At 49.5% G+C, this 144,179-nt stretch overlaps 2 protein-coding genes and 2 long non-coding RNA genes across 9 annotated transcripts in view; 3 read left to right on the forward strand and 1 right to left on the reverse strand.

Moving 5' to 3' along the window:
* CCDC201 (coiled-coil domain containing 201) overlaps nt 1–1,947 on the forward strand; it is a 7,395-nt gene extending 5,448 nt beyond the window's left edge. The window contains exon 3 of the mRNA XM_081531079.1: nt 279–1,947. Within this exon, the coding sequence (XP_081387205.1) occupies nt 279–362 (84 nt within the window). The 3' untranslated portion in view covers nt 363–1,947. The remainder of the gene's footprint in view (nt 1–278) is intronic.
* An 8,994-nt stretch (nt 1,948–10,941) lies between these two features.
* ADCY1 (adenylate cyclase 1) lies at nt 10,942–110,252 on the reverse strand. Of its 6 annotated transcripts, none has more exons than XM_081531081.1 (21): nt 109,608–110,252; nt 95,303–95,452; nt 82,471–82,589; nt 75,656–75,767; nt 64,870–64,997; nt 57,554–57,712; nt 54,307–54,448; nt 52,762–52,917; nt 47,845–48,039; nt 47,576–47,673; nt 46,532–46,616; nt 43,206–43,295; nt 42,448–42,704; nt 42,068–42,194; nt 28,199–28,315; nt 27,228–27,374; nt 26,510–26,608; nt 22,921–23,035; nt 20,973–21,097; nt 18,841–19,004; nt 10,942–13,087 (listed from the first exon to the last, which is right to left on the reverse strand). In XM_081531081.1, exons 1-21 carry the CDS (start codon nt 110,250–110,252, stop codon nt 13,030–13,032), a joined length of 3,288 nt encoding a protein of 1,095 aa, XP_081387207.1. In that variant the 3' UTR covers nt 10,942–13,029. The 6 variants fall into 6 exon arrangements, 5 of the variants coding, with proteins under 5 accessions (XP_081387207.1, XP_081387208.1, XP_081387209.1 ...); XR_014065975.1 differs by lacking the exons at nt 10,942–13,087; nt 109,608–110,252 and adding exons at nt 104,970–105,054; nt 105,624–105,720 and having other exon boundaries at nt 16,260–19,004; nt 26,510–26,627; XM_081531082.1 differs by lacking the exons at nt 10,942–13,087; nt 109,608–110,252 and adding exons at nt 104,970–105,054; nt 105,624–105,721 and having other exon boundaries at nt 16,260–19,004.
* LOC145522307 (uncharacterized) lies at nt 78,928–81,783 on the forward strand. The gene is made up of 3 exons (XR_014065976.1): nt 78,928–79,024; nt 80,854–81,060; nt 81,566–81,783. It is a non-coding gene; the product is annotated as an uncharacterized LOC145522307 (long non-coding RNA).
* On the forward strand, nt 105,839–106,684 carry LOC145522368 (uncharacterized). The gene is made up of 2 exons (XR_014066003.1): nt 105,839–106,004; nt 106,177–106,684. It is a non-coding gene; the product is annotated as an uncharacterized LOC145522368 (long non-coding RNA).
* Nucleotides 110,253–144,179: the final 33,927 nt, after the last annotated feature.

Here is a 144,179-nt window from a genome sequence, read left to right on the forward strand (position 1 = left end):
GGGGTCCTAGCTCCCTCCATTCACTCACATACCTGCTTGTCCTCACACTGGGCTCAGTCCCCTGGGGTCTGACTGGCTCCGTCATGGGGTCATAGTGCCTGGCATGCAAAGGCTGGCCAGGTTAGCTTTCACTTGTGAGTCCTGCATGGTGCCCAAGAGCAGACCCACTTGAGGGCCTTGAAGTCCTGGATGGGCACTTGCTTTTCCTACCCAGCTTGTCTCTGGCAAAGATCAGTGTTCTTACAAGGTCAACCTCAGAGATGCCTTTCTGTTAACAGACAGAGCGAGTGAGGCAGTGGGAAATCCAACTGCTTCAGAACATCGAGGAGGCCACCCAGCACGAACTCACCATCGATGACTAGTGAGTGCTCAGCCCTGGGCCCAGGACGCAGCTGTGCTCAGGAGCTCCTGCCATGGCCTGACTTACTCATCTGTCCGTCCAACCATCTGTATGTCTGTAGACCTTCCTCAGGACTTGCCCTGGGTCCGACCTTGCCCTCCATTGTGCCTCTGGGTGGGGTAGGAAGAACTGACTGATGATCTTGTTACTCAGATTCCAAACATGATTCTCAGAGTCCCCAGCAGAGATGAAGGGATGGAGGGGGGCAGGTGTGGACAGGGGAGATGGATGCCCCAGGGCCACCCTGGAGTACCCGGAGATGAGATATGTCTTCTTCCCACCCACCCTACCTCCTTCCCCAGCACAGCCAGGTGAGTCTGAGATACTAGGATGACACAGTGTAGGGAACAGGACCAAGTTTAAGGTAATGACCAGGTTGCTAGGCAGCCAACTCTGCTTGAGGGACAGTTCTTCACACCTAGCAGGCTTTGAACACCACTCCAGGAAAGACCAGAGCAGTGGCTCTCATTTGGGAGATATTCTGACAGTTTGCGGGTGCTGGTTTGTTTGGTGGTGTTGGGAGAGGAATTTAACCCCCTCCAGTAGCATGGGCCACCTCCTGCCCCGTCCTTTTCTAGAGCTGAGCTCACTGCCTCACTGCTTAGGATAAGGATCCCACCAAAGGGCTGGAAGGTGTACATGACCCTCATACTGTAAGGAAAACGAAGCAGGGTACCCGGGGCACTTTGATCAACACAAACCTAGCAGCAACCTCCCAATTCCAGATGTCTCTGACACTTGTCTGTTAGTGGACACATTATGGTTACCAATATAGAGATAGTTTTATTCTTGCAAATACTTTCATCCCTCACTTTACCTTAAAAAAATGTTTATTTTCTGCCTTCTAAAAACCAAAGATTGCTTATGTTTTCAGTGCCATCCTGCGCACCTCCACAGCCCCTCCTCCAGGCCAGTCCTAGGTGACCTGGCTCTTCTCAGGGACACAGATAAAGCCTATTGCTAGAGCAGACTCCAACAGGGCACCCTAAACAGAGTCTCAGGCTGGCCAGAAATGACAGGAGACAGGACATGGCAGGTTCCAAGGGCAGGCAAGGTCAAGGATAGCCTAAGACAAAAAAGAAAGGCTTACTCTGGAGCTGCTGGGTGGTTGGAGGGCCTTCCAGATCAGGATGGTGCTGCCTGGAGAAGCCTCCATTTGTGCAGAAGTTTTGAATAAAGAAGGAATAATGGAATTCTTCATGAAATATTAGATGCAGGCTGTGGGCTGCAAGGATGAGATAGTTACTTCAAATGTCATTTGTGGATGTTCATATATATATGTAGTAAGAACTTATTTACTGTGTATTGCATTTAAACATTTAAGTTTTATGAGCTAGTTCCTCCTTTATAGGCTGGCTATTTGAAAAGTTCACTTTTTCTTTTTTTATAACAATTATCAGATTATAGAAATAAGTTGATACTTTTGTAAAAATGTAAGAAGCAGAAAAACTGACTTTAATCAAATAACATGGAGATAAACACTGCAATGTAATTCAGCCCACCTTTATTATTAAACATAAACTGTTTTCATGAGAACTGTTTCCAAAGCCTGTGTCTGATGCAAAGTGATTCTGATGTGTAACCAAATGACTTTTCTCTCTCTTCATCTTTTGAAAAATTCCTATTGAGAATGAGTCCAGGAAGGAAGGAAAAATAATGCCGGGACTGTGGGAAAACTTGTTCTTGAAAGATTGGGAATTACAGGTACTCAGGAGAAAGTTTTACCCATGAGATAAATTCCTAGATACTTTACATTGAGTTTTCTCTTGTTGACTGAAAAAAAGCACAACCTAAAAGTTGACGGTTGTTTTATTCTGCAGATTTACTGAGGACTTAAGCCCACTATACAGCCTCTCCAATCACTCTGAGAGACTGTTTCTAAGAGGTAAAGGAGGAGCCAGAATATATTTGAGTCTAGGGGGGACGAGGGGGAAGGGTAACATAAAAAAGGTTACTGCTAATTAAAGAAACAGACATTTCAAGTTAAAGCTTTTAGTGCTTTTCTATGTATGAGAGATGCAAGAGTCTGGACTCCTTGAAGTCATTCCTTTGATCTGCATCTTAGCTAACAAAATCATTTGTTTACTGAAATGGCAGGTGACATTCTTAGTCCACACTCTCAAGTATTAACAAAACAGATTCTTGACTTCCCTGGCAGTCCAGAGGTTAAGACTCTGCGCTCCAAATGCAGGGGGAGTGAGTTTGATTCCTGGTCGAGGAACTAAGATCTCACATGCCACACAGTGTGGCCAAAAAATAAATTTAAAAAAGATTTTTTTAAAAACCCAGGGATTTCCCTGGTGGTCCAGTGATTAAGACTCTGAGCTCCCAGTGCAGGGGGCACAGGTTCGATCCCTGGTTGGGGAAGTAAGATCCCACATGCCATGCGGTTTGGCAAAAAAAAAATTCTTATACAATTGGAGTATATGTAACTATCTGTAGGCTCTCTCCTTAAAGTGTTTAAAGTGCAAGTCTTGTGAATATTTCACAAATAAAACACAGATTGTGAGTATGTTCCATCCACGGGAGGGCGCTGGTGGGAAGCAGATGAAGCCTGTGCTGGCCAGCAGTCTGCTGCCTGAGGGCAGTAACGTGCGATCAGAGGGGAGTCCCTCTGACCTCCAGCAGCCAGCTGTGTCCTCGAGAAGGGCTGGCCCCTGAGATGCTGGAATGAACTGGAGGGGATATTCTCAGACCAAGGCACTCAAGACAATGGATGCTGCCACTCACGTGGCACAGACAATGAGAAACTGTAAGATCTCCAAATGAGTGGTTGTCTGTGGGCAAAATGACAAACCTCTAATAATAGCCCCTGGGAATTATGCTAATCATAATCATTTAGAGGCCAGCATGGGTGTGACTTAGACCAGCACTGGAAGCAAAAGGATTTCCTTAATTCTTGTTTTGTTTGCAAACCCATATGTTTTGCAGAAAATACAATTTTAAAATAGGAAAGGAAATACATTCTGTTTCCTGGTGCAGTTTCTATTTAACTTAAAAATGAGAAGTTATCTCAAATATTTATTTAAATAATACATTTTCCCCTAAAATCCTTTTTATACACAATGGGTGTATTTGATGTCCACATAGCCCAAGCATTCCCCCTTGTCACCAAGCGTGGTTCAGAAAACTGCCCTGTGGAGACTGCATTTGTTGTGTGGACATGCCCACCTCATGTGTTCCAATTTCCCTATTGCTGGATGTTTGGTTCATATATTAGTGTATCTTACTTTCTGTTGTGTTTTAGTTTTCTATGACTTCACAACAAATGACCACAAACTTAGCAGCTCCACCACCTATGAGCTCAGTTCTGGTGGCTCAGCTGGGCCTCTGCCAGGGATCAAGGCAGATCAAGGCAGACTCTCACCTGGAGCACCTGGGCGAGAATGGAACCCAGTTCCCTACGATCATGGGACTCAAGGTGCTCTTTCCTCACTTGCTGTGGGCCAGGTGCTGCTCTTAGATCCTGAAGGCCACCTGCATTTACGTGGCCTCCTCACTCTTCAGTGATCAACGGTGCAACAGAACCTGTTCATGCTTCAACTCCCTCTGTCTTTCTTTTCTGCCACCAACTGAAGAAAGTTCCCTGCTTTTAAGGGCTTTCGTGAGCTCTGGTGTGCCAGGTGACATAAGCAATCGCACAACTGGAGGTGGGGGTTATATTTCATCCCAGTCACAGGCCTGGAGATTAGGAGGCATGGGCTCTTTGGTGGGGGGCAGCTTTAGAATTCTGTCTGCCAATGTGTTCCCAAGTTTTCATCATTATTAATAACACTGTGATGACAACCTTGGTACAAAATGCTTTGTGCCCATGTCTACTGATTTTGTTAGGTAGAATCCTAGAAGTTATTTTACTGAATTTAAGAATGTTAGCACTTTGTGGTCTGTTTTGTGTTACCAAGTGAGTTACAAATTCCCAATAGCAGTGCCCAAGCAGGAGTTCACTGTGGTTTCACTAGTGTTAAAAAATCTTGTAGGAACTTCCCTGATGGTTAAGTTCTTAAGAATCCACCTTGGAATGAGGGGACATGGATTCAATCCCTGACCAGGGAACTGAGATCCCACATGCCACAGAGCAAGTAAGCCTGCATACACTGCAATGAAAGATCCCTCATGTTACAACGGAGACCCAACACAGCCAAATAAATAAATATTTTTTAATCTTTTAAGACATTTACCAAATTGAAAGGTGATAGGAAAATTGTTTTCTATTTTCATTTTTTTCACTGGTATAGTTCTGTTAAACGTATTTCCATATGGTTTCCAGTCAGTCGTATTTTTTCTCTGAGAAGCCTGTAAATGTCCTTTTTTCTACTTTGGGGATATTGTGCTTCTCAGAATGATTTTACAAATCTCTTTCCTATGAGTTGATTTTATTTGAAGTGAAAGACACTATCAAAGAAAAAATAAACATCATAAGTGATGGTTAATTTATTTGTCAACTTTGCTGGGCTATGGTGCCCAGTTATTTGGTCAAACATCAATCTAGATGTCACTGTGAAGGTTTATTTTTTTTAGATGAAATTAACATTTATGTCAGTCGATTTTTTAGTAAAGCAGATGACCTTCATATGTGGGTGGTCTTCATCCAATCAGTTGAAGGCCTTAAGAGAAAAGACTGGGGTCCCATGAAGAAGAGGGGATTCTACCTGCAGATGGCCTTCAGACTCAAGCTGCAGCCTCAGCTCTTCCCTGGGTTTCCAGCCTGCTAACCTGCCCTGCAGAATTTGGACTTGCCAGTCTCTACATCCTTGTGAACCAATTCCTTAAAATAAATTTCTTTCTTTCCCTCTTTCTGTCTCATCCTCCCTCTCTTCCTCTCCCCACCCCCACCAACCCCACCCTGTGGACCTCACAGACACACACACACACACACAGACACACACACACTATTGGTTTAATTTCTCTGGGAACCCTAAGACAGCATAAAGGAAAAACAATTTGATTGATCAATTTCTCAGCAGCACTCACAGAAGTCATCCCTCACTATAAACTAAATTTGAATGGGGGTAATATTTCAGAGAAAATAACTGTCAACCGATAGCTGTGTCTTCAGGTTTTTTTTTTTAACTTTTTGAGAAAGGAGATGAAGAGATTTACAGATGAACATCAAGTTAATTATCACTGAGGCCTGAGCTAAATGATCTCCTAAAAGGTGAAAGAAAGACTATTCCATCAGGATAGTCTGAGATGCAAGAAGGACTGGTAAAAAGTAAACTGGGGAGTACGAATGAAATTTTCTAAATTATTGAAGTGAAATACAAGCATATGTCGTTTCATTATGCTCCACTTGATTGCGTTTTACAGATCACTCCTTTCCTACAAATTGAAGATTTGTGGCAACCCTGCAATGAGTAAGTCTATCAGAGTCATTTTTCCAAGATTTACTGACTTCATTTTGGTAATTCTCATATTATATCAAACTTTTCATTATATTTGTTATGATGATCTGTGATCGGTGATCTTTATTACTACTATGACTTGCTGAATTCTCAAATAACAGCATTTTCTAGCAATGAAGAATTTTTTAATTTTTATTTCTTCTAATATATATTTATTTATTTGACTGTGCTCTTAGTTGTGGCACACCAGAATCTTTAGTTGTGGCATACAAACTTAGTTGCAGAATGCAAACTCTTAGTTCTCTGACTAGGAATCTAATCCAGGCCCCCTGCATTGGGAGCATGAAGTCTTTTGCCACTAGACCACCAGGGAAATTCCGATAAAGTATTTTTTAATTAATGTATGTGCATTTTTAGACATAATGCTTTTGTACACTTACTAGACTATAGAACAGTATAAATATAACTTTTTTTGTGCCAAAATACATAACTAGGAGGCCAAAAATATTGTGCAACTTTGTTGTAGTACTCACTTTACTGTGGCAATCTGAAACAAAACTTGTAGTATCTCCAAAAGATATCTTTTTGTGAAATTTTAAAAAGCACAGGACTAAAATAATAGTTAAGAATAGCGTGTAATTAGGGTGGGGCAATGATGACAGTTCCAGTATCTATTTTTCAGTGAGAACAACATCTTGTTTTTACCTTTTAACCCTGAATTATTCAGAAGTGAATGCATTACTGCTTCAGTGAAAACACTTTTTATTTTCCCATTTGCCATTTTTCTTACTTTGTTTTTATGTTTATCAGAGCACCCAAAACATTCATTCTCTCTCTTATCAATAATTCAACTTTTTACAAATCATCCTCAAAAGCAGGGCAGAATAAGGCAGACTGGCATCTATCACTTGGAAGAGCATGCAACAGGAAATAAGATTCCAGCCAAGCAAAAGGCTCTTGGTTGCTTTATTCTTCCATTTGACTGTTGGGTTAACTTTACCAATTATAGTCTCCATTGTTTAGAGGAGTTGGGAATGGAGGCCAAAACATCATCACCATCTTGGCACTCAGCATTGTTTATTGAGTGGGGGATAATGTAGCAATTAATACTGTGAATAATGAAAGTTTCTTTTTCCTCTGGCTGTCTTAATACTCTGGGCTTCCCAGGTGGCGCAGTGGTCAAGAATTCACCTGCCAATGCAGGAGACTCAAGAGATGTGGGTTTGATCCCTGGGTCGGGAAGATCCCCTGGAGAAGGAAATGGCAGCCCACTCCTGTATTCTTGCCTGCAGCATTCCATGGACAGAAGAGCCTGGCGGGCTGCAGTCCATGGGATCACAAAGAGTCAGACACGACTGAGCGACTGAGCACACACGCACATCTTAATACTCACAATAAAGTGAATCAATAAAAAGAGAAATGAAACAAGACCAGAAAATTGAGAAGCAAGATGGTTCAAGTTCAAATATAGCATAAACAAAATAAATGGGTTGAATTCCCTGGTTAGAAGAGAGAGTCTCACTGAATTTTAATCAAGTCATGTGATACTTTGAAGACAGTGATGACCTTTGAGAAGGTTGGGAATACTCGTGGGGAGGCATGGAAGGAGCTTTGAGGGCTAAGATGTTCTAACTGTTGATATGCATGCTGGGTACGGGGTGGTTTACATACTGGACACTGAGAGTCTAGGTGCCTCCCTAGAGTTCATAGATGGAGCCAGGCCCAGAGCCCCAGGAGAAGATGGAGCATCACCTCAAAGAGAAATATTGAGGCACACCATTAACACCCAGCTGGTCCCACAGGAGATGAACCCCGCTCATATACGCAGAGCTTTCAAGATGATGGCAAATACTCATTTCAGATGACAAAGAGAGACTGAAGTACATAAAAAGCACAAGAAACAGGTTACGAAGGTAGAAGAAAACATCAGAGAAACTAAAGCTTGTCTTCAGGGAATAATGATGAAATAATACGATGCCACACAAAGACATACCCAGCAGATAAAAGATGCCTCAGAAATTTAAAATTTAACAGAATTAATTGCATAACAGCATCGGAAGATGAAACTGAGGAATTCTCCCATAAAGAGTTCAAAAGGCAAACTGAGAAAAAAATAAGATTAGAGGAACAACATCACCTATCCAATAACCAAATACTAGGAGATTAGGAAAGTGAAGACAGAGAAACAGAGAAGAGTTACTTATCAAAAGAATCATTCAAGAGTATTTCCCAGAAAGGGAAGATGTGATTTCCATATTAAAAGGCATGGGCATGCAGTGTACAGCGTGCAGCGGGTAAGCCTGATCCATTCACACGGCACAGAAATTTTCAGCACACCGGACAGAGACCTGACCCAAGAAACTTCCTGAGAGAAAACCCTCCTACAAAGTTTCCCACTGAGGATCCTATGGGTACCACTTCTCCAGGGCTCGCTGGGAACCAGGAGGTGGCAGTTAATGTCCCCAAATTCTCAGGGAACTGACTTCCAGTCTAGAATTCCAGCCCCCAGACCCAGAAGGAGTGCTGCCTTCTGCACAAACACCACCCAAATCTGGACCCACCGAATAAGTGAAAGGGGAACATGTGGTTTGCTTTTCTTGAGCTCTGAGTCATACTGGTTTGCCTGTTTTTCCTCTTGGACTGTTTCTTTTCTGACCCATTTGTCTTTGCTTTTCCTATGCTAGTGTTGGGACATGACCATGTGTCTGTTAAGGGAACAAATACTTTGGTTTTGTTAGCGGTGGTTTTCTAGTCCCCTTGGATCCTTCACCCAGTCATCAGGTCCCCTCATTCCTGCCCCTTGGTAACCGTCAGTCATATCTCTTCCTCTGCCCTCCCACTTGAGCCTATCTATATTCCTTCCCATTTCTTTTAGACCCTCCCCCACTCAGCACTGCTTATCTGACAGCTACACTAGCAAGGACTCCCAGCTGGGAGAGGTTCATTGCTGGAAGCTGTGAACACCTGCCTGGGGCATTCCTCCACTCTGGGCCCCTGGGGTGCTGAGCAGGCATATGTCAGCCCAGGAAAACAGCAGCTGCTCAGGAAAAAGCTACTCACCTGTGTTTCCCTAAAAAGCACTGTCTCTTCAGAGGCATAAATGCAGATTCCAATGTGACCATGTCAGAGCATGGATGTGAGGAGGGTAAATGGGTTAATGCACATGGGTGCTCAGAGCTCTTCTGATGTTGCTGCTGGTTCTCCTCCTCCTTCTCCACCTCCTCCTCCCCCACCATCATCATCACCACCATCATCATCACCACCATCACCATCATCATTATCCATGGGCTACTCAAGTTTGCTCTGCTCTGATCCTCATTCAACCTTGATGACTTCCATAAAGACCTCATTTTCAAGCACAGCCACACTGGAAGATAGACTTCAAAACATGAATTTTGGGTGCACATAATTCAGTCCATAGCAGATCTTATTTGGAATAAGGGTCTTTGCAGATATAATAAAGGTAAGGGTCTGGAGATGAGATTATCTGCATTAAGGTGGGCCCTTATTCCAGTGACAGACATTAAAGAAGACATAGACCTGAGGGAGAAGACCATGTGAAGACAGTGGCAGAGACTGGAGTGATGGGACCACAAGCCCAGGACACCTGAGGCCCCCAGAAGATGGAAGAGACATGGGACAAAATCTCAAGCCCCAGAAAGAATCAACCCTGTGACACCTTGATCTCAGACTTCTAGCCTCCAGGCTGTAAGAGAATAAATTTCTATGGTTGTAAGTGCCCCCCAGTTTTTGGTAGTTTGTTACAGGAGACTAATACGGCCACCTAAATGGTAACCTTGTTTATTCATTGATTCATTCGATAAATTTCTATTGAGTAGGTGAGTACAAAGGACAGAATCCCTACTCTCAGGGGATTACCTTCCAGTGAGGAGTCAGGAAGTGGTACAGACAAAACCTATACATTGTACGCATATTCAGAGGTGATGATGGGCAGGAGAGAGTAAAGTGAGGCAAAGCCTGGGGAGGCTAGTTTTAACCACAGAAGTGAAGGAGCCCTTTGGGGAAGCTGACATTTAAGCAAAGACTTGGAGGAGCAAGGAGTCCGGTGGGAGCCAGGGAGGTGCATCCAAGCTCATAGCCACATGACACAGAACCCATCAGACATCTGGGCGCTTCCAGAGCCCATGAGCCCCACCTCTCCTCCTGCCCCTTCTCCTGAGCCCACCCCTGCCACAGCTTCCTCGTGGTCCAGGCTCCCCAGAGGTAGATCTCAGCTCTCCATGGTGACTGTCACCCAGCCACTCTTCACACCAGCCCACAGCCTCATCCAGCAGGAAGCTTTGCTCATCCAGGGCAGGGATACAATTTAACCTGCTCTCAAGGAGGGCCATGGTGTGGGCAGGGGTGTCCACTGACATTCTCTGAGGATGCCTGAGTTTCAGAATCAGCCACAACTAGGGACCATCCTCCACTCAGGGCTGGAATAGAATTTTTTCCCTAAATCACAAGACAATCGTCATTCAGTCCACTAAATGCTGTCCCCAGCAACCCTGAGGTGTGCTGCACCACTGTGGCCTCTGCCTGGAGGTGGTCATTCCCACCCGCTCAAATGGCCCAGGACCCCAGAGCCCCTCCACTCACTAGATCTGTAGGAGTGCACAGCAGGTCAACAGCGAGACCCTAACTTTCCTATTTCATTCAAGACAGGCAAGATTTTTCCCTGTTCTTTTATAAAAGATTAAGCAAAAGGACACTCATTAGACAGAGAGAGACTAGTCAAGGGGAATTCCAAATAATACAAATTATCTTCCCTGGATTCTCATGTTTAGGTGAAGAAGTTAAAAAGAGCTTAAGTGTGTCCATCCATTGCTCCCACTTAGGAGCAACTGCTTGTCACTTGAGGGGGCTGTTCATCAGAGAAGCAGAGCCCACACCGGGGCCCTAAGGAAGGAAGGGGTGATAGCATTTTAGAAAATTACACTCTCTCTGCAGGATAAGTTAAACAGATAGGAGTGTTTTTAAAATAGTCACACAACTGATTGTTTTTCTATTAAAACGGGCAAGGAGTTTAGTCAAGCAATTTTTTTCCTTTATTTTTGTTAAATAAGATTCCAGAAAGTATAGTGCAAACACTCAGTAGAAAAGTTGCAATTAAGAAATGTACATTCACATTTAACATTTCAGTCCATTCACTGTTTTTTTTTCTTTAAATAAAAATAGGACAAATTATTCAATTACTTGTCTCAATTTAATAATCTTGGAAAAGACTGGAAGGTACTCTACAGTGTTCAGTGGACGTAAAAATAGACCCGTATTGATTATACAAATCTATCATGAGAAGTTACCCAGTGATATTGAGTTGTTGTCGTTCGGGTACAGACATTTCGTTTCCGCGTCTAAAGAAGCATTTTCCGTGAGCTCTACCAGCGGGACAATGTGTCACCCCAGCGCACTCTGCGCTCCCTGGAGGGACACAGGAAGGCGAGGGGTTCACACAACCCTTCTCAATGAGTAAAGAAAATCCAAGAGTGAGCTTTGGGTTTACCTTAAATGGGAGTGGAATCTGCTGCTAACAGATGGTCAGAATTGGTACATTAGCTCCGCTTGTGCAAGGTGGGGTGCAATCGGTGTGAACGGTGTGCACGAGAGACAAGGGGAGTGCATTGAGGCTGAGAGGAGACACTGCAGAAGGGGTGCAGGAGCTGCACAGGCTCAGGGTCCAGGATCCGCCAAGGTGGGACGCACTGCGGCCAGCCAGCAGACGACCCGTGGTGGCCTGGGCCTGTCCCTTTGCACATGCTGTGTGTTTTGGAATCCAAACTAAGTTTTACACGGTTAGGCATTTCACAGCATGCGATGTTGAGTGCAAACGGCTCACGCGGCTACAGTTTCAAAAGAGATGAAGGCAAAACCACGTGCCTCTCTGGGGCTGATGCCCAGGGAGCATCAGTGACCCTGGCCCGTGCAAGAGGCCGCAGCAGCGGCTTCGTCAGGATTCCCGGAACGTAGGAATGGTGCCCTGAGACATGTGCTGCGTGCCTGGGCCAGGGGTTGCGTGGGGGTTGCTGGTGGGAGGCAAAAAACAAGTTCTGGCTACTGGTGGGCCCACTGCCCGTGGAGTGCCATCTGGAGCATGAGCCCCAGACATGGCTCTCTGGCTGGCTGGCGCCGCATGCTGCCCTACACGCACTTATGAAGCCCAAGGGTGGGCAGATCTCTGGGGGTTAGTCTAGGAATTCCTTTCTGCTTAAACATCAGTTCTCAAGAAGGGACTGCCAGCTGTTTTTGGAATCCAATCCTGCTGAAAATGAGCAGCCAGCTCCGGGAGCCAGCCAGCCCTGGGGGAGGCAGGGACACCTGCGCTCTGGAGGCACCCAATCCTTCACCATCCACCACGTCTCTGCCTCACCTTCCACACAGTCTCAGTGAAACCTCCTCTTGGATGTTCTCTAATCCCCAAGAAGGAACACTGACTGCCTCCTCCACGCCATAGCGTGACAAGGACATTAGAGGACTCTAACCTGGTAGAGCCTCCTGGTGGGGACTGGGTTGCTTCATGTAAGTGGAGAACCGTGTGCAGTTTGGGAGTGTCTGAGGACCTGGTTCTCTCCCAGCTGATGGCAGAGAGGCCTCATAGAAAGTGACAGGACAACGGTCCTCCTCGCTGAGGGACAGTTTCTAAGACACGATGGCAGATGATACTGTAGGATTCAGGTTAGGACAGAAAGGATGACAAGACAGGGCAGGGATTCCAGCCCAATGTTGTAAGTCTTTGCTGGGGACCAGCTGCTGCAGCAGAGGCAGCACTGAGAGGAGAAAACACACACTGTCTTCATCTCACAACGTAAGGCCCAGCTGAGGACGACTCTGTGCCCAGGAACACCCAAGGGATGGGCTGTGGGGCAAACTCACTGCCTGGGGACCCACCTGGCCACTCAGAACCAGCCTGGCATGCACCCCCACCACTCGTGTGCACACAAGCTAAAGGCGCCATCAAAATCAACATAACTTCGCCAATTTCACCGTTAAGAGGCGCCGAGTTGAAAGGAAAACCAGGAGCTCGGAATGCACAGGAACAGGATGAATCCTGGTCCTGCCACTCAGGGTTGTGTGACTTTGTCCATGTCTGTAGCCTCTCTGAGCCTCAGATTCTTCATCAACAACGTGGGGAGCATAGCCACACCTCCCCCTGCCGACTGTTTGGAGGTGGGCGGGGTGAAGCACAGGGAAGGTGCTCTGTCAGCTGCTGAGCCAGACGTGGGTCTTAGTCATGATGGTTTCCTTAGTTTGTGGCCACACGAAAAGTCCACTGGAGATGTTGTTTAACTACACAGAGGAGTGATCTGCCATTTCCCTGTGCTTATTAGTGTAGAACAAACTGAATCTAGGGAAGTACAGGAATTTCACGACGGAATGAAGGATTATATTAATAGCTACATGGACAGTCATTATTTGTGGTTGAAGAAGAGGAGCCATCTGTAATCACAAGAGATCCAGGGTTTCCCCAGCCAATTGTCACCCACTCCCCAGATGACCACCTGTCTGTTGTTTTCTCCTTCAGCCCAGAGATTGAAGCCAGACCTCCAAGTGGCTCCCCGGGTGCAGGGAGGTGGGGGGTGCCCCGCCAGCTCCTTCCTCCAGAACTCCTGCACCAACAGCCACCCACCTGCAGCTCTCCCCACAAGCCTCCACATATACCAAAACCCAAATACAACAAAAATAAAACCACCACACAGAAGACAGGAAGTGGAACCAGGCTGGGGTCTTGATGCCCTGAACTTTGTACTGATACTGGAGAGAGAGTCTTTAAAAAAAAAAAAAAAAAAGAGGGAAAGAGAGGAAGGGAGGGAGGGAGGAAGTTTTCTTACTCTCTAGTAGTTGCTGGAGATGGAGGCCTAGGTTCCACCTGGATGCCAGTGGGGGTCAAGGCCGCCTTTCTGTCCCCCCCCTCTCTGCCCGCTGCTTCCAGGCTCGGGATCTCTAGGGGCATGCAGGGACGGCTTCACCTGATGCCCAGGGGGGCAGTCATCTGTCTGTATTCCTAGTTATTCCTGTATTCCTAGCTTGTTTCCTATATGAATCCATCCTGATTCCAGGAACAAATAACTGATTCTAATTTTGCTTATGCCGTGCCATGCAAACACACATGCGCGCGCACACACACACACACACACACACACACACACACACTTACACAGATTCAGATTAAGTTAGGCCTCTGGCAGAAAAATTATCTTTTATCTTAGTGAACACATGTGTTATACTTTCAGGAAAATTAAGGAATATGAATGTCTGAGTTGTTACCATGAAGTCAAGCTGCTTAGGGAGGTCCAGCCCCAAATGGGGCACCTGAAATTGGGCTTGTTAATTTCATGAGAAGGACAAAGGAGAAGACAGATTTCCTCTCACCATCACAGGACCTGCCTCCCACATGTGAGCACAGAGGGAAGGACAGAGCACAGAGCAAAGGAAAAACCCCTCAATCTTTTCCAAAGCTTCCTGGGTCTTCCTGGAAGTGAGAAGTCCCCAGGAGCTCCCCTGTATGCCCAAAGTCTGGGGTGTGCCCCTGACCTGAGAGGGAAATCTAGATCGGGTCCCAGTCTCTGGGGCTGAGCCCACAGTCCACAGCTGGTGTGACTGACCACCCTGCTCGCCATGCCTACCCAGCCCCAGCCACTCAGCTGTCCCCTGCATCCTACTCACCCTCCCACACTGTCTCCCTGGCACCGGGCTCCCAGCCATCAGTTTACAGAGAATCAAGGATGCCCTCCCTGCTTTTGAGGGTGGGAAACAACTGCCTGGTAGCACTCCCCAGGTGCAACCCATGCAGGCCTCGGGCACTAGCCCCAAGCTCCTGAAATCATCCTAGGAAAAGTCACAATTCCACTCCCCCAATGGCACACAAGGTCATCCCTCAGGCACCTGGCCTGGTCTCTGCTCACAACAGACCAACAGACATCACTGGACACTGGACACTGTGTCACTGGACACTGTGTCAGTGAACTTCCTAGGGTAAAACCCATCTCTGAGTTGTCTCCCAACTCAAGGTGGAGGCCTGAGTCATTACAGCTAGCCTCCCAACACCCAGGTCTAGGGCCCCCTGTCTGGCCTGCTGACCTCCAGACCTGGCAGCACAGCCCCAGCAGACCTGGAATCTGACTTGGACCTACCCCCAGCCTAAGGTCCTGGGAAGGCAGATGCAAACCCAGGAGGCTACAGGAAGAGACGTCATATCTTTCATCATTCACAATGGAACCAGGAATGTTACATGATAATCTGGGAAGGCTAATGCACACTTGCAACTTTCAAAGCAAACTGCAGCTGGGGAGGGGGACGTCCGGTCTCTGGGACACAGTCGTGTCCTCCAACTGCCAGACAGCTACAGCCCACCTCTCATTTAAATACTTCACCAAAGCAAATATTTTGAAACCAACTGCCTCTATGAAGTTTGGATTTTGGGGTTTTGTTTTGTTTTGTTAATTGAAGCCATTACAAAACCAGGGCAAGTCAGTTTTCTGGCGGGGGTTGGGGGGGACGGGGCTAGTTATACACAATTGATGGGCCTGCACACTTCAGAATGACAAGTGTGACAGCAGGTCTGTGGTCCCCCTGTAAGGGAACTGCTTGATGCAGGGCATATGCATGGGAACCCACATTTCCTGTGTGTGTGGTGGACGTACACTTATACAGCATTTGCCTTACGAGTCATGCATCATGTCCCCAGCAGGACCTGCCACATAGGGAGAAACCTCCAGGATCCCCAGACTCAGGGAATCACAGAACACGCCATGCAGAAGGGTGGGTGCACCCTGGAAATGAGACAGGTCCACTTGCCAGGGAGGAAACTCAGACACAGCTGTGAGGCCAACCCAGCTCTTCCTTCCTGAGTGGCAGGTGAAAGCAAGGATTCAAATATTACATCCAGGTCGCTGCTGGGACAGTGGTATCAAGTGGAGACAAAGCAAGGAAGGCTGGCTGGATCCTGTCCAAGCCTAAACATCAGCCAGGGATTGGGGGTATCAGCGCTCCACAGTGCCCTTCAGTTTGGGGAAACATGTGCACATGGCTTGTCGCTGACTCACCAATCTGCTTTGGACCAGACCTGTCTCTACAGTTTGGAGTTAGAGTTATTGCTTCTAGTGACAGAAAGGATTGGAAGCCCTGGTGGCTTTGGAGTCTGATAAACACGGCAGGCTCACGGCGGTCGGGTCTGGGGGGAGGCGTCCACCCTGTAGGACACAGACCTCCAAGTGGACTGGCCCAGGGTTGGGGGCCGTGGAAGCGTTTGGAAGTTCAGGGCTGCGTTCTAATCTACTGAGGTCAGGCACAAGAGGCATGCAAGGGTCTTGAAAGGACACAAGGACAGGGTCATTCCAAAGGGTAGCAGCCTAGCCAAGCAGGGGGATGCATTAGGGACCTCACGCATAGGCTAAAGTGTGCTATTCATACCGGGTGTTGGGCTTGCCTTCATTTTGGTCAGAAGGGAGTAGGCAGCACCTTACCCAGTGCACTATTTACAGAGCATCTTAAAATAAATAATTTAGAGAGGATCCTACTTGGGAGGCTCTAACATTTGTACATGATTATTGTACAAGGTTAAAAATAAATAAGGCAATATCATACAGTCTTATCACAAATAAAAAGGAAATTGTTGACCAAACCCCAAGGAACGTTATGGCTGAACACGGCCCCTGTGCCCACAGGAAGCAGGTAGGGTTTGGAGCTGCTGATGATGAAGGTGGTTCTGCTCATCGAAGGGGAGACCTCGCCGTTTCAGAACAGCCGAGGCTCTGATGGCTTCCTCCCAAGGCGGTGGTGACAGGGGGGCCACGCGTTCCGTGGCTTTGCCAACCCACGTGGGGATCCCGCGGCTCTGTGAACCCAAGGTCCCAGCATGGCAAGGCTGGGATCTCACCCCAGGCTCAGGGTCCATCTCGCTCAAGTCGATGTGAATTCAGAGCCCGCGGCTGTGGGAGCAACAGTTGCTTCCTCACTGGCTGATGTCTGGGGGGACATCCTCACGCGGCCCCTCATCTTTAGACAGAAACCTCATCCTCAGAATATTCCTGACCTCCTACCTGCCTCATCCACTTCTAAGGGTCCATGTGATCACACTGGTCACATTGAGTTAACTCACATGGCCCAGGATCCTCTCTGCAGCTTCCAGCCTGCACCCTGAGTGGAGTGCCCCCTTTGCCAGGTGACAGAGCATATTCGCAGTGTCATGATCCACTATGCTGTCCACCTCCTCCCACCATGCCCTGGGGTGGAAGCTTGGCCATGGTGAGCAGATGGGCAGCAGGACCCTGGACAGCATCTCAGTCCCACAGTTGGCACAGACGTGCACACCTGCAGGAGCCATGTGCTCTGGAGATGACTCAGTTCTGCCCTGTCTGTAGGAGGTGGGTGACCACTCATCCAGGGTGCATCTGAGGAAAGACTGTCCACCTGGCCACCTCTGTCACTGGCCCATCCACACTGGCTAAGTGGCCAACCCTGTTGGCTACCTGCCCCCACAGTCACAAGACACATGCCCACAATGGGGGGAGCCTGGAGGACACAGGGTTCAGTCCAAAGTGAGCCTCTGTTCCAATACAGAAAAGTCAGGACCTCCAGGGAGGGGATGGAGCCCTTGGAGACCAGAGAAGAGAGGGACACCCAGGCTTGCTGACTTTGCCAAGCAGGGCTCCCCTGCAACCCACAGGATGCCCTAGATGCTGTCAAAGCTCTGGGTCTCAGATGGACATCCCCCCCACATTGACTTGCCTGCCCAGAACCTTCCCTCCAGTTTCAAGTTGCCCTCCTCCTTGCGGTCGAAAGTCAAGGTCTTCACATCTAGCTATTTCTAGACAGTTCCCTCCTACTGGCCCTCCTGCACCCCTGCCCCCTGCACCAGCATATTCCAGCATGGTCACACTCCTCATCTCCATGGCACCACAGAGATACACTGGAGGAGATTCCCAGCCTTGCACAGAATTATTTGCAGTCGCTTTCGCCGCAAATTGGAGTAGGGACATCTAAACTGACAGCCGTGAATGCCAAAACTCCACATCCAGGGGACTGGTTCTGCTGGAGAAACGCCTTCCATCCAGGAAGAAGCTCTCTCACACTTGTGAGGTTCACTTATCTTCAAAGTCAATGAAGCCTCGCGCTGCTGTTCAGCATACAGGAACCCAAGATGCCACAGTAGAGAGGTAAGAAATGACACCCACCACCTTCTCTCCTTTGAACAAACACAGTGGCGTGGGCAGAAAAGGGAATATCCACGTTTCACAGGAGCTGATGCACTCAGGCGGGGCAGGTGGAGAACGCAGAGGCAGAACATGAACCATGCTGGTCACAGAGATGCGGCTGCAGTGCCCACAAGAATTCCAGAAGACCTGCCTCTGACTCTCAGCGAAAACTCAATCTGAAGCAAGCCAGCGGCCACCACCACGCATGCAGTAGGACAGCGGCTTCTCAATTCTTCCTAAACGTCCCCTAAGGCCTGTCCAGCTCTGCCCTGCTGAGAGAGTCCTGACTCCCACTCCGGGCTCTGCAGGCCACTGCCCAAGGCTGGAGCTGCCCCCACGGGACCCATACTGCTGGGCACACTCGAGGTGGGCACCCCAATCTGCCAGCCAGACCTCTGAGGCTCTCACTGTAGCCTATGGCCCTGGTGAATGTCCTGAAGGTCCTGACACCTGGAGCTGACCCAGCCATCCTCCCTCTGCCACTGAGATGAGGACAAAACAAACACAGTCGCCGCTAAAACCTCGTTGTCCGTGCAGTCAGGGTTCGCCCCTCACCCGACTCACTGCCCAGCTGCTTCGGGTCATGCCTGGACTGTGCCCCTTCCCCAGCCCGGTCACTGGCTCCCTGGCCCTGCTCTGCTGGCTGGGCTGGTCCCTGCGGGAGCCACAAAGACCCCAAATACCTCGAGCATTTGTGCTCTGTGCCCCGAGCGGCTGGCATGGGCTCCACTAAGCCTCCTTCCCAGAGGCTCCAGGGGGCAGGTGTTGGCCTGGGGGGCCTGGGGCAAGCCCTGAGCCCTGCAGAGCCCCTGGCCCAGCTCCAACAGGGAGGCCAGTCGCAGGGGGCACCGGTGGGTGACCCGCGGCCAGTCTGGTCTGGAGGCCAGCTCTTCCGTAAGGATACATTTTCCGCTCTGAGTTCAGGGACCTGGTTTGGGAGCCATTTCCATCGGTCCTGCCTTCCAGGAAGTATGTCAACATCTCGCCCTTGCCCTTGACACTGACTTTGCCTCGGCACACGAAGCGGTAGGAACCCCGCCGCAGCAGCCGGTGAACTTCCTCTGTGACCTGCAGCGGGGAAAGGCGGTCAACAGGGAGCCCACGGGAGGGCCCCTCCTCCCCTGGCAATGCCCACCCCAATGGCCCAGCCTCGGGCCTTCCCAGCTCTGCCTGGAGGCTGAGTCATGCGCCTCCCATGGTCACTCTGGTCTCTCTGTGAGAAGGACGTGATCACGCAAAGAGCATGGGACTCGGAGGGGCCTTAACGGGGCCCTGGACAAACAAGAGAAGACAGCGCTCACCAGGAGGGGTACCGTGAGTGGACGAGCAGACTGGACGGGGCCCACAAGGACCCAGCCTCAAGGACGGCATGTGAGCTCTGTGGTCACCCCCAAGCCAGATACCTGGACACCAAGCTCCAACTGAGGGCTAGAGCTACATGGCCTCACTCGGTTCCCCAACAGGCTCAGGGCACCCCAAAGTCCTTCGTGGAACTGAGCCACAGACTAGCCGGTTACACAGGGAAGATGCTATTGTCAGAAAGGTCACCTCTCAGATGTGGCCTCTGAGATGCAATGTGGCAAAACATATGGTGATAAAAGTCTCTTTCCTTTCACAATTGAACCCACAATTCATCCATTCAAAGAGATCTGCGCTCCCTAGAACCCTGACGTCCAGCTTGAGCCTCAAGATACACACTGACAAAACCCTCTGGGTCTTATCCTTATGGTGAGCTCCCTCCTTTCTTGCCTTATGAAGAATGGGAGGCAATAAAATTCCCAGATCATTGCACAAAGAACTGCTGGAGGTAAAGGTAATCCGCCACCACACACAGTAAAGCTGAAAATGAAGGTTTTAGGTTGGGATGGGCCTGGGTGGCCTTCCAGGTTGCCTGGGAGCTCCAGTTACCCCTGTCCTCTGCATCCTTCCACCTTGAGATTCAAGCCAGGAAATCCCAGGCTGTGAGTCGGGGCTGTGCATGAAGTTGCCGTGGTGGGTCCCAGAGAGGGTCCAGGTTAGGGGCCCAGAGACACAAGGTCCCCAAGAGGCTGAGAGGGCATCCCCCAGGAAGTCTGATTTTTAACCATCTGCAGGAGAATCCCTATATTTCCCAAGAGGCTGACTAGGAACTCTCCCTAGAGTTCTCTGTGAGGCCTGGCCAGCATCAGGGGTGGGGGGACACCTGCTCTGCAGCCACATCGACCTCACTCTGTCCAAGAGACAGTGCTGGGCCCGCATAGAGGAATTTCCAGGGAAGTACTTGCTTGGTCCCCAAGCAGATGGCCCAGCTGGAACCTGGGAATTGTCACAGGTACCTGCCTGAGAGTTAGTGCCCAATGAATGGGGGCGGGGCCCCAGGAACTGAAGGGGCATGATGCGGGAGAGCCCCAGGCCAGCAACCTTCTCATTGAACTGCAGCCTGCAGGATCGCACCCCGGTATCTCTCTCAAACCCTGGGGTAAATGCACAGGTCTGTGGAGGACCAAGTGAGAAGTTGTGATAAAGTTAAAGGACCAGCATTAACTGGCTGCAGGGTGGTGACTGCTGGGTGTGCAGTGCTCAGAAGCCGCCTAGAGGCCCGACCACAGCAGAAGGGCTTGGCCCTGATCACCCAGCACTACGTTCTCTGCCACTGTCTTTCAAATCTTCAGTGCCAACTGGAGTCATGGCACCAAGTTCTCGTCCCCCATGAGCCACCCACAGGTTCCCAGGTCAGGTGGCCCCACTGCACCCACCTTTCAAAAGGCAAGGAAGTCCCTTCTCTTCTAGGGAGCTGTCACCACTCCCAACTAACTGTCCCCTGCCACTCACCACCCCAACCCTGAGCCTGACCACAGAGGGGTCACCCCGCCCCCCGCCGTCAAAGCTGCAGACACACTGAGCTACATGGCTCAGTGTCCCCACCCAGAAGAGGCAGACAGGGACAGGAGGATGCAGGGCTGGGTGGCCACCCACACACGACCCTGGCCCTTCCCACCTCAGTCTCTCGCAGCCAGGATGGACACCTGGGCTCTGGGGGCTTCTGAGCAAACTGACCTGGATCCTGCCCTGGACGCCAGTGCTGTCCATCCGACTGGCCACGTTGACCGTGTTTCCCCAAATGTCATACTGCGGCCTGCGAGCTCCAATCACTCCAGCCACCACGGGGCCAACGTTGATGCCTGGAAAACAGCCACGGCGTGGTGTCAGTGCAGAGGCTTCTGAGGGGAGGAGCTGCCCCTCGTGAAGTCATGGCTTCCTGGGGTCACCGAGCAACACTCCTCCCCAAAGCAGGGGCCCTACAGCATTGCCGAGGGGCAGCTCCCGACCTCTACTTGCACACCACACCATTAGCCAGTGGTACCCCCACCAAGAAGAAGTCCCATTTCCTGGAAGGGCGACCCCATGCTGAGTCCTGCTGCTAAGAAAGCTAAGCTTTCAGTCTGTAGGTGTGTCCCCACACCCAGCTCCCTCTTCCAAAAAGGGCAGTAGCTCCTATTTCCCTGGATGGGATCCCTGTGTTCTTTCTGGTGTGGGGCCCAGAACTAAGTATTTGCGGATGCTCTAAAGAGAGTGAGGCCCCCTTCTCTTTATGTGGTCAGGGTCTAACTGGCCTGGACAGTGACACAGGCCCAGGTGCCCCAAATCTCCCCTGCAGCCAGGTCTGGGCTGACGCCACATCACACCTTCTGACTCTGTACTCTGCATCAATTTTTCTGAGCTTACCCAAGCATATTAATAACATTTCAGACACTGACCCAGTCAGCCCCCTAAAGCCTAAGTAGTAGGTGCTTGACGTCTTCAGGAGGAGGCGGGGGCAGAACTGGCTGAAGTGAGCTGAGAGGCTCAGGCTAGGTGGATGTGGGGACCCAGGGAGAAGCCCCAAAAGGGCCACTTCCAGATGGCTGGGGGAACCTGGGGAACCCTCTTTTACCACCCTGGAGGCCCTAATCCATGTGGGTGAGACTGAGCCAGGATCCAGCCACCTGTCTGATCAGCCACCCAGGCACGGAGGCCCAACTTGTCTATGGGTCCTTGGTAGGAGAGTAAGAAACAGAATCTCCCTGATGGACCCTTGGATCTGTTTCCTTTCACAACCGTTCATCTATGAATCTGAGCCCGCGGCCCTGGAGGAGAGCTGAACCCTGCAGGTGAGGCACAGAGGGTGTCCTGCTCCCACCTCCAGCACATCCTGCGGGCCGGGCACCAGGGCCAGGCCAGCCCTTGTGTTTAAGCTCATCAGAACTGCCCCTGCTCTGGTGGACACTGGCTACCACCCCTCAAAGCCAGCTCTAAGTTCTGTTCTCAAGGTCACTAAACATTTGAATTGTAAAACAAAAATAAGTGCCCAGTTTAACTAGACATAGACTAGCAGGTAAGGGTGGGGAGAAAGGGAGGGGGTAGGAACAGACAGAGGAAGGAAGGGAGGGAGGGAGGGAGAAAGAAATCTCTAGTTTAACTATATCCTCAACTAATACAAAGTTTTCTGCTAAACCTATCTTACCAGAAAAAAAAAAGTGAATTTAAGACTAAAAAAAAAGAAACCCTATAGTTTGGTAAGAACTAGAGAGGAGCTCAGATCCCAGCTGGTTTCCCTCCTTACTCACAGGTGAGGGATGGGAGCCCAGGAGGACCAAGGGCCGGCCTGAGCCTACACCGCTGGGCTCCCACACCGCCTATCAGATACCCAGGCCTGCTGACAGGAGACGGGGCATCTTCCTCCAGGTAAGTGTGGGCTCAGAGGTGTATCTGAGAGTCTCTAGGACAATCAAGATTTCTCCTGTGTTGTGAGAGCAGGACAATGACCCTTCCAGCTAAGTCACCGATACTCAGTGGTCCCTGCATCCCTTGCTCTCCTCTGGGTGGCGCCATCCTCCTTCCTGTGAGACAAGGGAGTCTGGACCAGTGACCTCTGCTCGTGAGGAAAGGCCCAAGCCACAGGCTCCCAGGGCAGTAGAGGAAGGGTGAGCTGGCCCAAGTGATGGGATAGCTTGCAGCCACGTACCAACACGGAGCACAAAGTCGTTGTAAGACTGGTAGTTGATCTCATCCAGGACATCAAACATCTCGATGGCAAAATCTGCCAACGTGCTGAGGTGGGAGGAGATGCACTTCTTAGCCTGGACGTGAGCACACACAGGTTGTTACATTTGAGGGGTGTTAGGGCAGAGAGGACAGGGACACTCAGCCAGTGACCTGCAGGTGTGAGGGGATTAGTACCCCTCATGGGATCAGGGACTTGATCCCCATGTCAATAGCTGGCTGGGGCTGGAGGCTGGCTGGGTGGTTCTCATCAGGGATTGAGTGGCACCCTATAGCTGCCCTGGGGTGTGTTTATCATCCCATTTTACAGGTAGGAGACTGAAATAGAGGTAGAATATTATTGCTCAAGGCTTACAGCTCCTGAGAGCAGAGGCTGAGGCCATTGGAACCTAAGCAAAGCCCTTCTGCAGGAATGGACTGCTGGGATGGGAGGGGACCCTGTTGTGGGAAACCAAATGTTCCACTGCTCAGACAATGCTGCCACTGGCCCCCTGTAAACAAACAAAGCAAAGTGAGCACAATGGATGGTCAGCATTTACACAGCAGAGAACAATTCCAACCCTCCTTCCTCACACTGAGACTCTCTTTCATTGTGTTGTATCTCCTTGCATACAAATCAGGTGGTTTGCAAAGATTTTCTCCAAGTCTATGGATTGTCTTTTCATTATAGTATTTTCCACAAGTAGACTTAAAATTTTAATCAAGTCCAACCTAACAGTGTTTCACAGATCATGCTTTTTGTACCGCGTCTAAAAACTCATCACCAAACCCAAGGTCACCTAGATTTTCTCCTATATTATCTTCTAGATGTCTTATAGTGTTGCATTTTACATACAGACCTATGATACATTTGAGTTAGTTTTTGTGAAGAATGTAAGGTCTGTGCCTGGATTCATTTTACAAACATAGATAGCTAGATATCCAATTTTTTCTAGTACCATTTGTTGAAGACTATCTTTGCTCCATTTGTCAAAGATCAGTTGATTATATTTATGCAGATCTATTTCTGGGCTCTCTATTCTGTTCCACTGGTTTATTTCACTACCCTTTTGCCAAAACTATACTGTATTGATTACTGCAGCTCTATAGAAAGTTTTTTAGTATTACTTATTTATTTGGCTGTGCTGGGTCTTAGTTGCAGGATGCAAGATCTTTGATCTTTGTTGAACCATCCAGGATCTTTATTTTAGTAGCATCATGTGAAATCTTAGTTGCAGCATGTGAAATGTAGTTGCCTGATCAGGGATCAAACCTGGGTCCCCTGCATTGGGAGCCAGGAGTGTTAGCCACTGGACCACCAGGGAAATTCCATAAATCTTGGTGTCTGACAGTGTCAGTCCTCTAATTTTGTCCTGCTTCTGCTATGTTGTGTTGACTACCCTCAGTCTTTTGTCTTTCCACGCAAACTTAGGATCAGTTGGTCAATATCACAAAATAACCTGAGATACTTTTGATCAGGATTGCATTGTCAATAGATCAAGTGAGAATAACTGACATCCAAAATCACTGCAGATGGTGATTGCAGCCATGAAATTAAAAGATGCTTACTCCTTGGAAGGAAAGTTATGACCAATCTAGACAGCATTTTGAAAAGCAGAGGCATTACTTTGTCAACAAAAGTCCGTCTAGTCAAGGCTATGGTTTTTCCAGTGGTCATGTATGGATGTGAGAGTTGGACTATAAAGAAAGCTGAGCGCCGCAGAATTGATGCTTTTGAACTGTTGTGTTGGAGAAGACTCTTGAGAGTCCCTTGGACTGCAAGGAGATCCAACCAGCCCATCCTAAAGGAGATCAATCCTAGGTGTTCATTGGTAGGACTGATGTTGAAGCTGAAACTCCAATACTTTGGCCACCTGCTGCGAAGAGCTGACTCATTTGAAAAGACCCTGATGCTGGGAAAGATTGAAGGCAGGAGGAGAAGGGGCCAAAAGAGGATGAGATGGTTGGATGGCATCACCGACTCAATGGATGTGGGTTTGGGTAAACTCTGAGAGTTGGTGATGGACGGGAGGCCTGGTATGCTGCAGTCCATGGGGTCGCAAAGAGTCGGACACGACTGAGCAACTGAACTGAACTGATTTTCACTTTTATTTAGTTCAAAATATTTTTCAACTTCTCTTGAGATTTCTTATTTGTCCTTTGTACCATTTACAAGTATATTGTTTCATCTCCAAATATTTTGGAATTTTCCAATTATTTCCTGGTAATTGTTTCTCCTAGCTAAGGTTTCTTTGGTAGCTCAGTGGTAAAGAATCCACTTGCCAATGCAGGAGACACAAGAGATGTGGGTTCAACCCATGGGTTGGGAAGATCCCCTGAAGAAGGAAATGGCAACCCACTCCAGTATTCTTGCCTGGGAAATCCCAAGCAGAGAGGAGCCTGGCAGGCTACAGTCCATGGGGTCACAAAAGAGTTAGACAAGACTTAGCAACTAAGCAATAACAGTTGATTTCTACTTTTGTCACATTCTAGTCTGAGAATATAGTTTATATCATTTCAATTCTTTTAAATTTTTTAAGCTGTGTTTTATGGCCTAGAATGTGAGATCATATTCTATCATATATCTATCTTGGTAAACGTCCCACGTTCCCACGTGAGATTTAAAAGAAGTATATTCTGCTGTTTTTCAATAAAGTAGTCTATAGATGTCAATAACATCCAGGTGACTGATGATGATATTCAGTTCAGTTCTCTTTACAGATTTCCAGCCAACTGGATCTACCAATTACCGATAACAGGGTACTGAAGCCTCCAACTATAATAATGAATTCATCTACTTCTCCTTGCAGTTCTATCAGTTTTTGCCTTCTGTTGTTAAGTACATAAATATCAAAGATTTCTATGTATGCTTAGAGAATTAACTTCTTTATCGTTCTGTAATGTGCCTCTTCATCCTTGATAATTTTCCTTGATCTGAAATTTGCTTTGTCTAAAATTAAGATAGTTACTTGAAATTTTAACAGGGCTAACATGGTATCTCTTTCTACATCCTTTTATTTTCAATGTATCTGTGGCTTTATATTTAAAGTGTATTTCTTGAAGAAAACCTAGTTGGGTCTTGAATTTTAGTGACTATGTCAGTTTCTGCTTTTTAATTGATGTATTTAGACCTCTCATATTTAAGGTGACTGCTGACTCGCATCTACCATATGTATAACTGCTTTCTATTCGTGGCTTTTTCTTTTTTTTACATCTTCCTCTCTTTTTCTGGCTTTTTATAGGAGCAGTCTGGGGATTTTATTCAGAATCCTGAATTGAGAAAGAGGAACACTCAGTAGTGTCAGTTCCCAGGATAGGAGTGGGTGGATGGGGGGGTGAGGAGGCAGGGCTGGAGGAAGTTCCTGTGTTCAGCCTTCTGCATTGATTGTTCATAGAAGGCTGTGACTACAGAGAACTGGCCACTGACAAGACAGCCTTCAGGCTGCTCCCTGATCCAATGCAGAGGAAAAACTGAGGCCCACAGCAGGGAGCTTGCCCATGGTCCCTGGGCAGCTGCGGACAGAGCCAAGACCCAGTCCCTGAACAGGGCGCACCTGTCAGTCCACACTCACCTTGGTCCCAGCAGTGGGCGCCAGCCCCACAGCAGCCATGTACGTGCTCCCGATGGTCTTGATCTTCTCTAGGTCCTTGTAAAAGTCTTTGTCCATGAGCTTTGTTTGAAACACAAAACTGTTAAATGTTACATAACATTTTAGACAAGTAACAGCAGTGCACAGCCGCTGGAAGCAAGCACAGAGCAGATATGTGCATTCTGGAAAGCAATGTGTCTTCTTCATGTGAGCACAAGACAAGTTCTGGGATTGAACTGAGAAATGCAGGCCTCAGGGGCTCCAACAAAGGCATTTAAAAGAGGCACCAAGGAAGAACCGTGCAGAAAACACGCCCATCCTCCAGCAGCTGACCTCACAACCACCCAGGAGGAGGACAGGCCCCAGGGAGGGAAGCAGGCACAAGACCGGAGGCCCGCTGTGGACAGTGCAGAGATACCTGCCCACCCATCCTGCAGGTGAGGCTGCCCACCTAAGCTTGGCATTCACAAGGAAGAGCACAGGTACCACCATTCACCCTCTCTATCTTAAGGCAAAGTTTCTTCCTCAAATGTCATGATTGGCTGGGATTCCCAAGGAGACAAAATACATGTAATCCCACTGGCCCCATGCCATCCGCAGAGCACACGCTACATCAGTGGACACAATTCAGGACTCTGTTGGAGGGGGCACACCGAGACACCCAGGCCGTAGGGTGTCAGGACTGCAGGGCAGGCCTTACCTCATCAAAGTCGGCAATGATCTCGTTCAGAAGGCGCAGACACTCCACCCCCATGTTGTTGCCATCCAACTCGATGTAGAAGTCGTTGAAGTTGGGGATGGATGCAAACATGACCCCCACCTGCGAGTACGACTGGTAGTACAGGTCCTGGCGGGGCGGGTGTCAAAAGTTGGGTTAGGCAGTGTATGGGCAGCCAGAGCAGCATTCAGGGCTGTACTGGGGGCAGGCCCTGCAGACCAGGTCCTGAGATGTGGCTGCCAGGATGCGCTGGGACTCCCATGCCACACCAGGAGGGGGTTCAGAGGATCTAGGATGATGGAGGGTCATTCAGCTCACAGGTGGGTGCAGAGCCCACTCAAGGAGAGGCGGAGGCACCAAGGAAGGACACCCTGTTTTGGGAAAACAACTGGCCCTGGACGCCCCTAGTCCCAGCCAGATGAAAAGATGAACCCCAGATCTATTTCAGGTCAAAGCTGGTCAAGCTGAGCTTGGGGGCTTGTGCCTTTAGGACCTAAAAACCTACCCTGAGCCTCTTTATTCTTGAGTCAGTTTTTGTAAGCCCTGCTCTGTGCTGTCCAGGTGGTTCCAGAGTTTTACTGCAGCAGGTTGTGGCCATTAGGATGTTCAGACCAACCCAGACAGCGCTGAGCACAGAGACGGGAGTGAATCACCAGCTCCATAGCCAGGCAGGCGGAGTGTGGTTGCTAAGTCACCTGCTGCCCAAACTCAGCCAGGAGGAGGCCACCCAGGCCTCGAGGCAGCACTTTGCAACCTCATGTGTGACTTACTGCAGCCTCCTGCCTTCCTTGTGGGAACAGTGGATGCTATGCTCTCTCCCAGGATCAAAGGAGAGGGCAGGCTAATTCTGAGCACATGTCAACCCCACGTCCCAGGAATCTTGGATCTGGCCCTGCCCTTGAGGGTGGGCAGAGGGGCCACTCCACCTCAGTGCACGCAGGCTCCAGGCTCACCATGTTGCGGGGGTTGGACATTAGGAAGTGCTGGGCAACGTGGGCTGGCAGGAGGTTGAAGAGAATCCTCTTGTTGTCCAGCTTCACTTTCTCCATGTCGTCCCGCTCCTCCTCTGCCTGGGAAGGGGGTCCTCCATTAAGTCACCCAGCCACCTATCCATGCCTCCTTCCCTCATTTGACAGCTCACCATATGACACTCCCTTACTTGACACCCCACCGTGTGACAACTTCTCACCTGGATCAGGCTCTGGACCCTCTTCCAACAGGGTCCTGACTTTGGTGTGTTCATGTGTCTAGTTTTAGCAAAAACCCTGCTAAGTCAGTTTAACCAGACACACCATCCTTGACATCTGATCACCCCAGATATTTGATCAGGTTCCTCATCTACAACCTGCCCAGGGTGATGTTAGATCACCTTGACCTACCCTCAGCATGAATCCCGTTAGGTCAGTTCAGCCAGAACGTCCCTCACCCCAGATGTCTCCTCTTAATAATTTTCCATCCACCACCCCCAACCCTGCCCCTTGAATATAAACCCCCACTTGCCCATGCTATACTTAGGGTGGAGCTTCATCTCTCTCCCCCACTGCAGTGGTTCCTACACCTAACACAATGCTCCTGAATAATGTCTGCCTTACCATCTTTAACAAGAGTTCTGAATCTATGCCTTTAACGCATTCTTCTCTGTAATCATCCAAACTAAACACCAAGTGCACCGATGGTCTATACCAGGTTCATTCCACGGCCCCACCAAGCAGAGGAACTAAATCAACATTAGGGGCCCAGAGGATCCATGAAATTCTGGACTAGTCATCACCCAGATCAGCTGGAACTTTCAAAGGCCAATGAGGGGCTCAGCCCTCATTTCCAGGCTGAGAAGCCCCACCATCTGCCATCTGCAAACTGGAGGCCCAGGAGATCTGGTGCTGTAACTCCTGGAGGTCTGAGACCCAGGAGGGCTGAGGGTGGAGATGTCCCAGATGGTGCAGTCAGGAAAGAGGGGCCCCATTTCTCTCTTCCTCCACTTTTCTGTTCTATTCAGGCCTCCTTCAATGGATGGATGAAGCTCACCCACATTAGGAAGGAGAATCTGTTCTACTGAGTCCAGATTCAAAAGCTAATCTCATCTAGAAATACCCTCCCAGACCAACCCAGAATAACGTATGGGCAAATAACTGGACACCTCATGATCCAGCCAAGCTGACACATAAACTAACCATCATGATGTCCTCTTCCAAAACCCTCCTGTGCTGTCTTACTTGCCTTCTGGGGTATACAGGCCCCTCTTTGGGGCACCCAGGCTCTGAGAACCACCTCCTCCTGGAGAAGCACAGAGAGGGAAAGGACCTTTCCAAAGCACACAAAGCGAGAAGAACTTAATCTCTAACTCCGGAACTAGTCTTACTTGAGGAAAAGGCCCTTTGTGAGACGTCTGCACTGAAAATCATCAGCTAGGCAGGGGATCAATGCTGGTGCTTCTCTCCATAGAGAGCAGCTACACTGCAGAAGGGAAGAGTGTGGAGATTCAGAGTGGACCAGGCTCGTCAGACTACATGGGGCACAGAGGAGCCCCCACCCCACTGTCAAAAGGGTGAAACACGAGAGGAGATGGGGTCAGACGAACATCGATAAAGATGATAGCAACATCGTAAAAAGCAATGCCAGACAAAAGACAGTGGAACAGTATCTTTAACATATGGAAAATAAAAAAATCAAAAACCCATAATCCTAAACCCAGCAAAAGTATCTTTCAATCATGAAGGCAAAATGAAGAGTTTTTCAAACATACAAAAACTGAAAGAATCCATCACCAACAGACTTGAGAGAACCATCTGCCCTTCAGGCAGAAGGAAGATAACACCAGACAGAAACCTGGAAGTGCACAAAGAATGAAAAGTATCAGAAATCATAACTAAGTGGGTAAACAAAAAATATTCTTTTTCATTATAATCTATCTTAAAGTAGACTTTAATGTTTATGATGCAAGTAATAATATATTGGGGGGTTTACAATATGTGTACAAATAAAGTCTATGATGATGTCAATGCAAAATCCCTAGGATGGAAAAAATGGATGTATATATTGTTATTAATATTAAGGTTCTTATATGTAAGATAGTATAATACCACTTGAAGACAGACAATACTAAGTATCCATTAAAATAACACAACAAAGAGTTAGAGCTAATAAAAATACAGATCAAGTAGAATAATAAAAATATTTAATTAACCCAAATAAGTAGAAAAAAAGGAAAAAGAAAACAAATAGATGGGCAGGTGGGATAAATAGGAAACAGCAACATGAAAGATTAAAATACAATCACATCAATAATCACACTAATTGTAAATTACCTGAAGACCTCAATTAAAGGCAGAGATTTAGCAATCAGATTAAAAGGCAAGATCCAATTGTATGTTGCTTACAAGAAATCCACTTTAAATAAAAAGACACAACAAGGGGGCACTCTCAGTCCCCCTTCTGATGTCTATGTCAGAAGCTTTCTCTGTCCCTTCTCACTTTAATAGAACTCGGCTATACAAAAGCTCTTGAGTGATCAAGCCTGGTCCCTGGTCCTGAAGCTAAATCTTCTTCGAAGATCACAAATCCGACATCGTTCACTGTAAGCTATCTTGGGGGCTCATCCGGAATCTTCAGGACAAAGTAAAAACATTCAGAGCTCTAGCCTCTCTGCTTTCTCAGTATGCATGTTTTCTGCTTTGTTTTACTAAATCTACAGTGTGCTTGTGTGAATGCATGACACACTTGGCACAAAGCAGGTGATGGGTCCTCCTCTGCAGTTTTGCAGTGCCTCGTAATGATGAAAGGCAGCCCCAAAAAGGGGAGCCTTGTCCAGGATTTATACCGACCTGCCAATGCCAAGAGACACCCAAGGTGCCTGCTAGGGGAGCGGCCAGAGATGGGCAAAGCATGTGGACCGAACTTTCCTCTCTCAGTCACCTTTTCCTGGTATCTTTGACCATTTCATAATTTTGTGGGGAATTATAACTATTAACATAATCTGTTGGATCATAGATTATGTGGACTTGTGATTCATGCCGTTACTATGTACTTTTACTCAGACCCCAAGCTTGGTAGTCATGGAAGCGCCTAGCCTTGCTAGGAGCCAAAAAGTACAAGAGCGTGTTTGGGAGCAAGGTGGAGCTCTAGCTCCAGCAATGTCTCTCAGGCTAGAGGTCACTCTTTTGGCTGCCTGCCACAAGCGACCTGACAAAGAGTCTGCCATGGCTGTGTCTCCTATCTATGTAGATGGAAGCACTGCTGGTGACCATGAGGTTTTTGAGAACACAGGTCAGGAGTTGCAGGAGCTGGTCAAATTGGAAGTGCAATGGGCTTCTTCCTTTGGTAGCACTAACTCTTAGTGGACCAGAGGAGGCTTTCTGGTGGCTTTTGTCTCAACTCCCTAGATATTCCTTTTGTGGAATCTGTGAAAATGAACTGGAAGGATTGGCTCGGGAAGAAAAATCACTTTTTACTCACTGGCTAACTCCACCACCTCTTTTGCTATCGCATATACTGGCATGATGACACTCAGAAAGGACATTGTGGTTGTTGTTCATCCCTTTATGACTCACCGCTTCTACTGTGGTCTGGACTGTACTCAGGAATGTGCAAAGGCACATGGAACACGGATGCTTCCCCTAGGAGTCCTAACTTGGGAAACATTCTGGAAAAACTACTCTGCTCCACCCCCAGGTGGCAGCAGAGAAAAGGGCAAATCAAACAAAAGTCTTGGTGGTATGAAACTAAATCAGCCTGGGATGCCATCTGGAATGCACCCCTGGTGCATCTCCACCCTGCCTCGGTGGTAGAGCCAGGAAGATCGAGTAAACACCTGCATCAGTAAGGGACAAAGTCCGACCAGGGAAGGAAAGCTTTGGAGGAGAGTCTTCTACACCCCCATGTGGAGCAGGGAAGGATGCTTCCGACTGAAAAAAGCAACAGCTGTGGGTGCAACTTTTTTCTCTCTTACAGCTGGGAGCTAGCAGTTCCAGAACCACTCCTTTAAAATGTATTTTTAAAAGGCTGGGACAAGTTTGATCTCCAGAGTTTAAAAAGACATGCCTGATCTTCTGTGATACTGAATGGCCACAGTATCCTTTAGAAGACAGGGAACGCTGGCCTGTTGAAAGGTCTCTTAATTATGATACTATTTTACAACTAGACTGGTTCCGTAGAAAACATGAGAAACGGGTAGAAGTGCCATATGTGCTGCTCTTTATCTCTCTGTGAGACATGCCAGACTTATGTCCTAAAGGTGCAGATTTGGGTGTGAAACCTTCAGCTCCCTCCTGTCCTCTTACTTTGTCCCTGTATCTGGGGCTCCCGACTGAATAGGCTGAGAGTCAGGGCACCCTTTTTGGAGGGGTTTCCTCAGTCTCGGTAGAAATTCAAACCGTACCAATTGTGGTCCAGACTATCTAGAGGATCCAGAAAAGTTCATACAAGCCTTTATAGGACTAACTTTGTGACCTTACTTGGAGACATATAATGTATATCTTGGGACAGACGCTAACTCATGACTCGAGAACTCAAGTTTTGGGGGAAGCTACTACTTTTGGAGATGAATGGCTTGAATGTGAGACAAGGGAAAATAGGGAACATGAAATATCCCTCCTTCCTACTGGGAGCCGAGCAGTTCCCATAACAGAGCTGCTTTGCTGGATGTATTCTTGAAGGACTCAAGTGAGCACACACTAAGACTTTAGACTATGCTAAGTTGACTGACATAGAACAGGGAAAGAAGGAAACTCCTGATAAACTCCTAGTAAATTCCTAGATAGACTATAGGAGGCTCTCCACAAGTTTACTGATGTTGATACTGAATGTACAGAGGGAGAAATGATCTTAGAAGATAGATTTGTCTCTCAGTCAGCTCCAGATATCTGCTATAAGTTATGAAAACAGGCGTTTGGACCCAATCAGTCTTTAGAAAAACTGTTGCAGCTGGCTCAGATGGTATATTATGGTAGAGAATATGAGGAGGAAAATAGCAGGTAAAAAAAAAAACAAAAACAGGCAATAGACTGAAACCCCAACAATGGCTGTTAGACCTGCTCTGAAACGGCCTGAGGAAAAATGCCCAGAGGGACCCAAGCGAAAAGGGAGGGGCATCTCAAGTGAGACTGCCCTCCGGCATCTAAGCCACCCCCAGCTCCATGTCCAGTCTGCAAAGGACCATACAGGAGAAGAGACTGCATCCGAGGTGGAGGCCCCAGAGATCAGGCTCTCAGGACAATCAGGACCGAAGGTGCCCGGAGGTCCCCACACAAGCTCCCATCCTAATTATACCTGAGGAACCCTGGGTATTAATAATTGTGGAGGGTCAATCAGTCAATTTTCTTTCGGACACTGGGGCAACTTTCTCTGTGCTCACTGAAGCCCATGGCCCACTTTCCTCCTGATCCACTACCATACTGGGACTCTCTGGACAAGCCAAATGTTATTATTTCAGTCATCTTTTAAGCTGCAACTGAGACTCTGTACTACTTTCTCGAGTTTCTTATTGTGCCAGAGTCTCCCTCATCCCTTCTGGGGAGGGATATACAGAACAATGTCCAGGCCTCCGTTTTCATAAATATGGAGCCTGCTCTTTCTTTCCCATTAATTGAACAAAATGCAAATCCCAGAGTGTGGGCTGATGGAAAAACTATGAGTCTAGCACAAAATGCTGTTCCTGTCATTATCAAACTGAATGACCCTCACCTATTTTCACACCAAAAGCAGTATTCATTAAAGCCCAAGGTTAATGAATGGGCAAAAATCTTACTGTACTGACTTCTCATGGTGTAAGTAGGATCTTAAACTCTAAAGTTCAGAGTGACAATGGCTCTGTCTTTAAAGCTGCTGTAACTCAAGGGGTGTCAAAAGCTCTAGGAATAGAATATCACTTACACTGTTCCTGGAGACCCCAATCTTCAGAAAAAGTTGAAAAGGCTAATGACATTATTAAAAGACACCCATGTAAGCTAACTCAGGAAACACAAGACAATTGGTTTAAAGTTCTACCTGTAGCTTTAATGAGGGCTCCAACTGCCCCTAAGAAGAAGGGACTATCTCTATGACAGACTGTTTTTGCACACAGATATTGTCATAGATCCTAAAGCCTTAAATTTAACTATTTGACTCAGCTTTCAGCTTTTCAACCTCATCATCAATTGAAGGCTTCCCATGATGGGTTGCTCTACTTCAAGGAAAGGACTTTCTTCAACTATGCAAACACCTTCACCAAGAACAACTGTATGTGATGCCTCTTCTTGATCTGATGACATCTAACAATCCTAAGATGGACTGGTATAACATATTGTACCTTAACTATGGACACAATGTGACTTTTAATTTTGATTAGGTTTTAACTTGGTTTAAAGACTATTTTGCCTTACATCTGTAACTGTAAAACGGGGTTTGTTTCTAACCATCTAAAAGGTTTTAGGTTACAAAAGGTTGTCCAGGCTCCTGTGAGTGCCACAGCCTCCTCCAACTATTACTTGGGGCCCCTGGATGAGAGACTCCATATGAGGGTTAGGAGAATATATTGCCTCAACAATTTAGGGACCACACCCCTCAACAGCAGGAAGTAGTTATGGAATGAACACGATGCTCCTTTCCCTAGGCAACATAATTCTCCTAAAATAAAAGGGGGGAATGAGAGGGTAACAGGCAGGAAAGCCAGGGGTCTCCAAACAGAGGAAATACGTCACAAGTGTCAGACATTTTTTATCTCTCCCTTAAGCAGCAGGAGGAAACAAACTTCAAGTGTCAGACTTTTTTTTCTTAAAATTCTGTGTTGCCATGACGACACCTGGTTCCACCTGAACTTAACTTTTCTCAAACCTTGAGCTAATCAATGCGTTTTTCTTATGGAAATGTTTTTCTTAATCTACGTTAATAGATTTGTGTGTTTGCTTTGTATTTGCAAGATCTATGTATCTGCTTTGGAATTTGCCTTTCCTCAAAATGGTTCCACCTAAGCCTAACTTTTGGCTGATAAAAGCTCAACAAACAAGTATTCATATCTATTGTTTTATGGCTGGGGGATGATACACCTGGTACCATCCTATCTCAAAAATGCATACTGTGGGAGAGGGGAACTGGTGAAATTCCATCAGCCTGAGGTGTCTCTCTTATCTGATTAATAGCTTTCTAACAGATATAAAGCACCCGACTAAAGACTAGCAGGGGGGTACTCTCCGACCCCCTTCTGATGTCTATGTCAGAAGCTTTCTCTGTCCCTTTTTATACTTAAATAAAACTCTGCTATACAAAAAAAAAAATACCATAAGGTTACAAGTAAAATGATGCGAAAAGATATAACAAGAGAGCTGGATTATCTATATTAATATCAGACAAAACAGACTGCTGAGCAAAGCGCATTACTTAGGAAAAGGTCTTTTTTTTAGGGTTCAATATTTATTTAGAGTTTTTGTTTTAGCCTGAAGATATTTTGAACTGTAGTGTTGGAGAAGACTCCTGAGAGGCCCTTGGACTGCAAGGAGATCAAACCAGTCAATCCTAAAGGAAATCAGTCCTGAATATTCATTGGAAGGACTGATGCTGAAGCTGAAGCACCAATACTTTGGCCACCTGATGCAAAGAACTGACTCTTTATAAAGAAAGGACCCTGAAGCTGAGAAAGACTGAAGGTAGGAGAAGAAGGGGACAACAGAGGATGAGAAGATCGGATGGTATCACCAGCTCAGTGGACATGAATTTGAGCAAGCTCCAGGAGCTGGTGATGGACAGGGAAGCCTGGTGTGCTGCAGTCCACGAAGTCACAAAGAGACGGACATGAGTGAGCGACTGAACTGAACTGAAGATATATGAAAGGGTCTTTTTTGATAAGAGGGACAAAGGTTTCAATTTATCAAGAGGACATAATCCTAAACATTTATGCATGTAATAACAGATCATCAAACTACATAAAGCAAAACCTGATAGAACTTTAAGAAGTTAGAATGGTGTTGGAATCTCTATCTATAGCTATAACTGGAGATTTCCAACACCATTGTCTCTAAACTTGACAGAATGACTAGCGAGAAAATCAGTAAGGGTATAGAAGACCTGAAGGACACTGTCAGCAACCTTATTTAACTGACATTTACAAAACGCTATTCAACAGCAACAGAACCTCTCCCTGGCTAATTCCTCCAAAATCTCCAGATATTCTCTCTAGAGGCTGATGTCACTGACTTGAGGGCTGGGTCAGGCTATGGGCTGTTTTATCAATACAATGGCACTTCTATCACTGTTCTGGAATCATCTATGACTGACACATTTATTCCTTTATCAGCCTCTGGGCATTCAGGGCAGGGTTATGCTCCACTACATGAGTGTCCCCATAAAAGGCCTGGTGTAGACCAGGTGCTCAATAAGCAGCTACTGGGTGCAGCCAGGCAGGACACCAGGTGCAGAGAGAGGGCCACCCCAGGCTGTCTGTGCACTTCCCAACATGGTGACAGGTCTGATTTCCCTTGAGTGGGGGACATTCCTGGACTCAGAGCCCAAGGTTCAGCACCAGTGTTTGATTCTATGGGCACTTCCTTGGCACTGTGTTTCAGAACACAGCCATGATAAACCCAGAAGCACTGTCCTCAGTGAGGGATGTTCTCAACCCAAGTCTCAGAGGTGACACCAGGGGCCACAAACAGAGAACAGGATGAACAACACACATGGCATTTCAGATGTGAAACAAGGGTCGTGAACTGTGTGGCATGAACTTCCTATAACCCCAAGGACCAGGTGACTGTCCCACATGTGGAGAAAGGAGGCCTGGAAAGGGAAGTGACTGAAGGAGGAGGTGCAGCTGGCCTCAGCTCGGCCCAACGACCAAAAGCTCCATGTCTGAGCCAGCCCCTGCTCTGAGTGCTGAGAACAGCAGCTGCACAAATGGAAATTACCCTCACAATAGGTATTCATTGTAGAGAAATTGTTTTATTATAATTGTCATCATGATTATCCACTGAGTTCAAAGAAAAAAAATCACTGGAGCAAAAGCATTCTGATAGTTACAGATTAAGAGGTTGAGAAGTCATCAGGAAGGAAAAACCCATCTGTTTGTTTAGGTTTATAGAACCAACTGGGTCTCAATAAATAATTAACCAATGAGTCTTTGGTCTGGCAGTTTTGCAATAGTTTGAGGCACTCTGATACCTGCATGACAGGCTTAAATATCCACAGGGCAAACGGGCAAAGTCTACAAATCTTTTTGTTTTGTTGTGTTTACGGGAAAGTGAGGCATTTCATGTTACACGTCCTTAGAAAAATATGTCAGTGTGTTCCAGATAGGCAAGCCTTCCCTCCATGACACAGAGGTTCTCTCTTGCACCAAACTGCCTGGAAAGTTCATTTCACGGTGAGGCTGGGTGTACAAGGGGTATCGGTGAAGGAGAATCCCAGGACAGGGTCAACCACTGGACTTAATAACATTTAAAGGGACACCAGAGACTTCCTTTGAGGTTCAGTGGTAGACCTCCCCATTTAGCACAGGGGGTGCACGTTCAATCCCTGGTCTGGGAGCTAAGATCTCACATACTATGCAGTCAAAATACCAAAACATAAAACAGAAACAATACTGTAACAAATTCAGTAAAGACTTTAAAAATGGTCCACATCAAAAAAAAAAAAATCTTAAAAAAATAAAGGGACACCAATGCCTAGAATGGCCCTTGCCAACCCATTTGAGAGAAACTGCTTGCCCTGGGGGAGGGAGTCCCCAGTTGGGAGAGCCAACAGCAAGGGCCTCAATCCTACTGAGAGTGAGATCCAGAGCAAGCATCTAATCAATGAGTGGGAACCATCTCACACACCCCCAGGCCGACCCAGCCCTTCCCGGCTCATCCTAAGTCCGTTCTTCTCTAGCTCTGAGTGTCTATTCCTACCTGAAAGACCTTAAACCAGAAGGGCCAGCTGATGGTGGGGTAGACACATCTCAGAGACCAGCCAGTCTGGTCAGCCAGAGAGAGCCAGACAAGACCACGTTGAGCAGCACAGTCTACCACAAAGAGGCTGTCCTCCATTACCTGGCAAGGTTTTTGCAAGCTACAGTGGCCAGACGGCCTTTTCAGGAATGGTGTGCACTGCTCTCTTCCCCTGGCATCTGCGCTGACCCAGGGCCAGCCCAGAGGACTCTACCTACCGGCCCCCTCACAGTTTTTGGTTGGGCTCTGCCGCCCAGGCAGGAGCTGAGAGGGAGGGAGCAGAGTGTGACTAGGTCCCTCCCAGCATGGTCACTGCAGGCTGGCCATGTCCCTTGGATGAAGGTGGTGAATCCTGTCTGGTGGCCCACCTTGTCCTGGTTCTGGGGACCACTCCTTCGACCCCAAGGTCTGGGATGGGGACCCTCTACTGTACGGCCCTGGTCACTGCACCAGTCTAGGGTTGCCCTACCCTGACCCATCTTTCAGATGGTCCAGTGCCATCAGCTCTCTTGACCTTGTCAGTCAGAAATGTGCCCTGTGACCTCTGCCCAGACTGAGTGATATGTGCCTGAGACCACGCCCACCTCCATCTTAGCCCCTTTTCCAATGGCCAACCCTGCCCAGGCTCCACCCAGCCACTTCAAAAGTGCCCTTCTGGTGGCCCCTGTGATGGTGGTGTCTCCTCCCAGGGTGCCTGCCCAGGCCCCCTGCTCCATCACACTCCACCACCAGGCTGCCTTCCAGAGTCAGGGATGGGACCCTGCCACCCCGGCTGTGGGGCCAGCCATCAGCCCTGCCCACAGAGAAGGCGGAGTTCTGGATGGCCTCCCCACCACCCCACCCCATGAGGTCTCTGTGACGGTCCCCCTCCTGTCACACGCCTTGTCTCCTTTCCTCAGCACCAGCCCCTCCTACCCTCCCACAACCAACTCTCAAGCATCCAAGAGGCCCAGAGAAGCCCGGGCACTTCTGGAAGCTTGGCTGGGTATCACGTGGACATGCCCAGGGAGCGGCGGCCTGGCTTTGGCACTCATGAAGGCAGTAGCCGGAGCCCCTCAAGGAGGAGGACGAGCCAGAATCGGGTGCACCACTTGCATGCCCTCACCACCACCACCCCTGCCACACTGCCTAAGAACTGGGGCCAATCTGTACAGACAGCCCACCTGGGAATTTCTGCCCGTGGAGAGGGAATGCGGGGTTCAGATCTCAGCAGCTCCCTGCCCACCTGGAATCCAAAAGCCAGGTATGGAGTGAAGACAGGGCTGGGCCACAGCCCCTTAGAATCGGAGAATCAGGGGTTCTCTCCCTGTAAGGCCTGGTTCAGGGCTCCCACTGGCCACACACAGGGAGTTAGTCTGTCCAGAAAAGGCACTGACCTAAAAGTACACACAGGCTGAAGAGTAGAAGAAGCAGGCTAATCCACGGAGACAGAAAGCAGATGGTGGCTCAGGGCTGGGGGTGGTTAGAAATGGGGAGTGACTACTGATGGTTACGGGGGTCTCTTGGAGGACAAAGAGTGTACTAAAATTGACTGTGATGACGGCTGCACGATTGTGTGAATATACTGAAAACTACTGAATTGTACACTTTGTATGGTGAGTGAATCTTGTGGGATGTGAATTACATCTCAGTAAAGCTGCTACATAAAAAGGAATAAATAAGCCAAGTTTTTTACCTAGTATATCTGTGTGTGCACAGATACACATACATACAGAATATATGTGCACACACACACACATTTTCTTTCTTTTGTTTGCCCCAAGTAATGGAGTAATTCCTCATGATCTTGAATATACAACCTGCCCTGATGTGCAGACAGAAACCTGCTTAACTAACATCTTATCCTTTCCAGGTTAACTAAAGGGTAGACAACAGTTTTCATCAGAGTGGTCACTACCTCTGCCCCCATCACAGGCAGTCTAGCCCTCCGTCCCCTCACCCCTCCTTCCCATAGTGAGAACCCTCAGCAGCGGCTGTCCTGAGGGAGCCCAGTGAGACCTAGGGCCTGTCAGATGTCAGGCGCAGGGTGTCTGCACCTACTATGCGCCAGGTCCCCAGCCAAGCCCATTGGGAAGGAAACTGTAATTATTCCTCAGTGCAATGGCTAATTTTATGTGTCATCTTGATGGGCCATGGAGCACCCAGATGGCTGGTGAGCATCATTTCTGGGTGTGTCTGTGTAAGGACACATAGGAGAGATTAGCTCTGAGAGGCTGGACCGTGGGAAGATGTCCTCCACTCCAGCCAGGGGGTGGGCATCATCCAATCCTTCTGAATAGAAGGAAAAGGCAGAGAAGGGGCAACTCCACTCTTGGCCTCAGCTGGGCGTCCATCTTTGCTGCCCTCAGACACCAGCCCTCCTATTCTCTTACGGCAGGTGGCACTTGGCGTCCAGGACTTCCCGGCCTCTGTAACTCGCAGGCCAGTCCCTGGAATAAACCTCCTCTCTGCAGAACCCAACCAACACACTTCCACACAGGATTAGAGTCATCATCCGATTGGACTGAGGACCAGGGAAGAGAGTCACAAAGACCTCAAGGGGAGTTGTGGGGGTTGGGATGAAGACCACCTAACTCCAGGCCCACCCAACACAGCTGACCAGGGCCTCAGTCACTGACCAGCCACCTCCTGCCTATTCTACCACAGGATGTGGACAGGAGTCATACATCTTCCTGAAGAAAGGATGTGGGCAGGCAGCACAGGAGGAGCCTGGGCCCCCAGTAGGCGTGTCTGAGCCTGTCCCACTGCACGGAACATGGGGCAACAGCAGGGTGCACTCAGCCACCTGTGTGCCCACAGCCACAGCCTTCTCTCTGTGGCCCTCTGGGCTGCACGTGTCTGGGGTCCAGTGATGGATGCCCCTGTGCTGCAGCTCTGGGCTGGACCCCTGGCTACACTCTGGTTCCTGGTATGCGGACGCTCCCACCTACCTCAGACCTGCCGGGACCCCTGGACATTCCAGCTCTGGCCCTGGGCATGTTAATCCATATCTGATCCCCATCTGTGATCCCACTTCCCAGGCAGGGCTGCCATGGGGACTGAACAGAGCGAATTCCCTCAGACAGCCAAGGGCTGCTTCTTCATGTGTCAAAATGACAAGCCCTCCTGCAGCCTCTGTTCTACTGCACACCTGCCTCCCCACTTTTAGTCGAGGAAACAAGGGGAGGCAGTCTGTTCAGAGCCAAGAAGTGAGCAAGTTGCATCAATGGAGTCTGAACTCTGGACCAGAAAGTCAAAAGGCCTCGGTTCCCAGGGCCAGGGACACAGAGCGAGTGATAAGGAGTGGGTGTAGAGGAGCGGGTGACAAGGACACACGGAGAGGATGACAAGAGGCCAGAGTGGGCAATGAGGGGGACGCAGAGACCCACCACACTGCATGTGACCTGGGCTGAGCTGAGCACCTATGCACTAGCTCCAGCAGGCGAGCAGGGTGAACTCTGGGGGTCACTACCTGCCACCAGGCCTCAGGGCCTAGAACAGCTCCCATGTCTACCACTCCTCCATCTCCCCCAGGCCTTCAGTATCAAAATTCCCCTGTGTACACTGTAAAAATATGGGTCCCTGGCCCCCAGAGCAGACCTACTCAATCTGGAATAGGCCATGTGAGATGTGACAACCTCAGGGGTTTCCCAGGACCCTGATGAGACCCTGATGTCTAGCCTACTGAGGCTGAGTCCCTCTGCTAGAACGCCTGTAGGGACAGGAAGCTCACGGGCAGCAAAGCAGCCAAGCTCTGACCATCAGACAGGGTTCATTAGACTGTCTCCCTCCTGCCTTCCTGCCATCTTGCTCCTTGGCCCCACCACAGCCTCCTCCACCTAGCAGTGATGCCCACAAGGCCACTAGCGTCCAGCCGGGAGGCCCCACCTGAATCTCCTCCCAAGTGATCCCCTGATCACCACCCCCCACAGGAAGCAGAGGATCTCCTCTTGCCTGGGCCGCCCAGAGGTAGTCCAGCCGCAGCTTGACATCCACCTGCCGGGCGTGCAGGGCCAGCGTGCACGAGAATAGCAGGATGGCCACGATTGGCTCGAAGCTGCGCCCTGAGACGGCACCGGCCCTGGGGGAAGAGAAGGAAGGAAGCCAATGTCAGTGCCAAGAACACAAGGCCCATCCCCAGGGGTGCCCGGGAATAACCCGGGCTGAGAGCCTCGTCCACAAAGAAACCCAGGAACTCACTAGCGGGTGGGCCCAAGTGAAGACAGGGAGCAGCCCCGGCTCAACAAGCTTCTAGTCAGCAGATTGAAACACAGGGCCCCAGACAGGCACTGGCAACGCCCAGCCGGCGGCTCTGGAGGGAGCAGCGTACCTACCCCATGGCCTTCGTGTACCCGCTGAGCTCCAGGACGAGGATGTAGGAGGTGGTGAGCACGGCGAGCAGGATCATTTTTGGCAAGGAGGAGACCCGCAGGAATATGGCCAGCGGGAGGGTGCCCACGAGGCCGCACAGCAGGGCATGGGGCGCAGACTCGCAGGGCGGGGCAGGCAGCACTGGGTCCCGGCCCCCAGAAGACAGGACCACCAGGGACCCGTTGGTAGTGGAGCTCCAGGCCCAAGGCAGGCAGCCCACCTGGAGGAGGATAGAGGGACCAGGAGCGTGGGAGGGGCCCCACTCAGGACACAGGGTGCACCCTCCTCCCAGCCCGCTATGGCCTCTGGCTCCAACCCACTCCCCTGGTGCCACCAGCCAAGTTTCAGACACTCCTGCCTGCTCATGGCCCTTCTGGGCTCCTCACTACTAGAGGGGGTGCCCCAGGATCTGGGCCTGGGGGACACAAGGCCCCTACCATCCTCCCAAACCACTCAATTCCACTCTGTTCCTCCCCACACCACCTCCTTCCTGTTTCTCTGCCTCAGCTTCGTCCTCTGCACACAACGAAGGGCAGAGTCCCCAGCTACCAGAAGGACATCACATTTCCTCCACTGAGAGATGTTCCCTTTCCCCCACTTCCTTGGGCACCTCCAGGCCAATCTCTGACCCCCCTTGTTTCCCTCTACAGCCCAGGGACAGGACCTCCAGGGTGCTCCCTGCAGGGGAGCCCCCATCCCTGCACCCAGCAGAGACGCTCACCACACAGCCTTGGGCCACAGAGTAGATTAAGACCACGATGAAGATGCACAACACGGTGCGGATCTGGATGGTCAGGCACCCTGGAAAACACTAAACAACAAAAGACTATTTTAAAAACTACCTCTTATCCCAAAGCCAGTCATGTCCACAGTAAATAAATCATGATGCAGCATGTCCGCAGCCATCTGTATGTGGCTAGATTCTCACCCACTGTTCATCCTCCACACACACTTCTTGACTGTTTTCATATAATTAATCTCCCAGGTGAAAATGCTGCCCAAACTAAAACATGAAAACTGACATCTTTAAATTTAAAAGGGCCACACCTCCCATCACTCTATGACACTGATTGGCACTGAAATTCATCGAAGAGATTAAGTTGACATTTTCATAATATTGCATCCCTCTATCTCAGAAATGGTAAAGACTTCCCATTTATTTGTGCCTTCCTTGATAGACTTTAACTTTTATCATTTTCTTCACGCAGGCTCTATATAACTTTTATCCAGTTATTATGTTTTAAGTCTATTTAAACATTGTGCAATATTCAACAAATGATTTCATGGATAGAAGTTCTTTTTAGACTCACACTTCTGAAATTAGAAATGAAAACAAAAATAGAGACCACAGGGACCTTAGAGAAAACACTGACCAGCCAGGGAGCCTGGGGCCATCTAGAGAGTTATCCCCCTAACTCTCCCTGCTTTGAGGTCGGGATCATTACCATCCCTGCCCTACAGGTGGGAAAAATGCAGCCCCGACACCACCAGCTAACTTCACTCATTCTACAACCCAGCACAGACAGTGGGTGCTCCAGCTCACACAGTGGTGGGTATGGATCCAGGTCCCAGTTCTAGGCTCCTACATGGTTGTATTTCCCTTGAAACACGGGTCTCCTCTGAGCTTCTCAGAAAGAAGAGTTGTTCTGTGGTGGTGCCAGCCCTGCTTGTTTACCGACCTGCATCACACCCTCCGTGTCTTCTCTCCCACAGAGCCCTGGGCAAGACCACAGACATGCCGGGGATTCAAGCCCTCAGCCCCATGAAGCACAGGCTGCTCACGCTTCCACTCAACAAACCCTGAGATGCTCCTTCTGGTCCAGTGGACTTCAGAGGCCCCCAGGGCACCACTGGGAGTGAGGCCTGGCTCCATTGCTGCAAGAGGCAGGAACAGGACAAGAGTCTCTCGGGAGGCGAGGAGAAGAGGGCCACTGACCAAGGCTGGGCAAGCCCTGCCCAGGGGGTGTCCCCCTCTGAGCATGGTGGGTGGACATGGACACACAGCAGGACTACTGAGGCCTCTAGGCCACCCTAAGGAAGGGCAGCTTTGGGGCAGTGAGAAGACCCAGAGAAAACTGGTCTCCAGTAGCAGAATCGAGTTACTGGATAAAACCAGCCTTGGGCCCACCCTCCTCCCCTCCCTCCCTCCCTCCCTCTGGTTTTTCCTGAATATGTGGGCCAATAAATTCCCTTTATCATTTAAGGCCATTTGAGCCCCGGGATCACACAACAGTGAACAGCTGTGACTGCCAGCCTCGGGGTACTGAGACTCTTCATTTGATACTAAATGCCTGATCCTACAACTGTGTTTGATTAAACACACGAGAGTTAAAATACCTCTCTGGTAATGACAATCACAGGGACCCAAGTAGAACTTGGAATTGTTTGCTGGGAGCAACAAGAGGAGTAGCAACATGTACACACAGGATAAGAAGGGCTGTCTGTTCATCTTAAGACTAACAGCCTCCTTTTTCACAGTTAATTTGGTCAACTTATCAGTTCTTTTTCATGAGCAAATATATATATATATATACACACACACACACAGACCAATATAATTTTTATATATATTATATAGATAGATAGATAGATACACACATAAATATACACACAGCCCTAACAACAGCATGAAAAATAGTCTGTCATGATACAGAAAAAAGGTAGCTGAACTGACATGAACAATGAAAAATTCCCCCCAGAACATGATCCACAGTTAGTCCCTAGTGATGGGGGCGCCAACTGTGTGGGTGACGGTCCCAGGTGGCCTCTGCTGCCCCCAGCCAGAAGCCCTGGCTGTCGCCACAGTTGACTCGAGGCTTTTTTGGTGATATTTGGCTACAATGGACCATCCCACCTGCGTCTCCCCATCTCCACGCGTGCTGGCCTCCACAGGAAGGCTTGTTCCCACCCCCACTGCCCACCAGGCATAGTCTGCGGTCTGGCCCCTCCCTGTCACCCAGAGTCCCGAGTCCTCTGTGCAAGCCTGGCAGTGGACTTAGAGCCCAGCGCAGGGCCTGCAGAGCAGATGTGGGATCGGCGGCACTCGCTGGCCGGCTGACCTGCAGCCACCAGCTGTTAGGACCATGAGCTGCGGCACTGAGTCAAAAACACACACTTAGAAAAAATGCTCAGGCCAACAGGTGAGGGCAAAGGGCAGGTGATGGAAAGAAAGGGGCTGGTGGAGTCAGGGCCAACTCTGCCAGGAGAACTGCTGGTCCACCAGGAACAGATTCCAAACACTGGGGACAAATGGAACAGGCCATAGAAATTAACATCCACTTGCTTTCACTTGAAATTAGGTGAATAAAGCAATCTTATTTGAAGTGGGAAATTTCAGTTTACCGAACCAGATGCCACTCCATCTATGAAATCAAGGAGCTGTGGTTTGAGTAAGTAGATTTTTTTTCCTAACTCAAGAAGTTACCTATGAATAATAAAGAATTTAAATAAAACTGATTCAATCTTCTCCCAAAGTAGCTGTTTTCAACAACTGTGGGAAAATAACCCTGGGTCTGGCAGAGGTGACAAGTGAGAGTCTGGTGGGGACATGGGACGTTTGATAATGAAGGCTCAGGACATGAGAAAGGCATGTGGGACAAGGCAGAGTCCTCTCCCAGCAGCCTCACATGACACAGGACCACAAGCTCAATCCATAAATGAAGTATCCTCGAGAGAATGGACACCCCAGTCAAGGACATGAACACAAAACAAGCCGCAGGACTCTCCATCCACACAGAATAGTGTCACACCACGTGTTCATTTGTTCCATCACTGTCAACCACCACCCTTGTGTTCACGGGGCACGCTGCTGAAACTCTACAAACAGCACCATGTGACAGGCTTAATATGTTCCTGCCACACGGACAACTCTTTTCCCCTGCCAGGGAGGTGAGGGGACAAATTGCCTCCACTGCCCCTACCTGTCCTGCCAAGAGGGCAGCCAGAGGCCATCACTTACCTGTCCAGGTGATGTGCAGGTACAAGACACACACAGACTTATACCTGGACCAGATAACGTGCAGGTACAGAACACACGCACACACGTACCTGGACCCGGGTGATGTGCAGGTACAGGACACAGGCCACCAGGAAGCAGATGCAGAACACCAGCAGGAGCAGGACGGCCACACTCCTACGACAGAAGCCATACAGTCACTGCAGGTTAGGCCAGGTGACATGTGCCTGAGAGATGCCATCTTTCCTCCCCTCCCCCAACAGGTCCCAGCCCCCAGGAAGACACAGTGGTCTCTCGGGAGCTGCCCATGCCGGTCCTCTTCCAGGAGACAGGCTCTTCCTGTGTCCACCCCAACTTCTAAGTACCCCCCCTCCAGGATCTCTCTAGTCCTAGGAATGCTCGAGAGATGCCCTCCACGTGCAGGAAGGGCTAGGGTTGCACAGATTTGGCTGCTGGGCACTGCCCTCTTCCTGGGCTTCATCTGGGAAGGATTTTCTTAAGAAAGCTGAATCCCTTAATAGGCCATCCAGGTGGCCACTGTGTGTCCACAGGGTCTTGGGGTGGGGGCTGGCTTCTAGTGTCTTCTGAAACTCACAGGAGAATTGCTCCGCTTGGAAGGTTTATTATGAAAGTGCTACATCTAGAAGAAAAGCGGGGTCTTTCTCGCCAAAACTGTCACTCACTTTGATTTAGGATGATTCAAAGTTATTAAAATCTTATGTTTTTGCTCCTTTCCAGAGGCTACGTGTCCTCATTTAACTGTTTCTGAAAATGACAAGCACCCAGAAGCCAGGGTGCCCCATCGGTGGTCCTGTGTGTTATCTCCCACGGTCACTGCCATGAAGTCAACAGTGCGTGTGCTGTGGACAGAGTACACTGAAAGTAGGTGGTGTCTGAGGACTGAGCACATTTAAAATTAACAACTGAGAGTGAGCAGTCCCATGCATTTGCCATCAGGCGTGCTTAGCTAGGTCCTCCAGATAATGGAGAACTGGCGTGTGGCTCAAGCGGTCTCCAAAAGTCGGGGCACCGTGGGAGAGTGACCGCAGGAGTTGAACCTGAACTTGAAAAGAAAGGGATTCCTGGTAACCTCCGATGACTTACTTAAGGACTTAAGGACCCGGAATGGCACTTACTGCGGGATTATTAGAAGGTAGACAAGGCCGAATAAGGCGGCCAGAATGAGAGCCAGAACCACGGCGCTGGTGAAATACTCGTCCTGAAGCTGGTGGTACTAGAAGACAGAGAAATAGACCGTCAGCCGCCAGCTTCCAGGAGACACCAAGGGCTTCCCAAGGACACCAAGGATGCCTAGGACCACCACAGTGAGAAAGAGCTGCACCCATGTCCCCAGGACGTCCTGGGGCCTCTGACTCCCAGCCATCCTGAGCCCCCCGGCACTCACCTTTCGCTCTCGCTCAGCCTGCTTGTACTTCAGGGTGAAGAAGTTCAGGTCAGCCATCTCCAGCTCCATCTGGCGGGCTTCCAGGAGGCGGCCAATGTACCTGTTGACACGTGTCCCAGGGGTGGTTTGGACAACGTTTGTAGAGAAAGACGAGCGGTTTCTGAGTTTTTCCGAGGCTGTTCTCAATGCCCTCCGCTGACCATTATAGAAAGAAAGGCAGGGATATGTTCAGATTCTCCACTTAGCAAAGAAAAGAGCTCTTACGCTCCATCCTCCTGGGTCCTCGCTGAGGACCTGGCAGAGTCTGGGGCGGGGGCCAGTATGGGGATCGGAGATGCATTCTTGGCTCCTCCACCTGCTAGTGAGGAGAGTGAGTTATCACATCCTTAGTGTTGGGGTTTCTGTGTTTGTAAGTGGGGCCACATGGTGGTTGTGTAGTGGCACCATGTGGAGGGTTATGGGACCCCACACGTGTGCAGTGGACAGTGTTCAGCACACAGCAATGAAACTTGTTCTTTGAAAATATCAATAAAATCAACAGATCTCTAGCAAGCATGACAAAGAAAAAGAGAGAAATATATAAACAATTCAGGAAAGAAGCAAATTTACTACAGACACTGCAGACATCAAGAGGATAATAAGGAAATATTATGAACAATAGTTTACATATAAATTTGACAACTCAGTGACTTCTCTGATGGTCCTGTGCTTCCACTTCAGGGGACACAAGCTCAACCCCAGGTTGGGGAACTAAGACCCAATATGCCAGGTACAGCCAAAAAATTTTAAGAGAAAAATAATTTTTAATTATAAATAAATTTGACAACTTAGATCAATCACCTACTCCTTGAAACATACAAACTACCACAACTCACCCAACAGGAAAGATAATATAGAAAGATAATAATAGAAAAGCTCTATAATGGCTACATAAATTTAATTCATAATTTAAAAATTCATGAAAAAATAATCTTCAGGCTGAGATGGTTTCATTGTGAATTCTATCAAATATTTGAATAAGAATTAACATCAATTTTATAGAGTCTCTTCCAGAAAATAAAAGTCAACACTTCCCAACTCACTTTATAAAGTATTATCCTGATACAAAAACCAGACTAAGAGAGTATTAAACTACTTTTGAGGGCACGTCCCTCATGAATATTGATGCAAAACCCCTTAGCAAAACATTAACAAATAGGATTCAGCAATATATAAGTAGAAGTCTATACCATGAACTTTTCTAGATAAGTAAGGTTTAAATATTTGAACACTCCACACAAGCTATCATATTAACACCATATTAACCACCACATGGAAAAACCCACGGTCACATCAACTAAAAAATCTTTTGACAAAATTCAATACCCACTCATGATAAAAATCATCAGAAAACAAGGAATAGTGGGGAACTTCCCCAACTTGATGAAGAACATCTACAGGATACCTACAACTAGGTGGATAAACCTAGAGCCTGTTACATAGAGTGAAGTAAGTCAGAAAGAGAAAAACAAATATCATGTATTAACACATATGTATGGAATCTAGAAAGATGGTATAGATGACCCTGTTTTCAAGGCAGGAAGAGAGATGCAGACATAGAGAATGGACATGTGGACATGGGAGGGAAGGAGAGGGTGAGACAAACAAAAAGAATAGCACTGACATAAATACACCACCATGTGTGAAGCAGAGAGCTAGCAGGAAGCTGCTGTAAAACACGGGAAGCTCAGGTCAGTGCTGTGATGACCTGGACAGGTGGTAGGGAAGCTCAGGAGGGAGGGGATATATGTATGTGTATATCTGATGCACCTCGTCATACAGTAGAAACGAACACAACATTGTATAGCAACCATACTCCAATAAAATAAATAAATTAAATTAAAATAAAAAGGGAGAGAGAAACTGGGAGGCTCCTGGTGTACATTCCAGAAGGGGCAAATCTACTGGCAGTTTTAGGGAGGGCATCTCCCTACACTGGCCAGGGCTGGGGAGATACGTCTCCCGCCTGCTGCTATGGGTGATACTGGCACTACCGCCTCCAACCAGCTACACACCCACTCTCAGACAGACACTGGAGGCAGAGAAATTCACTTTACAAAATGATCAGAGATGTAAATGCATGCTCATGAGCAAAAAGGCTATGAATTACTTACTTTGATTAAAAGAAAAAACAAAAAAAAGCAGAAATAACCTAAATATCAGTAGAAGTGGAGTAAGTAAATGGTCTCTCCTTAGGCTGGAGGTCCACTCAATGACTGAAGAATCCTATTTTTGAGGAACAAGTCAACAATATAAGGAAATGTTTATGATACACTAGCAAGTGAAAGAAAGCAGCAAATGTTGCATATCATCCCATCAATTCTCTTTTTAAAAATGTGTAAATATACACACGTCTAAGAAGCTAGAAGGACCAAAATATTAATAATAGGTTGGCTGTAGGTGGTCAGATTATAGATGAATGCTTTTCATTTTCTTCTTTGTGAATTTTTGTATTTTTCTATATTTTCCACAATAAAGTACTTTTATAATCAGGAAGGAATATTGAAGGAAGAAATAGAACAAGTGTAAGCACATGGAGGTCGGGTTTTACTGAAGGTGCTTGTCCCTGCCTATTAAGGAGAGCAGCTCCTTGGGCACGGTCTGAAACTGGGGTGCAACTGGGTTGTGCAGGAGCCCTAAAACCAAACCTGGAAGCTCAGGCCACCCTGTAGGCACCTGCATGGTATCGCCACCTAGCGGCCAACCCACCCTGGGCTCCCACACTTCTGATCCAGGCGAGACCAGGAACAGGGGAACCCAAGACAGGCTGTGTTCTGAGGCTGACCACATACACCTGAATCACAGTCCTCAGAACTTGGGACACAATTTCTCACAAATGCAGCACAAAGGCACAGACAGTGGTGGACCCCACTGTCCTAATCCCGCCAGCCTTCTGCAGGCTCCATCTGCAAGAACACATCCATCAGGCTGTCAGGCCTGGAGGTGCGGATAAAGTGAACAGAAGACAGCAACAGAAAAGATGAGGAAAACTCGTCCTAAAGCAGATCCAGGACTCGGGACCCGCCGTGGAGAATGGTCCCAGGGAAGGGGCTGCTCTGCTCGAGGTCACTGGATGGGTCACTCACGTCATCCTTCCCAAATGCCCCCGCTGGTGGCCAGCCCCGTCCAGGCACGGCCTCTCCACTCCATCCTTTCAAGACCACCATGGACTCCCCACCCCGGGCCACCCGCCTGTCACTGCCCTGTCTTCACCCACTGATGCCTTCCCACAGTGCCAACACTGCTCCCTCTGGAAACTGGACTTGTTTCCCCGATCACAAGGCAAAAGTGATGAAGGGGCACAGAGCAGAGCAGCAGAAGTCCAGGCTCCCAGCTGGGCCCCCAGCACCTGGCACCTGCCCATGGGGGCTGCGCCGTCTCTCTGTCTCCCCAAGCAGGGGAGCTGCCTGGGCCCACAGAGGCTGTTCAGGCGGCAAAGAGGTCAGAATTGGGTGCGCTGCACACGAGGGATCAGAGTCTGAAGGAGGCAACAAGATGGAGGGAGAAGAAGGATGGATCCAGGAGGGCGTCTGAGAGCAGAGCACAGGACTGGGCTGTGGGATCCTCAGTCTGGGGCTGGCCAGGCAGCAGCGGAGGTGTCCCAAGCACCAGAGATGTCGGGGATGTTGGAGCGGGGGTCTAAGGACCCTGAGCACCCCAGGGAGACCCGTGGGAGACTGTGAGGACAGAGGGGCTGAGGATGAAACCCAGGATACCACCCCTCGTGCTCCCAGGGGAGACAGAAGAATCCAGGAATCCGAACTCTGCTGTGAAAGAAGGGAGAGAAGGGGCCCTGAGCATAGCAGGTCTCCCCAGCAGGGATGGGAAGGATGGAGCTGCAGGCCAACCTGGGTTCCTGGGCCATGAGGCCAGGGGGATGGGCTGCAAACACCAGCCATAGAAGGTGGCCAGTGAGCCCAGTGTGTGATTTCTCCCCAACTAAGGAGCAGTGGGCAGGGTAGGGTCTGCTGCTGGCACTCTCAGGTCCGAGCAGGGACACCGAGGGGGCTGCTCGGTCCCAGAGAAGCAGAGACTGATGCTAACTGTATGGGCTCTTCAGACACAGTCTGAATCCAAAGGGTACAGGCTCCTTTCACAGGTCAGCAGGCTCTGCCCAGGAAAACCTTGGGCTCCTCAATCTTATGAACCCCACCCTCCCGGGCAATCCAACAGGAATGATTCACTCTCTCCCCTCTCCTCACCCCAACTTCTCCGAGGAGTCCTGGGGACACCAGCCCTTGCCTCGGGCTCCAGGTCAATGACCCAGCTCTGCCCTGGCTTCATCTAAAATTTGATTTTTTTGTTCATTGTGGGTTCTTTTGGATTACACTTGATTTTTTAAAAGTCCTGCACCCAAGCTGCCCTGCAGGAACACCTCCAAAAGGAACCTCTTTCAAGTCTGGAGGCCATGTACCATCAACTAGAGGGACTTAACCAAGGAAGGGGGGCCTCTGATATGAGAGCCAGAGAGGGAGGGGGCGGATGGCCAGAGATGCTCCCCACGGAGGTGAAGGACAATGCTGTGGTGACACCACACTGAGGCTCTTGGGGTGCAAACGGAAGGGGAAGGAGCCTCCAGAAGCAGCAATACAACATCTGACATGTGCGAATATCCTGAGGACAGGTTTAACCAACATCTGGGGGATCTGAGCTTGAATTCACCGATAAATCCATAGAATGTCAACTTGTGGGAAAAAAAATACAAGATAATAAAAAGGTTTCTGCAGGAAAGCAAAGCAGCCCAGCTCCAAAGAGCATTTACGAGACTATGAAACATGAGGGGCGGGGCTGATGGAGCTGACCACAGCAGGACCGCACTAGGAGGATGCACAGGTGGGGACTCGGCAGGGCCGGCACGCGGGAGCAGGGTCAGCCTACCTTGTCGTCATCCTCGCAGGTCATGACGTTGGAAAAAGGGATCTCGGCCTTGAACATCTTCCGGCAGTGCATGAGCTGCACCAGCAGGTAGCACACGGTCTTGAACTTCATCCTCTTGGCCGGCTTTATGTCTGAGAGAATCAGCCCTGGAAATATCTGTGCAGACATGCAGCAAAGAGATACGCTGTGAGTAACAGGCACGTCCTGCCTCTCGGGCGGGGAGCACAAATGTGACGGGGCAGAGGGGTCACGGGCAGCTAGCCCAAGGCCTGCTGCTAGCCAGCGAACAGAACCACAACCCAGTCCCCAAACATGCAGCTCTCAACTCCACCCAATGCCTCTGAAACCAGAGCAATGCCTGAATCCCAGGGCGGATGTGTGGACATCACCCAGCTAGGTCTGCACCACGCTGGTGAGTGTCATCCACCGGCCCCCTGAGTCACTCTGTAGACCTCCCCTTCTGCCCTTTGCCTTTTTCTCTCCCTTTTTCTCCCCAAGATTCTCCAAAGGGGCTGCTCATTGTACAAACCACATCATCCTGCACATCCTCAAACCACAGCCCTGCCTGACGCTGTCGTTTAATTCTGCATGTCAGAAGGGCGGCATCCACACAGGGCCCCAAGGCTCCCTCCTCCAACTCAGAAACTCCTGCATCCCTGCAGCAGCTCCCAGGCCTCCCTCGTCAGGCCCCGCCCTCTGCTCCCCTGTTCCCAGGTTCACCCAAGCTGGTCAACCAAACCTCTCACTCGGCCCTCCTCCAGACCACCTCACACCTGCTCTTCTGCACACTCACTCCCTTTCTCCAGGAAGCAGCTCAGCTCACCCTACCTGTCCTTCCCTAAGCCCCACTTCTCTTGCCTTGCCAGTGCTACCCCATCCAAGGTCCCCATGTCACATGGGTGCACTGCATCCCAGCCTGGAGAGGGCTAGACCAGGGATGCACCAGGACAGCGAAACCCGAAGCTCTCCCTCATATCTGACCTGCTTGTGTCCAGAAGGAGCACCACAGCCTCTTGTGTCCTGCGCCCCTCACCTGAGCCCTGTACCCTCACCTGAGCCCTATATCCTCACCTGAGCCCTGTGCCCCTCACCTGAGCCCTGCACCCTCCCCTGGGCCCTGCACCCCTCGCCTGGGCCCTGGAAGTGGCTCAGTCACCCTCGATTGTGTCCAGATCACTTCCCCAGGGCCGAGTGACCTTCAGTGTCCACACAGGATGGTCACAAGCCTTCCTTTGTGCACAGCACCCCTCAATCCACAGTGCAATCCATCACCGACTTCCTGCAGAAGGTTCTCAAACCTAATTTGCAGGAGAGGCAGCAAAGGCCCAGGGAGGTGTGGGAGGACTCAGATGGCCCACCCCTTAACGACCCCAGGGCCCTGACTCCAAGTTCCCTCCCCACCCCTTCCCCTTAGCCCTCCCCACACGTGCAGCAGGCCAGGCCCAGGACACAAGGTCAGTGGGAACACCCTCGAGTCTGCAGAGCTCAGGGCCTGAGAAGCAGTGATCTGAGAAGGCTCTGCACAGGAGGCGCTCTCAAGCCTACCTTTCGCCGATGCGAGGGCACAATAAAAAAGGTCTCGATGTTATGAGTTTTCAGAAAACTGTTCCTCTCTTGTCCGTGTCCCGGCTCCACCTCATAGTCACCGTTCAGGCACGCCAGGGTGGTCTTTGTGATGTGAACCTTCCTGTGGAAAAGGGCGTGGAGATCCCTGCTCAGAGCCAAGGCGGGGCCTCCCCCACAGGGCCGACACTCTGCAGGGTCCTGACAGGGGCATCCCCTCCCCACGGGCAAGCTCTGGAAGGACCACTCAGGTTCCCCGGGGCATTAGCACGGAGGGCTGGCAGGTGGAGAGGAGCATTAGGGGGACCCAGGGGGAGGGGAACGTGTGCAAAGAGGGGTTGAGAGCAGAGAGGGCTGCAGGCAGAGGGGAGAAGGGGCCAGAGAGGAACTGAAGAGGAGGAGGGAAGCAAGTGTCAGGAAGAAGGGACGACGAGAGACGCAGAGGGCGGTGAAGTGAGGGAGAAGGAGGCCTCTCCCCAGGCTGTCTGTCCCCGAAATCCCCTGGGCGGGAGGACTTGGCCCAGTGTCAGGCCCTGCAGGGGGAACGGCAATGCTCTGCCTCCTCTGTCCCCCTCAATGCCCAGAACCCTCTGCTGAGGCCACTGCTGGCTGCACACAGCTGATCTGGTGTCTGGTCCTCATTGTGCAGCACTGAACACAGCTGATGGCTCTCGTCCTCCCCAGGCCCTCCTCCTGGTGCCCTGCATTCCTTCTAAGAGCATTCCTTCTCACCCCCCTGCCCCTCCCCTGCTCCTCTTTCTGCCTCTTGGCCCCCCTTCTCTCAGAGACTCGCAGGTCTGGGCCTTCATCACTCGCCCTCCTCCTTGTGCCCGGTGTGGAGTTCCAGAGTTTCAGTGCCCCCAAGGGCCTGTGAGCCCCTAACTGACCTCGGTGCCTGGGGAGACCCAGTCTGACTGATGAAAAAGGGCCCCCCAGCCCTGTGTCATGCTCCCCTCTTGTGCACTCCCCAGAGTGCTCCCTCTGGCCCCCAAGTATGTGAACCCCACCAGGGCCAGGGGCTCTGTCTTTGCTGCCAGCGTCCCCCTTCAGGGGCTTCCCTCATAGCTCAGTTGGTAAATCATCTGCTTGCAATGCAGGAGACCTGGGTTTGACGCCTGGGTCAGGAAGATCCCCTGGAGAAGGAAATGGCAATCCATTCCAGTATTCTTGCCTGGAGAATCCCATGGACAGAGGAGCCTGGCAGGCTACAATCCACGGAATCACAAGAGTCAGACACGACCTAGTGACTAAACCACCACCACCACCCCTCTCCAGGAATAGCACTGCACCCATCAGGTGCTCTGTAATCACTATGCTCCTGGCTGGTGGTCTTTCTTTGGTGGGGGGCGTGGAGAGGAGTGTCTCAGAAAGGTGGAGTGGAGGAAAAGAGGGAAGAAGGAAGCCAAGTAGAGAGAGGGCATGGGGGATGAAGCCCCTCCTGGGAGTCTAGTAGGTGGAGTCAAGGTAGGTGTCTGGAGTCAAGGAGTCACGTAGATGGAGAGCTACAGGTCAGCCCCAACTTGGAAGAGGCCCTGGCCGGGTGAGGGGGCCTGTGGAGAGCTCCCTAACGGTGGGAAGTCCCTGTGCTTGTCCTAAACATGGAGCTGCAGAGCAGGTAGGACCCGTAGGACCTTAGCAGGTAGGGGAGGATGGAGGTGGGTGGCTCCTGTCACCTCCTTGCTGGCTGAGGGTCTGGACTTTGTGCAGGACAAGGGGCTATGAGCACAGCTGCCAGATGGGGAGGGGCAGACACAGTGAGAAGGTGTTTACAGTGACCCCCTGAGACCCTGCTCTGAAGGGCAGAGAACAGGATGGGGGGGGGGGGAGCACTGAAGGACAGGGTGTGGGAGGGAGGGGTTAGTGCCTTCGAGGCTCCCCCCAGGGGATGCCCAAAGGCAGCCTGGTCACAGACAACAATGCCAGGGTTTTTGAGCTCACTTAGAAATGCCGTAGGCTTCCCAGGTGGCACTAGTGGTACAGAACCCACCTGCCAATGCAGGAGACTTAAGAGACGTGGGATTGATCTCTGGGTTGGAAAGATCCCCTGGAGAGGGGCATACAACCCACTCCAGTATTCTTGCCTGGAGAATCCTATGGACAGAGGAGCCTGGAGGGTTACAGTCCATGGGGTAGAAAAGAGTGAGACACAACCAAAGCAACTGAGCATGCAGAAATGCCATGGCCATTCCTGGGGCAGGTACAGTGAGGCTTTGAGGAGGATTTTGAGCCCCCACCTCCCTTTTTCTGCTGTTGGATTCTAACCTCCAGGCTCACTACTTCCTCAAGTCCCATAAGCCTCCCTTTCCTGATTTCAAAGCCACTCTCCAGAGCGCACCGAGCAGCCTCGGATGCCACCTGGCCCTCAGCCAAGCTCAGGGCCTCAGCACACAGAAATGGGGCCCCTGTTTCCACACTCTCCACTGAGGTCAGGCCAGGAGGGAGGAGGAGAGACGTGGCCCAGAGGACGGCAGGTCTCCAGGGTGAGAACAGGATGCCTGGGGGCAGGCAGAGGACAGGCAGCCAGGGTCAGAGGGGCCACAGAAGAGGGCACAGAGCTTTGCCCTGAAGTTCAGAGGAAGCGTGCCAAAGCAGACACACATGTGCAAGTGTCTAATACTCAGCTCTAGCCCCTGGGAATCACAGCTGGGCCCAGCAGCAGCTGCGAGCACATCCTGCAAACCCCTTAAGGGGAGGAAAGCAGGAGGGTGTGACTAACAGCCGAGTGTGCCTCAGAGCCCCCTTCCTGCAATCATGTCATCCCCCTGCTGCCCACCACTCATGGAAGGAGCACCCACTCAGCTCTTAGATTGATGTTTTTAAAGCAATACAATGCCTTGGCTCTGTGGAATGGTTTGAATAAAATGAGACCAAGGGAGATAACTGTAATTAGAAAGCATTAGAAGTGCACAGACCAATGAGAAACACACCCTCATTCTAGAAGAAAATCTGTTAACTTCCCTAGTGCGGCACTAAACCACAACACTTTCCACTGTCTAAGTCTGAGAAAGCAAGTGAAATGAGAAGCAGCAGTCAGCACTCAGGACAGCTCCCAGCCAGGCAGACCTGGGGCTTTCAGTCTCCACCTCCTCCGGTCAGCTTGTCTGCTCTCCTTGGGGGCCAGGAGTCTGAGTCAGCCCAGCGCAAGCCCCTCCAATTGTCGATGGGGGCTAGGATGGCCGGGAAAGGCCCAACTACTATTCTGCCCCTGCCCTCAGGGTCCCAGACTTACCCAGGCAGGCCGGCAGCCTCCATGACATTGGCCAGGGTCACGTCGTTGGACCACACATCATACTGCCACTTACGCAGGCCCAGGACCCCGCAGAGGACCCTGCCAGTATGCAGCCCCACACGCATGTTCAAGTCCACCTCAGTGGCCTCAGCCACAGACCTGCAGCAAACATAGACACAGAGTAGAAGCTGGAACCCTATAGTCTGCTCCCCAAATACCATGAGCGCAGGTGAGCAGGAGCGTGGATGGGAAGGTGGTCTCCTGACCTAATTAGCCTGACCCCTGAGCTGTGCCCTCTGGTGAGCAGGGGTCCCTCCAAGCTAGCTCCCCCAAACCCCATGGCCACTGCCCAGATCACAAGGCATCACACCTCCCCACCCCCCTCACTACCCAGGGCAACCACAGAAGAGAAACAAGCCCAAGGTCCCAGTCCCAGGACCCCGATCCTGCTCTGTGTACCACTGACCTGATCAGGGGTGCTCATGCCTGCTGCCTACCTGAGGTCCAGCATAAGAGCCACGGGGAACAAACCCAGGAATGGTCAAGGTTTGACCCCAAGCTCCCTGACTGAGAGGGCAGGCTAATCCTGTGGGGAGGCCCAGGACTCTGCAAACCCGCCCGAACAACAGGAGGACTTTGTGGGACGTAAACTGTGCCACAGTCAACTCGTGGGAGAAAATGAGATGAAAAGTGTGGATGCTGAAATCAGACTGCAGGGCCAGTATGCACTCCACCTGCCCAGCCGCTCATGTCCCTGGGCTCTAGCTTCCAGCAGAGGGTGGCTTGGAGCCCTGAGGCCCGCAGGAGAGAGCACCCTTGGAAGTGCCACGCTGCCACGGGGAGACCCTCTGATGTCATGTTTCTGTTTTTTCCACTTTTCCCCAAAAGTCAGAACGGTCTTAAAGCATATTGTTGAAGAAGCAGTATCAGGCCTGCTTGGCATGCTCCAAGTGACAGAATTTCAAGGAAGTGTGAGGGTAGGCAGGGGGTCAGTCACGGCGCCCCTGGCCCCTCCACCCTTGGTGGGTCCAAAGGTGGCCCTGAACAGCAGCTGTGTTAGAAGATCCAGAGCAAGAAGGGAGGGAGGCTGAGACAAACTGGGGGACACAGCGGGCCCATGATAGGACAGTTCAGTTCCCCTCATCCACCCACAGCTCCTGAGAACCGCCAGCTCACTGTTCTCCAAAGAAAAAACCTAAAAGACTAAAAAAAAGTAAAAATAAAAATGAAGAATGAGGAGCTTTGAGTGATGTTGGAATAAAGAGACTGGGAATCTTCATCTGGAACAAAATGAATGTGACCAGGACATAACTTAAGTCCACAACATCACAAGGAGAGTGAAAAAGAAGGAAGGTCCCAAAGCTTTGGCTCACCAGGCCTCTGACAGCAAAAGGAGCCAGTTCTGTGCAGAAACGAAGACAGAGCTGGCCACCCACAGGAATGCCAGATGGAAATGGCCAAAAATCCCCAAAGACTCTGAAACCCATCATCTCTTCATAGCAGGTTATTGATAAATGATGCCCCTATTAATAATACACAGTTTATTGATCATCATAGCAGGAGTAGCAGTGTTAAAGAAGGGAACACTTATCCACCCAGGGTGCCCCACCGGCCGAGCCCTCAGAGCTCTGCCTCCCCAGCCCAGCTCTTGCATACTCAGTTGCTTCAATGCCAGTGTCCTGTCTTCAGACCAAGGACTAGAGGCTGCAACCAGGAAGGGACAGGATGAGAGGGCATGGTCGCGGAGCAGGAGAGGGAGGACAGAGCGTGGGGAGGAACACGGGGCAGGGGAGGTGGTTTAAGAGAAATGAAGGCCTCTAGGGAAACCCCATCTGACCTGGTAACTGACCACACCCCGACCTCTGCCCTCTCCTGGCCTCGGTTTCACTGTGTGCAATCCAACGTGGGGCTGAATGAGCCCCCACAGGCTCTGAAAGCATTCAAACTCAATCCCAATGCCCCTCACCACCCATATCCTGCTGCTCCTATTGCATGGGCTGTGGAGATACTAACAGAGGCTCCACGGGGCACTCCAACAAGAGGGGATGATGATGGCAAACCTGCTCGGCCCTGAGCTGCCACCACCCTGCTCCACTGAGGCCAGGATTTGTCAGCATTACTTACAAAGTCCCATTTGTCAGTAATAACACAAGAAGAACGAGGCTCGCTGGACCCAGCCCACCTTCCAGGTCAGCATCCCCCCATCTGCCCTCACCCTAACTTCCACTTACCCACTGCCGCAGGGGCCCCCACTGGCCACAGCCCCCTGCCCCAAGCAGCCTCCATTCAAACCTTCCTCACAGTCTGGCCTCTAACCAGGAGCAGCTCTGCACATAACTGGTCACTTCATTCATCAAGGGCCTGTCCCCCAAAACCATGGCACCCAGGGGCTCCAAAGGTGAGCTAAGACGCCACCTTCCTGGCTGGCCCTCCAGCCTAGCTCACCATCCTCTGCATTCAGGAGGCTAGACCACAGAATCAGATACTTCTATGCAGGGTGCAGGGCAGCCTGGTGTTCAGCTTTGAGAATCTCAGAAGTATGCATGTCACCAACCTATAATAAAGGTTTTTTGAATACCTAATTAGCTGAATATATTTTAAATGTGTATTTTTTTTCAGTTTTAACTTTTTTTCATTCATTTGCCAATCTCCAGTTAAAGGCACTGAAATTAAGAAAACAGATTAAAAAAATTTTTTTAATTCACAAAAAGAAATCAATTTGGGAAATGTAAATAAGTAAATCTGCAAAAGGTGTTTTTGTGCATGTTAGGCATTTCTACTGTTGCAGCAATCAAAGAAGGGCAGGGGACTTCTGGGACCCACGTCCATCTCCCTCAAGCAGGCCTTCAGGGGTTCCTGAGACGTAGGACCTTCGCCAGCTTCCAACCAACCAGGCAGCCCAGGACACTCTACCAATTCACTCCATCTGTCATCCCTTCCAGCAGGTTCTCAATTGCAGTAACAGATGTGCAGCTAACTGGACAGTCACTTAAGATATATCTTTGCTCAAGAACTGTCTCACTCTAGATCACCAACAAGGACCTACGGTGTAACACAGGGAACCATACTCAATACCTTGTAATAACCTATAAGGGAAAAGAACCTGAAAAAGAATATACACATATGTATAACTGAATCACTTCACTGTACATCTGAAACTAAGACAATATTGTAAACAACTATACCGTAATTTTTTAATTGTATAAAATTAAAAAAAAAAAAAAGAAAAACCATTAAAAAAAAAAAAAACTGTCTCACTGAGGAACATTTACCAAGAACTGAGAAAATTGAGGAGGGGGAGAATGGTGCTTCCAGAACCATCAGAAATGCCTTTTGCCACTTGAGCATCTCTTCTCATTCGACCTCCACTCCAGCTGGGTACATCGGGTCTACCCATGACCTGAGCACAGGCAAGCTGGCCCTTACCAGTTCAAAGATGGGTCAGGGAAAGACGAGCACATGCCATTTACTTCTACTTATTATAGTGAACTAAAAATACCCAGACTGCAAGCAAAGCCATGTTTGGATTAAGAATTTAGCAAAATGGTACTTGTATGTTTGGAGGTCTGACTTGTGCTTGGCTAACTCCTGTGATGGTCAAGGCACTCCCTGTGGAGTGGACAAATCCCTTTCCTGTAAGTGCACAGAATCAATACGCTCTGGAGCCCCAGGGACAGCAGCCACCCAGCTGGCTCACCCTTGAGCCACTCCCTTTTGGGAAGAGGAGACTTGATGAATTGATGACTGTAGTGGCTGGGGATCCAGCATCTTCCCTGCCAGCCCATTTAACCTGGGATCCCATTTAATTCTCACAACAGCTCATTTCACAGCCGAGAAAATCAGGGATGCGAGGAAACTGAAGCACCACCTTAAGGATGGGAAGCCAGGAATTCAGGGGGCCCATCTGCTTCCTTGGGCAGGAAGCTTCAATCCTCTCAGGAACACCTGAATCTGGGGACTGATGGCTTGAACCCTACGAAGTGTTCATGTACCAGACCTGGCTGCAGAAGAGCAGTTCCTCGGGACTGACCTAGTAATATTCAACGCCTGATGAGGGAAAGCTGGTGCTGGGGTGCGGGAAAGAGTGGAGGCACTGATCTCACATGGGCAGCACACCCTCTGGTGGGGGGTGGGGGGAGCAGGCTCAGGCCTGGGTACCCTGGGGAGGGGCCACAGGACTTAGGGTCAAGGACATAGGTCCAAGCAGCATGACACCACTAGGAGTCCGAGAGAGAGAGAGAAAAAATAAATAAAAAAGGAGTCCTGGAGAAATCTCCCCGGAACCTTCAAGGTCTAGCCCCTGACCATCAGGCCGCAGGGTTCAGATGTAGAGGCCAAGAGTGGGTTCACTGCCCTAGGTTTCTGCCAGTCCAGCCTCACTCAGAGCCCTGGATATCATGAAGCCGATACTCCCATTTTACAGATGGGGAATCTGATGGCCGGGGTCACAGCTCTGCAGGGGCAAGCCCAAGCCAGTCATCACACTCACTGGGCACATAAGGTGCTTCCCACTCTATCTCCATTCCTCCCATGGGGAGGTGCCATCTGGCCAAAACCAGGAATATATATAACTTTAAATTATTATTAAAAATCACACCAACAAAATTAATCTGTGGTGTTTCTTTTAAGAGTGTATTGCACGCCTTAATTAGGTCCAACAAGTGTGAGAGAAGGGATCTGATTTGGGTGTTGAGGGCAAACAGGGTCCAGATGCCCCAGAGCAGGAGCCCAGGGGGCCTCAGGGCACCAGCCTTGGGCACTGCCACTCCCCTGGGAGGGTAAGAGTCCTCTGTGCTCAGTTGCTCAGTCGCGTCCAACTCTGTGAACCCATGGACTGCAGCCCATCAGGCTCCTCTGTCCCTGGGAGCCCTGGGACTCCACATTCAAAGCAATATTTTTTGCTTTATCTTTTACAAGGAACATGAAAAATCTTTTCATCTGTTTTCCCCATAGAAATGAACTTTCTACCAAGTGGAAAACAATATTGTTCCCCACTTGCCAGCCAAGGAGACCCTCGACCCTTCTGTTCTCACACAAGTTAGAGCTGGTCAGGCTGCTCACCTTCCCTGGCAGGGATTTCTTCCTTGGTTTTTATGAATTTCTTACTCCACTCCTCTCTATCCTGTAATATCAAATGCTTGACCCACACAAGTTGGTCCCGAGCTCACAAGGGTCGGAATGGATTGCCCTGTTTCGAGAGTGATCCTGGTGGATGCACTGCCAGCAGAGCGTCAGCCTAAAAAGGGAGCTGACGATGGTGGTCCAACATACCACAGTAGGACAAGAACATTCCCGATCCTGAGCATCCGTATCACCACGCACAGTATTTGTAGGAGATGCTTTAGGAATCTCATAACCATGAAAACCATCCTTCCTGCTTTTCGACTTCCTCTGTCCACTCAGAGGTCCCCAGGCCTGCAGCAGACCTCTCTGCAGCCTCGGCAAGGGACATCTCAGCACTGCAGCCTGTGCTGCTTCCTGGTCACTCACAGCACCGTGCCCACCAGCCAGGGCCACCTGTGGCCTCCCCAAACAACAAAACAGTCAACAACATGCCTCTCCCCCAGTTCAGCTTCTTTTTCCAGAGCAGGGGCTACATACTGAAATCACCTGGGGGTAGGGGGTACTTATCCATAGCCCAGATCAGCTGCCATGGGCTCTCTGGGCAGAGCAGCCCTCGGGGATTCAATTCACCCAGGCAATGCTGACATGCAAGTCCTGTCTCCTGAGAAATGGACTGCCAGACCAAGCATGCGGTCGGAGAGTGTTGAGCGCCCTGTTTTTACACACAGTGTGCAGGCGTGTGGACCCTGTAATCTGCCTCACAGGGACAGTGCAGCGAGCCTGCTGTTCACCCCTGTCTCATTCCACTCTTGTGCTGTTCTGTCTCTTCTCCCGAGTGTGAGACCACACCAGGCCCTGGTAACCCCACGCACTGAGCCAAAGCCATCTCTCCACGCTGCTGAAAAGCTGAAATGTGGATCTATGCACCATCCACCATCCCACCCTTCCAGCTCCACACCTTCCTTAACCAGACAGAAGGCCCCTTACTGCTTCATCCCAGGCCCTGACGAGGACTGTGAGGAGACAGAGTGGCTAAGAAACCGGCAGGCAGGCCTCCCGGTGTTCCAGAAATACCAGCTCCATCTAACCCTCTCTCCACAGAGAACACCTGACACCCGGATATCTGCCCTCATGGGCGAGCACACGTGAGTCCTTTTCAACTGGAATTCAGCCAGACTTGAGCCAAACCTTTCCCACAACCAGGGCTTCCCTGGTGGCTCAGACAGTAAAGAATTCGCCTGCAATGCAGGAGACTTGAGTTCAATCCCTGGGTGGGGAAGATGCCCTGGAGAAGGGAATGGGTACCCACTCCAGCGTTCTTGCCGAGCGAATTCCAGGGACAGAGAAGCCTGGTGGGCTGCAGTCCATAGGTTCTCAAAGAGTCGGACATGATTGAGGAACTAACATTTTCCCACAATCAACTCCCTGAGCATCTTATCTAGCTAAGCTAGAAAGGTTCTTTCTTTTGACCAGACTAACACACAGTTCCTTGGAAGAAAAACTATGACAAACCAAGACAGCATATTAAAAAGCAGAGACATCATTTTGCCAACAAAGGGCCATATAGTCAAAGCTATAGTTTTTCCAGTAGTCATATACAGATGTGAGGGTTGGACCATAAAGAAGGCTGAATGCCAATGAATTGATGCTTTTGAACTGTGGTTTTGGAGAAGACTCTTGAGAGTCCCTTGGACGGCAAGGAGATCAAACCAGTCAATCCTAGAGGAAATCAACCCTGAATATTCACTGGATGGACTGATGCTGAAGTTGAAGCTCCAATACTTTGGCCACCTGATGGGAAGAGCCAACTCACTGGAAAAGACCCAGATGCTGGAAAAGATTGAGGGCAGGAGGAGAAAGGGATGACAGAGGATGAGATGGTTGGACAGCATCATCGACTCAATGGACATGAGTTTGAGCAAACTCAGGGAGATAGTGAAGGGCAGGGAAGCCTGGCATGCTGCATTCCATGGGGTCATAAAGAGCTGGACATGACTGAGCGACACCAACAGCAACAATACACAGCTGACAACACCTGGGATCACTGCGGACAAAAAAACGTAGCCCCAACAAAAATGCACAATAGGGACTCCCAGAGGCGGAGCTCCACAGTGCAGGCAAGGTGCCTTCACCCAGCACCTCGCCAAGAGGCACTGGTTCTCTGCAGCCACGACACAGGTGACCCACCTTGGACACACTGGCCAGGACAAGGCAGGCTGCACGGCGGGGCGGGGTACCCACAGGGCACTCACGTGATGGTGTCGATCATGTCCAGGCCCATCTCCACGCAGCAGTGGGCATGGTCGGTCTTGGGCTGGGTGAGGCCGGACACGCAGTAGTAGCAGTCTCCCAGGATCTTGATGCGGCGGCAGTGGTTCTCCTTCAGGCAAGAGGGCAAAGGGCAAATTAGCAATGTACCCGGGGCCACCCGAGCACCTGCCCCCCTGCCACCAGAGGCTGAGCTGGAGGTACAACCTAGACCAGGGTCCAGGCAACCCTTCCACAGTCAGGGCACCTCCAGAGCACAGACGTTCCCCATGGATGGGACTAGGATCACTTTGGGGCACCCCACACTGCCCCACACCCCTCCACCGTTCCCGCCCTTCAGTTCACCAGGGCCAAACCCACAGACCCTTCAAGGTAGAGAGGCCACCCCACGCCTGGGAGCCAGCTCCTCTCCCCAAGGAGGGGTCCTCTCTCCCAAGAAGGGCTAGGACAGTCCGACCACCAACTCAAATCATCATGTGATGGCTCTTCTGGAACATGCTAGACCCCTCCCCACCCCAGGAAGGGCCAGGCCACACACGTCTGAGCACCCCGTAGCTTAACCCAGAGCCGAGGTCCACAGGCCATGTGAGCAGCTCTCCCCAAAGGATCACCAGCTGGGGTCTGAGCCCCAACCTCACCACGCACAGGGAACACCTCAGAAAGGCATCCTATACCACACAAGGTCTCCTCTAATATTTACATAACGGGAAGAATGCTGGCTCCACCTCGCCCTCAAGTTGAGGACAGAGAGACACAGGAGACGCTTACTACCATCCATCTTACACTAACCCATCGGGGCCGGCTATGATGATGACGGTGACTGTCAGCTTTATACAAGGAGAGCCTTAAAACAGCATTTCTGGGACATTTTGTTTTCAACACCGCTTTATACCCCCTAAATAACTGAGGACCTCAAAAAATTTTCGTGTAAGTAGGTTAGAGCTATGGATATTAACACATAAGAAGTTATGACTGAGAAGCTTTTTTTAAAATGTATTAATGCATCTAAAGTAATACACAACCCTCTTCCCTTCTTCCTCCCTCCATGGAACATGTTGCTGTTCACCAGGATCCCAAAGTGGAGAGAGTTAGAAGAAAAAAGGAAGTGAAACTCAGATTAGTGCTGCTTCAGATGATACAAAGGATTCTGAAGACAGCGTCGTCCATGGGGAGGGTAAAACTGTTGATTCAAGTTAGAGTTTTGGATTATTTATGGGTTTTATTTATGTGTTTTTCCTCTAACCTCGAAGAACTTTAATAAAGGAAACAAAAACCATAAAAATAAATAAAGTAACAGTAGCCGATCCATTACATATTAACAAGAGTATGTAACACATTTTATGAAAAATTATGACACTTTCCAAAACAATCACTGTGAGAAGCAAGGCTTTGTTCTCCTTTTTGCCAGTCTCAGTATCTGTCTTCACAGAAGACAGCTGTTTCCTGTGTTCTACGTTCTGCTTCTAGTCTATTGTATCTGTTCCAGTTGATTCTATGTTCCACCATTCACTCCATGGTCTCTCCTGGAGGACGTCTGTGAAGGAGCCGGACCTCACACAACCTATCCTTGGATGAGACAGATCTCACAGCCCCCAGGTGGTCTGGAAGCCCAGAGCTACACTGACCCCACTCTGAGAACACATTCTATAAATTATATTTAGTTCTGCTCTTCATTTTCTTACAAACGAGTCACCTCCTGCAGGTTTTCTCGAATGCTATGAATTCTCAGTGCCCCGGGATGAGAATTCTCAGCCTTCACCACCCATGCACTGCTGCAGGACACTCTCCACCAGGCAGAGGTGTGGGGAGCAGGCCAGGGCCAGCATCCCGATGCTCTCTGGAGTGGTGATCCAGGCATCAGAGCAGGGGGTGCCCTCTGTGCAGATGACTCAGTGCCTAGCTCGTCCCAGCCCTGGGCCTCCCTTACCAGGGGGACACTCAGTCAAAGAGAAGGAGGACAGTGGATGTTCCCCCTGTTGGGAGGGCTCAGGGAAAGCCCAGTGACTGGGCCTGCCTCAACCCGAGCCCTGAAGGCACCTGCTGTGGTCAGGGAGCTGGCCTCAGGGAGGTCCAGGATCTGGCCACTCAGTCTTCAGGTGACCAGGGGCAGTCACTCATCCATCAGACACCCGCCTCCTGGTCTGCAAAAGGGATTTCCAGTGTCCTATGGGCAGACTATGCTGCGGCTGACAGAGACTGGGAGCCCAGGGCCAGCCAGGTACAGATGTCCACATCATGGAGCCAAGGGCCAGGCTTCTGGCAGGCAGTCTTCTCCAGGCCAGCAGGCAGCACTGGGCTCTCTTCCGGAATCTCTAGCATGTCCACCCCGACCTGTCCCTTCACTGCCAGGACACACGGTGTAGGTCATTGAGGGACAGCTCCTTCCCCCATCCCCTCCCCATCTTCACACTCAGGCTAACTTTACTGGACCCAAGGGCCCAGGATGAGACGAGGGTCCACTGCGAGGTTCCACCATTCCCTGGGCACAGAGACCCTCAGTGGAAAGTTCATAAACCCCCAATTCGTCCAGCTTTCCTCCCAGCTGTCCATATGGGGAGCTAGACCCCTCCCTCTGAGGAGCCCACAGAAGTGACAGGACCTACTCCACTTAGGCACTGCTCCTGCAGAAGATTCCTCAAGGTCACCAAGCCCCGATTCTGGGGACCTCAGGGATGACAGCTGTCCCTACCCATCAGCATCCCCCTGGGGCATGAGTGTGGGCAACCGTGGATGTCCCTGCATCCCCCAGCTTGTGTTCCTGGCTGTCTCCAGGCCCCATGATCCCAGCCTCCTCTTTATCTCTGTGTGTCCCCAACAGGACTGTCCCTAGACTGGAAGGTGCGGGCAGGTGTGTGTGTGTAAGTGAACGGACCCTTAATATGATAGGCGGGTCATAAGTGGCAGCTGTCCCATCACATTCGAAGGAAAATCAGAGGCCGTGGGTGGGGCTGCCCCAAACAGCCACCGTGTGAGCCTGACTGTCCCCTGTGACACAGACGCTCGGAGTGGCCGCCACAGAAAGGGGAGTCTCTGTGGGGCTGGGGAGGCTCTCTGATGGCGAGTCCTCTCTGTAGGACCCGCAGGACAGGAGGCGTTGGAAGAACGAGGTGTAAACGAAGATGAAGGCAAGTGGTGCCCCAGCAAGCCTCAGGAGTGACCCTCCCTGCCCAGCGTGGCTGCTCTCCGAGGGAGGATGAGAGCATCTAGCAGCTGACATCCAGGCCACAGGCTCACAGGTCCACCGCGTTCTGGGGAGAGCTTCCAAGAGAAGAGCCATCCTCAGCTGGACCCGTCGACACAGCCAGGACTGGGAGGATAATTACAGCCAGTCAGTGACACCTGTGTTCTTGGCGACCATCCTGAGGTGGTCCCTTCCGGGCTGGCTCTACCACAGGGCGGCCGACACAGCCCAGAACAGACTAGGGAAGTGAAATGCTAACCCGTCACCTTGTTTTTTTTAATCTCAACTGTACCGGCTTTGGTTAACAAGCTTAAGAGACCAAAAAAGGTTTTTTCCATTGCTTTGGGTGTTTTAGATTACAACACCTTCCCTGTAACTAATGAAAGCCGGCGCCTGGAGTTCCCCAGCAGGAGCATGTGTGTACAGCTGAACAGCTGTTTTCCAGCCAAAGCAAGAAAGAAAATGGAGGGGGAGGGCCGGAGGAGCTGGCTCAGAAGGGACAGGAGTGACAGGGGACATGACAGACAGAGCCCCCTCAGAGCAGCACAGGAGCTGCAGGAGGATCCAGGGAGGAGGGTCTCACGCTTTGGTTACTAGGGTGGTCTGCAGGCTCACAGGTCAACTATGGACCCAGCTGGCCATGCCGGAGAGGACGGCAGAGATCCTCACGCTCAAAGGCTCTGTGAGCCTGCCCCACTGGCCACAGGCCTGGGAAGAAGCAGAAAATTCAGTGGGATCAGGAAGACCCACTGCAATTTCAGAACCCAAAGATGCCCAAAGCTCTCTGGGGCTGAGGCTGACTCTGAAACAGGGGAGTTCAGAGAGGCCAGAGGCCATCAGGTGGACCCCACACTGCACCTGGATTCTGGGAAGGCAAGAAAGCTCCCAGGACCTGGTGGTACCCCCCCAGGGGAAATGGAGGTGCAGACGGAGAGCTGGAAATGACCCAGCAACTGCACCTGATCCCCAGGTGACTGCATCCAAAACCCAACTGGCCGAGTCATATTAACTTTGCATGGTATCTGGCCATCAGTGGGAAAACAACGGGTCCCAGGGAGGCTGGCTCAGTCAGTCAGTCGATAAGTTGTGCCCAACTCTTTGTGTTCCCGTGGACTGTAGCCTCCCAGACACCTCTGTCTATGGGATTTCCCAGGCAAGAGTACTAGGAAATGACAGGTTGTCATTTCCTTTTCCAGGGGATCTTCCTGACCCAGGGACTGAACCTGGTGTCTCCTGCCTATGTCTCCTACAAGGGCAGGCATATTCTTTACCACCTGAGCCACATGGAAAGCCCCCACTGAGGCACACTCTTCAGTAATAAACAGTCACATGTACACATCTGTTCCTGGTCTCCAAAAGGAACAATGGAGGGGCAACCCCAGACACAGCACAGATGCCTAAATGCATGGGGTGGGAGAGATGGTAGGGCAGGGCAGTATCTTGGCCCTGCAGATACAAGTATCTTGTCTTGGAGTCTCCACTGTGGGATGGAGCCATGCCAATATTTTATGCACTTAAAAAGAAAAATCAATTTAAAACCACGATGCCTAAAAATCAAAACCAAAATAAAATAAACCTAACTGTAACCTCGCTGGTAGCATGATCACACAGCAGAGAACTATTCCAGGTGAGGAGAAAACACATATTTGACTATATATCAGTGCTGTGTGCTATGCTTAGTCATTCAGTCGTGCCCGACTCTTTGCGACCCAATGGACTGTACCCACCAGGCTCCTCTGCCCATGAGATTCTCCAGGCAAGAATACTGGAGTGGGTTGCCATGCCCTCCTCCAAGGAATCTTCCCAACCCAGGGATGGAACTCAGGTTTCCCGCATGGCAGGTAGATTCCTTATCGTCTGAGTCACCAGGATATAAGGCTTCTCTGGTAGTTCAGAGGATCTACCTGCAATGCAGAAGACAGCAGGAGACACAAGTTCAATCCCTGGGTCAGGAGGAGGGCACTGCAACCCACTCCAGTATTCTTATCTGGAGAATCCCATGGACAGAGGATCCTGGCAGGCTACAGTCCATAGGGTCGCAAGGAGTTAAACACAATTGAAGTGACTGAGTATGCACGCACACACACACTAGTGGGATATAATCCAAGGACAAGATAACCACAGAAACCACTAAAGAAATCTTAAATTGTATTCAATGGGCTTATTGTGGGTAATAATATTGTTGATGCTATTTTGAATCAACTGTACATAAAAGAATGAAACAAAAAATTATAATACTGTCATTAGAGTTTCCAACATCAAAGGAAAAGAGACACAAATGTAAAAATCAAAGAACTGAATGAATTGGAAATATCTATATAAACTCAGAATTTGTTTCCCTTTTTCTAAAAAATATTTTCCACCTCTATCTTCTGGAAAGTCACAGGGCCAGAGACAACCCGGATTACAGGCTGGAAAACCCATTTCCTGCTGAGAGAAACTAGAGCTTCTGAAAAATGCCACATCTGTGTGTGAGGCAGGAACATGCTGCGAGGGTGTGGGCCGAGTCACCAGGAAGCAGGAGGTAACCTCAGGCTCACCCCCTTGGAGAATCTAGTCCTGAAATTTGGTAAAGAAATGAAAAGAATCAAGTGTTCACTGAGGATAACCAAACAGCTCATAAATGTTCTTCACTTTTAAAGAATCACAAGCTAATAAATGCAGAAGAAACAACAGGATCAGAAAACTGACCCTGAGTGTGTAAACTCAAGTGAATACAGATCAGCCAAGCTTTTGAGGCAACTGCTGTGACCCTCGGGCACATCGTCTTGGGAAGCCCGTAACAACACAGGAACCTCAGATCCACACGCCCCGGTGAGAAGAGGCCAGCAGAGGAGCCAGCACAGGGGAGAAGCAAAGTGATCAGGGAAGAGTCGTGAACACAGATGAGAGCTCAGGACCTAAGGCAGGTACAGAAGGTCAGCTCATTCAGGTGCCTGGACAGCTCGGGAGAAGTACAGAGCACACCCACCCCTGGGGCTGAGCTGCCACCAAGGGCAGGAGCATCAACAAGGAAAAACCAAAACCAAGACACACTTGGCACATCCACTGAACACAATGTGTGTATCCATCTGGTTTTTTGGTTTTTGTATGCTATGAAGGTCTGATATCTCAGGGGCCTTGCTGGTAGGAAAGGATGCCCCCTGCTTACCAGGGCTGGCTAATTCCTGGAGACAGTAGACAGCTTGTTCCTGTCCCACTGGCAGATCAGAGTCCACACCTTTTCTGTGGACTCTCATACTCCTGCCACTGTCCCCGCCCCAATCATCAGGGTGGGGACCAGGGAGCAGGAGACACCGACAGCCCAGAGCCCTAACCATCCACACTGTCCAGCCCTATGTCTGCTCATGCCATGGAAACACCTATAAAGCCTCGTCCCCCTCTCCCAGCCTCTCTGCCTCCTGGGCATCCAGTGGTCCCTCCTCTGGGGGACTGTGATTGATAGAGCATCCTTCTCTGGCCTTAGCCCCCCTGCCATCACCATCACCTCTGAAAAATGGAGTCTTTCCTGCCATATCAGTAAACAAGGATGTCACAGCCATCAGAGACTGCAGCCCTCCATGTGTGAGCCGGTGAGCCCTGAGGGAACTCAGGAAGGAAAAGAACACCTGCCATCTAGCAGCCATCAGACTGAAGCCACTCACTACCACTGAGCCCGGAGGAAACTCAGGATATGAAAAACACAGGATATGGCCCCAGATAGCTGAGGGCATATCAAAGGAATGATTTCACTGAGCCCAGACTTGCATCTTTCCATACACAGAAAAGCACTAAATTCCTTAACTTATCTGTTTTTCTTTAATTAAAAATAATCTTTTGATGTTCAGACTATGCCCTTTGTTGCAAAACTTCTATATAACCTGACTCTCTCCTTGCCTCCTTGGAGCAGCTCTCTCGGGGTCACTTGAGATACTGTCTCCTAGGCTTGAAGTCCTAAAAACTCCCACCAAATTAAACGTAACTCTCAGCTTCTCGGTTGTGAATATTTTTTAAGTCGACACCTCCATAAATTAAAACCCACAGGCACAACCCAGACATACGTCCATCTCATGTGAATCCTGACTGAAACAAATGAGCTCTGAAGAAGAGATGCATTTGAGACAAGCAGGGTGACCAAGTCCAGAGCAGGACTCAATTATCTGTAACTGTGGGCAGCGTGGTCAGCTGCCAGAGGGGTGTCAAATTGGCACCAGCCACAACGTGCTGGACAGAGGAGCCACTCTCCAAGGCTGCAAGGATGTGGCGTGCTGATGGGTAGGATCTGGGGGGAGGGTACAGACCCACAAGACTGGCCAGGCATTAGTTCCTGTCAAAGAGGACTGTGGGTGCCTGGGGGCGGTTGTTATGTTATTGTCTCTAACTTTGAGCATGTGTGAATTTCCTAAAACCTTCAAGGGCAAGGTTTACATCTGACTTGTTCCTGCTGCATCCCCATCACCCAGGACAGTTTGGGCACACAGTAGAGAGCTGGCAGCTGTTTTCTGAACCCAACTAAGGACACATGCTTCACGGCGACACACAGAGGCACCACATCCTCTTCTGCATGGCACTCCAGGCCCCTCCAGGCCACCTGCCTCTCCCTTCACTGCTCCTCTGCAACGAGGCCTCAAGTCAGCCTTGCTCCCCACACCTCGCTCCTCCCTCTGCCTGGACCACACCTCCCCACAAAGGGACCTGAGCCACTGCAGCTGCTGAACACAAGTTTCCTCCAGCAGACTGGGTGGGTGAGTTTCTACAGGTGGCCGGATACAAATGACAGACTCATTAGAGTTCCAAACATCTACTGGTTTTCCAACAAACACTATTTATTCCCTGCTAATCAAGGGATAATTAAAGAAATCCAGGTTCATTATCCAGGATGCAGAAAGTTCAGAAAATTAAACATTATATCTCACAGCTTAGCAATAACCATGGTTACTCTGGGATATTTCATTCCAGACTTTCTTTTTCTCTCTGGCACTCATGCAAGTGTGTGTATAGTATGTGCACACACAGTGTGAAAATTGGGATTCTACTCTATATGCAACTTTACATTCTACTTTGATCACTTAAAATCATACCCTTGGGTCAGTTTTCCAAGCTGAGCTCAGGTGATGGTCCCATGGCCACCCCTTTCAGGCTGTGCTCATGATATCTCTTTACATCCTGACCACATCTTGTTCAGCAAAATCCTGGTTTCACAAAATTGGCTCAAGGTCTCCCTGCCTGGATTGTAATTTCCCTGGCCGAGGGTCTCTGACTCTGTCTTGGGGGCTCCAGTCCGCCCCCCACCCCCACAGACAGCAGGTGCACAGGCAGCTTTGCTGAAGGAACACTGTCAAGCAGAGTCACAACTGGACTCTGAGCACAGGTCAGGCCTGGATGTGGCCAGCTTCATGCGGCTATGGGACCAGCTGTCAGAACAGGAAGGTATGACCCTCTGAAATGACCCAAGGACAGTTTCCTGAGGAGGAAGAAGAAAGATGGGGGATAGGAAGGATGGACATGAACATACACCCAAGCAGCTTAGAACTGGGTGGGGAGCTCCACCCTCCAACAGGCTTCCATGGGTTCCTTTCAGAATCATCCAGAGTAACACAAGTAACTGAGAAATAATGCCCTCACTAACACAGGTCATCACTGTCATCCATCAGGCACTGGACCCCTTACACTCCTGTCCAAGTGCTCCTTGGTGTTGGGTCCTCATGGTCTGGAAAGGCTCCCAAAGTGTCTGAGTTCAGGGACAACAAGGACTGGCCAAGCCCAAGGGCTGGCATCCCCAGGGAGAGCCCCTGGCAGACTCCACATACCCCAGGAATGCTTGGACCTAAAGAGGGCAAGCCTCTGCACTCGTCCAAGCTCTCTAACCACCCATGATGTGTGCGGGTCAGCTGCCTGGCCCTGGGCACCACCCTGAATCCAATGCATCCCCCTCTTGTGCCTGGCAATGGCCACGCCGGGGCTGAGAACAAGCTCTTGTTGGAAACAGTCCCTGAAGGATTCTTGGTGTCATGACCAGAGCTGAAGACCATGTTCTCACCTGCCCGTCACCCCTGAGGACCAGTCTGCCTGGCCCAGCCGACAAGAGGCCAACACGGACTCAGGCTCATCTCCGAGGCTGGCACACCAGGAACCCTCCCCACTACCCACGCCTCCTGGAAGCAGCCAGAGGGGCATCAGCTTTGTCCAGCCAGATCACTTTCCCATGGGAAAAGCTGACATCCAGAGATGGGCCCACCTCCAACAGGTGGTGGTGGAGCAAGGCTAAACCCAGGACAGGTGTTTCTCCGTAAACTCAAAGGGTGTGGCCAGTTTCCGAGATACACACAGACATCAGAGCAAACGCAAATCTAAAATAGATCGAATAAATGGAGGAAAGGTCAAAAACATAGTGCACATCTGCGGTAGTCAGCCGTGGATCAGGGTAAGCAAACCGTCAGCTCCTACGGAGATGAAGACAAACACACTACCCACCAGGGACCTTCATAAATGAGGGTGTGTTTGCATCCCCGGGGTCACCACACCTTCCACACAGGGCGCTTGGACATAAAACAAGCACATACACAAGGAAAACACGTCCAGGTGCTGCTCAGAACAGGACACAAGCAGGTAAGAGTGAAAATATACTGAAGACACAAAACGTCAATGCACGAAAGAACAGAAGCAGAAAGCAATAAATAAGCAAACGAGGCCATTTTAATTTCGAGCTTCCTCACGGTCAGTCACCTCAACAAGGACAGAAGATTCAAACTGCTTCTAGAGAAGAAACAATTTCCAGAGAAGACGGAAGCTGCACTGGAAGCTGCACATGGCAGGTTAGACGCTGTAGATGCAAAGATTAGTGAACCTGAAAGCGCAGCAGTACAAACTGTCCAAAATGAAACAGAAAAAAAACAAACAAAAAAACTAATTTTTTATAAAGATCATCATCCTGGACTTCCCTGATGGTACAGTGGATAGGAATCCACCTGTCAATGCAGGGGAGATGGTTCAATCTCTGGTCCAGGAAGATTCCATATGCCACAGAGCAACCAAGCCCATGCACCGCAGCTACTGAGCCTGTGCTCTAGAGCCCAGGAACCACAACAACTGAGCCCACGTGCCACGGCTACTGAAGCCCACAGACCTTAGACGTGACCTGTCCCTGAAAAATCTCAAAACCCCAGGGATCAAACCCACAGCACACAAAAGGGGGCAGGCATCCTGAGATGTCACCAACTGACTCCCAGCAGACAAGTTTCACGTCCAGGTAGTCGTCCCAGAAAAGGGCAGTGCAGGCCTCCTCCAAAGAACCCTCCCTCCACCAAGGTCAGCCCAGGCGACATCTACCAAGGGACAGAGAAGGTGGAGGGTGGCCCGCAGGCAGTCCATGCTCACGCAGGGCCCCCAACCCAGCCAGTGCCTCATCCTGCCCAGGGCCCTTCATTGGAGGTGCTGACTGGGTTCATGCAGCCTCTTGCCATCTGCAAAGGCAGCAAGCACTCTGGTCCCAGGGGAGGAACCAGTGAGGCTGAAACAACAGCCAAGACCACATCTCCACCAGAGGATCCACCAGGCATGTCCTGGCCCCGGGAGCAAACTCATCAGATGAAGGGGGTGGCTGCACTTACCGTGGCCAGCTCGTCAAACTTCCCGAAGAGCTCATTAAGGAGTTTCACCAGCTCCTGGGCCGTGCACTGTGACGCCAAGCCTGTGAAGCCCACGATGTCTGCAAAGAGGATGCTGCAAGACAGAGAGGTACCAGCTGTCCTCTTCCATCGGCTCATTCAGATGTCACCTGAAACCACAGCCCCCCGCATAGCCTGCTGGATCCAGAACAAGACTGAGGTTGAGAGAAGCCAGGGGACTCTTCGGTCACAGAGGGAGGAAATGCTGGAGCCACTCAGAGTTCCTGCTGACTCCTCCCAGGACACTGGAGGGTCAGCGGCGACCCTCACATGCTGTCTATATACTCGGCATCCCCCAGACCCAGGGAGCAGCTCAACGTCCACTAGGCCTGCTCCACTTCCCGGGGTGGCCTGGTGATGGGGTCATGGCTGGTGGCAGGTGAGCAAAAGTGACATGTTCTCAAGGAATGAGCAGCCTTCACATCATCTCCCCCCCCACACAACTGATGCCAGTGACTGAGCCCAGGCCCTGTCAAAGCCCCCCAGGGGTGCTGTGCTGTGGGCAGGGCCACCCTTCAGTCGGCTACAAGGGTGAGGGCAACATCTCTCTTAGATGCTGGGCATCCATTTACTACAGTACCCTTGTCAGTGTAAACAACACCATGTCCACCCACAGCACATAGTCAGCAACCTGAATGCTGCAAAGACTTTGAAAGTCTTAAGTAATGAATCAACACAGGGGACCAATGCAGGACAGAGAAATTGTAAAGCAACAGAGAGCTTCCCCTAGCCGTACGTTTGGAAGAGGGTGGGGTTCCTGCTGAGTCCTCCAAGCACCTCAACCCCCCACAGTTGTGAGGGACAACGGAGAGGTGACCAGGGGCCTAGCTCAGGACAAGCTGCTCCGCAGAAACCACTCAGGAGAGACCACGAGGCCTGATCATGGAGTTCCTGGACCAGTGCCGGTGTCACCTCCAAACCACTCACCCCAGGGGAACACCGCTCACTGTTGACGACATCGCATAGCCAACTTTTGTCACCTTCAGCCAAAAGCACCCTCAGCTCTGAGACTTGGGAGATCACTCACCTGGGTACTGGAGAGGTTGATGAGACTTAAACGTGCTTCTCCAGTTTAAATGAAGAAAGTGATGTATAATTATAGTAATTTGTTCTTTTGACACACTTGCATTCATATCTTAATTCCTGATGCCAGATCTTAACTCAGGGTTGAATTTTCAATAATACCTCATGCCAGAAAGTGGGGACCCACATTATAGGCAGAAAGTGGGAACCCACATCTCAGAGAAGCTTCTCTCTGATGAGGTCCTCACCCCACCATGTCAACCATGCCCTACCCAAGTGCAGAGAGCAGCTGTGTTCACCCCAGGACAAGTCTCATATGCCATTATAATTCTCTAACTGCAGAAGAGCATCCCCCACTGAGACGGTGAGGAGCTTAAGGATGCAGACCTGACTTGTACATCCCACTGTACCAAACACAGAGCAACAGGAGATACATATCTGTGTTAGGAATGAATGAATGGGTAAAAACTGTGTCTAGGCTACAGGTGTGTCACTGATACTGAGAAGCTGAGCAAAGGGACTGCAAGAGTGGGAGGAGACAAACAACAGTTTTCTCCCCTCTGTTTAGTATAAAATTCAAGCTTCTTTGCATCTCTGAGGATACACCATGATTTCTTCCCTCTTATAACTACCCATGCATTCACATGCCCTCCTCTAGCCTCCGGTTTCTCAGTCTCTGCTCATTCATTTAGTTCCATGAACACCGACTGAGCACTGCCCACCTCCACGCAGGGAAGCCCCCAGTGTTTCCCTGCCTGTCCACCTCCACAACCCGTGGGAAAACTCACCCCTAAAGCACCCAGGTAGCAGATCTCTTACACCCCAGGTCCCTGTCCTCAGGAGCTCAACATCTGGGAAAGAAGGCTCAGAGCAGAGAGGGACAGAGCACAGTGAAGCAATGATATGGTAAGGCTGGAATTCAGCAGGAAGGCACAATACCCACTTCAAGGATGCAGCCAGGCTGGAGCAGAGCCTGGAGCCTCTCCAGAGATTTTCCAGACAAACAAGAAAGGAAAGAAGGAAGAAAGAAAGGAAGAGGGGTTGATTCAGAAGTGCAAATAGTATGTGGAAACTAAGATGGGTGAGAAACCATATAGTAACTTATCAAAAGCTGAGAGAGGCAGACTGGTTGGGACATGGATACAAGCAGTAAGCAGTGGAACACAAGTATCCAAGATGAGAGGTTCCTGAGTGTCAGCCCAGGAAAGGCAGGAGGGGGAGAAGTGGTTAGACCTTGGATTCCAGTAGGACTGTCCAGCTCTGCTAGTTATGGCAATGTGCTGGGACCTCAGGCAACCTACCCAACACTTTAATATGTCAGTCTTTCCATCTTTAAAATGGGAATAAGACCAGAGTCCAGATGATAGGTTGTGAGAGTTAAAGGGATTAACAAAGCACTTAGAATAACTGCTGCTAAGTCACTTCAGTCGTGTCCGACTCTATGCGACCCCATAGACAGCAGCCCACCAGGCTCCGCCATCCCTGGGATTCTCCAGGCAAGAATACTGGAGTGGGTTGCCATTTCCTTCTCCAGTGCATGAAAGGGAAAAGTAGAAGTGAAGTTGCTCAGTCGTGTCTGACTCTTAGCAACCCCATGGACTGTAGCCTACCAGGCTCCTCCGTCCACGGGATTTTCCAGGCAAGAGTACTGGAGTGGGGTGCCATTGCCTTCTCCGACTTAGAATAACACCTTACACCTAATAAGAGCTCACCAATTGCTTAGTTACAATAATTTGTGAGTGTTACAATGCAATAAATACTTATTGAAGGATCTACATGTTAGGCTGTGTTCTAGATGCTTGGGACTTAGCAGTGAACAAAAAGATTCACACATCACTGCCCTCCAGAAGTTTCCATTCTAGTCGGAGGAGATGGATGCTCACAGTATGGCAAAGGTGACAAGTGTAACTATGGAGGAACATGAAGGAGGGAAGATGAGTGTGGAGCTCTGAGTACGTCAGGTGACATTTGAGTCCTGAAGGGAGGAGAAGGGGAGCCATGAAGACACCAGAGAAGGTTCCACGCAGAGAGAACAGCAGCTGGTACTGTTGTGATTTTTGCTGGGTATAGAATTCTTATCTTCCTAGTTCAGCTTTTGAATAAGCCGTGCCACTGCCTTGTGGCCTCCGTGGTTTCTGATGAGAAATCTGCTAGAAACTTTACTAAAGTGCTTCTCTCTTCCTGCTTTCAAGATTCTCTCCATGTCTTTGGCTTTTGACAGTTGGATTATGATGCGTGCAGGTGTGGTTCTCTTTGAGTTTATCTTAACTGAGCTTCTCTGATGTGTAGGTAAGTGTTCTTCATCAAACTTGGGACATTTGGGGCCATTGTTTTTTTTCATTTTTCTTCCCCTTTTCCTCTTTGCTCAGACTCTCATTATGAGTGTGTTGCTACGTTTGATGGTGTCCCTCAGTTCTCTGTTCATTTTTCTTCATCCTTTTCTTCATTCTGTTCTTCAGACTGGATAATTTCAACTGACTTATCTTGAGAAGGCAATGGCACCCCACTCCAGTACTCTTGCCTGGAAAATCCCATGGACGGAGGAGCCTGGTAGGCCACAGTCCGTGGGGTCGCTAAGAGTCGGACACGACTGAGCGACTTCACTTTCACTTTTCCCTTTCATGCACTGGAGAAAGAAATGGCAACCCACTCCAGTATTCTTGCCTGGAGAATCCTAGGGACAGCGGAGCCTGGTGGGCTGCCGTCTATGGGGTCGCACAGAGTCGGACACGACTGAAGCGACTTAGCATAGCATAGCATAGCATATCTTGAAATCCACTGACTCTCTTCAGTCTGCTCAAATCTGCTGTTAAGCCCCAGATGAATTTTTCATTTTATTTTTCACACTTGAAATTTCTATTCAGTTGTTCATTTATATAATTTTTATCTTTTTATTGGTATTCTTTATTTGATGAGAAATCACTCTCATATTTTCTTTTAGTTTCTTAGACATCGTTTGTTCTTTGAACATACCTAAAATAGTTGATTTTAAAGATACTATCAAGTTCAACGTCTGGGCTTCCTCTGGGATAGTTTCTATTGATTGCTTTTTAAATATATTCTTACGTAAGCCATGCATTCTTGTTTTTTGCATGTTTCATATATTTTTATTGAAAACTGGGTGATATAACATGGCAACTCTGAAAAACACATCCCCCTCAGGGTTTGTTGCTGTTACTGTTTGTTTATACTATTGCTTCTTTAGTGACTTTTCTGAACTAATTCTATAAAGTCTGTATTCTCTATTATGTGATGCTACTAAAGTCTTTGCTTCATTAACTCGGTATAGTGTTCAGTTAATGACTAGACAGAAATTTTCTTAGATGTTTGGAGCAAATAAGTCTCTCAATCTTTGACAATGGTGTGTATGTGAATGTTGGGACATGCTTTCAACACTCAGCCAGGACATACTGGGCTTGGACATAAAAGGACTGTAGAGAGCCCAATGAGATGTCCATTTGGGCTGTAGAAAGATGTCTCTGAATCCTGATGGAGGGCAGCCAGAAGGGCTATGGTGTAGCTGGCACTATCTGTGACAGGGAGCCTCAGCTTCCTCTCCTATCTCAGGGCTGTCCTGCCTGCACCAAGCACACTGGCCCCCATAGTCTCTCAGTCATGTCCGACCCTTTGCGACCCCATAGACTGTAGCCCACCAGGCACCTCTGTCTATGGGGATTCTCCAGGCAGGAATACTGGAGTGGGTTGCCATGCCCTCCTCCAGGGGATCTTCCCAACCCAGGGATCGAACCCAGGTCTCCTGCATTGCAGGTGGATTCTTTATCAGCTGAGCCACAAGAGAAGCCCAAGAATACTGGAGTGGTTTGCCATGCCCTCCTCCGGGGGATCTTCCCAACCCAGGGATCGAACCCAGGTCTCCTGCATTGCAGGCAGATTCTTTACCAGCTGAGCCACAAGAGAAGCCCAAGAATACTGGAGTGGGCTGCCATGCCCTCTTCTAGGGGATCTTCCCAACCCAAGAATCCAACTGGGGTCTCCTGCATTGCAGGCGGATTCTTTACCAGCTGAGCTATCAGGGAAGCCCACCATAGGATGTGGACAGAGATTTTTCAGCAGCAAAGGGGAGTAGTAATTTGTCACATCTGTATTTACCGTTATAGGAGAGAAGAGGAAGAGAAAGGCACTCAGGTGCCCCATGCACGTGCCCACCTCTACCTGCTGCCCCAGAAGACCCCGGATATCTGAAGCTTTCCTTGCTGTATGCAGATGCTCTGTCCTGGCAAGGTGTGCCCTGGATTGTTCTAGTAGTCTAGTCTTCTCAGCAGGGCATTTGGTCACTAAATCAAGTTCTTACCCAGTAATAAAAGGTAATGTACAAAGTGGAAAGGTCTAGGCAGAAGTCAGCATCAGCCAATCCTAGACTAGCTTTAACCTTATCACTCACTGGCCAGGGAGTCCTGCACACTCACTTCACTCTGCTGAAGCTCAAGTTCCTCATCTATAAAGTAGAGGTGACAGTGCTCATAGATATCAAGGGTGTGATGATATTAAACAGAACCAAGTGACCTTTCCTGACTGGGCTTGCACGTTGGCCCCACACATCAGGCCTTAATCCCATTTGGCTTCACCATCTTCTATAGGAAGACAGAACTGGTCCTTATCAAGAGACACAACAGTTGGAGTGAGTGCACTCAGCAGACAGCTGTTAGCCACACCAGCCCACACACAGGGGCGCCTGGACCCTGACAAGGATGGGCTGGCAGCAGTGGGCCTTGGCTCATTTCAGATGAACAAGCACCAGCTCATGGGGACCCAGTCTGCAGCTCTCAACACAGACAGAAGGAGGATTTTCTTATCCTTTTGTGTCCACAGGGGCTCAGTGGGCAGGGAGGCCTGACACCTACACCCAAGAAAGCCAGCCAAGACCAGAAGGAGAGAGAGTGCATGGGTCCTTCAAACCATCATTTCCTACCTGACACTTTTGTCAAGTATTACTCCCAGACAGGAAATATTGCTATTCTAAGTACCTTTAAAGGCAATGCATGATTTAATACAATAAATTACATTTTAACAGAATCTTTAAAAACAAATTAGCAAACTTTAGAGTGTCCAGGGAAAGTCGGTTCATTCCAAGGGCTCGGTTTCCTCACCTATAAAATGGGAATAACCGTCTCTACCTCCTGGGGCTGCCATGAGATGAACAGAATAAAAGGAACACCTACCCCAGAGCCCAGCACTAACTAGAACAATGCTCAGTTATTAACCCGATACAGGCAAATTCCCAGTCCAATGGCCACTGCCCAAGTCTGGCTAAAGGACAGAGTTCCCATGCTCTCCAGTCAATACAGGAAACAGAAGGTGAAGAAATGAGAAAGAGCAACTGTGAAATGCATCATCCAAGAAGCCTACCCACACCCCCTGTGGGAACTGCTTCCCTGCTAGGCAAGCGCTCACCTGGGCTCCTGACCCACACCTGCTCCCTCCTTCCCTCAAATTAGGGCCCTCTGCTCACCTCTGCCATCAGCTCTTCCTCCTCCATCACCTCCACCTTCACCAGCACCTCCCACCTCCACCATCATCACCCACCTCTGCCACCTCCTTCTCCTCCACCACCTCTACCTCCACCAACACTTCCCACCTACAACATCATCTCCACCTCCACCATCTGCCACCTCCTCCATCACTTCCCACCTCCTTGATCACCCCTCCCACACCTCCATCACCTCCCACCTCAGCTCCCCAGGACCATCACAGGGCCAAATCAGTGCCAGCTCTACCTCACGTTGTCATGCCGCTGGATGTAAATCTTGTGGAAAATCCTCTCAGGGGGCTTCAGGAAGTCCTCCTTCATCTCCATGGCAACATTCCGAGGCAGGAGGCTCATGAGCAGCCGCTCCTGGACAGAAGAGACAGGCTGGTGTGATACAGCAGCTCCTCCCTGTGATTCCTAGACATGCCCAATCCAGTGACCTCGGTGCCAAGGAGCTGCCCTCCATGAGGGGCCCCAGAGCCTCCTCACACACAGCCTGCATGTGGTCCAGTCCTACGGACCCTGCCCAGCGCCAGAGCTGTGGTGGGGTTGTGCCCAGGCCTGGACTGTCACTGCACAGGTAACTCGTTCCCAGAGTACTGGGCAAGCTTGCTGGGGCAAGCTCACCCGTGTGCCCGAGCTCCAGTGAGTGGGGGTCACAAGGAGGAGACACCACTGCCTCCAACCAGGCCTGTCCAGCCTCACTCCCCACACCACCGCCCAACACAGCCTCAAGAGGGACCTCAAGATGGGCTGCCCATGCCCAGCGACAGACAGGAGCCCATGTTCCACAGAGATAAGTGACTTTGGACACAATGCGGCATTTTCTCCTGGTCTTGTCTTCTGATTTCTCACAGACCTGAAAGAGTCAAAGGTGCTCCACCCCCAAGAGTATGGACCAAATGCCTGGGCTTATCCACAGGAGCCATGCTGCCCCCGGGGGCTCTATCACCCTTTCTGGACCCTGGTTTCTTCCTCTGGTCCCCACCTCTCCTCCTCATGATGGATCCTTCCCTGGCCTCAACCCCACTGGCCATATCGTGTCTGAGAAACCATGTTCTGGAAACCTGGGGTGAGACCCCCCACTTCTCCTTTAGTCCCTTTCAGAGCCCCTCCCCCACCACACACACTCTGCTTTGGGAAGAAAATAAAAGTGTGGAATTTAGATCCTGCCTGCAATCAAGTAAGACGTCCTACTTACAAGGGTGAACATGGGGCTGGGAGGGGGCAATAGTCCCTCCCTCACTCTCTCTCCAGTAGCACCCCCCAACCTGGCTGGCCCACAGCCCCTGGGCCTCAGTCTGGTCAACGGAGGAGGCTCAGAAGAAGCCACGTGGATTTCTGGCATCTCCCACTTAGACCAGGTAGCCGGGTGCAGTCCCCAGGTCCTGAGACCCTCCTAGACCCCAGGTCTACCCTGCAGTATGAGACCACATCCCTGACTGGGAGCAGCCGCTCCCACACGTGACATCTTCTGGAGGATGATCACAGCAGCAGCAGTGACAACAGTCACCGACCATAAAAGTCCTCTCACTTCCAGGAAATGGCCTCAGGGGCCTGGGGTGGGGGTGTGAGGGCTTCACCTCCTTGGCTCCAGATCATAAAGTTATTTTAAGATGGAAGAACGTACCTGATGCACAGGAAGTCTCCCCAGGTTACGTATCCCCATGTACACTTCTGAGGATGAAGGCCAGGCCCAGCCCCGCCCAGCACCAGGTGGAGTTGAGTGTGTGCCCAGGTGAACCAGGCCTGGTCTATGTGGGGTGGGGGGACCCACTGTGGCCCCCACACGGCTCCAGGCTGGACAGACCCCCACACTCAGGAGGAACATCACAAGAGCATAGCAGTCCATTGACACTCCGCGACCAGCCACAAGGGGAGAGGACCCTCTGAGACAGACGTGCTGGTCTAAGTAAGCATGTGAGGACAGCCTCGTGGGCAGAAAGTCCCAGTGCCCAGGGTGTGGGAGCTGGTGTGTGACTTGAGTGTAGACAGGGCCAGATCAGCCCTTCCTTAGCAGCGAGGCCTCTGGGGACAAACCTGAGCACCACCCATGGACAGGAGCCTCTGCAGGCGAGCCCGCTGTCCCTGAGAGTACTCGGCAGGGGGCTCATTCGGGCCACCATCAAAGGACCACCTGGAAGCTTCCAGAGATCGTCACTGCCCTGAGGTGCAAGGTGGGAAAACAGAAGCAGCTGGACGGGAAGGCAGGCCACCCTGGAAGGGCCCTGGGAACACGCAGAGCCCTCTCTGCAGGCCCAGCATCAGGGGCGTCTACAAGCCCAGGCCCCTCAGGCCACCTGCCAGTCTAGGGGCTCAGGGTGCACCCCAGAGCCCCGTGCAAAGGGTCTCAGGGAGAAGGAGAGTCCCAGGGCCTGCAGGACAGCTGCCTGGCCTCCCATCCCGACTCTGCCTCCTCCAGGGCCATTAGTTAAGCTCTGTCTCAATCCCACCCTGTCTATCAGGGTGATAATCACACCAACCTCCTCAGCAGGGTGTTCTGAGAAGGGGACAAACACCTCAGGCCCTCGCTGACCCACAGGGGTCCCTAACTTGTATCACTCCTCCCAGCACCTCTGATGACGGCTCTTAGCGGCTTCGCTCTTTTGTCTCCTGCATCTTTTAAATCTGTCACCTGCTCTTGGAAGAGCACTCGGGTGTCACCCAAGTCAAATCAAGCAAGGGGAACTGTCCTCCCTCATGCCCGTCTCACACCTCCCTTCACCGTCTCACAGCCTCAGAACTGACCGCTCTCCCTGAGTGAGCTCCCGGGGGAACCGCTGAGGAGAGCCTTCCCCTCTCTCGGTCTCTCCATCACCTCAGCTGTCCTGCATGACCTGGAGTTAGAACAAGGAAACCGAGGCAGCCACCGAGAGGGAACGACTGAAAAGGCAGAGGGACACTGACCAGCCCGGGACTTCAAGAGGAAATCGGGGGGCAGGTAATGGAGGGTTAGGCCAGGTGCTGCTGCAGCCCAGGGGTGCCCACCCAGCACAGTGTGGGGTGCCGAGACAGATGGCTGAGTTAGCACTGTCCCAGGATCCCTTCTCCCCACTAGCACCACAATCTAGCCCCTCATTCTCATCCAGGGACTTGAAAACCTGGAATGAAAACTATATTGTCCAGCCTCCTGTTCACCTAGATGTGGCCAAGGAGATAGGAGCTGAAGGATCAGGTGGAAATTTCTGGAATATTCCCTAAAGACTGTTCTTCTTCCCTCCTCCTGTTGCTGGGGATACAGTCATGATGGCTGGATCTGTACCTATCATCTTAGTTCAGGAGGATGAAAGCTATACACTAGCAATGGCAGACCATTTAACTAAATGGAGACTGGGTTGTGAGGATTGAATGGATCAGATCTGCATCACTGGCCATAAAGTGCCGGCCCTGGAATACGTATGTAAGAGAAAAAGAGTTATCTCACTTGCATAAGCCACTGTCATATGAAGTTCCTAACAGCAGACTATATTTCTGACCAAGGGCTCAGCATTAACTCCATCCACAAGATTAGTGATAGTGCCTGAAGCCAACACACATTAATAATCAAGACTTGAAAGTACACAACCTCGCCCACAGGGAGCAAAGCAGCCAGCCATCTGAAAAGATCAAGCGCCCATCCCTGATTAAAAACAAAAAGCAGCAAACAACTTAGCTGGCTGACATCATAAAGATAATACCTGAAATCCACATCCAATTCCAAATTCAGCCCTAAAGCCTCAGGCAGCAATAAACATTACATTAGAAGCAGACAGCTACATGATGAGTTCTAACTAGTGAAATAAGATACAAAGCCAGAAATCAAAGGGACAAATTTATAAATATGAATCATACAAAATATCCCAGCATCCTATGAAGGCTATATAAAAACCTCAATGTTTATCTTGATTATCAGAATGTGACTTAAATATATTAACCTTAATAAACATTAGATATTTAAACAACAATTATGAAGACTCTGTTTCTGAAAAGATGGAAAAGTACTTTTCCCTATTCCCCCACTAAGTTCACCGAAAGTCCTGGACATTACATATAAAACAGTCATCTGAAGGCTCTGAAAGGCAGAGGGAAGGAGGCAGAAACCTTTGTACGAGGGATGGCCTGGAGGTGAGGGCCTGGACTTTCTTTTTGTCTTACATATCCCAGACTGGGTGCTGGAATGTGGATGGCCCAGAAATGTCAACAGGGACAGCAGTAAGCTCCAACAAATTCAACCCTCTCTGACTAAAAGATCAGGACAAGGGTAGCCTCATGAGACGGAAACTGCTATACAATAATTGTCCCACTCCAGGCAAACCACTCCAAAAAATCAGCAAAGCTCCATCCTCCCCAGGCTGGGGTGCCAGAGAAGCCATGCAGGGAACTCTGCCTTTGCTCTCCACCAGCTGGTAACACCCAGTGCACCCCACCAACCTGCTCCACTGCATCAGCACAGACCAAGGGCTTTCCTGCTCCTCCCTCCAAGTCAGAAGCCAGAACTCTCGCCTGCACAGCAGTAAGGAGGTACCCCCACCACCATAAGCCCCAACAGAGGCTCAGTGTGGAACCTCGACTTGTACCTCAACAAGGAAGTATTGAGGTGGTGTTCTCCACCTCCCCCTACCAAATGAAGTCATAGAAAGCTAACCAAAAGAAGAAGTTCAAATAAGACACAGAGTCTCACACACAATATCCCAAGTCCAGGTTCCAATCAGAAATCACTCATCACACAAAGAACCAAAAAAATCTCAACAAATGAACAGAGGTTATCAACAGACTCCAACACCAAATGACAATAATCAGAATAACTAACAAGATTTTAAAGCCGTTACCCTAAGAATGATTCAATGAACAACTACAAATATGTTTGCAAAAGTGAAAAAACAGAAACTCTCAGCAAAAAAATAAAAGATACCAAAAAAAAAAATCAAATGGAAATTTTAAAACTAAAAAAAAAAAACCCTGAAATAAGAAGCTCAACAAATGGGAACATCAGAATGGAGGGGACCAAGGAAAGTTTAATGAACTTGAAGACAGAACAGTAGAAATTGACCAAACTGAAAAACAGAGAAAACAGACTGGAAAAATAACAGAAGAGTAGAAACAACCCAGACATCCATCAATAGATGAATGAATGGATAAACAGTGTGGTCCATCCACACAGTAGAATACTATTCAGCCATAACAAGGAATGAAGCACCGACCAATGCTACAACGTAGATACACCTTGAGAACAATATGCAAAGTGAAAGAAGCCAGACACAAAAGGCCACATACTATATGATTCCATTTATAAGAAACTTCCTGAGCAGGCCAACCCATAGAGACAGAACACAGATTAACAGTGTCTAGGTCTGAGAGGAGAGGATAAGGAGTGACCACTAATGGGTACAGCTTTCTTTTTGGGGTGGTTGAAAATTTTCAAAAAAATAGATTATTATGATGGTTACACACTCAAAATATCAGAAAAGTCATTTAGTTGTTTTGAACTTTAAATTGAACTTAATAGTATGTAAACTATAGATCAATAGGCTTTTTTAAATTAAAAATAACTAACAACTATGGTGGTTTCTAACAACTATGGTGGTGCTGTGAATGAGCCAGATCTGTTTAAAAATCCATCCTATATCACTTAAAAAGAAATTTGCTTTCTCTTGATAAATTTCCTCACACAGTGGGAAATCAAAATTGTTAAAGTTTTATTTATCTTGTTAGAATGACAAACTGAATATACACTTTGTAAACAATTGCATGCAATTTTGGAATTATGACCTAATAATGGCATTTGAGGCATGTTGGGGACTTTGGAGTGGTGGCCTCTGCAGTCAGGGCAAGGACACTGATCTCAGGGGGAAGACCTTGCAAGCCCAGGCTTCTTGGCCGGGCTTCAGGGAACAGTAGGGAGGAGGCCCCAGGGAGCTAAGCGGTGACCTTCAGAGGCCTCTCACTCCTTTCCCTATGCTCCCCAGATCTGACAGACTCAGACCTCAGGGTTAGACCCCAGTGGGGAGCTGTGATCACCTGAGGCCCCCAAGTGGTCTCTGTCTGCTCCCTACTCCCCCTCAGTAGAGCAGGTTGTCCAACTCTGCCCCAACTGTCTCCAAGCTGAAGGAAGACAGAGCTGCAGCTTACAAACCTGCCTGCCCTGCCTGGGATACCTGTGTGCCCCATCCCTCCCCCATTTGCTGAGTGAAAGCCACCTACTGCTCCCCATCTCCCAGCCTCCCCTACCTGGCAAACTCCTACATAACCTTCAAAGGCCCAATCAAATATTTCTATATTTCTTCCAATGCACACCTCCCTCCCCCAACCATGTAGCATGCTCCTCAGAACCCCCATCCTCCAGTTGGGCCTCCCCACAGGAGTCCCACATTTGGCTGAGACCAGGTTCCCTCCATCCCAGGGTCTCTGGAGCCATAGGCCAAGTATTCAGATGTGCCGGGTCAAGGATGACCACCCCCCGCAGGAATTCCAGCTGGGCCTCTCCCAACCCACTTGGCATCAAGAGGCAAAGGGCCTCAGGGCAGATACCACTCATGAATGCAGGACTAGGGGGGCAGAAGCTGCTCCCTTGTGCATCTGTCTGACCTGCATTTCTGAGATTCTGGAATTCTGGCTTTGAGTCCTCCAAAATCATGAGCAAGGTTACCCTGCACTCTCACAAGGAGTTTCTGTCCTATGGATGATCAGCTTGGAACAACGTTTTCCTCAGAAGTTTCTATGACTCAGCTATAGAACCACTGGGGTCTGGTGATGACTTTGGGGCGAGCTTTTCATTACTGAGTCAATTGTTTTAATGATCATAGGATGTTTCAGGCTTTCTTTTTCTTCTAGAATCAATTTCAGTAACTAACACCTTTCTGGGAATTTCTCCATTTTGTCTAAGTTTTCAAATATTCTGGCAAAAAAAAAAAAAATTTAAAAACCTCTAAGTATTTCCCTCTTATCTATTTTTAACCCAGCTTTATCTCTGGGGCGTATGTATTCCCGTTCCTAATCATCTTGTATCTGCTCTTTCTTCTTGGTCAGTCTCTCTAAGGCTTTTCTGTTTCAAAGAACCAACTTTTGTCTGAAACTGAAAGAGACCTATTAAAGAGACCCTTTCACAGCCCTTTGGAATATTTTAACCCAAAACCTCTGTGTGAGCCTTTTCAATGGCTGAGGAGACGAGGGCTATAAAGGGAGAAAGTGGGCCATGGCTGGTTTGGGGGGATTCTGGGCTGTGGCCTCTGCTGTCCTCACTGTGTCAGCAGCTACTTTGTCACTCGCCTTATCATCCTTCCCACATCATTTAAATTCTTCAAGCCAGCCCCAGTTCTCAGATTTATAAAACAGAATGAAGTTCTTACGTGCTCAACTATAGACACAGAGGCCTAAAATTAAAGATCTAAGAACCCAGAGGAAAGAACCCTTTCAGATCAAGCTCATTCGTCTGTTCTGCCAAGACCCTGCGGGACAGGACAGAGTCAGGCAGCTCTGTGTAGGGGCCACTGTCACTTCAGCATATACAAGCCTCTCTTATAGGAGTCAGCCTCGGGGACACCGACAACTCAGGTAGCTATTTCAAAGTATAGCAGAGAACCTTCCAGAATGAGAGTGTGCCCGATGAAGCAGACGGGCCCCCTGCCCATCCTCTTCAGCCCCTCTGGTCTTGCGGGCTGCACTGAGAAGGACCGACCACTTCAAACATTCCCACTGGTGAAAACGTCGGAGGAGGCCTTGCCCTGGGAGACTCGTCTGGGGAGACCATGCCTGCCCACAAGTGCAGGGAGAAGGGCAGGAGATAAATAAAAACTCAGATTTTGTAGACAAAGCAGATGGATTTTTTTTTTAAAACAGCAACTGCAGGGCTAATTAGTTCTAAACAATGTAGGAGGGGAGGGGATGTTCCTGATTACTGGAGCAATTATCACCTTCTTCTCAGGGTTGCCTTAAAAATCAGTGATTACAGGCATGGAAGGCCCACGGGTCTTCCTGGCTGAGAGCGGATGAGTGGTGAGAGCTCACAGTGGCATCCTTTCCTCCAACAGTCAGAGGCTCTCCCCAAGGGTTGTGATGAAATGCACCCTGAAACCTGCACAACTAAATCACTTTGCTGTACACTTGAAACTATTAATAACACAGTATTGTAAACCAACATGTACACTTAGTCACTAAGTCGTGTCCGACTCTTTGCGACCCTATGGTCTGTAGCCTGCCAGGTTCCTGTGTCCACAGAATTCTCCAGGCAAGAATACTGCAGTGGGTTGACATTTCCTTCTCCAGTGGATCTTCCTGGACCATGAATCGAACCCATGTCTCCTGCATTAGCAGGCAATTCTTTATCACTGAGCCACCAGGGAAGCCCCTATAAGCCAACTATACTTCAATAAAAAAGAAGTAACCGATCAACATGGGCAAGAACAATGTTGGCAGCAGATTTGTGCAGAGTGGGCACATCCCAGGGAGAAGACATCCCCTGGGGCTCAAGAGAAACATCTGCTTCAAGCCACGAAGCACAACCTTCTCCTGCCTGCCTCTCAAAGCCTCCAATCTCGATACCTCCAGGAGGATACTCACTCTGGAAGAGAGGAAAGAACAACCTGCCACCTTTAAGAGCATCTGCCTCCCACCTGCCTCCAAGTCCTGCCTCCACACTGACCCCTCAAACCTGCATCTGACCAACTGTCTGTCCTGTTCAAGCACATCAGAGGCCCCACATCATGTGCACACAGTCACGTGCATGTGCACGTCCTTCCACAGAGTGCAAAGCCCAGCCTCTCTCCCCAGCTCAGCCTCTGTGCTCAAGCTCCTCCTCGACTTGGCCTCATTCAAGGACCCCACTCCCACCCCTCTAGCCCCAGCGCAGTGTCACCCTGCCTCCTGCAGAGGCTGATAGGGGCATATCTGCTGTCACACAGGGGTCGCTCTGGAGCTGGACACCCCAGAGCCCCCTCCCAGAACCCAGGTGCACCTCCAGCATCCCCTCCACAAAACTGGGCTGCACTCACCAACATCCCCCCACATCACCCTGAGTGCCACCTGACGGAGTCAGGGCCTGGAGAAGACTCTAGAAGCAGCTATGGAACTGGACTGCTCTGTGACTTGAGCTGAGGCATGAAAATACAGATAGCTGACAAGCCCATATGGTCGGGGCACCCCTCGCCTGCAACTCAGGGGGCTGTGGTTTTCACACTGACACAGAGGCGTGAGTTGGGCAGAGGTGGCTGGCCACCTTCAGGCTCCCTTGGCCCAGCCGGGCCATCCCTCGGCAGGCTTTGATGTATTGAGTGCCTATGGGTGCTTGAGAGCCCTGAATGGGCGCTTGAGCCCCGTGTGAGCTCGAGGGTTTCCCTCTGCCACCCAAAGAGACAAGGCTCCCTGAGCTAAAAAACAGTCAGGCCAGCCAGAGGCAGGGAGTAACCCGAGTGCCAGGTACAAGGCTGCCCAGGGAGACAGCTGCCCTGTGATACCACCCGCTGGTTCCAATCAGAAACACAGAACAAGTCAGGATGCTGCCTCGCCCCCTCGCAGGACCAGCCAGGGGAACTCATGGGGATGACCCATCCTCACTCACTTCCACATTCCGTGTGCTCAGCTCTGCAGCAATAAATGAAACCACCAAGGAAGATGACTGATACATTGGAAAACATGAAAGATTGAGTTTTTACACAAAGAAAAGCAGAGCTAGAGGAACAGGCTTGGGCAACACGGGGATCCCTTCGATGAAGTGCCAGCCTTTCTCTAGTGAGAGGCTCGTTCAAACCCACAGGAAAGTCAGAGAATGAACTGGCAAAGGATTAGAACACGCCCTCCACACACAAATACAAATGGTAAGCACACATGGAGAAGTGGCCACTGCATTAGTAACCAGCATCCGAACAAACGGGAGGAACCAAGTTCTAACAGGATGGGGAGAAAGGGGAAGGAGGGAAAAAGTGGGTTATAGGCAACAGTGGGAATACACACCAGAACCCTGAATGCTAGGCCCACCCCAGCTTTCCCACCCATGGGACTGGGCAGGCCTGAGAATCTGTATTTCTGACAGGCTCCCTGTGAGGCTGGTTCTGTTGGCCCCAGGACCCCCCTCAGCCACTGCTCCCCAGAGCCCAGTGTAACTAATTATTACTTATAAAGATAAAAAGAAGCACAACATGTTTTGGAAAATGCCCAGGACCCAGGGAGAGAAGTAACATCCTATTTGCACTCCTGAGGATGTAACCAAAGATATTTCAAGTCTATATGAATAAAGATGCTTATGAAAAAGAAACATTTTTAAAAACATAGTATCTAAATGTCAGATGCCAGACATGCAGGCAGGCAAGGAAGCAGCAGCTGTTTTCCATTACCTTCAGAGCACCAGTGGATACACCTATGGGAAATAAGTCAAATGCAGAAATAAAATTCTGTATACACCAAAATGACAATGATGTGGGGAGAGAATGTGCATAAGGACAAAGACTTGAAAATACGGACCGTTCAGCTGGGTTGATGGGATTGGGTGACATTTACCATTATGTAGATTTCCTGCTTAAGAACATCAGGCCTGCTATCAGAACACAGACGTGTCTCTGAGCCTCCGTGAGTCTGGGTTTCCTCAGCTATGGGACTGAGAAAAGAAACCCTTGCTCTCAGAGCTGCAGAGAAGCGACACATGAACAGCAGCAGAGGCTGGGCTTGCAACTGCTCCATGAGAACAGGAGAGATTGCTCAGCCACTGTGTTCCCAGGGTGGGAACATGGGCACGGGGGAGAAATACATTTGCAAAACCCACACGTGTGGCCAGCTCCTCACCACTGACAGGCAGGACCCACCCAAGGGACAGAGGGCGCATTAAGCATTTGAACATGTTTTAAGGGTGGAAGCTAGGTAGTCTATAGGAAAGGCGGCAAGAATAAGAAAAGAAATGAAAGACAAAATCAGAGAAAGTAAGTCCAGAGAAAACCATAATTCTAAAAAAATACATGCACCCCAACATTCACTGCAACACTGTTTCCAACAGCCGAGACATGGAAGCAACCTAAGTGTCCACAGACAAATGAATGGATAAAGAGGATGTGCTATACTGATACAATGGAATATTACTCAGCAATAAAAAAGAATGAAATACCATATGTAGCAACATGGATGGACCTAGAGATTATCATACTAAGCAAAGTAAGTCCGACAGAGAAAGGCAAATATCAAATGATATAGCTTATATACGGAATCTTTAAAAAAAATGATACAAATGAACTTAAAAACAGGCTCACAGACATAGAAAACAAGCTATGGTTACCAAGGCAGAAAGGGGGGATGCATAAATTAGGAGTCTGGGATTAACATACACACACTACTATATATAAAATAGATAACCAACAGGGACCTACTATATAGCACAGGGAACTCTATTCTGTAATAATCTCTAAGTGAAAAGAATTTTTTGAAAAAAAATATATATGTATAACTGAATCACTCTGCTATATACCTGAAACTCACAGAACATTATACTGCAATAAAGACAAATAAATAATTTTTTATTTATTTAGAAATTATTTAGAAATTTTATTTATTTATTTATTTATTAGAAAACGTGGGAAAGGAAAACATTTGAAAGGATCTGGAGAACAGGGAAAACAGAGGGAATGCAAAGGAAGATTCAGATTCATCCACACAAGAATGGCCCCCACATCAACCTTTCCAGCACTTCAGCAGATGTATTTAAGGGGAGAGAATTCTGTAGACTCACTTTTGGGATCTCTTGGACGTGATGAAGGTAAAGACACCAAGTTCAAGGCCCTCTAAGCAACAAAGACTCCCCATTGGTGCTAATGATGCTGGTCTGGAAAAACGTTCAGGGCACAGCCCCAGAAGATACACTCCTTATACTTGAGCATGCACAAGTATACACATGTGTGTGCACACATATACACACATCCACATGCGCACATACACACAAATGCATACACATCCACAACCATACACACATGGACACGTGTACACAGACATACAGGCATGCACACAAGATCCACATGAATGCAAATCCACATACGTGGATATACCCACACACTAACATGAGCACATATACACATATATACATTTGTACACATGCCCCACATATCCAATATACATGTGTATAGAAATACAAATCCACACATACATGTGCACACAAAACACACATGTGCACATGTGCACATCACACGTGTGCACATTTCCTCACAGACAAATAGCTCCCACACCCATACACCACTCACAGACAAAGCCACCCACAGATATACACACGATCTAAATATACATAAGCCATCCACTTCGAAATGATATCCAACTTTTACTGTAAATACTAGGCATCATTACAATACCTATAAATGGAAATGTGTACATTTTTAAATGTACCGTCAGACTTCATGCCTTATATTTACCATAATAATAGCACCTCATTTACAAACCCATCCCATCCATACCACCCCAGGAAAACAAGCCTCTGCACTTTCATAAAACCCAGGAGTCTGGGGGCTCCTAGCTGAAGGCCTCACCCAGAGCACTCAGAGCAGCCCAGTGGTCCCAGGACAGCAGCAGAGGAAGCATCACTGCAGGAGTGAGCCCAGGACACGCAGCTGACAGTGGCTGGGCGGTGGGAAGCCAGCCCGGCTCCCTCCAAGCCTTTAGATCACAGGGTACAGTGCTGCTGCCCCCAGGGCTGGCAGAAGCCGGGCAGGGTGCTCTGCGGCCTCAGCCAAGCTCGGTTGTGGGGCTGCCATGGTGACCCCCACTTCCTAACAACTCAGCCCTTCCAGAGGCACCAAGCCCAGCTCTCCTCTGCCTCCACTTAAGGCCTGCAAAGGCCCCCGGGCATCTCCTCCATAGTCCTGCACCACATATCACCAGCAGGTAAACTGAGGCCACAGGTGGCAATTCTTCTGCCTTCACTCCCACAGTGCCCCCGACAACTGTCCTCTCTTCCCAGACAGGCCGAGGGAACTGGCCCACAGAGTCACAGGGGCCAGTGGGGGCCTGAGACCCCTATCCGATTCTCAGGTGAGTCAGGCTGGCCCCACTCCCAGAGCCCTCGGTGTAGAAGACTGTGAAGCTCCATCCCCCGACCCCGGGCCCCCCACGCCCTTCTGGGTGAGACCCTGGGCACTGACCTGCTTCTCATTCTCGTCCTCCAGCCTCAGCCGGTCCTCAATGCAGTTCCGGGCCTGCAGGAAGGCCTTCCTCTGGGCACGCTCAGCCAGGATCCTCACGAAGACCCCATACATGTTCACACCGAGGAAGAGCAGAGCGTTGGCACCCAGCTGGAGGGGAGAGAACAATGCAGAGGGCTGCACCAGGGGCCTGCCTTGGCAGAGGCTCCTCCACGCCCTCCAACCACCAGCCCACGAAATGACCACGCCAGCCAGACCCGCGTGCCAAGCCAGCCTCATGTGGCCACAAGCCAGGCCTCATCCCACATCCTTTGAGGGGTCATCTGTGCTATAAGTTTGTCATGTAAAGGAATAGTAGGCAAGGATGCAAGGTGCGTCCCCCCAAATTCACATGGAAGTCCTGACCCCCAATCCCTCAGAGAGGGGCTATACTTGGAGACAGGGTCGTTCAAGAGGTAATCAAGTGAAAGTAAGGCCGTTAGGGCGGCCCTAATCCAACATGAGGGACCTCCCTGGTGGCTCAGTGGTAAAGAATCCACCTTCAATGCAGGAGACATGCGTTCGATTCCTGGGTCAGGAAGATCCCCTGGAGAAGGGAATGGCAACCCACTCCAGTATTCTTGTCTGAGAATCCCATGGAAAGAGGAGTCTGGAGGGCTACTGTACGCGGGGTCACAAAACAGTCAGACACAACTCAGTGACTAAACAATATCAACAACAATCCAACAGGACTGATGTCCCTATAAGAGGAGATGCGGACACAGACACACACGGAGGGACGACCGCGTGAGGACACGGGGAGAAGACGGCCATCGACAAGCCAAGGAGCGGCCTCGGGAAAGACCAGTCTCAAGAACTCTGAGAAGTAACGGCTGCTGTCTAAGCCTCCCAGTCTGGGCACTTCATTACAACAGCCCAAGGACACACTACACCTAGAAGCTTTGAAGGTAAAGACAGAGTGGTTATTCCCATAAAGGCAACATGGAAAGCTCTGGAGAAAAGCGGTGAAGGCGAGCTGATTAAAAACAAAAAGGAAAGAACGGCATTTGGGTACGAAGTGAACTCTTATATGTATGAAGATGAAGAAAATGCACTGTCCAGAGCCTCTGATGGCTTCAGTTCTCATTCCAGGTCAACAGACAAGAAGCCAGAAAGGGACCTGGCCAGGAAGGACCCCTCCAGGGCAGCTTCTGCCCAGACTGGGAGTTAAGGCAGGAAGTCTGAGGACCACAGTGTCTGACTGCTTCCTGCTTTCACCTGCCTAAATGTTAAGTCCAGTCCAGACTGCCCAGGACTGAGCTCGGGGGACTTCATAGGAACCTACGACAGATGAAGGTCACATCGCACAGAGTGGCAGGGCTGGGGAAGGATCAAACCCTATGTCCTCTGCTCAGCCTCCTCAGCTGACCTGTACCTACCTCCTGTGGCCACAGGGCCCAGGGCCAGACAGAGGTGCCCTCCATGGACCAGCAGGACCCCAGCACATCCCCCCGGAGCCCCCAGGCCACTGAGAGAGAAAGGATGCCCACCCACCTCCCTGTGAGGCTGCGGTGTTTATAAAACCACTGCACCCACCCCACCCCCATTACAGCCACTGTAAAAATGGATGATTTTATGTTTGATTAAACTCCAGCATTTCCTGCAGGTTCTGAGTGTCCCTGCTCCTCATGGATTAACCCGAAATATTCCCTACCCAGGACTGAGGTCACACACGACTACACAGGACAACCAAACCCAGTGGCAGATGGGACAGCAGTCCACAGTCAGAGGACACCTGCCAGAGTCCAGGCAGTGATGGGCAAGGTGGCCCGAACAGGGAGAGTCGAGGGACAAGGACGGGGAGACCAGGGAGGTCGCAGTCGGTGGTAACATCCATCTAGAGACATGGGAGCTGCTCACAGGAAGAGATAGGGAGACAGGCCAAGCAACTGGAATCTGCAGGACCCCAGCATGCAATGGTCAGCTCCATAAACCCCCAACAGGGGAGTGAGCTCCCAGCAAGCTCAACAGGGACAACTCCCCCACTTACACTTGGCAGAGGCTGGACACACATTTATACCTCAAAGGACTGTGTGCAAAATACTCTCCTGCAAATCACTTCCTGGATCCTGCCTCTGCCCCCCAGAGAGAGGGATGGCCATCCTGAGACGGGTCTAGGAGAACGGCCGAAAGTCCAGTAAAAATGGTGCCTGCTGTTACCTGGAACACCACATTGTGACCTGACCATCTCCATGTGACCCTGGACAACTCTATATGACCTGACCATCTCCAAGTGACCCTGACCATCTCCCTGTGACCCTTATTATCTCCACATGATCTCATCATCTCTATGTGATCCTGAGTATCTCCATGTGACCTGACCATCTCCGAGTCAGGTCCTGACATCTCCATGACCTCATCATCTCCCTGTGACCCTGCATGTGACCCTGATCACCCTCACTGTGACCCTGAACACCTCCAAATCTGAGTGTCCCCCTAGCTGGAGCATCCATGCTTTAACCAGGTGCAGGACTGGAACACAAATGCTTCTCCAAGGCCAGTGCCAGTTGGTCTCAGGCCTGGTGGCCAGCCCTGGTGCACCCAGGGCAGCTGCACTGGGCCCCCATACCAGACAGTGTTTTCTGTGTCTAAAGGACCATCTGCTGTATTCTGGGATCATGCCAGTCTGTTGATGAAGGCACTTTTCTGGTGGCACCAGGAAGATCAGCATATATGAAACAATACATTGCACATTGGTAGAATCGATACTTGGTCTTCCCAGGTGGCGCTAGTGGTAAAGAAACTGCCTGCCAATGCAGGAGACATAAGAGACATGGGTTTGATCCCTGGGTCGGGAAGATCCCCTGAAGGGGACAACCTTCAGGGTTGCACACGGCACAAGTGCATGGCAACCCACTCCAGTATTCTTGCCTGGAGAATCCCATGGATAGAGGAGCCTGGCGAGCTACAGTCCATAGGGTCGCAAAGAGTCGAACACAACTGAAGTGACTTAGCAGGCAGGCAGGCAGAATCAATATTTAAACACATACTGAGCATGTTTAAAACACCCACAGGTACAGGGCTGGACAGGTTTCTAAAAATTTAAACAACAGTGAGTCTTTGCACAAAACACTCATCTCCCAGTAGACCCTTAATCATTCATGGCTTCTGCACGCCGTCGTAGCCTCAATTTAAGGTTCTGAACATGGAGACGAGATAACACACAGGCTGCCTCTTCTGAGATGCTGTCCAGCCCAGCACCCCTGCAGTGAAGCCCTCAGCTGTCACGGTCAGGTGGAAGACAAAGAGTCCAACTGAGGGGCCAGACACCCAAGGTCAGCTGAGCACAGGGTGCACGAAGCCACAGGTCACACTTGAGCCTGGAAGACAGGGCTTTTCAGGTGGCCTGTGGCAGAAACAGGGGGAAGTGGAGGTCCCCAGTGAAGTCTGGGCGGAGAGGTGAGGGCCAACAGGCAGAAGGGCTGGCAGAGGCTGGGCAATTTGGTCAAGGGAAAAATCAGTAGCAGAGTGGGAGTGGGCTGGGTCACCTTGTCACCCCCTCTACACCCACCTTCCTCACACCTTCCCTTTACTCTGGCCACAGTGATGCCCCAGGGACACCGAGGCCCAGCTGGATGCATACCTGGCTGCCCTGTCAACACCATCTGAGCCACTGACACGAAGAAGAGCCCCATGGCCTGCCCCACAGCTGGAGTCTAGCAGGCAGAGTGGAGCAGAGACAGGGGGTCTCCCCTGCCCTATGCTCTGCATTCACATTCACAAACCTGCCGATCTTCCCCCAGGAAATCAGAAAAGGAGGCTGTCCACATGATGCTAAAGCCCCCAACACACCTGCCTCCCTGCCCCCACTCAATTTCCACTCACTCCACGATCAGGAACCAAGGTGACAGGCACACAACAGTGACATGAGACCTGGGACCTGCCCACAGGGCACAGAGAAGTTTCGAGACTGGCTACCTAATCAGTGACCAGGGAGGAGGGTGACAAGGCAGAGAGAAGCCCAGCAGTCACCTGCTGGCAGGTGTGGCCTGGAGAGGGCACCGGTTCACACTGGCAGCAGTAGAAGTGGTGATGGGGGAGACAGGCTGAGGGTTCTGAGCTTGGGGAAGGGTCCGTGCTGGGGTGAAGGCTGAGTGCCACACAGCCCAGAGCACGCCTCCTGGGACTGACAGGCCCTTGCCACGCCCACCAGCATCCTCGCTCTACAGACACGAGGGCCCTGAGGAAGGGCAGGGCCCCCCGCTGCAGAGGGCAGGGCACACCAGAAGCCCCACCACCCGGCCTCCCTGTAACTGCCCTCACTCCTGGCCTCAGGGCCCCTCCCCCACATACCTGGCCTCAGCATCCAGGCCCCCCAGGACCCCCTGCAGCCCACGCAGCCCTGGATGCCCGAGCCCTGCCAGGAACCCCATCTGCACCTTTCTCGCCCCTGGAAGGCTTGCCCTTTGAGCACTCTTCTTCTCCAGCTGAAACTCCACAGCCCAACAGGACAGTCCCCTGGCCCTCACACTCTAGAAATGCCAGGCTGGTCAAATCCAGCTCCACATACACTGCTGGAGGAAACGCCTGGGCCTGCCCACCCAGCCGTCTCCTAGGAGTGAGTACACAATCCCACTCCGGCAGGCAGCCCGGAGTGCTTCTCCATCCCAATCCTCACGTGTCCCTCCTCCCCCGGGGCCCTCTCTCTGCCCAGCCCAGCCACTCCCCCTGCCCATGCCCCCAGGGTCCCCTCTACCCTCCAGCTGGGACCTGCTGCTCTCAAACTCACGATTACTTCTTTCTCCTAAAAATGAGACTCCTCTTCTCCTGGGCCTGCCCAGTTTTCTCCCCTTTCAGCAAAATTCTTGGAAAGGCCCTGTGGAGTTCCAGCCTCCATCCCTTCTGCAGCTCTCCTGGGTGGTCTGTGACCAGGTCAGGACCACCTTCACATCCTGAACCCAGGCTCAGGTCCCAATGTGCAGCCCACCCTGCTCAGGCCGTGAGCTCCCCTCCATGGGCGCCCTCCCCAGCATCCTCTGGTCCAAGCCTCACATCTGGACCCCTCTCCACCCCAAACTCCACCCCTTAGGGTGTCTCAGCCACACTCCACTTGGGAGCCCATCCCTGTGCCAAAGACCCCCAAATCGACACCTTCAGCTTGGCCCAGCCAGCCGTCCCCCTCCCCTGTCCATGCATGTCTCCTGCTGGGTGTCTGTGCAAGCCTGCTTGAGACAAGCCCTGATGGGACCCCTGGTGGTACCCAGCACTCACTCCAGCAGCCCCTCCCACCTCAGTTGATCCAGGCCCCTGGAAACCTCTCAGGCCACGGCCCTTTTCCACCACCACCAGCAAATCCTACTGGCTCTGTCTCCAGCACAGGGGGCCCTGACCGCCCTCCCTGCCATCTGCTGCTTGGTTGCCAAGCTGCCTCCTAACCCAAGCCTGTGCCCCTCCTGGCCCTCGAGGCTCCCGGATGGTCCTCTGCTCTAAATCCCTAGTCCTGAGTCTCCCTGGGCCCAAAGCTCTCTGTGGCTCATGCCCTACAGCCTGTCCTCTCCATGCACCCCTGGCCTGGCCCACTTTGCTCTGGGCCTCTGTCCTGCATCCCTGGGCAGGAACCCCCTTCCCACACAGTGCCTGGTGCACTCCTGACCTGCAGGGGCTTCACTCAAATGTCACCTTCTCAAAACCACTTATCTGACCCCTAGCTAAAAGTGCACACACTTCCACCTCGGCTTCCAGATTCTCCTGCTGGCCGTTTCTATTTCTTTCCTCCTGTTGCTTTTAGCAGTTACTATCTCCCAATACATTTTATTATTAACTCATTTGTCACCTCCCCTACCTGCTGCTACCTCTCAAGGGGCCTCAGTCTGTCAGGTCAGGTCCGCGACGGATCCGGGAACCTCTCATAATATAGCAGCTGCTCTGGTGTTTGTTGAATGAGTAACTGAGGGCACGTGGGTGGGGAGGTGACCTGGCCCTGGCACACCCCTGGAAAGGGGCGGAGGGAGGTGCAGGGAGACACCTGCGCTGCCACGTGCACTGCCCAGCCTCTCTCCAGGTTGTCTCAGACAAGACCTGATAAGACTGCAGCCCAACTCTCACATCTGTCATCAGACGGGCAGTAGGGAGGGATCCCAGCTTTTCCAAGACCGACAGAGGCACATAAGAGCCAAGGCATCAGTATGTCCCAGTGTCTGGAGTGACATGGCTTCTGGGGCATGCTGAGCTGGTGGGAGCCAGGCATGGCGGGGCGGGGGGGGGGGGGGACACAGTGCACAGACGTGTGCACACACGGACTGGGTCACACACCGACTCTAACCCCAAAGAGGCTCTCACCTCACTGCTCATTTCTGACCCTTGAACAAACTGGACTTCAGGAATGGATCCCACTGCACAGGGTCCTTCAGGGACATGGTGAGGGCCCAGGAACCACTTGTGATTCCTGCAGATAAAGACCTGCTTCACAACAAAGTAGCAGAGCTATTTCCAAATCCTTAGGCTACACCAGTGACTCCCCAAATGTGCTCACTGAGCTTTTCACCCATAGAGCAGGGCGAGAGTGTTTGGAAAAGCAGCCATCTTGCAAAACAAGTTCAAAGAGCACACATTTCAGATCCTTTTGGCCACGGATGATTCAGAAGGCAACACACTCCTTTAACATGAGAGCATTTCTCACATAAGGAAACTAGGCAAAGGCACCAAGAAAAACACACTCTTTCAGAGAAGGTCATCACTCAGCACATCACTCCAGCACGAGGCTCTCAGTGAACACCCTCCACCCTGACCACCAATGCCCACAAGCCAGTTCTCCCAGCAGCAGTGGACCCAGATCAGACACCTCACTCAGATGCTCAGATGCAGCCATAAAGCTGCCAGTGCAGATGTAGGAGGCACCCAGGGTGCAGTCTCCCAGGAGCTTGTCGGGCAGCTGCCAAGAAGGGCGGTAGGGGGATGGTGCATGGGATGACAGGTCACACAGGAGGGCTGACCACGGGGCCAGGGTCCCAGGCCCGGCCTGGGTTTGAGCATCCAGGCCCTTCTGTAGCTGGCCATTCTCCCTTGTCCAGAATGTGGCATCTGACATCCAGCCTGGGCACGTGGTGCCTTCGGCCCCAGACGAGCTGCTGCGTGAGCAACAAGGCCTATCCATCCACTGGAGGAAGCTGTGCTCCTGAAAGTCAGGGCCTACTTCAGCACAGAGAAAGCTGAGCTCCGGTAGAGCTACTCTGTACTTCAGAGTCAAAACACAAAGCCGCCCTCAGATTAGGAATGTGGCCCTGGGGAGCACTTCTCGTCTGAGAGCACAGACGGCAAGAGGGAGCACCCAGCTGTCCGGAGATCCTGAGGCATCACGGGTGGGAGTTCCATCCCCAGGGTCCCTAATCGGGCATCCTATCCCCTTGCACCCAGGTTACTCACTGGGGCAGGCGACCTGTTCCCCTGCACTTTAGTCCCTCAGTGGGCATCCTGGATCCTTCACCTGGACATCTCACCTGGGCATCCCTCACCTGGACACCCCTCAGGAGCATAGCAGGACACCCTGGTTCTGGGCCTACAGCAGCCCCACTGCCCACAGGATCACTATGGACCATGACTCCTGGCCTGCCCCCTCTTAGCTGCACTGCCCATTTCAGCAAGTGCCCCTGACTCCAGACCTACACACACAATGGCCCTCCTCTCCATCCCTGTGAGCAGGCTGTGGGCCCTCAAACCACACACCTTACACCAAGCCTGGCACAAGGCGGGTGCTCGATTCCGGAAGAACAGTGGGTGGCCTCAAACCCAGAGACCCAGACACTGTAGGTCTAGGGTGGGACTTGGGCCTCTGGATGCTACCAATACATACACACGCACACATGAACACACTCACATTCCTGTATAGGAGGACGCATGCACAGGTGTACACACAGGCAACTACATGCCCACACAGATGCACATACATTACACATGTGCACTCACTTGTGCCCACATTCATGCATACATGTATACACACAAGCCCCACCCCCAGAGCTGTGTCCATGCTCTGCACAGCCCCACCCAGAGCACCAGGAGTCAGGAAGCTCTCCCTCGGCTAGAAGCCTAGAAGCCTAGAGTGAACGCCGCCGGCAGCTCAGGTATCAAAGCAGATTCCACCACCCTCCAATCCAGGAAGGCAGGGTCGGGAGCTGCAGGGGAAAGAGCAGGATCTAGGGAGGATGAGGACAGGAGGGACACAGATGCAGCAGTGAGGGGCAGCTTGCACTGGGGCAGGGAAGGCAGTGAGTGTCATTCTCACGCCACGCCCCACACATGGATGTGTGCACAAGGAAGCCCAGTCTGCTCTGCCGAGACTCACACAGAGCAGACAGAGGGGAGAGTGCCCCAGATGGTTCGGGATCCTGGTCCTTGTCACCCCATGGCTCTCAGGCCTACATGCATGGCCCCCCTCACTCAGCCTCCCCATCTGGGTGCAGGCTGGGGCCTGGTCTCATTCCAAGGGCTGGCCTCTGAGGTCGTGGGGATGGAGGGCCCCAGACCCCATTTTCCTCGGGGAAAACACATCTACCCAGGAAATGGGAAAAATAATCAGGGCAGTGAATAAGAATGCGCCTGTATGTGAGTCTGCATATGGGTGCACGCATTCCTGTGTGAGTGTGCAAGGGTGTGTGTCTGTGTGTGTGTGAGTGCTTGTGTGTGAATGCATGACAGGAGACAGCTTCCACCTCACTGAGCACCAGCCCCACACTATGGGGATGGCACAGTCCTCGGGGGCCACCTGTGCCTACACAACCACAGGCATGACCTCGGAGGAAAGGGAGGCACAGGGTAAGGGCCCTGCCCTCAGCTACACAGCTTAGAGCGGAGCCCCTGCAGTGCAGGAAGTTCCCACCCCACCCACTCTGCAAGCCCACCCACCATCTGAGTCAGGAAATGGCCCAAGGATATTTCTGGGCTCTAAGTTTGCAACACAGAGCAGTTGGCCCATCAACTTGGCCCTCTGGACATCAGAGATATGAGGGGAGAAGGGCAGCACCCCAGAACCACTGGGAGGGAGCCCGTGGAAAGGGCAGTGGGTGGGGACGTTTCCCCATAGGACCCACTTGAGGAAGGCCTCAAAACATTTGTGTGGCCCAAACCCCAGGGCCTCCCCCGCACCTGCCCTTTCCTCCACACCCGCCTCCCCGGCCCCAAGGTGACCAGCTCGTTCCCTCAGCCAGCTGCCTGCAGCCCCAGAACCCAGCAGCCTCTTGGCCTCATCTGTCCGGGGCCTTGGTGTGCACTGTCCCCAGGAGGCAGCCCTGAGCCCTCCCTCTGCCTTGTCCCCTTTATTCTTCTCTGAAGGTCACACACACTTCCCCCAGCACAGACTGCAGTTCCAGTAGTTGATCGGGGTCCCCGAAGACTAACTTCTTGGAGGGCAGGAGGTCCTGTCCCCTGGCTCGGCATCTGGCACCCAAATGTGGACCCAGAACCATCCAGAGAAGGCGTCACAGCCCAAGCAGCTCCAGAGGCTTCACAGTCGTGTCTGCTCCAGTGGTCCTTGGCCTCTCCGCTAAGTCCACCCGGGGGGGCCAGACTCCAGCACATGGATAGTCTGGGGATCCATGGCAGTAGAGGAAAGCCTGGGATCCCCAGGACTGACTGGAGGGGGAGCAGGTGGGAACCCTCACCCTGATGCAGGATGGTCCCCCCACCCAGGCCCTACCTCCCTAGTTTCTGCTGCGCTGGTGTCGGCAACTCTAGGTGCTTCTTACTGTGGGAGCTGGCTGCCGAGCGAGAGGATGACACAGCTGTGATGGAAAAAGACCAGGTTTAGGGAGGGAACCACCCGTCAGACAAGAGGGCTGGGAGCCCAGGTTCCAAGGACTCAGGAGTTTCCAATTGGATGCCCACGGACATGAACCTGCAGGCCTGGAAGAGGCACTGGAAACTGCCTAGGCTGTAAGGTGCAGGGGATGGGAAGCCAGTGCTGTGCCCTGCCCAGCAACTGGAGGCCTGGGGAGTCGGGGGGAGTGTCCAGCCCAGGACAAGCCTACGCCAGGGGAGCTGCCTCCTCCCTTCCTGCTCTGCTCAGCCAAAGCAGGTGAACAAACAAGTGACAGAATCTAGTCAGGGTAGGGGAAGGAGAGGGAGGTCCTGGTGGGGATGGTCAGGAGGCTGGTTAGGGGAGCAGGAAGAGGGGCCCCACCTGGGAAAGAGTCCAGCCAGAGGAGAAGGGACACCGCTGGGGTGAGGGGCCAGCTGTGGGGCAGGGCTGCAGAGGCAGTCAGGAGAGGGTCCGGTGGAGGGAATGGGGAGAGTCTGCAGAGAACCAGATGGGAAGAGGGATTCCCTGGTGGCTCAGTGGTAAAGAATCCACCTGCCAATGCAGGAGACATGAGTTCGATCCTGGGTTGGGAAGATCCCCTGGAGAAGAAAATGGCAGCCCACTCCAGTATTCTTGCCTGGGAAATCCCATGGACAGAGGAGCCTAGTGGGCTACAGTCCATGGGGTCACAAAGAGTAAGACACAACTTAGTGACTAAACAAAGAGGGGAAGAGGGCCAGCCAGTGGGGCAGGGGAGAATGGGGGTGGTGCGGGGCTGAGGAGGGCCTAGGCTGAGGGAGGGACACAGGTCCTGACAGATGCCCCAGAGGCCTGCCTTGAAGGAGGAGTAGGAGACACAGGGGCGAGAGGCATGGGTTGCCAAAGCCCGTGTGGCAGCCAGCACCGCCAGCACACACGGAGGTTCTGAGACCGGTCACGTGGCTCCACCTGCCAGCACTCTGAGCTCCTCAAGAGCTCAGACCACACTACAAGGGTGGGGGGTTGGGGACGGAAATCTAGCCAGCTCCCACTTCCCCAGGACAGCCATGATTTCTGTTACTGTTCCGTGGTTCAGGCACTAAACATATTTCCTTTACACTGACAGGAGACCATACTGCACTGCAAATTGCACACTGCAGTGGACCCTCACGGTCCCCCTTCTGAAAAATACAGCAGCCCTGCCCCACCTGATTGAGAGCTGTGAGCAGAGGGGCTGCACAAGGAGGAAGCTGGGGCTCTACCTCCTGCACCTGCCACAAGCAAGGCACCTGGTGGGTAGAGCAGGCACCATGAGCCAGCGACCCTTCTCCAGAGACACCCATCCTCTCCCACCATCACTCCCTGGCAACGACCTTCGGCAGTGACCTTCACAAGTACTCCCCTGACTCTACTTCCCCGCCCGGTACCTGAGCACAGTCACCTCCAGTATGTAAGTCAGCAAGGGACAAGTCTGGCGTTGCCAGCTTCCCTCCTCCCCCCAACCTCAAAACCCCAGGACTCTGCAGCCTGCCCACCGCTGCTGGCTCTGAGCAGGCCTCTGGTGTTCTTGCATGGGATGCCTTCAGTACTGACATGTCACCCAGTTAAATAAAAGTAACTGTACTAAGGTACAATCATTGGGCCTTGAAAGCAAGGGAGACAGAAGGGACCCCGTTCGGTCCATATTTATGGGGCCCGGTGTTGGTCTGGGGCCAGCGGGGAGTAAGGCCGTTTCCCTTAAACTTTTTCTGCCCCAATGGAAAGCAGTAGCAGGCACACCTTCCCGGGAAAGGGAAGTGTGAGCAAAGGGAGTCTCCCAAATTTCAGCTGTGCAGTCACATGTCTGGCTTTCTACATGTTCTCCTCTGCCTTCCAGCCTCTGGGCTGGCCTGGGCCCTACAGAGCCCCAAAGCACACCAGGCCAACACAGGACTGCTGCAGGAAACCCCTGGAGCCCCTCCGTGGAGGGCCAGAGGAGCCCACACTTTAACCCAGGTCTCAGGCCCCAGCACAGGCTTTCTCCAGCAAGCATACAACACGCTGCATATCTGCAGGAAAGACGGCACCCCGGCACAGACTGTCTCATCCATCCAGTCCTTCTGCCTCCTTTTGGCCTCTACCCTCTGTCCTGCAGGGCTTCTGCCTGTCCTGGGTTCCATCCTGTGGGAATGGCACTGTCAGCAGGTGAGTGCTCTGTAGGAGGGCAGGGAGGGGTAAGCATGACTAGCAACCAACACACTTCGGAAATGTGGGTGCCATCTTCTCCACTGGTCTCAAGTACCAAGTTGCAGAGCTCACTAAGGACAGATTTCACAGACTTCCAGAATTTTCTCATCGGAAGGGAGAATCCCGGGGGCACCATGCGGTCCAATCACGGCATGTTTCTCCACATCCATCTCCATTTGTCAGTCAATACCACCACCACCTGTACAGACGGGTGGACTTGAATACCAACACTCTAAAGAAGCCACAACAATTCGGAAGTGGCACAAGATTCTGAATATGTGTTTTTCCGATGTGAACTTTTTTCACTTTCACCACAGCCCTGAAGGTGAGCTGTGATACCCCATTAGACAGGACAGGAAACTGAGGCTCAGTGAGGGGAGGGTCTGCCTAACCCTGGGAGTCACAGCCATTAGCCAACTGAAACCCAGGTGTCTGCTCCCTAAGAATTCACCTAAGTCCAGGATAGGCTCCCTTCCTCCCTAGAATACAGGAGTTCATCTTATCCTGAGGGAGGGGTGGAGTTCTGAATGCCTGGGGCACCTTTACAGACTCTCCCTGCCCCCCCATCCCTTAATCTTTTAATTCTCTAAAAGGAATGTCTACAGGCTACCTAGAACTTTGGTTATTATAAAAGGAGACAATAGTACAGCCTTTCTCTGAAGCGGTAGCCTGAATCCCTGAGGGCACCAGAACTCAACAGGGGCCTGTCCAGGTAGCTTAGGGCCTCTCTCACCTGAAGCTGACCTGGCCACTGAGCCACCCTCCCTGTCTGGATAGAGAGGCGATCCTTGCTAGGGGGAGCTGGCTGGAAGGAGGGGAGAGCAAACACAACATATAGTAGGGCTGTGGGGGGAAAGATACAGGAGTGCCCCCTGAGAAGGTCAAACAAGCCCCAGTCAAAGCCTAAGGATGCTAGGTGGGAGGCTGGCTGGAGAATGGAGCCCTCCCCTCTCCATTCCCTCCTTCCTCTCCCTGGGGGCAATCAGCCCCCTGGCCCTTTCCCCTTTTTTTTCTGCCATTATCTCTGCCTCCTCGCAGTCTCTGGCCTTCACTCCGATTTCTCCTCCTCTGTTCCCCCCACCCCACCAGCCCCTCTCAGCCCACTCCCTTCCACATACTCCCTCCTCCTCCCCTCCCAGCCCCCACCACACCCTGGCCTCTCTGGGCCCTGAAATGTGTGTCACTTCTGGGTGTCCCATGGCCCCTCTGACCCTGTGCATTCCGGGCATCACCTTCTGGGGGCACCTCCCTCGGTCCTTGGGTGGAGGGGCCTTGGTGGGGCCCTGGTACCAGCTGTCTGACTCTCATCACTCCCCCCACCCCCAGTTGTTCTTCCCAAAGCCAGCTCCGCCCAGCTGCCCTTCCTCACCCCTGTCTCCTCACCTCCCCCCTTTTTCTCTTTAGATGGGCTCCCCCAACCCATCAGATTCCCACCACCCTCCTGCCAAAATGCGGCCAGAGGGAGAAACAAAACCCTCCCTCTGGGCCCTCTGAGACTAGGTGGGATGGGCTGGGCTGCACGGAAAAGCACCAGGCTGGAAGACCTCTGCCTCAGACCGCTGGGGTCCTTGGGCTGGGGAGGAGCCCCTAGGAAGCAGTCAGCATGGGGTCCTCACCACAATCTTGCCGCTGGGGAAAGACAGTGACAAAGTTCAGGCTCTGCGAGCCTGGATCCCGGCTGAGGCAGAGCAGGTCGAGAGGGACCAGAGAGAGAGCCCTGTGCGACCTTGGCAAACCCTGTCCTTCAGGACCCCAAACGGATCCACAAATGGGATCCAGGGCGGCTGGAGGGGGCCAAAGTCCTTACCCGCTTCCCACATCCCCCATGACGGCAGGGTTGGGAGGGGGACCCTGCGAGCCCAGCACGCGCTCCGCGCTCCAGGCGCAAGCGAGAGGAGCCCAAGGCTGAGCGCACAGCCCGAAGCAATCCTGCTTGCCGAGGCCCGCTCCTCGCGCCTACTTTTTCTCCATCCTGTGGGGATGGGTGCAGCCAGACAGCATCGGACCAGAGCTCTGGCCTCACCGGCCGCTCACCAGCTGTGTGACCTTGGGCCAATCCTTGCCCTCTCCACGCCCGCTAGTTTCGGGTCTCCACACTCCACACCCAGGAGCGCTTGTGGACTGTAACTCGGCAAAGAGTCCGGCCCCAGGGTGCCAGCCCTCAATGTGTCCCCAATTCCCTGAGTGACCTTGAACGTCCCCCTTCCAATTCGGGGCCTCAGTTTCTCCACCTGCCCAGTCAGTAGATGCGCATCCTTCTCCCCGCGTTCCCAGTCCCTCCCGAGAGCAGGTGTGTCCCAGACCGGATCGAGGGCGCGCGGTGACACTTACCGTTCTCCAGAGACGTGGGCGCTTGGCGGGGACCAAGGTAGCCGTCACCAGCAAATGCGAGGCGGCCACCACGAGCCCGAAGCCTATGGCCAGCAGGCTGCGCACGGGCAGCAGGGCATAGGACACGAAGGTGACCAAAAGGAGCTGCCAGACTCCCTGATCGGCTGTCGCCGGCACCGCTGCCGCCCCGGTGTGGGCACCGGCGGGGCCGCCGAGCGCGAAGGGACAGCACAGCAGCGCGAAGGTGAGGCTGAAGAGCAGCGCGAGCTGGCCGACCTGCTGCAGCTGGGGCACCTGCAGCGAGCGGACGTTGGTGACCACGAGCAGCGCCAGGAAGAGCACGCAGTGCACGGGGTGCGAGCCCTTGGCCAGGCCGGGCGCGGGCCCCGGCGCGCCCAGCAGCTCGGCCAGGGCCAGCGCGCCCGCCAGCAGGCTGAGCACCGCCAGCGCCTTCAGCGTCGCCGCCTGCTCCAGCCGCAGCGTGTAGCCGCGGAACAGCGTCTCCAGCTCGGGGCACGCGAACTCCTCATCGCACGCCCGCAGCCCGCGCCGGCCGCCCGGCCCCGCCGCCCGCTCGGCGCCCCCAGACTCGCCCGCGCCGCCTCCGCCTCCGCCGCCGCCTCGGCCGCGCGGCGCCCCCGCCATCCCAGCGCCATGCAGCGGGCGCGCCCCTCGCCGGCCGGGGCGCCGGGCGGGCGGGCGGGCGGCGAGGCGCCGGGGCGCGGCGGGCCGAGTTGGGGCGCCGGCTGCCCCGCGCGCGCGCCCCGAGCGCGTCCCCTCCCGCCCGCCGCGCCTGCGCACTGGCGCCGCCCGCGCCCCGGCCGCGGTCCTCCCGCGACCGCGCTGCGACAGCCGAGCTCGGAGCCGCGGGTCTGGGCGCGCGAGGCCCACGCGCGTGCGCGAGGCCCGCACCCCAACTCCACAATCTTTATACCCCGCCGCCGGAGGCGTCGCGTGATCTCGGGCGCCCAGCCTGCCCCTCCCGGCCTCAGTTTCCCCACTGGTGCGCAACGCCACGCTCTATGCTGTCTGCTGGGGCGTTAAAAGTGCTGAAATTCTGCACCGTTCCCCCGGAGGGGGGCAGCTTACCTTGTCAAATGTAACCCCCCAATAAAAGCGGGTCACTCTAATCTAGAGGAACCCAAAATGGGCCCCACGCTTGACCGCCGACCGATACCCAGGGCCCTCCGAGCTGAAGGAATGCCCTAAGACCCCGGGGACAGGGAGGAAGGTGGTGGCCCGCGACGTCTCCCTTCCCCCAGCCTCTCTGCACCCAGAACTCGCCACACGGCAGGCTGTGAGCAAGTCCTGTCCTGGTTCCTACAACACCCCCCCTCCCGACCCCCTACTCTCCACCCCCGCCGTCAGCGGGTGCAGAGGTGGAAGCAATGACCAGATGGTGAGATCGGAGGAGCAGCAACCCCAGCCGAAGTTCGGCCCACATGTAGTGTGGCCAGTGCCACCTGAGTGCTGGAGGAGCCAGGTTAGAGTCACAGCCATGGAGTCTAGGGAAGCTGGTGTGAGGTTTTTGTGCAGGGATGGAGTGGGAGAGAGAATGGAAAAGGGAAGCTGCAGTTTGCCTTAAGTGGAAGCTGGAACCCCAAGTGATGAGATGTTTTCTTCAGCAGGACAAATGTAGGGACTGTTGCCGAGGCACGTGTGTGGAACCCACTGCTTACACTCACTCTAAAGGAAGAGGCTCTGTGCCAGCCTTAACCTGCATTATGCCCACAGTGGCCCCTGGGGTTTCGTGCTTATGTCCCCTTAACACACAAGGATCTCAGAGTAAGCAGCTGACTCCAGGAGATGTGGAGAGATGTCAGGACTCCCAGCAGAACCGGTGTCTGCTCCATCATCCCCTGCTGCTTCTCATATGAGTGGACCGCCACGTGGGTGGACTGGGAACCGGAGATCCCAGGGAGTCACAGAGACCAGGAGCCTAGCCCCCTGCAAAGGGTCCTCCCTGAGTCCAGTTCCAGATAAACGGGTTAAACTACTGTGGCTCAGGCAGGGGTCTGTTTTAGAGGGGCTCTAGGGTTGAGAACCCCTGCACCACATACTGTTATATGGACACAAGAATTAGAATTTGAGGTGTATGTCACATCTTTCTGGAATCAGTATTAGTTGAGCCGGGTGAAGTTGCCGTTTTTATAAAAGGTCCAAAGTAATCTGGTATCAGCTGTGATAGTTGTAAAGACAGCACCTCACAGTCTCTGCTTAGGCCAGGAACACCTCCACCCCTTGTCCTCCAGCTGTTCACATCAGCAAATTTTGGGTGGCCATCTGGTCCCTCCTCCTGAAATGGTCCCTCCTCCCCACACAGGACACTTCATCTGTGAAGCCTTCCTGACACCCCCTGCCCCAACCAATTGCTTCCTCATCCCAGTTTCTGCTCTCCTAGTACCCACCACTCTGTCTGGTCATCAGTTCATTTGTCTCCAACCCGGATGGATCTGGCAGCTCCGGGAGGGCAGCAACTGAACCAGGAAGATCTCCTGCCTCCCCCCCACTTGGCAAAGTGCCCATCTTCCATCATCTGGTTTTCTGCCTGTCCCCCAAAGGTAGCAAAGTCTGCAGGATTTTTCTTTATAAGTACTGAGTGTCAAGAGTAGATTCTCTTGTTAAATGATGCAGTATATTTCTATATCTTAATGATTTTGTGAAAGGAAAGCTGAATAATATCCGAAAATGGATCAAACTACTTAAGAATGCAAGAAGTATGATAAAGTGATCTGGGTACAAAGTTCACAAATCAGTAACACACTCTTCCTTCAACCAAGGGAAGATCAATTTTAACTTTAACGGGCAAGATCAATTCCTTTTCTAAAGAGCCTGTGTATATCAGGGTCAATGGAAAGAGATTCAGCCACAGGCACCATGCCTTTTGTTTGCTGCTACACACAAAGCATCTCCTGAGAAAGCGCACCGCTCCTCCTGACAAAGCATCCAGGGCCATGGGGCATGGTTCACAGGTCATTATCACATCCGTCATGTGTCATGTCCTTTTTGCCTCATGGCATCCTGGTGAAAAGGTTTATCACCCTCGTCTTGTTGACCAGGAAGCAGAGGCCTGGAGATGTTCCTGCAGGGCCAGAGATGGGGATGCACCATAGCTTCGTGGGAGCTATGAGGGCTATGGCTCCCTAACTCCAGCTGGCAGGAGAGATTGTTACCATCACAGTGAAGACGTGCACTGCTCATAGGTTCCTCTTGTCTCATCCCATTGGCTGGGAGGAAAGGAGAAGACTGTACATGGGCACTTTGCACCCAGGGCTATCGGGGAAATTATCTGAGAGAAAGTCAAGTGCACACATCCGGTACTCTTGCTGGGTATCATGGCTTGAATTATGTCCCCCTCAAATTTATACTCGGAAGTCCTAACCTGCAGTACCTCTGAACATGACCTTATTTGGAAATGAGGTTATTACAGATGCAATTAAGTTGAGGCCATTCTGGAGTAGGGTGAGTCCTAACCCAATATGACCGGTGTCCTTATACAAGAGGGCATTTGGAAACAGATTCACACACAGAGAACACCACGTGAAGACTGGAATGATGCTGCCACAAGCGAAGGCAGCACCTGAAGTCAGGAGAGAGGTCCTGAATGGATCCTCCCCCAGTGTCTTCAGAGGGAGCATGGCCCTTCCCACTGACCTTGATCTTGGACTTCAGGCCTCCCACTTCCGTGAAAGAATTGTTTGCAAATCTCTTTTCTGTTGTTTAAGCCCCCAGGGTGCAATACTTGATTTCAGGGGCCCTAGCAGACTAATACCTCTAGCATATGGTTTATCTTGGATAATGTTCCATGTTACAGAGAGTAAATATTGACAGATAGCAAAGGGGTTGCAAAGATCACCAGGTGAAATTTTGTTCTGGGGACCACGTCCTCCCCAGCGGAGGTGGGCAGATAGAGGGCACGATCATGGGCCACATTGAGTCTTGCTGGTCTGGGAGGACAGGCATTCGGTTACCTCCTTGTCACCAAACAAAAGTTTTCCTCTCCCCTGTGGAGGCTGCTCACAGTCCTCTCCCCACTTTCCTAAGGAGAGCTGGCACATCTCTTGGGGCAAGCAGACAGTGTTTCTTGCACCAGTAACGTCACCGGGCCTCCCTCTGACTTTTGATTATTTACAAATCTCATGTCTATGTTTGCATTTATTTGAGCATCACAACTGCCAAGGGCCCTGAACTTCACAGAAGCTAATCCAGTTTCAGATCTCACGTGAGTATGGTTCAGGGTGGACCCAGCCTGTAGCCAGATTCAGCATCACAGACACCGCAGGGATGGTGGACCCTGAGTAACATAGCCAGGCTGGTGTCCCAGCACCACCCTTCCCAGCTGTGTGACTTTGGGCAGGTTACTCAGCTTCTCTGTGCCTCGTGTCCTCCTTAAATTGAGTAGGTAACAACCCCTGGTGTACAGGGTTATGGTGGGAAGAGAGGCACAAATGCCCACAGAACCTGCACTTCGTAAGCACAAAATAAATGGGTTTTGCCTCTCATGGGTCAGTGTTCTCTGTACACAGGAATGGGGCAAGGGCCATTCAAACGCTTTGAGGTAAATGTATAAGTCTCAGGCATTCTGAACAGAGACCATGATAGCAGGGTAGTTGCTCTAAGCCAGCCCATTGAGTTCCTCAGGCTTTGGCCAGAGACTTAGCTTGCAGACTAGTTTTTCTTATTCCACACATTGCTGCTCTGTATGTGGAACAAAGTTCTGCCTGTGGGCCTGTGGGGAAGAGACCTGCCTCTAGTGGACTGCTTCTGAGCCACTGTGGAAATGCAAGTTGGTTGGCACAGAGGTAGGAAAGTTCAACAGGAAACTACATTCCACAAAGTTAATTTTGTCAGAGCCATTGCTTCTTAATCAAATGACCCACATGACAGGTTCAAAAGAGAGCCATTAAAGTGGAGTAGCCCTGCAGCCGGGTGACTTGGGGGTGCTCAGCCTCCAGGGACACTGGGATGCACATTCCTGACACCCGGGGCAGGCACACTTCCCAGGCCTTCCTCAGATCACTCCTGGTGGACTTGTTGTCTGGAGCTTGAGAGGCCCACAAACATGATTTGTGGACAGTGAATAGAAAAGTCTAGCAGATCTGTTCAGGAACCCTCCAGTCAAAAGGCGGCAGGAGAACTCCAACCCCAACTATCTTGATCTGAAAACTTGAGTCAGTTCTAGTGAGGGGAATGAACCTAAAGCCTATTACACAGAGTGAAGTAAGTCAGAAAGAGAAAAACAAATATCGTATATTAACGCATATATTTGAAATCTAGAAAGATGGTACTGATGAACCTATTTGCAGGGCAGCAATGGAAATGCAGGCATAGAAAATTGTCTGTGGACAAGGGCATGGGGAAGAAAGGAGAGGGTGAGATGAATGGCGAGAGTAGCATGGAAGCATATACACTACCACAGGCAAAATAGATAGCCAGTGGGAATTTGCTGTATGACTCTGGAACTCAAACTGTAACAACCTAGAGGGGTGGGAATGGGTGGGAGGAGGGAGGAAGGTATAAAAGGGAGGGGACATATGTACACTTATGGCTAATTCATGTTGATGTATGGCACAAGTCAAACCAATATTATAAAGCAATTATCCCTCAATTAAAAAAATTTTTTTTTTAAATCTGAAAACTAAGAGGCCCCTTCAATTCTCCCGACTGAAAGCCTGGATGGTTGACCAAGGACCACAACTCGGAGGCCCGGGGAGGCCACCAGGGGAGGTGCTTCCCTCCTGAAGTCCTCGAGCCCAAGCAGGGGCTGCCTCTGGATGAGTGGATAGATGACAGTGGGCAGATGACCAGCCTCCCCTTCACATGTCACTGTCCCCTGCAGTGCCGGCAGGAAGAGGGCTAACTGCAGCTTCAAAGTGGCTCTACCACTCGCCTCCCCGGGGTAGTGGGCTCGCAGGTCCTGGGGGACTCAGCATCCTCACTTCTGCGCTGGCGTCTCCGGCCAGGCCAGGGGCAAAGGCGTCAGATAACATCTGAGTGTCCACCGCTTCTGCAGAGAGACCCGGCTGGCAGGAGGGCGTTGGTGTGACAGGCACTTTTGCTGATTGCCCTTGTCACTTAGGATTTGACATCAAGCAGAGCAGGACTCCGGGCTGGTGGGAGAGGTGGGTGACAGCCCAGCAATCACACAGATAGATACGTGATCGCATCTGTGGCAAGCATCTCCCGGGAAAGCAGGATGTGTCCTCGGAAGAGCCCTGTGGTAGGAGAGAGGGGTCAGGCTACACTGGGCTCTGTAAATGGCACCCGCACACCCAGAAGGGTGGCCTACTGTTCCTGATGCCCAGAGTACACTGTGGGGCCTAGACGATTAATCCAGACTCGGTGGTGGTAGGTGGTGGTGGGCATGGGGGTTGCTGACCTCCTCTACTGCCCGGAGCTGGGGTTCCTGTGAGGTTTCTGTGTCATCTTGGTGAGACAACAAGTGGCCTCTTAAGGAGTGAACATCAGCCACAAGCAGGGTGGAAGGGCCCGGATGACTCTGGGAAGGTTGACATCAGCCCAGGTAGGATGAAAGGGTCCATTGACCGACCCTGGGACGGAGGCCATGGTGGCCACTCTCAGGTGCAGACAGCAATTCATTCAAGCCCCATCCATGCCCACTCAGGTGCTCCAGGGAGAAACAGTCTGCCCTAACGTAACAAACCTCCCTCCATGAGCCAAAGCAAGTGCATCTCCTTCCTGTGTTCTCTATATTGCATTTTTTTTTTCCCAAAAGAAATTAGATTCTGGGCAGGTATGCAATGGTGTTTTCTGAGAAGGAGGGGAGCTCTTCTTCTATGTGTGACTGTCCGGGGGCCAAGTGTTCTCACAGGAGTGTGGTTCTGTCCAGCAGGAGGAAGGAGGGGACACAGTGTCCTGATGGTCACCTCTGCTGTTAGTGAGGACAGGGTGGGCAGTGCAGACAACGACCACCCACCCCAGAGGCAGTACCTGGAATGCACCCTAACACCAAGCGGCGTGCCCTGGGTGATGAGGACAAAGCTGGGATTCCCTATGGATTCCCTGGTGACATCTGGGGTCCTGACAGCTCCTGAAACAATGCTCTTAGGACCGGCTCTCCTGGCAGACCATACACCACGGGGACAGAAGGCGACAGGAGATGTGCCCGCTCGGTGCTGCCCCAAAGCCGCCTGCCGACAGTTATTTGTAGTGACCCAGGGGACCTAAGCTGATGGGCACTAAATGGATTTGTATAAACCCTCCCCAGGGGGTCGGGCTGAAAACAGAGGGAGGTAGGGGAGTGGAGTTAAAGGCTCACCCAGAAACGTGCTGGGCGGGGCAGGGGGGAATAAGCCGTGCTCGGCGGGAGAGTAGGCTCTGACAGCTGCGCCCCAAAGGCAGGGAAGCTTCAGCCTGAGGATTTGCACTAAAAATAGAATCGCTGGCTTGTGGGTAGAGAATTTGACCCAATTAGAGATTACCAGTTTCAGGAATTACTGGAAAAGAAATCTCATTAAATAGGTTAAATATAGGTGCCAGAGGCTGAAAAGGCCATCTGGGACTAAAAGGAAAACCAAAACTCCAGAGGATTTTTAAATGCATTTTGCATCTCCTGTAAAGGGAAGGGACTTAGAGTGCTGTAAATACAGCCCAAGGCACCTGGACAATGAGCTCCCAGCCCTGTGTTTTGCATTTTGCAGAGGGTGGAGGCTGATGCAGAGCCATGCTGCTCACTGGCCCCCTGCTCGCCACTGTGGGGTCTGGCTAAGCGGACCCTTCCCTACGTTAAAGAGCTGCAGCTCTGAGTCACACTCAGTGTTGGTGACAGCACTCAGGTCAGCCCACGGGAAATGTGAATGGGACCCCACCGCAACCCACTCTGGATTCCCTGAGTCTCCAGGCACCGCCTTATCCCCATCAGGAGCCTGGCAGCCTCTCCCTCCAAGCCTGCCTTCCTCGCCTCATGTCCAATCTGCCTCCAAGTCCTATGAATCTGACTCCTGAAATAGCTTCCTCCCGTGCATCTCCTCTCTCGCCCGCTTCAGCTTGCCTTCATCCGGGTCTTCACCGCTTCTTGCCAAGACCACTGGAACCACCCTCCCTGCCGTCACTCAGACGCTGGCACATTTTCCCTAAAATGTAGAAAGCATCTTATCCATTCCATGCTCTAAAAAAAGATGCTTCCTACTGCCTCAGAGCATCCCCCAAACGTGTTTTTTACAGCACACGCGTCCTGAGGAAAACCCTAAGAAAAGAAATGCTGTGTCTGAAAGCTACCAAGAGATGCTGCAGACAGGAGCCCTGCTTACCTTGGCTGAACGCTGCCTTTCAACTAACTTGACCGCAGAACACCTAGGGGCACCATGTAGCACGAGTGCTGCCCTGGGCAAGGCTGGGCAGGCCGGCACCCAGCCCGTCCCCTCTCCTGCTGGTGGCCCCCAGTTCAGACTGGTAATTCTTTAACTGTTCCCTGCCATCCCCCCTGTGGCCAGGTCCTCTCTGAACCTCTCCTCTGCCTTTCAGAGTTTCACCCACTATATCAGCCAGAAATCTTCCAGGTCAATCAAGAGGAATGGAAACCACAGTGGCAGGTCGGTTCACACTCATCTCTGATGGGTCTTGAAGCCCAAATCGTGTTTTCCTGGTACCAATGGGAGCAACACAAGGAAGGGCAGGTGCCTCCTGTGCCTTGGGTCATTCCAGATCAGCTCTGTCCTCCACGTGCCAGCAGAGGCAGCCCAGTGGCCCCCATGTGCTCCCTGCTGGGACCATCACTGTGCTGGGAGCCCAGGGTCTCCAACAGCCAGCCTGAGTCTGGGTCCTGGTCCTCCCTAGGCAAGAGGGCATCAGGAAAACACACAATTTGGCAGCCCATTGGAACCATGTCAACTGGGGAAGGTTGGGACGCTAGTAGGATAAAACACCATCAGCACACCCCCATTTATGGGCCAACTCAGTTCCCTTTTCATCGAAGGAGCCCCACACCAATTCCCTCCACACTCCCCTGCCTTCCCACATTCATCAACTTCTATCTCTGTAGCAGGTTGAATGGGGTCCCCCCAGAACTCATGTCCACCTGGATCCTCAGAATGGGACTTTAGAAATACATTCTTTGCAGATGCAATTAATTAAAGGTCTCAAGATGCCATCTTTCTGCATTTAGGTGTCCATGTGGAACCACTTATTTTCTTGGACTCCAAATCACTGCAGACGATGACTGCAGCCACCATATTAAAAGACGCTTGCTCCTTGGAAGGAAAGCTATGACAAACCTAGACAGCATATTAAAAAGCAGAGGCATCACTTTGCTGACAAATGTCCATATAGTAAAAGCTATGGTTTTTCCAGTAGTCATGTATGGATGTTAGAATTGGACTATAAAGAAAGCTGAGCACCAAAGAATTGATGCTTTTGAACTGTGGTGTTGGAGAAGACTCTTGAGAGTCCGTTGGACTACAAGGAGATCCAACCAGTCCATCCTAAAGGAAATCAGTCATGAATACTCATTGGAAGGACTGATGCTGAAGCTGAAACTCCAATACTTTGGCCACCTGATGCGAAGAACCTACTTATTGGAAAAGACCCTGATGCTGGGAATGATTGAAGGTGGGAAGAGAAGGGGACGACAGAGGATGAGATGGTTGGATGGCATCACTGACTCAATGGACTTGAGTTTGAGCAAACTCTGGGAGATAGTGAAGGACAGGGAAGACTGGTGTGCTGTAGTCCATGGGGGGTCGCGAAGAGTCAGACACAACTTGGAGACTGAATAACAACAAATGAGAAGAGAAGATGGCCGTGTGAGGATGGAGGCAGAGCTTGGAGTGATGCTGCCACAAGCCAAGGATGCCAAGGCTGGCCAGCCACCACCCCAGCTGGAAGCTGAAAGGCAGGATTCCTCTACAGGTTTCAGAGAAAGCATGGCCCTGCCAATACCTTGATTTTGAACTCCTGACATCCACATCGGGAAAGGATAAATTTCTACTATAGAACAACCACCCAATTTGTGGATTTTTTTTTACAGCAGCCTTAGGAAACTTTTACAGTCTTGAAAGACAATTATTTAGCTTCCTCCATCTCCCTCCCTTGTGAACTCCTGGAGCACACAGTCACTTCTTTCTCATTGTCATGTCCCTCTCCTTCACCCCCAGGGATTAGCTCCCCTCAGCAGTTTCCCAGAGAATATGGATGTTTGTTTTTTCTCCTATGTATGTATGTTTCTATGGCTTATAAAATTTTTATGAAAAAATTTTATAATCATAAAAATGTAATTTAATATCATGAGGTTGGAAATCTAACACATTACAGGTTTGCTGTGAGGACTAATGAATAAGTCAGAATAGATAAATTACAATTCAGCCATTGTAAAGCGTAAGCAAAATATACATTATTATTGTAATAATACGTCTTTTTCAGGTCAAGACAAATTGTTATCAGTGAGAGGAAAGCAGGCCAGTTTATATGTGCTTTCAGTTCATAGTTACCAAGTCCCTGTTCTTTTAGTGAGAGGAAAGCAGGCCAGTTTATATGTGCTTTCAGTTCATAGTTACCAAGTCCCTGTTCTTGGCCTGCAGGGGGAAGATGCGCCTGCCTCCAGGACCCGGCCGCAAGTGATGGCAAACCAGGCCTTGGGCTGCCCTGAAGTCTGGCCAATGCACTTTTTCTTTGGTCAGATGTTGTTTTAAAAAAGAGCTGGAACACTACAGGTGGGCCTCCTTCTCCCCACAGACAATTACAAGAAGGGAATAAATGCTTAGTTATCATGTGTTAATTAAAGTTCCCGGGAAGAAACAGAGAGTTAGGATGCTAAGAAGTCCTGCAAGAATCCAAACTCCAAGGAGGTGCCAATGCACCTGGGGGCATGGGCAGTCCTGGATGCTGGTGAGGATGTCACAGTGTAAGAGCCCACTGTGCAAGGCTTGTGGGGCACAAAATGGTGTAGCTCAGGTCCCCCTGTGCAGCAGAGTGCAGCCTCAGCCCTGAGCACGCCAGTGTGCACCCCTGCACCCCTGAGCACAGCAGGCAGGCTAGGCGCTTGCAGGCACTGCGCCTGGAATCTGGTGGAAGTTATGGGAGTGGGGAGCAAGGTTCGTTTTGCAAAAACACTCAGACCTCAGCTGTGGCCTTGCACAGCCACAGGTTTGCTGCTATCACTGACCTTTTTCCAAAGCCAACCTCCATCAGCCTCGGTTCTCTCAACTTTGACATTTTCATCTGTTAGAAGGAGGGTAACGGGTGATCCCTCCTTGCTGTGAACATGAGGTGATCTGCCCACTCTGGAGGTGTGGGGGAAAGCCCCTGACATATCCTCTGAAAGAGGTTGTAGGGAGGGGGAGCCAGTCACCTCATCTACAGAGGAGAGGGTCAGCCCCCTGGTGAGGGTGATTGAGGAGTGTGGGAATGAGGAAAGGGGTGGCTCAGGGGCTGGGGGGCGGCCTGTCTTCCACTCCTTCCTTCTCGATGGCAAGGAGAAAGGGACAGCCTGGAGCAGTCACCTTGGGCACCCGCTGAAGTTCATTGGTATAGGTTCAGCCAGTCCCAGACTCCTCTTTGCGAAATTACATGTTAGGTGAAAACCACTTTTATATATTAAAAAAAAAGGGGGGGGGAGACTGTTCTAGAATAAAAGAGACATAATAACCAATAGTAATACATGAACCTTGATTGAATCCTAGCTGTCGATTATTTTTTAATTGAACTACCATTGATTTATAATATTGTGTTTGTTTTAGGTGTACAAACTGATTCAGTTACACATATATAGGTTTATCGATCTATTCTTTTCCATATTTACTTCTATTATAGGCTGTTCCATGATATTGAATATAGCTCCCTATGCTATACAGTAAATCTGTATTTATTTCTTTTATATACAGTGGTATATGTTAAACCCATACCCCTAATTTATCCCCTTACCTTTCCCTTTTAGTAACCATAAATTCATTTTCTATGTCTGTGAGTCTGTTTCTGTTTTGTAAATAAATTCGTTTGTAATGTTTTTTAGATTCCATGTATAAGCGATATTGTATAATATTGTCTTTCTCTGTCTGACTTACTTCACTTAATATGATAATCTCTGGAATCCTAGTTTTTAACCATAAACTAGCCTTTGGGGACAGTGAGGGAAATGTGAAAATGCCCTGGGTCTGAGATGATATCAGGGAATTAGTAAGTGGCCAGCTGACTTGGTTTTCTTAAGTGTGATAATGATGTTGCAATTACAAACTAGAGTGTCTTGTTTCTTAGGACATGGATGTTGAGATATTCAGGGATGAAATTTCACAATGTCTATCAGTTCAGTTCAGTTTTTCAGTCATGTCCAACTCTTTGCGACCCCATGGACTGCAGTACGCCAGGCTTCTCTGCCCGTTACCAATTCCCGGAGCCTACTCAAGCTCATGTTCATCGAGTCGGTGATGCCATCCAGCCATCTCATCCTTTGTCATCCCCTTCTGCTCCTGCTTTCAATCTTTCCCCGCATCAGGGTCTTTTCAAATGAGTCAGTTCTTCGCATCAGGTGGCCAAAGTATTGGAGTTTCAGCTTCAGCATCTCCTTCCAATGAATATTCAGGACTGATCTCCTTTAGGATTGACTGGTTTGATCTCCTTGCAGTCCAAGGGACTCTCAAGAGTCTTCTCCAACACCACAGTTCAAAAGCATCAATTCTTCGGTGCTCAGATTTCTTTATAGTCCAACTCTCACATCCATACATGACTACTGGAAAAACCATAGCCTTGACTAGACGGACCTTTGTTGGCAAAGTAATGTCTCTGCTTTTTAATATGCTGTCTAGGTTGGTTATAACTCTCCTTCCAAAGAGTAAGCATCTTTTAATTTCATGGCTGCAGTCACCATCTGCAGTGATTTTGGAGCCCAAAAAAATGAAGTCAGCCACTGTTTCCATTGTTTCCCCATCTATTTGCCATGAAGTGGTGGGACCAGATGCCATGATCTTAGTTTTCTGAATGTTGAGTTTTAAACCAACTTTTTCACTCTCCTCTTTCACTTTCATCAAGAGGCTCTTTAGCTCTTCTTTACTTTCTGCCATAAGGGGGGTGTCATCTGCATATCTGAGGTTATTAATATTTCTCCCAGTGATCTTGATTCGAGCTTGTGCTTCATCCAGCCCAGCACTTCACATGATGTACTCTGCATGAAAGTTAAATAAGCAGGGTGACAATATACAGCCTTGACATACTCCTTTCCCGATTTGGAACCAGTCTGTTATTCCATGTGCAGTTCGAACTGTTGCTTCCTGACCTGCATACAGATTTCTCAGGAGGAAGATCAGTTGTCTATAACATTCATCAAACTGGTTCAATCAAAGAAAACTCTCTTTCCATTTTCCCTTATGTTTGAATGTTTTATATTGAAAGTTAGAAAGGGGAAGAGGGAGGGAAGGAAACCTACAGGAAATTCAACCCAGATATTCCCCTTGGCTACCAACAGAATCACAAGTGCTACCCATCAGAAAGCACCTTGGTCTGGGTACCTGATTCTCCTCAGACTAAGATAAACAACTTGAGTTCATACTCAAAGATCATCAAAGACATAAGAAAGCAAACTACTGAGAGTGATGGTCAACAGAAAACAAACAACCATGGATTTAGACCCTCAAAGACCTGAGATAATGTAATGATCATATACAGAGTATCAATTAATGATGAATATATTTCCTAAGGAATTAAAGGTGTAGTTACAGAAATGAGTGAGCAACAGACTATAATAAACAGTGTCTTAAAAGCAGCCAGAAGGGAAGGATCTGCTACTTACAAAAGAACAACAGGTGGCCTGAGAACAGACTTTTCAAACAGCAACAAAGAGCTCTCAAAACAGAAGAATTACAATTTTTAAGGATTGAGTAAAAATACCTCTCAACTGAGAATGGTGTAATTTGCAGAATAAACCTTCCTGAATGGGGACAAAATATATTTTCAGAAAATCAAAGATCAAGAGAATTGCACCAATATAAAAACAATAGTAAAATTTCTAAAAGAGTGGTCCAGGAGGAAAAGAAAATGAACCCAGAAAAATGATCTGAACTGTGTGTGGGGAGTAGAAAAACGAACATTAGGCATATGAACAAAATTGAGTAATTTCTTGATTACAAGAGTTAATAGGTAAAAACACCCAAAGATGAAAAATCAAGAAAAAAGAAACAAATGGAAACACTGAACAAAGGACAACTGGTTAATGAGGCTAACACCAGGCCGGATAAGCTTTATACATAAAATGTTCCTGAGGACAGAGAAGATCACAACATAATGACAATAGCTCTACCAGGAAGACACAAGTTGTGGTCAGCTCTGCCTGCTATCAGAAAACACCATGATAGCAGACATTTCTTTTCACACAGCTCTGAAAGCTCAAAGTCCAAGGTCAAGGTACCAGCATGGTAAAGTTCTAGTGAGAACCCCCTTCCAGGTTGCAAACAGCTGACTTCTCTTCTCCTTCGATGGTAGGAGTAGGTCAAACTAGCTCTGTGGGGCCTCTTATTATTATTATTAGCCTTGCAGCTTGCAGGATCTCAGTTCCCCAACCAGGGATTGAACCCCAGCCATGGCAGTGAAAGCCCAGAATCCTAACCATGAGGCCACCAGGGAACTCCCTGGAACCTCTTCTTAGAAGAGCACTAATCCCATTCATAGGGGCTCAACCCTCATGACCTAATTACCTCCCAAATGACCTACCTTCTAATGCCATTGCATTAGAGATTGGATTTCAACATATGAATTTGGGGGAGGGAGATAAATATTCAATCCATACATTATAATAATTCTGAATTTGCATGAAAAAAGTCAACTCCAAATATATAAATTAAGAATTGGCTTGGTCCAATGCAGGAAGCATGGGTTCAGTCCCTGGTCGGAGAACGAAAATCCCACATGCCTCAGGGTATGGCCGAAAAAGAAGGAAATTGGTAGAACTATGAGAAATTGACAAGTATGTTATCGGAGTAGTTGATATCAATCCACCTTTTTTAAATATCAGTAATTTAAGCTGACAAAAAATGATTAAAGGTAAACTAGGTTTGAACACTATTAAACTTGATTTATTCAATAATACACTCTTCTGGGTACATATGCAACATTTACAAGAGTTAAACACTAGGTCACAAAGTAAATCTCAAAAATCTGAGTCAAAGACTCAGATATTTACAAACTAGTCATCCAGCCACAATAAAAGTAAGATATGTATAAACATAAAATGATTGCTAAATGTTCCTGTATGTCAAAATAACTCATGACTCAAAGTGAAATAATACCAGAAAAATTCAAAGTACTTAAAACTGAGCAATAAAAGATACTGCATACCAAACCTTGAGATACAATGGACACAGTATATAATGGGAAGTTTATAGTCTCGAAGACTTTAATAAGAAAGAAGAGAGGCTAAAAATAAAAAAACTAAGAACCCAACCTAAGAGGCTATATAAAGAACTATATAATATCATGTGAAAATATGTTAAAGTCTAAAATTAAACAGAAAACAAATATTCAATCTTCAAAATCAACAAAGCCAAAAAAGTTCTTTAAAATGACTAAGAAAATTGACAGTTCTTTGTAGAAGTTGATTGTTTTAAAGGAGGGAAAGTATAAGAAAATATTAGGGGGCCTTCCATGGTGGTCCAATGGTTAGGAGTAGGCCTTGCATTGCAGGGGATACCAGCTCAATCCTTGGTCCAGGAAGATCCCACATGCAGCAGAGTAACTAATGCCGTGTGCCACAATTCCTGAGGCCCTTGTGCCTGGAGCCCATGTTTCACAACAAGAGAAGCCACCACAATGAGAACTCCTTACACTACAGCTGGAGAGTAGCCCCTGCTTCCCGCAACTAGAGAAAGCCCAAAGACAGCAACAAAGACCCAGGGCAGCCAAAAATAACTAAAATAAATAAATAAAAATCATAAGAAAAAGATAAAATATCAGGAATGTGAAAGAGGAATTAATACAGAAACTACAGTTTGAAGAAATTAAGATGATGCCATTTACAAATTTGTGGCAAGATATTTGAGAGTGTATATAATCTGATCCTGGAAAAATATAACTTATGAATAACATCTTGAGGAAACATTTCAGTAGTGGTATAATCATTAAAAGAACTGGATCAGTAGTTAATAGCAAGCCTGGGAGATTTTAGTGATCAGTTCTACCAAACTTTTGAGGAATCCATCTCTCCAGAATCAGAGACAATTTCCGAGAATAGAAAAAGAGGGTACACTCCACTTTGTTTTATGAACTACTAGGCTTTGTTAGCATTAGAAAAAAAAATCTGTAAATATCATTCTCCAAATTAATAGATTAATAAGGGAGAAACCATAACATCATCTCAATTGATGCAGTAAAAGCATTTGATAAAATTCTTCACATATTATTCATCAGTGTAATTGAATAAAAATGGAAGCAGACTTCTTAACTTAATAAAAATCTTCAAAAACATTATCCTTTGTGATGAAATCTTAGGATCGTTTTCTTTAAAAATCAAGTATAAAACAAAGACTCCCATTCTCATAATTTATATCCACTATTTATTTGAGATCCTAGCAAAGTATAATAAATGGTATTAAATCAATGTAAATGGTATTAAAGAATTTCTAAAGATCTAAAAGCTTTAAGCGTTGGAAAATCATAAGGAACCAAGCTATTATTATTTAAATATTATGTGATATTCTATTGGGTTGACCAAAAAGTTTGTTCAAGTTTTTCCATAAGATGTAGTGTAAAAACATGAACGAGCTTTTTGGTCAAACCAATACATCAAAAATTCAGGAAAATCCATACCTAAATTATCAGAAGTGATATGTGTTTAACAATATGACTGGCTAAAAGATCAGCAGCAAAAATTAGGAATGTATTTATATCTCTGAAACAGGAACAGAGTTTTCCAAACAATTCCATTTATAATGATAGTCAAAATTGTAAGGTACCTAAGAATGCATGTAACAAAAGAGGTGCAAGTCCTATAGAGATAAAATTATGAAACTTCAGGGAGGCACACACATTTTTTAAAAGCCTATTTCACAAGATCAGGAAAAAGCTGAACTACAGAGACATTCAAGTTGTCTGTCATTTAGACAGAACCCCCTCACTGCTAGCTCAGTTTTTCCCTATGAAAGTAAGAGAGAAACTTAAACTGTTTTTGTATGTGTGTATGTGTGTCTGTGTATGTATGTGTGTGTGTATTTTGCTGAATTATGTAGTCGAGAATATTATCCCAAATCCCATGCTGTGAATTGTGCTCTCACAGTCTTTGCAACTCCAAAGACTAGAGTAGACTGCAGCCTGGCCTTTCCAGGTGGTGCTAGTGGTAAAGAACCTGCCTGCTGATGCAGGAGCTGGTAAGAGATGTGAGTTCAATTCCTGGCTTTGGAAGATCCCCTGGAGGAGGACATGCCAACCCACTCCAGTATTCTCGCCTGGAAAACCCCATGGACAGAGGAGCCTGGAAGACTGCAGTCCATGGGGTCACACAAAGTCAGACACGGCTGAAGCAACTTAGCATGAAGCACGCACGGACTGCAGTCCTGCAGGCTCCTCTGTCCATGGGATTCTCCAGGCAAGAGTGGGCTGCCATTTCCTCCTCCAGGGGATCTTCCCCCTCCAGGTATTGAACCCATGTCTCCTGCATTATCAGGTAGACTCTAGCACCAAGCCACCAGTGGTTCTCAAATTTGAGTCTGCATCAGCATCCCCTGGAGGATTGCCCTCCCCTCTCCCAGCTTCCAGTTTAGTAGGTATGGCTGGGGCCAAAGGATGTGCGTTTTAAACAATTTCCCAGGTGATGTGAGACCACTGGTCCAGGGATCCTACTGTATTTATTATAAAGTACTACCAATAAATATTTTTTTTTTGCCTAAAGAGCCTGTGTTGCTCTAGTTTCTCAATCAGTTTATAAGATAAAAGCACCAAAATCTGATTGAAAACTTGGGGAAATGCTTTTACATTATTCAAATTTGCATTTCCCATTATCTGAACAGGAATAGAAATTAACAATTTTATTTGACAGACATAATGTGTTCTATATATAACTACATAATTATAGAAGCAATGACTCTTCCCATTAAATTGTCAAGGTGGTCGCTGTGTTGTCTCTCACTCTGAGTGGGTCAGGCAGGCAAAGGGAAGGCTCCACCACTCCCACCCACCAAGGGGAGGAAACCACCATGGGACCAGAACTGTAATTTACATCACTAAACCCAGCACAGCAGGATTTGAAAGCTAAAGGAAGAATTTTCACATTTACCTACATGTTTTTCCATCACTTTAAAGATTCATGTTGATGGCTTCAGTGAGTTTTATTTTGACTAGATCCAGACTGAGTAGTTTCAGTGGGAAAGCACTGGATCTCCCCACAGTTTCTAGTTCATATATTCACACAAACAAAAATAGAAAGCTCTCAGTGCATCTAGAGGCCCAAAATTATTAATGAGACAATGGGCTTTCATAAACTCATGCTGAATGGAAAAAGTAAAAGTCAACATTATGCATTCATATGATTCCAAGCAGATTAAAATGTTCAATGTACAGAAGACACAGCTTCCTAAATATATTTTCCTATTTTCTACAATGATTATAAATAATCAGTTCAGTTCAGTCGCTCAGTTGTGTCCAACTCTTTGCGACCCCATGGACTACAGCACGCCAGGCTTCCTTGTCCATCATCAACTCCTGGAGCTTGCTCAAATTCATGTTTACTGTGTCAGTGATGCCGTCCAACCGTCTCATCCTCTGTCGTCCCCTTCTCCTCCTGCCTTCAATCTTTCCCAGCATTAGTGTCTTTTCAAATGAGTCAGTTCTTCACATCAGGTGGCCAAACTATTGGAGTTTCAGCTTCAGCATCAGTCCTTCCAATGAATATTCAGGACTGATCTCCTTTAGGATGGACTGGTTGGATCCCCTTGCAGTCCAAGGGACTCTCAAGAGTCTTCTCCAACACCACAGTTCAAAAGCATCAATTCTTCAGCGCTCAGCTTTCTTTATAGTCCAACTCTCACATCCATACATGACTACTGGAAAAATATAGCTTTGACTAGATGGACCTTTGTTAGCAAAGTAATGACTCTGCTTTTTAATAAGCTGTCTGAAAGTGAAAGTGAAGTAGCTCAGTCGTCTCTGACTCTTTGCAACCCCATAGACTGTAGCCTACCATAGACTGTAACCTACAAGTTTCTCCATCTGTGGGATTTTCCAGGCAAGAGTACAGGAGTGGATTGCCATTTCCTTCTCCAGGGGATCTTCCCTACCCAGGGATCAAACCCAAGTCTCCCACATTGCAAGCAGACACTTTACCCTCCGAGCCACCAAGGAAGTCAATAAGCTGTCTAGGTTGGTCATAACTTTTCTTCCAAGGAGCAAGCGTCTTTTAATTTCATGGCTGCAATCACCATCTGCAGTGCTTTTGGAGCCCAAAAAATACAAAGTCTGTCACTGTTTCCTCATCTATTTGCCATGACATGATGGGATCAGATGCCATGATCTTAGTTTTCTGAATGTTGAGTTTTAAGCCAGCTTTTTCACTCTCCTCTTTCACTTTCATCAAGAGGCTTTTTAGTTCTTCTTCACTTTCTGCCATAAGGGTGGTATTATCAGCATATCTGCGGTTATTGATACTTCTCCTGGCAATCTTGATTCCAGCTTGTGCTTCATCCAGCCCGGCATTTCTCATGTATTCTGCATATAAGTTAAACAAGCAGGGTGACAATGTACAGCCTTGATGTTCTCCTTTCCCAGTTTGGAACTGGTCTGTTGTTCCATGTCCAGTTCTAACTGTTCCTGCTTGACCTGCATACAGATTTCTCAGGAGGCAGGTCAGGTGGTCTGGTGTGTCCATCTGTTTTAGAATTTTCCACAGTTTCTTGTGATCTACACAGTCAAAGGGTTTGAGATAGTCATTAAAGCAGAAGTAGGTGTTTTTCTGGAACTCTCTTGCTTTCTCAATGATCCAACAGACGTTGGCAATTTGATCTCTTTTCCCTATAAATAATGCTGTTGTTGTTGTTTAGTCGCTAAGTCATGTCCAACTCTTTGTGACCCCCACAGACGGTAGCCCGCCAGGCTCCTTCTCTCCATGTGATTTCCCAGGCAAGAATACTGGAGTGGGTTGCCATTTCCTTCTCCAGGGGATTGTCCCAACCCAGGAAACAAACCCGGGTCTCCTGCACTGCAGGCAGATTCTTTACCAACTGAGCTATGAGGGAAGCCTCTATAAATAATAGGGATTAGTATTTAGAGCCCTCACTGTGTGCCAGGCCCTGCTGTAAAGATACACTTTATGTATCTTGATTCCTGCAGTCCTAGCAACAATCCTGGACATGGGGACAGGTTGGGGCACTGAGGCGCAGAGCTGCAGGTGGCTTGCCCATGCAATCCCATGGCAGTAATCTGGGGCTCCATCAGGCAGCTTAGCCCCAGGGTCCTCGCTCTCACTCCTGTACTGAGTTATTGCTGTTATTACTTTAGTTCTGCAGTAATTTTTTTTAAATTGGAATATAAGCTCTCCAACTTTGAAAGTTTATTCTTCTTTTTCAAGATTGTTTGAATATTTGGGACCTTTGCATTTCCATGTAGGTTTTCAAATAAGTTTGTTGCTTTGGTGCGGGATGGGGAAAGCCTTTGAAAGTTTATGAGGGATAGCATTGAATCTGCAAATATTAATAATCTATGGAGTATTGCTATCTAAATATTATGACTTCAAATCCATGCATATGGGATATCTCTTCATTTATCCATTTATTTAAACTGGTTTGTACACTGATTTTGTATCCTACAAACTGGTTCAGTTTATTAGCTCTGTTGGTTTATTTTGTAAATTTCTTCCTTGTGATTGTCTTTTGCAAGATCATGTCATCTTCAAACACAGTTTTATTTCTTCCTTTCCAATCTGGGTGCTTTTTATTTCTTTTTCTTCTCTTTCTCTCTCTCTCTCTTTTTTTTTTTCCTAATTGTTCTGGCTAGAACCTGAAGTACAGTGTTGAATAGAGGGTATGAGAGCAGACATCCTTGCTTTATTCCTGATATTAAAGGAAAACACTCAACTTTTCACCATTAAGTATAACGCTAGCTGTGAGTTTTACACAGATACCTTTAACATATTGAGGAAGTTTCCTTCTAGTTTTAATTTGTTGAGTGTTTTTATTGTGAAAGGTCAAATGCTTTTCCTGTATCCTTTGAAATGATCATTTTCTTCTTTTTCCTATTAATGCTGTGTATTCGTTTTTTTACTACTTACTTGACTGCGCCGGGTCTGGTTGCAGCACGTGGAATTTTTAATCTTCATTGTGGTACGTAGCATTTTTAGTTGCAGCCTGGGAATTCTTAGTTGCAGTGTGTGGGATCTATTTCCCTAACCAGAGATTGAATCCAGGTCCCCTGTATTGGGATCACGGAATCTTAGCCACTGGTAATATTGTGTATTCTTTATTAGGGTCCTTGAGCTGCCATAACAAAGTACAATGGCCAGGCAGCATAAACAGCAGACATCCATTCTCTCACAGTTATGGAAGCTGTAAGTCCAAGATTAAGGTGTCAGGAGGGTCTTTTCCAGGCCTCTCTCCAGTTGCTGGTGGTTCCTTGGCTTGTGGCAGCATCATTCAGTCTTCACATGGCACTCTTGTGTGTGTGTGTGTGTGTGTCCATGTCAAAATTTTCCCTTTTAATATGGAGACCAGTCATATTGGATTAAGTGTCTACCCTATTCCAGAATGACATCATCTTAACTAGCTACATCTTCAATGATGTAGCTGCTTCCAAATAAGATCATATTATGAGGTTCTAAGGATTAAGACTTCAATGTGTAAATTTTAGGGAGACACAATTCAGCTGAAATACAATAAAATGTATAGATGTTAAGAATACAGATTAAATTTTACATATTCATGAACCCACAGATGTACTACCCAAATCAAGATATTAAATATTTCCAGCACCCCAACAGGGTCCCTTCACCCCCAATCAGGTAATAATTACCCTAAAAGAAATGATTATTTTAGCAAGACTATTTTGAAACCAAAGATCTGTTTTTATTTTCCAACATCCGTTTGAAGCTATCTCAGCAGAACGTTGATATCCTCCCCTCTCTGGGTTCTGACCTTTTCTAAAGAAAAGTTTCCCTCCAAGCCTGTTGGTTCTGTGGCGAAAACCAGAGGAGACACCTGCTAACAGCTTCAGATCAGTCAGGGTCAATCCTGTCTGGATTCACTCCTGGCGCTGATGCACAGTTCAGTCATCACCGTTCATCTGGTGAGCGTCTGGGTTAATAAAGGAGCCAGGTTAACTCAATCTGTCTTCCAGGACTAATGTGTCTGTTAGATTCCCCTGCACATCCCAGACCAGCTCTTTGCTGTAAAATGATAGACGGTGGCAGTTACTTCCCACACCACCCACAGCCGGCTTCTGAGTGGCCAGATAATGATGTGAGAGCTTTACTCCCATTTATCCTGAAGGCTTACATATTGCTCTTGCACTGTCACTTTTGTCACTTTTTTCCCAGTGGTCTGTTCATTCTTCTGTTTGTCTTACAGGTTCTCAGAGCCGAATCGCCGGAAACACAGAACAAAATTCAGCAACTGCAGTGAGGGTTTATTCTCAGTCTCCTCTCGTAGAAGCCTCTGGCCTACAATATGCCCACCAAGGCCTCTCTAAAGACCTTTCCTCTACTTACTGAACAAACACTGCAAGCTCAGTCTGTGAAAAACTGAAATCTCCTCCCCCTGGTTTCTCCTTAAAATCATACTGTTTTGCCCTTGTTAGTTTTTTCTCTTGTCATTATTTCTCTTGTTTTGTTTTGGTCTTTGGTTTATTTTTGTTTAATAAATCATTCTTCCATCTACGCATCATCCAAGAAAAACTCCTGGGGATTATGCTAAATGCTTCTATTTTCCCATCTCCAATCACATATCTATCTCTTGGACACGTGGGTACCTCTGCACCTCTTTCTCCCCATCCCTGCTGTTTGAGAGGCATCAGCCTTTCAGCTGTTTTCCCACCACGGTGGTTTCTCCCCTCTCTTACCCACCCCCACCTGCCCACTGTCATTAAGCTGAATTCTCTAAAGGGAAATACGGGTGTGTCTCTTTGTGTCTAATACTGTCCAAAGCCTCCTAATCACCTCTGGTTCAGACTGTAAAGGTCACACGTGCTCTGGCCTCCCCCTGCCTTTCTGTCTGACCTCCCAGCTGTCCCACACCCCAGACCCCAACCAACTCGAGGGGCTTGTAGTTTCTGGAAATCACCTGGCTCACCGTGGCCTTCAAGCCCATTTTGCCTCACTGCCCTTGCCCATCTTCTCCACCTGGGAATCCTTGCTCAGCTTTCCTGCTTCAGCTCTCAAGTTCCACCCTTGCAGTCCTAGCCCCACGACTCTCCTCCCCCTGGTAGAGTGAGCCCTGTCCTCTGCGTGCCAACTTCAGGCCCCAAAACTCTGCTCCCAGATTAGTTATAAGTTCAGCAGTCAAGAGTACCACTTGAGTTCAAGACCCTCTTCCAACACTTCTAGCTGAATAACCTTGAACAAGTTGGTTGACCTCTCTGGGCCTTGACTTTCATCTGTATAATGGGAGTCATAATAGCGTAACTCCAAGGCCATTGCAAGGAAGAATATTTTAATATTGCTACCCAGGAAATGGTCAGTGCTCAATAAATATTACTTGTTAATATTCCCTTCTCCCTTTTTTCCATTAAACTGTTCCCAGAGTAGAATAATATCTGAATTCATGCTAGGTTGTGAGCTTCCTGAGAGGGAGAGCCCCTGTTGACCATTCCCTTCCAGGCCCGGGTGAGGCTCAATGTCCCCGAACAGGAAAGAAGAAATCATGGCAAAGATCTTCACTGTGTTTATTCCATCACTCCCCTGGTGGCTCCAACGGTAAAGAATCTGCCTGCAATGCGGGAGACCTGGTTTGATCCTTTGGTTGGGAAGATCCCCTGGAGGAGGCATGGCAACCCACTACAGTATTCTTATCTGGAGAATCTCCATGGACAGAGGAGCCTGGTGGACTACAGTCCGTGGGGTTGCAAAGAGTCAGACAGGACTGAGCAACTAACACTTTCACTTTCCCCTAGGATGGGGGAGGGAGCGCCCCCTAGTTTGCATCATGTGTGTTGCAGATTCTAATGAAATACAGCACTTCATTCACCTCTGCTCAGGACATTGCCTCAGAGATGACCATCCAGTCACCCTTGTGTACTAAATGACTTGGCTGATACCATGGGCTCTCAGACCCATGGTTGCATCAGAGAATCAGGTAGAAATCATCTGGAGTTCAGGAATTGCTGCTTTGAGCTGAAACCATGTGAATTCCAGTGGTGATAATTGACTGAACCTCTTGGTTAGAACCTAGATGCCAGTTCTGTTCATGGCCTAGGAAGCCAGGCTGACATGCTGAGCCCCAGACACTGACTGGATTTGATTGGGACCCTTCACAGCTCTTCTCCTTCAGCCTCACCAAGGCTTTGTAAATATCACATAAATATAAAGAATGAAATTAAATGAAACATAAAGAATGAAATGTAAATATCACATAAATATAGAGAATGAAATTCTTGCTCATAACAAAGGGAAAACCACAGACAGCACAAAATTTGGTCCTGAGCAAGTCTGCTCATGAAATGTTATCTAAAGGTTACAATGAAGAGGGGGTTTGTCCTGACAGCTGGCCCCAAATATCCTGGGGAGAGCTGTTGAGGTTTCCAAGAAGAATCCAAGAAGAGCAGCCTCATGGAGCCCAGCCTCCTCATGAGTAGAGTCCTGGCAGGCCCCCACAGTCTGCCTTCCCTGGGCGGCAGTAGCTCAGCCAAGCAATTTTTGAGAAAGATGTAAAAGCAATCCAATGGAGGAAAGAGAGTGCTTTCAACAAACACTATTGGAGTGTTTGTACTTCCATAGACAGGAAAATGAACCGTAGCTTCAACTTCACACCTCACACCTTATAAAAATTATTTCAACAAAGATCACAGACCTGGACGTAAAAAGTAAAACTATAACACTTCTAGAAGAAAGCAGAGTAGAAAATTCTCAGGATCTAGAGTGTGTTGCAAAGCTCTTAGAGTTGACATCAAAACAGAATTCGTAACAGAAAACAAATGATAAATTTAACTTAAAATTTAAAATCTTAGCTCTCTCTACAAAAGATGCCATCAAAAGGATTTAAAAAACAAGCTACAAAGTGGGGGGGCAGGGGCTGGAATTTTTGCAACTGCATAGCTGACAAACACTAATATCTGGAATATATAAAGAACTCCCAAAACTCAACAGTAAAAAAACAAATATTTCAATCTGAAAATGAGCAAAGATTAAGAAACACAAAATCATGGAAGGGGATATTCAAAGGACAAATAAGCACATGGGAAGATGTTTAATATCTGTGGCCATTAGAAGAAAGGCAAATAAAAACCATGATACCACTCCTCATCTATTAAATATTAGTATAGCCAAAATAGACATAAAATTTGGTACTAATACTGGCAAACATGCAGAAAAGTTGGCTTTATAATGGTGCTGATGCAAATATAAAATGTATGGCCACTCTGAAAAACAGTATAATTGTTTCTCAAAGAACTAAACATACACAGATATTACACAGCCCAACAATCTCACTCCCTGCTGTTTATCCCAGAGAAATGAAAGCTTACGTCTGCACAAAAACCTGTACACGAATATCAGCTTTGTTTGTAGTAATAACTCAAAACTGAAACAACCAAAATGTCCTTTACTGGATGAATGGCGAAACAAACTAGCCTTCTCCCACTGAGGCTCAGAGCTGGCCATCCCAACATATGCCACAGTGGCATATTTGATAATTTTGAATTAAGTTGAGAAACAGCTTGTGAAAGAAAAAGATATAAAAACACTCTGACTTCCTTCCACTCTTTCTCTCTGAAAGCAAGAAACATTCTCCCACATCTTCCCATACCAGGAGGACAGAAAGCATCTTTATCACCAGAGTTGGGGGATTCAAGGCTAAGAAAGCTGTATAAACACATCTTAATTCTTCATTAGTTTGCTATCTCAAGCATAAGCCCCTTTGTTTTGTTAAATCTTCACAAATCATTGTTTCTTTGTCTAAAAAATGATGCATAAATAGTCTGCTTTGGTCACTTCGGAGGTCCCACCTCTATGAAACCTCTGTGAACACAAAATTAATTCTTTTTCCTCTCATTAACCTGTTTTGTGTCAATTTAATTATTAGACTAGCCAAAAGAACTCAAGAGGGGTTAGGGTGGAATCTCTCCCTTTCCAAACATCCAACCAGTGGAATATTACTCAGCAGATAAAAGGAAAGGGGTGTTGATCACACAGTCATTTTCAAGGTTTCAAGGACATTGTGCCAAGTCAAAAAAGGTGGTTCTATACTGCATTGTTCAGTTATATAGTCTATAATTATAGCATATAATTAAAACTCTTGAAATGACAAAATCATAAGGGTGGGGAAGAGATAGGTGATTACCACACATCAGGGATGGTCATGGGAGAACGAAGGCAGGGTGACTGTGAGCAGATAGACCAGGGGATGCCCAGAGAAAGAACCAGGCCCTTGGACAGGCCTCAGTAATTAATAATCTTAAGGGAACAAAAGAAGGCAGGAACAAACAACTGTTAGGAGGCAAGAAAAGTAATAATAGCAAAGATAACATATCAGTTGTAAAGACCTCCAGTTCTCTTTCAGTGGTAAAGATTAGCCTGAAGCTCAACCAGCAGGTCAGCTAGAACCTAAGGGATGATGACATTGACCTTTTCTGACCCTCCTGACTTCAGTCAACTAAGGCTGGGTCTCTGTCCACCACCCAAGCCCCATCATGAATATGCATGTACCCTTAGCTTAAAACTTCTCCAATTTTGCTGTTGGGAGAGATACTGCTTTAGGAAACATCTCTGGTGTTCTCTTTACTTGCTACAAGTAATAAATCCTTCCTTTTCCTGATCTTTGGCTTGGTTGTGTCTTTTGGCTCCATACCCACCAAGAGGTGAACAGGCCTACAAAAGGGTAGCACAGGGAAGTCTTTGCCATAGTTCAGTAATTTGACTGCAGTGGTATTTACAGGCATCAACACATGTAACAAATGACATAGGACTATAACTGCACACACAGTGTACCTGTGTCAACTTTCCGATGTGGATAGTCTTCCACAATTAGGCTACAACCAGGGAAAGCAGCTGCAGGGAACAAGAGACCACTCTATTTTACAACTTCTTATCAGACTGTAATTATTTCAAAGTGAAAAGGGTTTTAAAGGCCAAGCCTGCACACCTTTAAAAAAACTGAACTACTGTTATAGGCAACACCTGGATGAATCTCAGAGGATTATGAAGTCAGAACTGAGAGGGCCTGCTGTCTGCTTTCATTCCTGTGAAGTTCAGGCATGACCACACTAATGATGTTGCTTTCAATCAGCCAGCAGTTACCTTGGTTGTGGAGAGACAGACTGGGAAAGAACGAGACAAACAGGACGTATGAGGCCCTGAGAATGTTCTATGGCTCTTCTTTCAAGGGGTATCAGGGGATTCACAGGTTTAAAACAAATCAGCAAGCTGCACACTTGAGAAAAGTGTGTATATTTATTATATTTAAACAAAAAAGGGAGAAGCCTTGTCTAATCTTGTTTTGTGAGCTTGTAACTCCCAGAAGTGTCACTGGTAGAATGGCAATTTCCTCCGTTCTTGCCCTTCTCAGGGGAAAGAATTCAGTGGAGGGGCATAAAGCAGTTTAAATTAGCAAGACTTTTATTAAGCAGAAAGAAATTCACTCCCAAGAAAGGATGACAGCGGGCTGTTTGGAAACCAGAAGCAGCCCCGCGGTGGGGTTGGTTGTTTCAGAGAGGTGGCAAGTCCCTCCCTGTGTCCTGTGTCACTTGACTGACAAGTTGATTGACAGCTTTAGGTCACATAACTTTTCTCCTAGTGCACAGGCACATATAAGCACCCAAGCAAAAGGAGGTGAGGGCAAAAACCACAGTGTTAATTTAGTACAAATACAGTAATGAACCCTGGGTTACCTTGAGTCACTTTTTAGGTCCTGATACACCGGTGCCAGCCTGTGGCTGGAAACCTAGCAGTGGTCCTTGATCACGAGAGCAAGGATCTTAGGTAATGCTCCAACCACCACTGTTCAAGTGGGAGAGGGAAAGATGAACCATCTCAGATGTGGGGGCACGTCTATCAGAAGCAGCCTACCTGAGCAGTTTTCCCAGGTGTAACTAGTGGAAAGAGAACCCGCCTGCCAATCCAGGAGACATAAAAGATGAGGGTTCGATCCCTGGGTTGGGAAGAACCCCTGGAGGAGGGCATGGCAGCCCACTCCAGTATTCTTGCCTGAAGAATCCCATGGACAGAGGAGCCTGGTGGGCTACAGCCCATGGGGTCGCAGAGTCAGACACGACTGCGCATGCGCGCGCGCACGCTACCTGACGGGAGCTCATTCTGACACCCACGTTGGGGTCTCCTCTGCTTTAAGTTCTTAACCTCAGGCTGGGTACAGAGTAGAGGAATGACTTTCTTCCCTATTTTCTCTTAGAATGTCCTATGCCCCTGCCTGTATTTCTGTGTCAATCTCATTTACAACTACACAGCAGACCCCAACCAACCCAAATTTGAACTGCACAGGTCCACTTAGAGTAAATATTGTCGTTCAACACGATCCAATCAGCAGTTGGTTGAATACAAAGATGCAGAACAACGAATATAGAGGAAACATGGACACAGAGGAACCATGACTAAGGAGGGTTCACTGTAAGTTACACTCAGATTTTTATTGTGCAGACAGTGGGTACCCCTAACCCCCAAGTTGTTCTAGGGTCAACTGTGTTTGAATGGGAAGCGTCATCATATTTGTCTAGAGCTGTGGATCTCAAATGTGGTCCCCAGGCCAGGAGCATCAGCATCATATGGGAACTTCCTAGACATGCAAATTCTGGGGTCCCAATTGCCTTGCTGAATCAGAAGCTGTTGCTGGGGCCCAGCAACATGCCCTCTGGGTCATTCTGTGTTGCATCTTGCTGTTTAACCACTAAGTCATGTCCAACTCTTTGCAACCTCACAGACTGTAGCCCTCCAGGCTCCTCTGTCCATGGGATTTCCCAGGCAGGAATACTGGAATGGGTTGCCATTCCCTTCTCCAGGGGATCTTCCCAGCTCAGAGATTGAACCCAGGTCTCCTGCATTGCAGGTGGATTCTTTACCGCTGAGCCACCAGGGTAGCCCATGATGCATCTGACGAGCCCTAACCCAGAATTGCTGTTTCTTGAGATGCCTGGGGGTGCTGGGGAGGACCACTTAGCCCAGAATAAACATCTCCTTTATCCAAGATCACTGTCTGGCTGCTGTGGTTTCTTCCTTCCTCCTCTCTCTACACCCAGCAGAGAAAGCCAGATATCATTTCTATCGGGTGATGCTCTGTAGTCCAATCAACTGCAACCAGTCTTGGGACCAGGAAGAAAGTCTCGGAGGACAACTTTGGAGAAAAAGAAGGCAATTCTTCGATAAAAAGCTGGGTTAGGCCTCCCCACATTTACTGCAATATGCTATAAAAAAAATGTTAGCAAACGTGTCTTGAAAACTCTATGACTCTCAAGTGCAATGTTTTCTCCTTATTAGAAATGATAGAATCAATTTTATTCACTGGCTTTCTATGATGCCTAATCTATTTTGAAAGGAGAAAGAAAATGATTTAATTTTCGGGGGTTTCAGTGTGAAGGGTAAATTAAATAATGACATGGAGCATGTGAGCTGCAGTTTTTCCTTCACCCCACGCCCAGAAACCACATTTTCTTTCTCAGTCATTACAGATTACTTTAAATTACTTTGAAAAGAAAAATGCTGCTCTAACAACTATGAATGGCTTATATTGTAGCTCTCAACCTTTTAAAAGATGTTCTATTTTGCAAAAATTAAGTGGCATCAAACTCAGAATCTCGGGAAACGGAGCATGCAGACTCCTCCAATTAAACCTCCCTCCAGCATCTGCTGCAATATTTTGCCAATAAGCCTTTCCAGTCCAAATATAGTTCTGATGCTCGCAGCACTTTCTGGAGCAATTAAGTGTGTAGTTTTTAACGTCTCCACGCTGCCTTTGGCGCTCGCTCTCCCAAGGCCTCCAGATCCGTGACCACCTGCAGTCTAATTCTGGTCTCTCCTGCAAACTCAGCCTGTCTGCCTCCATGTTGCAAGTCTATGGTGAACAAAAGAATACAGTGGCCATTTTCTTTGCAACCTGGGCGGCGAAGCCGGCTGATCCACAGCATTCCCCTCCTCAGCTAATGAGGAGGGCATCTCTCCCTCACTCTGAGCCCCCGCCCTAACTATCCACTGCCTCCCCTGGAGCACTGTCTGGAAGGTGACATACCCTGGTTAGCTCCCACCTGCCAAGGGCCCCTCATATCCCACCAATGGCACCTCTTTAGTCCATAGGACCTCCTCAGAAGGTGTGATAATCGCCAGGCCCTGCTGCACACTGAGTCATCCCAGAGGCTGTCTCTGAGATGGGCCCATGTGCAGGAAGTTTGCTAGGTGTGTCCTCAGGATGAGCATCTATGGGTGGGAGAGGCAGGCTGAGCAGCAGACACGCAGAGCTCAGTCCCACCAGGGAAGTTCCGACCTGTCGGGCCCCACAGGTGTCTCTGCTAGGAAAGGCAGCGGATCCTCATACCCACCCCCCAGTCAATATAGGGGGCACTGCTATCACCCACGGGTGCTGAGGAGATGGATCAATGCCGTGAGTTACCTGTCTGAGTGAGCAAGTGGGAGTGAAGAAGCAAGTGGGACACACACCCAGCACAGACCCCCAGGGAAGCTTCTCACACAGTTACAGTGAAGCTAGAGTTATTCAGTTTCAGGTGTACAGCAGAGTGATTCAGTTATATCTATATTTTTAAGATTCTCTTCCATTGTAGGTTATTATACGATATTGAATAAATTTGTCTGGGCCATACAGTAAGTCTCTGTTATTTAGATAGTAGTATGTATCTGATAATCCCATACTCCTAATTTATCCCTCTTCTTTCCCCTTTAGTAACCATAAATTTGTTTTCTATGTCTTGTGAGTCTGTTTCTGTCTTGTAAATAAATAATTCATTTGTGTTATTTTTTAGATTTCACATATAAATGAAAACATACAGTCTTCGTCTTTCTCTGACTTATTTCGCTAAGCATAATATTCCCTAGGCCCAACCATGTTACTGCAAATGGCAATATTTGCTTCTTTTTTGTGGTTGAGTAATATTCCATTGTATTCAACTGTTGATGGACACTTCGGTTGCTTCTACGTATTGGCTATTGTAAATAGTCTGTCACACTCATTTCCTGTCCTACTGTCACTGCCTTATTCTGCATGCTCCCTGGCTATCATCCAGACTGAGAAAATCCTCTCTGGTTGCTGGCACTGCTTCCAGGCCCTCTTGTCCCCTCTTGCTATTAACATACCAGTGACCATGGACCACAACTCCATTAGATTTCTTTCTCAGAAAGATCTGATCATTTCCCACACCTGGTTGAGTGAGTCCAACCCTACCTGCTAGTCTGCTTTAAGGCTGTCAGTGTTCCAGCTCACCCTCCACCAACACATCCCTGAGCCCTGGGTGGTGGCCACACGGCCACGTGGACTCCTCTTAAAAGTGGTTTACCCACCCCATGTTGAACCCTGCAGACCATCCCTCCCTCCTGGTGCCTAAGATTGACTCCACTTGCCTCTTCCCAAGAAAATCACTCAGAGGCAACAAAACCAGGGTAAGAAGCCCTTGGCAGTGGTAGCTCAGGCCTTGGAAAATACCGCAATACTTCCTGACATAGCTTGAGTAGGAAAAAAGAAAAGCTGTTGAGGAAAACTGAGCAGAGAATTATTCAGAAATGAGAAAAGAGAAAGACTCTAGCATTGATACATGATTTTAAGAATTTACCTTTTATTACCTTACAACGCTTATTCTACTTGTAGGTTAGGAAGTCTAAGAACAAATGTATGATATTCCTCACTCTGGAGCAGGTTGGAGAGTGTTCCCCAGATTCATGTCCACCCAGAACCTCAGAATAAGGCTGTATTTGGAAATAGGGTCTTTGCAGATATAATTCAGTTAAGGATCTCAAGATGAGATCATCCTGGATTTAGGGTGATGATCTGAGGATGAGTGTCTTGATAAGAAGGGGAGAGGACACACAGGAACACTCAGAGCAAAGGCCACGTGAAGATGAAGGCAGAGACTGAAATGATGTGGCCACAAGCCCAGGAACACCAGGAGCCATCAGTAGCTGGAAGAGGCAGGAAGAATCTTTTCCTGGAGCCTCTGAAGGGCACACAGGCCTGCCCACACCTTGACTTCTCCAGTAAGCTTCTATCGTTTAAAACCACAAAATCTGTGGTCATTTTCTCTAGCAGCCCAAGAAACGAATACCTCCATATACTAAGAATTTTCTTAAAACAAGTTACTCTTGTCCATTTAGCATGATCACTGACTTGAAATCAGCTGATCCCAGGCCTGGATTTGACAAAATGCCTCACAAGACACAGTGCAGCCTCCGTGCTGGACGTCGTAGTTGTAAAGGAGGCCCGGCAGATATATAGAGGCCGGCACTCAAACAAGCGAGTGGTGAATGACCAGAGCACAAAGCCTCCAGGGCAGACGTCCAGTCTCCTCCAGTGCTCAGGGCTTAGCCAGTGCAAGACATGTAGAAGTGGGTGTCGGCCACACTCTGAGTTCCTAGTGGGCTTTGATTCTGACTGGCACCATGTTATGGACAAAATTCATATGTTAAAACCTAACACCTCATGTGATGGTTTAGGAAGCCAGAAGTTTGGGAGGAGATTAGGGTTAGAAGTGGGCATGAGGATGGGCCCTGTGATGGGATTAGTGTCCTTATAAGAAAAGAAAGAGGCACCAGACTGGCCTCTGTCTCTCTTTCTGTTGTGGAGGACACAGTGAGCTTGCTGCTATCTGCAAACCCTGGAATCCAGTTGGCCAGCACCTCAATCTTGGGTTTTCAGTGTCCAGAGATAAATGGTTGTGGTTCAAATCCCCAGTCTGTAGTGTTTTGTTATGGCCACCAGAACTGACTAGGACACACCACATCCTCTTTGAGGTCACAGCCAAGTGGCTGCAACTCATGGGTCAGGCTGTCCCAAGGAGCCGTGTGGCAGATAAGCTTGTCCATGTGAGTCAGCACTCTGCCACGTTTATCTTACCTTCTACATTATGGACCACAGAGTGGCGGGAAAGGAAATGGAAGCATCCCTGGTCTGGAACAGTCAGCCTTTCCTTATTTATACCATATACCTAACTCCCTGAAGTAATTTTTTTCTTTTGGGATTATTTTTAAAACTTGCCTAACTTGTTTGTATCTGCTGTAAAAATACTTACCAGAGAAATAATGTGAGATGATGGCTAGTATAGTTTATTGCCCTTTGAAATATTAAGACTATGAAGACAATTGCAATAGTTTTTACGAATGGATTTTCAATTACTTTTGCTAGAGATTTTTATATAAATTGTTCTTTCGGTTTAAAATTTTCTTTAAAGAAAATTGTACATTTCTTATACATTTTATGTATTCTCTTAGCAACAAATGGACTTCACCAAACTTGCCTACAAAGTTTATTATAATGATCTTTTAAAAAATAACTACTGAAAATATAATCATCCCTTCTCTATTCCTATCTACTTTTTATTTCTTATTTCCTCCCTCTTCCCCTAAGGTAAAAAAAAAAATCACTCTATCTTTTGAAGATGAAGGCCATTGAAATTGTGTTCCTTTTACCTGTGTCCATTCAAAATAAATAATACACAAATAAAATTAAATCCAATACCCATTTTTAATTTTAAAACAGTGTTTTGAACTAGTAATAGAAGAAAAACACTGCTTGACATAATAAAGAATAATCTGTTGCAAATGCTCATCTATCATTTTAATACTTCATGGTGACACAATGGAGGTAGTCCTATTAGTATCTGGATTAAGATGAGAATATTTTGCTATCACCAATAAATTTTGCATTTTTTCCTGGGCATTCTAACCAATGCAATATGAAAAGAGTTGGGGAGAAAGTACACAAGTACAAACATTGTAAAGGAAACAGCAAAGTTTTTGCCAATGACATAAGTATCTATTTAGAACATGTTTTCTTTGGTTTTATTTTGCTCTCTCCTAATGTGAAAACTCAGATTACTGATTCAAGACCTTCTTCTCTCTTTTTTTTAATATGAGCATTTAATGATATAAATTTCCTTCCAAATTCTAGTTTAGCTGCATCCTAGAAATTCGGGTACAATTTCAATTTTGTTCAGTGTAAAATATTTTCCTATTTCCTTTGAGAATTTTCGTTTGACTCATAGATGATTTTAAAATATGCTGCTTTATTGCCTAGTGTTTGGAGATGTTCCTCTTTTCTGTTTTCTGATTCTATTTAATTCTGTTATAAAGAGAAAATCTGTTTCATATTATTTCAATTCTTTTTTGTTTGTTAAGGTTTAATTATGACACAGGGGATGGTTGATTGTGATGGATGGTCCACGCTCACTTGAAAAACTGTGTTAATATATTCTGTTGTGGTAGAGTGTTTTATACAAGTCAATTAGATCCAGTTGGTTGATTGCATCATTCAGTTCTTCTACATTCTTGCTGATTTTCTGTCTACT

The sequence above is a fragment of the Giraffa tippelskirchi genome, chromosome 10 (genome assembly GCF_054371585.1).
Source record: "Giraffa tippelskirchi isolate mGirTip1 chromosome 10, T2T-mGirTip1v1.2.pri, whole genome shotgun sequence".
Lineage (NCBI taxonomy): Eukaryota > Metazoa > Chordata > Mammalia > Artiodactyla > Giraffidae > Giraffa > Giraffa tippelskirchi.

Bases quoted from the DNA above. Each gene is read 5' to 3' on its own strand.
- ADCY1 (XM_081531080.1), bottom strand. From the start codon at position 110,252: ATGGCGGGGGCGCCGCGCGGCCGAGGCGGCGGCGGAGGCGGAGGCGGC. The intron at 75,768-82,470 runs GTAGAGCTGGCA...TCTGTCTTGCAG, and splicing joins CAGCGGCATGACAACGTGAG to CATCCTCTTTGCAGACATCG. The intron at 21,098-22,920 runs GTACGTGGCTGC...GCTGTTTTCCAG, and splicing joins CGACTTTGTGCTCCGTGTTG to GCATCAACGTTGGCCCCGTG.